The sequence below is a fragment of the Rousettus aegyptiacus genome, unplaced genomic scaffold (assembly GCF_014176215.1).
Source record: "Rousettus aegyptiacus isolate mRouAeg1 unplaced genomic scaffold, mRouAeg1.p scaffold_m13_p_3, whole genome shotgun sequence".
NCBI classification, from domain to species: domain Eukaryota; kingdom Metazoa; phylum Chordata; class Mammalia; order Chiroptera; family Pteropodidae; genus Rousettus; species Rousettus aegyptiacus.
In genome coordinates, this window is record NW_023416306.1 from 5,005,356 (window position 1) to 5,129,490 (window position 124,135).

The 124,135-nt window shown below is 57.5% G+C and overlaps 5 protein-coding genes and 1 long non-coding RNA gene across 12 annotated transcripts; 3 read left to right on the top strand and 3 right to left on the bottom strand.

The window, feature by feature from the left end:
* Window positions 1-4,468: 4,468 nt before the first annotated feature.
* On the top strand, window positions 4,469-14,824 carry PTGES (prostaglandin E synthase). Its single transcript, XM_016133806.2, has 3 exons — window positions 4,469-4,908; window positions 7,864-7,946; window positions 14,173-14,824. Exons 1-3 carry the CDS (start codon window positions 4,780-4,782, stop codon window positions 14,420-14,422), a joined length of 462 nt encoding a protein of 153 aa, XP_015989292.1. The 5' UTR covers window positions 4,469-4,779; the 3' UTR covers window positions 14,423-14,824.
* Window positions 14,825-24,199: 9,375 nt separating this feature from the next.
* On the bottom strand, window positions 24,200-63,178 carry PRRX2 (paired related homeobox 2). 2 transcript variants are annotated; one of them, XM_016133805.2, is made up of 4 exons: window positions 62,720-63,178; window positions 26,671-26,858; window positions 25,879-26,057; window positions 24,200-24,668 (listed from the first exon to the last, which is right to left on the bottom strand). In XM_016133805.2, the coding sequence occupies exons 1-4, from the start codon at window positions 62,973-62,975 to the stop codon at window positions 24,533-24,535; spliced, it is 759 nt and encodes a 252-aa protein (XP_015989291.2). In that variant the 5' UTR covers window positions 62,976-63,178; the 3' UTR covers window positions 24,200-24,532. The 2 variants fall into 2 exon arrangements, with proteins under 2 accessions (XP_015989291.2, XP_036073776.1); XM_036217883.1 differs by lacking the exon at window positions 62,720-63,178 and adding an exon at window positions 30,083-31,085.
* A 4,173-nt stretch (window positions 63,179-67,351) lies between these two features.
* On the bottom strand, window positions 67,352-71,489 carry LOC107504592. 2 transcript variants are annotated; one of them, XR_001595512.2, is made up of 5 exons: window positions 71,383-71,489; window positions 70,925-71,184; window positions 70,305-70,401; window positions 68,234-68,472; window positions 67,352-67,462 (listed from the first exon to the last, which is right to left on the bottom strand). It is a non-coding gene; the product is annotated as an uncharacterized LOC107504592 (long non-coding RNA). The 2 variants fall into 2 exon arrangements; XR_001595511.2 differs by having other exon boundaries at window positions 68,234-69,584.
* A 7,241-nt stretch (window positions 71,490-78,730) lies between these two features.
* On the top strand, window positions 78,731-84,331 carry ASB6 (ankyrin repeat and SOCS box containing 6). 2 transcript variants are annotated; one of them, XM_016133800.2, is made up of 6 exons: window positions 78,736-79,007; window positions 80,590-80,771; window positions 81,832-81,938; window positions 82,041-82,149; window positions 82,625-82,711; window positions 82,816-84,331. In XM_016133800.2, the coding sequence occupies exons 1-6, from the start codon at window positions 78,895-78,897 to the stop codon at window positions 83,481-83,483; spliced, it is 1,266 nt and encodes a 421-aa protein (XP_015989286.1). In that variant the 5' UTR covers window positions 78,736-78,894; the 3' UTR covers window positions 83,484-84,331. The 2 variants fall into 2 exon arrangements, with proteins under 2 accessions (XP_015989288.2, XP_015989286.1); XM_016133802.2 differs by lacking the exon at window positions 82,041-82,149 and having other exon boundaries at window positions 78,731-79,007; window positions 82,816-82,920.
* A 144-nt stretch (window positions 84,332-84,475) lies between these two features.
* On the bottom strand, window positions 84,476-91,177 carry NTMT1 (N-terminal Xaa-Pro-Lys N-methyltransferase 1). Of its 2 annotated transcripts, none has more exons than XM_016133804.2 (4): window positions 91,022-91,177; window positions 87,086-87,299; window positions 86,039-86,291; window positions 84,476-85,375 (listed from the first exon to the last, which is right to left on the bottom strand). In XM_016133804.2, the coding sequence occupies exons 2-4, from the start codon at window positions 87,245-87,247 to the stop codon at window positions 85,119-85,121; spliced, it is 672 nt and encodes a 223-aa protein (XP_015989290.1). In that variant the 5' UTR covers window positions 87,248-87,299; window positions 91,022-91,177; the 3' UTR covers window positions 84,476-85,118. The 2 variants fall into 2 exon arrangements, with proteins under 2 accessions (XP_015989290.1, XP_036073506.1); XM_036217613.1 differs by lacking the exon at window positions 91,022-91,177 and adding an exon at window positions 88,641-88,726.
* Window positions 91,178-94,020: 2,843 nt separating this feature from the next.
* Window positions 94,021-100,378, top strand: CUNH9orf50 (chromosome unknown C9orf50 homolog). 3 transcript variants are annotated; one of them, XM_036218221.1, is made up of 7 exons: window positions 94,021-94,600; window positions 94,868-94,958; window positions 95,061-95,177; window positions 97,669-97,829; window positions 99,341-99,500; window positions 99,672-99,817; window positions 100,152-100,378. In XM_036218221.1, the coding sequence occupies exons 1-7, from the start codon at window positions 94,084-94,086 to the stop codon at window positions 100,205-100,207; spliced, it is 1,248 nt and encodes a 415-aa protein (XP_036074114.1). In that variant the 5' UTR covers window positions 94,021-94,083; the 3' UTR covers window positions 100,208-100,378. The 3 variants fall into 3 exon arrangements, with proteins under 3 accessions (XP_036074114.1, XP_036074113.1, XP_015989428.2); XM_036218220.1 differs by having other exon boundaries at window positions 99,672-99,813; window positions 100,060-100,378; XM_016133942.2 differs by having other exon boundaries at window positions 99,672-99,813.
* Window positions 100,379-124,135: the final 23,757 nt, after the last annotated feature.

Sequence of the window (124,135 nt, forward strand, 5' to 3'; positions counted from 1 at the left end):
AACAGGAGTTCAGAGAGAACCCGAGGGGACGACAGGGCCGCGAGCCGTGGGCCATCGTCCAAACTTTGGCCTTTACTCCAAGTGAGATGGGAGCCACTGCAGAGTTTGGCGCAGAGCAGGGACCTGATTTGACTGATGTTTTGTTTAAGCAAAAAAGGAAACTCCTAGACGTGGGTGAGTCAGAGACGGGGGCCTCGCTGTCTCCTCCGTAACACGGCCTCCTCCCTGTGGGAAAGGGGAATGTGTGCACACAGCTTCAGGCCAGTACCGCCCTCTGGAGCCAAGAAGGGGTCTCCTTATCAGAATAGAACCTCCCAGGGAAGCCTCTGATTGGCTCTGCTTAGCCAATTCGCAATACCCAGATGCCAGAAGCATTGTGATTGGCTGCTCGGGTCAGGAGTCCATCCCATACTAAGAGGATGAAGTACTCTGATTGGCGGCCTCACCAGAATTACACTCAATAGGGGTACAGGTTCGGAAAGGAAGGGTGTGATTTACCAGAGGATGGTAGGAGGGGGAGGGGAGCTGGCAGACAAAAACAACAGTCCTCCATTGCATTGCTCATCCTGAGGTTGGTCCAGGGGTCCCCCCAGGTGGGCCTTTGCCCCAGGAGGGGCTGCAGAGCCATCAGAAAGAGCTCACTAATCTAGTCTGCCTTTCCTGTAGACCACACACCACATTTCAAAAACACTGCTTCTCAAACGGGGATTGATGCCCCCGTGATGGCTACAATACAAATCTGACCTAAAAGGTCACGTCAGAGACAGTCTCTTTTTAACTGCTGCGTTTCCCTATCCCTGGCTGGAGAAAACCCCAGCAATACTCCCTGAGGTCAGGAACCAGCTGCTGGAGGCGGGGCCCCTTCCTCCTCTCTCTAGGCCTCCTCTGAAGTCACAGACAACTAAACAGAGTAGAGCTGGGTCTTTGATCCTCAGGAAATGCCAAAGAGGGTGAGCTGGAAGAAGCCACATGGGGCTTTAGACACAGTGGCTCCTCTGCTCCTGTTTGTGGAGTTATGACAGGAGAACTTTCCCGGGCTTTAAAAAATATATACAATAAAGTAACAAATGTTGAGGATAGAGCTCAGTGCATTGTTACATACATATATATGTAACAATGCACTGAGCTCTATCCTCAACATATATATATGTATCTGTGCAATCTTCATGCAGGTGAAGATACAAAACATTTCCAGCACCCGGGGTGCCTCCCCCAGGGGCAGACCCCGTGCCTTTGCTCACCCTCATTTCTGGGCAGGCACTGCTGTATTTTCCTTGGGCCCCACCAGTTTGCAAGGCAGGGGGCACCAATCCACATTTCCAGGCAAAGAATGTAACTGGAACTCGGGGAACAGTAACACCCCATTATCCCCGCCACCAGAAATAACAACCGGAACGTCCACTGACTGAGGAGGCTTTAGGGGACCTCTTGGTCGAAGACCAGAGATCGACGTGCCCTCTTGCCAGGCCCTGGCTCACCTGGCTGATTTCAGCAGGTGATGAGGCAAAGATTCCCACCACGAAGGCACACACAGCAGGCCGAAGGGTTCCCTCCAAAGTCCCTCTGATTTTCGGCTTTTAGGTGACAGCAGGTAATAATCTGCCCTTCGCCCACGCTGGGTTTCCCAGCTTCTGCTGACGAGGTTTCTATCTTGTTGTCTCAGAAGACCAAGCAGGGCAAAGAACACCCCCTGGTCTCAGGCCCCCTCTTAGGGCCCCCTCTCGGGTCCAGGATTCTGGGGGTGGTGCAGCCCCCAGATCCCATAACTGAGCTTTTTGACAAGGAGACAGCCTCTCCCAGTGGTTCCCCGGGGCTGGGGACCAGAGAGGAAGGCATCCTCTGTTCTCAGACAGGAACACCCAGGGAGCAAGACGCACAGTTCTACCAGACACGTAGAGATAAACCTTATTTCAGGACGTCCAGTGCTTTCTGTGTCCCTGATTGTGGCCTGGCATTATCTCTCGGGGCTGGGACAACCCTGCCTGGCAACCCCAAGCTCCAGAAACATGGGTGTTGGTTTGCTAGTGTATCTTTTGTCCAGATAAAAGAAGGTTTGGCACATTACAAATGAGTAAGAAATGGTTCCCCCAGCTCCCCACGGCACTGCCCCAGCGAGCAAGGTCAGGGATTTCTAAGAGTCTCCCCCTGCCAGCCCTGCTAGGTGGGAACTATTATCCCCATTTTGAGGAAGGGGAAACTGAGGCTCAGAGGCTCACGCTGATGGAGGGCCAACTACGTGCCAGGTGCTTGCTAATTAGACATGACTCTCTTTAGTTCTCTCTCAGCTGCTGTGGGGCGTAGCTGATTGCTGGCTATGTTTGACAGTTGAGGAAATGGGTTCAGAGAGGGACACTGCTTGCCTAAGGCCACACAGCTTCCCCCAAGGGCTGGCCCTGTGACTTTATGCCAGCTGAGTCTGGGTCCAGAGCTTGTGGCCAAACGTCTTTGCCCTCTGACCAGTCCTTGCCTTGGTCTCTGCCGCTTTGGGGCACGGGCCGGACCGACGCTGCTGCCTCTCTGGGCAGGCACAGGAGACTGACCTTTCCCTCCTCCCCACTTCCCCAGCCAAGCACACAGTGTCGGCAAAACTACAGGGACCAGATCCTTGCCTTGGTGGAGGTCCCACCCCAGACCTGAGGAAGGGGACTAAGGGGCAGGGGGCCCACAGCAAGGTAAATGAAACAAGGGCTTCAGAGAATCTTAGGGCACAAACTGTTGATGTTTCCTATGGAAGGAAGAGCCGATGGATCTTCGGGGAAGTTCTGGAGTGAGCAATCAAGCTCTCTGCCTGGGGGTCTCCCGAGAAAGTGAAGAGAGGCTGAAGGAGACCCGGAGGTGTGTGCTAGTCCCCCGCGGCTGCAAATGACCACGCCTTTAGCCTCTTCAAACAACTCAAAAGTATTCTCTTATCGATCCTGGAGGCCAGAAGTCCCAACTGGATTTCAGTGTGCTACACTCAAGGCTGGTTCCTTCTGGAAGTCCTCAGGGAGAATTCATTTCCTTGCCTTTTACAGCTTCAAGAGGCCACCTGCATTCTTTGGCTCATCTTCAAAGCGAGCAGGATCCTATCTTCTCTCCTCCGTGACCTCTGCTCTTTCTTTTCCATTCCTCCCTCTAATTCACCGAGGTCCAAAACTGTAGAGAATTTTTATGAGTTTATTTGAGCCAAGCTGACGACACCTGCCGGGGAGCAAGATCTCAGATGCGCCGGAGAATAAGTTTCACGGCCTCTTTTATGTATTTGAAATTAAGGAGGGGACGTCAGGGAGATTTAGATGGAGGTAGAAGAAAGCAAGGCAGGGATCGCTTTACAGGACAGTTTACAAGATTTCGTGTTCTCCTGAGGGTGATTCTGGCTTATTTCCGAGGCGTGTTAACGAGATGCACGGACACAATGGTCAGCGCTTGCTTAAAGCAAAGGTAAACCTTTTACTAAAAAGTCAGATGCCTGGGGTGTGGTTGCCAACACCTGCCAAGTTAAGAATTTATGACCCGATTACCCCGTGAGGTTACTTTCCATAGAATCCTTTTTTTTTTTTTTTTTCATCCATACATTCTACTGCTTTCCTCTTAGGAGAATCTTTGTAATTAAATTGGATTCACCCAGATAACCTAGAGCAGCGGTCCCCAACCTTTTTGACACCAGGGACAGGGACTCCTATGAGAATCTGATGCCTGATGATCTGAGCCGGAGCTGAGGCAGGGATGCTAGCGCTGGGGAGCGGCTGCAGATACAGATGAAGCTTTGGACCAGTCCGGTCCGTGGCCCCGGGGGTTGGAACTAGGGTCATCTCCTCTCAAGATTTTTTACCTAATCCCATCTGCAAAGTCCCATTTGCCCTGTAATGGTAACATGTTCACAGGCGCTGGGGTTTGGGGCAGGGACATCTTCAGAGGGCCATTATGCAGCCTACCACAAATAGCAAAGTCACACTGATGGAGGCATGGCTGTGTCTCAAGTGTCCAGGCTGAGTGGGGGCAGATGGCTCAGGTCTCGTGCCCAGCACCTACCCTGACTCTCAGGGAGATAGGCACAGATCAGCAACATCCTGCCAGGTGACCCCCTTTGTCGCACGCACCAGAAGGCAGGCCCCACACACACTCCCATTTCACAGATGAGGGTTGTTAAAGAAAATGCCACAGACCCCAAACGGCATCACTTGTGCTAAAAGCCCGTGATGCCAAACCTGTGTTTAGTACCTGATCTGATTGCTGTTTCGACCTCTCCCAGATACGTAATCTTAATCAACCAGTCTGGAATTTTCTGGTTAAGCACCAGGAACGTAATCCTCCACGTGGGGCTCTCCACCCCCCATACTGCCCACAGAAGGAAGGGGCGAGCGACCCACAGGGTAAAAACTTTCTCCTTCTCCGCCCTCAAAAGAAAGATGTGGGGGTCCACAAGCGAGCCCTTCTTCCCTTTGCTCCCCATCCCCAGCTCCCTCTAGTCGCTAGATGGGATGTCACCGGATTCATGAATCACTTAATAAAGCCAGTTAGAGCTTCAAATCTACTCCATTAAATTTTTTAAAACAGGAAAAAGATTAGAAAGTGGTTAAGAGTTTGCCAGGAAGGGGTGGCCCGGGGCCAGAGGCTGGATGAGGGACGGCCCAAGGCTCAGCTCTCCCAGCACCTGGTGGCAGAGTTACTTCTGCAGGCAGGAGTGGGCGGGTGCTGAGTGGGGACAGGCCTCCCGGCCGCTCTCCCCGCCCCCTCCCTGCTCAACAGGCACCACCACGCCGCCTGCCTCGCGTCTTTCCCAGAGCTCCCGCCTTTGACATGCCTGCCCCGGCGCTGGCGATGGTGGACGCCCAGGTGCTCCCGGCCTTCCTGCTCTGCAGCACGCTACTGATCATCAAGATGTACGCGGTGGCTGTCATCACCGGCCAAGTGCGGCTGCGGAAGAAGGTACGAGCCGCCCTGGGGGGCCCCCCCGGAGCGCGCGCGCTTCTCCCCCTCACGGCCCCGGCAGTTTCAGGGCCAGGGGGTGAGCGTGCGGGGTGCGGGACCCCGTGCCTCTCCCCGTCCTTCCGGATGACTCCTCTGTGGCTGTCGCTTGCGGCAGGGCCCGAACCTCGCTGTCCTCTGAGAGCATTCACTCACTCACTCACTGTGCCACCACCGCAGTTCTCCGCACGGTGAGGCTCGATGAGCTCTTTCCAGGCCACCAACCGGTCCCCGGGGTGGAGCGAGACGGCATAAAGCCTCCGCTGACCTGGCGGCTCGCCCGCTCAGGGAGATCTGATATTTGGGTGGAGCGGGAACCCACAGAACAGGACCCGAGAGCGGGAAGTGGAAATTCCCAGCTCGCTTGCCAGGTCACTCACAAGCCCAGCAAAGCCTCCAGGGTCCGGGTTACGGCCGGGCTCCCCCAGAGTTGTAGGCAGGAATTTCCCCCACCAGTCCTGAGTCCTCCCTTGAGCCAAAAGAACAATAAAGCGGCTAAGACTTGAGCCAGGGCGAGCGGGTGGGCGATTCGCTGTCCTGGGGAGACTCTGCTCGCAGCAGATGGCCTGAGCAGAGAGGCTGCGGCCCGTGAGCGCCGTGCTCCCTGTTCCACGCCCAGAGGCCCAGGGGGCACCTGCTCATTACCCTCCAGGTGTTTCAGTAGAGAAATCCTTTCTGGAGACTGTGGCCCTTTTCCCCCCTTTACCCAGTTCAAAGGCAAGGTGAGGTTAGCTCTGGCATCTCTTGGGGGATGGACACGGGGGAGCCAGGCGGAGCCCCTGGAGCAAGTAGACGCCGGACTGAAGGCTAGCCAACCCCCCGCCCCCAGGTGAGACAACTCCCAGAGGCACGGGCACAGAGACCACCTGGCCTTCCGCCCCCGCCCCCCGGGGACTGCGGGAATCAGGCACCCACCCGGTGGGGACAGCTGCACTCACCCTCCCGGCCCCCTTTCTAGGAGTTTAATCCCCACCGCCGTCCTGGAGGAGGGAGGAGAGGAGGAGCCGGCTCCACCTTGTTCTCCAGGTTAGGGACCTGGGATCCAGAGGCGAGACTACTTCCCAGGCTGCAGAGCTGGGTTTGAACCCAGACGTCCAGCTGCAGAGACCACACCCTGCCACAGGGTTGGTGTTCTCCACAGCGAGGTGCAGGGCCCAGCGCGCTCCTCTTAGCGAGAACTCGGGGAAGGGCGGAGGGAGACACACCTGTCTGTGCGCCCCTCTGCCCTGTGAGTGGAGAGAGGCAGAAGGAAAGTTCCCCTCCGGCCCGTTCCAGTCCTGAGGTGCTGTTTACCATCTCCGGATTTTCCTCTCATTTCTGTTTGGGGAGGTGACAGATGCAGGCTCAGGCTCTCCCACACACCAGCCTTGGGACCTTGGGCAAGTCTGGGAGCTCGGTTCCTGTTCCTTATCCGGAAGCGGGATAGTCACAGTCATGCGAGGAGATTTCGGCACCTGGCACAGAGCGAATGTTCCCCCAGTGTCAGTTCTGGTGGCTTAGTCGTTAATGACGGCTGCGGCTCCGTGGGAGCGCACCCAGGGGCCCGGGGCCTCGCCCCAGCGAGAGGTAGTCCTGCAGCCTCTGACGGTGGGGCTCTTCCCGGCTGCCTCCTGGCTGCGCCGCCTCGCATTCCGGTTCTGTTTGCAGAGATGCCCAGCCCCACGGACCAGACCGTAGACTCCAAAGGCAACTGCCTGCTGAATGCAAGGAAGCTTCAAAGGGTGTCATGAGTCCCTGGTCTGGATCTGTGCAGGGCCATCAAAATCGGTGTTTCCATGACTTAAGGGCCAGGGGGGACTTTGATCCTGACTGAGACCTGCATCAGGCTTGGGCTGCATTTGCCGCCTGGGGCCTGGGGGGTGGGGTGGGGCAGAGGCCGGGACAAATCCTTGCTTGGGGTCAGATGTCACAAGGACTCAGAAGTAGCAGTGTTCTCCATTGGATGGGTAATTTAGAAAACCTGGTGCTTAGGTTCGGGATTGCTGCGGGTTGGTGGGGCTGTCTTGCCCGGATGCCAGCAGGGCCCAATGGATCAGGGGTGGTGGGATAAGCCTTCAGCGACCTGAGCGTGACCTTAAGTCTCTGCTCTCCATTAACAATTCATTGAGTACCCGTCTTCTGACCCCAGGGCCTTTGCACATGCAGATCCAATGCCTTGATTGCCACTGCTTGACCCTTCCCTTTATCTGGTTACTGTTGATGCATCCTTTGAGCCTCAGCTTTAATGTCACTGCCTCCGAGAAGCCTTCTCTGATCCCCAGGCTCAATGAAGTGCCCCGTGAACATTCTCAAGGCCAACCCTCGCTTAACAATCACTGCCTGGTCTTCTCCGGTCTATCAGACCGTGAGCCTCACAAAAGCAGGGACGGGAGAGGCTTTCCCTTCGTCTGTTTGGCCAGCTAGAACAAAATACCATGGACTGGGCGGCTGCTAAACAACAGAAATTTCTCAGTTATGTGGAATGGGAAGTCCAAGGTCAAGGCGCTGGCAGATTGTATGTCTGGCCAGGGCCCGCTTCCTAGATGTGTCCATAAATGGCTGTCTTCTCACTGTGCCCTCGCATGGCTGGAGGGGCCAGGGAGCTCGCAGGGGTCTTTTTTTTTTTTTTTTTTTTTTTTTTTAATGAGAGCATTCCTCCCCGTTCATGAGGGCTCCACCCTCAGGACCTGACCCCCTCCCAAAGGCCCCGCCCCCCAAAACCATCACGTAGCGGGGTTAGGCTTCAGCATTTGAACTTTCAGGGGACGCGGACGTTCAGTCCATCGCAGACTTGTTCACAGTGCGTCCCCAGCGCTTGTCACGTGGTCGGAGCTCACGGATGCCGGTGAATGGACATGTGCGTGACAGTGCGGCTGCCCACCCAGGCGGCCCGGCCATCCATCTCATGGGCAGTCATTCTCAGCTGATGTATTTCAGGCTTTCGCCAACCCCGAGGACGCCCTGAGACACGGAGGCCTCCAGTACTGCCGGAGCGACCCGGACGTGGACCGCTGCCTCAGGCAAGTACCGCCCTGGGCGCCCGGCCTGGCCACGCTCTGTGCTCCCTGGCCCTCTCTTGAGGATCCCCTGGCGCCGAGGTCGTCTGCCTTCCTGACCCCCTCAGACTGTTCCGACGTAGTCACCGATTTCGTTTCTAATTAATCGTGGACAGGTAATGCACGCCGAGGGCTCAGGGTTGCAAAGTTAGGAAAGGACAGTCAGCGAAAAGTCAGTCTCCCTCCCACCTCTGACCGCCAGGCTCCGGCCACTTCTACTCCCCAGGGACAAAGGCCGTGGCCAGTGCTTTCTGAACCTACACACACGGGCTCCGTGCCGTGGCCTTTCAACCCCCGAAGGATCGCCCTTCACCCACCCGCTGGCCTACTTTTTTCACACAATGACAGAGATGGTTTCACATCAGCTCCTAGAGGGGCCCCGTCCATCACCTCGGCGCTCGGGTGTTCACCCCATGACTCCGGACGGATGATCCTTCGGTCGCCTACCCACTTCCCCTCCGATGGGCACTTAGGCCATTCTCGCTCTTTCTCTACCGTGAACAGAGTGCATCCAAACCTCTTTCATTTGCCTCTGTGCGTCCGTACGTGCAAAATCGCAGGCGGCACCACGTGGTAAGAAATAGCGTCAGACAGCACAAACCCGCCCGCGGCACTGCGCATGCGCCGTTTCTCCGGCCCCGCCCCGCTCCGCGGATCTGCTCCTGGACCTGGAGGGACCGCACCCCTAATAGATGAGATAGCTATGTCTTATGACAAAGTTACCTCACGTTTTGGTTTTATTTCGCATTTCTTTTATTCTGAGCGAAGTTGAACGTCTTCTCATATTCAGCACCCCCCGGCCCATCAAACACAACTTTTCTTAGTATAACAACCAGAACATCGCCATTTGGGTGACGCTGACAATACACAGAAGAACAAAACTCGCTCACAACTCCAGTTGCTTTCTTCTGTCTCCTCTTCGTCCTCGAGGTCTAAATATTTTTCATAAAGTGGGGCGTGCCTCGTACACCCGATTTGGGGTTCTGATTTTTTTTTTTTCCGGTTAACATTATTTCATGAGCATTTTCCATGTCGGTCAACACTCCTCCAAAGTGATTCTTACGAAATGGCTGTGCCAAATCCATCCGAGACTAAATGTTGATTCCATGTGAGCAGTCTCGACGTTGGACTTTTGGGGCCATTTCACCTCTGCCGCTTTACACCAGCGGGGGCAGACTGAGGAGGTGGCCCCCCCAGGGACTGGGGGCTGTCAGCAGAGTTGGGTGGAGAAGTGGGTAGTTGGATAGGAGCAAGACCCGAGACAAACCTTCCCATAGTCCTCAGCACATTCCTGTGTACCACAGAGAGAAATGGGTGGGACTCTGTAATAAAGACTATTTTATTAAAAGAAAGCCTTTCTTATTTTCTTATGGTTTTCTTGGCCACTGGAAATAATGTATATACTTGTGGCTTTTAAAAATTACAGAAATGTATAATGTAGGTGAAATTCTTTGCTATTTCACCTTTTCTAATATAACTACAGTATGTGGTCCTTCATAGGAGGTCCAGCCCTCTATCCATCCATCCAACGTTTCATGAGCACCTACTATGTGCTGAACACTAGTTTGCTTTATTGAACAAAAGCCTCACCCATACACGAACCTATATTGGTGACCCTGTCTCACCCTCGCCCCTGGGTGGCTGAACTCCCTGGGCAGTGGACAAGGACATGGGCAGTTGAGCAGTAGGCTGCCATGCCTGGAGAGCCTGAGCCAGATCACCACAGCCACCAAGAGGATGTGTTTGGCTTCTCCCAGGGTTCAGTGGTCCCATGTAGCTAAGCTTACCTACCACGCCAACAAGAGACATCTCCACCCACCCAACATAATTTTCTTTTCTGATCACGATGACCCACCATCTAAAGAGTACTGATGCTCAAATGGTTGAAATTCGGTAGTTTTTTGAGCATCTCTTGTCTGATAATGTTTTATATTCATTTGGTGAGTATTTATTGGGGACCTGCCATGTATCGATATTTATCGGGGACCGACCAAGCCAGACCTAGGGGTTCATGGTCCCCTGGGCTCCTCCCCGTCCTGACTTCACATAACACGGAACCTTGAGGGCGCAGGCCTCAGACTCACACGCTGTCGTCCACAACCAGAGAACTGGCTGCAACCTGGTTCCAGAGGGAGATGCCGGGGAAGCGAACGTCAGTTAAACATTAGACCAGAGTCTGCAGCGCAGTCGGCATCGCCCTTCTGCACAAACAGGAAGGCCCTCGGGTCTTAGTTTCCGGATGATAAATCTGCCTTACAGATTAGCACATGTTGGAGCCAGACCCCGAGCCTGGCTCTGGGAGAAGTCAGGAGCCAGGTTTCAAGGAAAACGAGGAACCCCACCTGCTTTTCATGAGACCCACCCAAGTCTCCTGGCTATGTGTATCTTGGCCAAATTCTGAGTTCGTGCATATGGAACTGCAGAGAGAGAGTATCTGGTCCCAAAGAAGGAAGACGAGCACTTGCCGAGCTTTGGACCGTTTCTGACGACTTGGAGCGTGCAGACTTAATCTGAGTGAACTAGTTTGTCAGGAAATTGGATCCCCCGATCTCAGCCCCAAAATTCCCTTAGACATCCAACCAGTTATTTTTGGGAGAAGGTAACAGGGAGGCAGGGAGAGGGAGGGAGACTTGCCCGAGGCCAGGGAATTAATTAGCACCCAGGCGGAACTGCTAGCCTAGCAAGCCCCTCCCACCGCCCCATAAAAGATTTTTTATTAATTTGGCCCAGGAGTCTGAGGGCAGTCGTGAGTCTGGCAAAACTGAGAGGGTGAAATTAGCTTTAACAAGCGTGTCCGAGATCGGGCTGGTGATGGTGGTGACGATGATTGCAAAGCGGCTAATTTGGGGTGCACCCACTCACCAGCGGGCAGCGTTCTATGCCCCGGCGGGCTCTGCTCCTAAACGCTTTCCCTCTGTGTGAAGGCGATTCTACTCTGTTTCGTACCTGCCTTTAAAACTGAGCAGACCTTTACGTGTCGTGTCGAACTTGAACTCAAGGAAATCGCCAATGCGGGTGGAGAGCAGAGAGCCAAGGGAAGAGGAGAGGTCCATTTTGTCCCTGCCCAGGATATCTGGGGTGGGGGGTGGGGGGTAACTAGGGCCCCCTCTCCCCTTCCCATAACCCGATACTGTAAATAAAATGCAGCTGATGTTGCAATGTCTGCTGCGGGGTGCGGGGGAGGGGGCGGGCCCGCGGCTGCAGGAGCCCGTGCAAGTTCAGTCTCGAGGGAACTGGCTTTGCATGATTTTCACCTTTAAAAAGCGGCAGTTATTGGAATGACTTGTTTTGCCCAAGCATCTCTGGTACGTGACTCCATCCGTGTCTCTCAATTCAGATCCTGGGGTGAAGAGGACGTTTCTTTTGCATCATCCCTCATTTCCCCATGTCTCCCTGTCCTGGGCACCACTTGCGGCTTCGTGGGGGCCCCCACTGTGGTTTGAGACACACCAGAGGCGGGAGGGAAGAGCCAGGCCCGCCCCAGGGGCTGAGGGTCAGAGCTCTGGGGCTTTTCTGAGGTCCCAGCCGCCTCTCCTCACTCACTGGTGGCCTCTGGGTCTTCGAGTTCCAATGGCTGGGACCGGGAGATGGCCTCGGCATCCACTGCGTGGTTTCCTGCAAGGGCCTCCGCCTGCCATCCCCCCGGCCTCTCGGCCCGCCTGGCACATCTCGCCCCCACCCCTCCTTCCCGCCCCGTGTTTCCCCAACTTCTCTTCCTCACCTGCCCTTGGGGGTTTGGCCAACGATTCTCTTAACAGCTTTCTAAAAAAAAACAAAAACCAAAACAAAACAAAAAAAACAGCTCACTCTTAAAATATAAATATACACTTTAAGGAAAAGTATCTGAATGAATGGGTTTCATATGGAAGCTAGTTATGCTCTTCCTGAAGCTTTCGGGTAACAATGTCTAACTACGACAAAAATTATATACGTATCTGAAAGTGTCAGGAAAGGCGCAACTAGCATATGAAACCCATTCATTCAGACACCTTTCCTTAGAGTATGCAGCTCCTAGAGCCAGGTAAGCCTCAAACGCGGTGGGGGTGGCAAAAAATGACAAAAGGGAAGCTGTCCTTCAGGCACTTCAGGCAAAGGCAGGGCTCTTTGGGGAAAAAAAAATGATAATGCTGGGACAAGAGAAGACAGCAGGAAGACCAGATAGAGATGGTCTCCTAGGAGGAGCCATAGGCCAGGCCTCCCGGAGCTGAGCAGGGCTGTTGAGGACGGAACGCTGTGGCCGTGACTCAGCCATAGGGTCACCAGGCGTCTGAGCCGACTCAGCGGCACAGAACGTGCATGACAAAAACACTCATCCACGAGCCACTGTGGCAGGCAGGCAACCACATTCTGGGACGCACTGACTTAACCGAAAATAGGTTTTCCAGAGGCCGTCCCCGCAGGAGGGAGCAACTTCAGGGGCACATTAGCCGCCTCCTCCCTATAAGTCACAAGTCAGGGGAGGGCCCTGCTTGACCAGGGGATTGAGGCGGCCCCAGTCCTCTCCCCCGACCCCTTCCCTGTGGCCAGGATCGGGCCAGGGCCCGCTTCTCCCTGGTCTGGGAGGAGCAGTCTTCCCCCTAGCTGGAGGCTTCCTTTCCCTGTGTCTGGGTCCCAAGTTCGAGATTTGGGAGAAAAGGAGGAGGAAGGCTCATATGGGCTTTAGGATACAGGGACAAGAGACACAATTGCCGGGTCCTGAGTTTGATGCCCCCCCCCCAAAAAAAAAAAAAAAAAAAAGGTTCAGGCCCTGCTGGGTTTACGGGAGCTTTCATACACTCCAGCCAAATTCCAGACTCCCTCCCGCTCCTCGGGCCCGCTCCGCATTCTTACCCTGCCTCACTCCCTCCTTTGCCCCACGCTCCACCCTCGCAGCTCACTTTTCTATGCCTTGAATACACTACGCTCATTCCCACCCCAGGGCCTTTGCACGTGCCAGACTCTGCGTGGAAGGCTCTCCCTCTGCACTGACAGCCCCTCATCATTCAGTCCTCAGTGCCAACTTCTCCTTCCCCGACCACACCCACCCTGCAGAGGCTTCTGCAGCATTGGGCTGCTCCAGGCCCCCTCCCTGCCCTGCCCTGCCCAATTCCTTTCTGTCAGGCAACATACCATAGCTCTCGCCTAAGGCTCTCCTTGCAATGGGAGGGAAGAGGAGAGGACTCCGTAGTAGATTACTGAAGGGGATGCTGGGCTGGGCCTGGCCCATTGGCCCGGCATTGGTGACACACACTCCAGCTGGAAGGCCTGGAGAAGGGGCTTTGGTTCCAGCAGAGTCCCTGAGCCTCACACATGTGGCCTATCCTGGGGGGAGGTCATGGCCCGGGCACTGGGTTCCTGTTTATGTGAGCATCCAACATGCTGTCGATGGCTTCTTCGGCCACTTGCTCAGTCTCTAATTTATGGGACTCGACCCCTCCCTCCTCCCCCCGTAAAGGAAGCCGCCCATTAGCAGGAGTCATGGAAAATGTGAACTGACTCTTAGTCAAAGTGGGTGAGTTTTCTTTCTTGGTCATTTATTTATGGCAGGGTTACACACAGGCCTTCCCCACCCCCTACCACATATACTCACATACTTGATTATTTTAAACAAACAAACGAGAAGCAGGACAGCAAGGACGAAACGGAAAGCTTCGCCAGGGTCTAGCAGCTGGTCGGCTCCAATGAGTGGAAGCCGTTCTTATTACCGTCCATGGGACGGAATAAGAGACAGGCGTGGATTTCAGATGCAGGCTCTAGGCTCTAGCTGATCCCATCCACCAGAGCCCAGGCACCTGCATTTAGAAGGAGGGCAGCCTTGATAAAGAGCGTGGACTTGAGTCAGGCTACTCCCAGCTTGCACTCAACTCCTCAGAACTCCACTTTTCCCACCAAGGCCAGAAGGGACGACTGGGGAGACGGGCAGGGATCGGATCCTGGTGAGCCTTACGGCTTGGTAAGGAACCCCCAATCAGCAACCCATGGCTCCTAGCTTATTAGTGGGCTTTGCTTCCACAGCCACTGGCTTGTGGCAGCTTGGGGTCACTGTCCCTCCCCCCTCCGAGGTGCCTCTTGTTCTGGCCATGAGTGGATTTGAGCCTGGCGCCTCTGAGATGCTCCCCAGGGGTGCAGGGCCTTTCAGGGCTGAGGGCACCAGCTCTCGTGACATCCTCAGAGCTAACACTTGGCTGACCACATGTCCTTGCCTTCCCAGAGCCCACCGGAATGACATGGAGACCATCTACCCCTTCCTGTTCCTGGGCCTCATCTACTCCTTCCTGGGGCCCAACCCTTTCGTGGCCCGGATGCACTTTCTGCTCTTCTTCCTGGGCCGCATGGTGCACACTGTGGCCTACCTGGGGAAGCTCCGAGCACCCACCCGCTCCCTGGCCTACACTGTGGCCCAGCTCCCCTGTGTCTCCATGGCTCTGCAGATCGTCTGGGAAGCGGCCCACCACCTGTGACCAGCAGCCGATTCCTCCTCCGCTGGCAGAACACTGGCCACGAGCCACCAGGCCATCCATGGAGGACTGGCCATCCCTTCCAGGTCGGGATAGGCCTCGGGGCCTGGTCTCCTGGCAACCTGCTAAGCATGGGCTCCTGGCCCAGCCCACCTGAGTATGTGTGCATACATGTGCACGCACATGTGTGCATGCGTGCCCCATGGACTCCTGGGCGAAGTGGCCAGTTGGAACCGTTTAGAGATGGGTCGTCAAGATTGAGAGACAACCCCTCCTCTCGGCAGCACTGAAAACATCACCCCCTCTCCCTACGAACCGGAAGAGGGAGAGGAGACTAAGTTCAGGTTCATAAACCTAATGACATCTGGATCCGGAGCTATAATAAATACAGACTTCTCAGACCTACCCCAGAGGTTCTGGTTTGGCCAGTCTAGAGGGGGGCCGGGGCACCAGCATCTTTAAGGGGCTCCCCTGGGAGTCCCAGCCACGGCTGGGCCTGGGAGCCACTGCCGTTCTCTTTAGAGGACTAGGACCCGCCGGGGTGGGATTTTGCGATTTCTCTTGCAGCGGGAGTTTGCTGAGGGGTCAGTGGGCCACACACCTTTGTGTCCTGTCAACACCTCCCTGTGGCCCCCACATCCCTCTGCTGGGTTCTCCTCTCCTGGGAACAGGTGCCAATGGAAGAGGCCCACAGTGGGGTCGACCTTACCTTCCTGAGGCTTCCGCTGCTCCCAAGAGCTGTTCGTCAACCACGATGAACTTCGAATGACCACATTTCTGGCTCCTTCAGTTTCTGCAAGGTTTGAAAATTGCAAAAGTGCACCCCTGTGGGGAATCGCCTGTCTCTCCGGGACTCTTGTCCTAGGACACGTGCGGCTTTAATTATTAAGTGGCGTGTCTGACCAGCATGGCCGGTGGAAGACTCCCGGCTGCCCCCTGCTGGAGTCCACCACTGCCTGAGCTGCCCCAGGCTCCAGCTTGCTGGACATTTTTATGCCTGAATAAATGGCGCCAAACTGACAGCATGCGGTCTCTGGCAAACACTCGCGCACCCTGCCTGGGACGTTATCCCGCAGCCAGCAAGCAGCCTGCCCTGAGACAGCCACCTGCCTCCTGCAGGTAAGGTGGGCTCTCGGCTCCAGTTTTACAGATGAGGGCGCTGAGGCTCCAGGAGGCCAACCCAGCGCCCCTCCCCCTCATACATCCCCCCTCCCCCCCCACCCCGCCCCCGTCAGGGTCCGAGCCCCTTTTCTAACCACAGGTCCCTGCCCCTGCCTCACTTTCCCTAAACGCCCTCCTAGCGCTGTCCTTTTTCTCCGGATCCGGAAGCCGCCCCCAGCACCTGGGCATACCTGTCGCCCACCACCCTGCGGCCTCTAAACTTCTCCCCCGACAGTCTAAGGGAATGGGGGCCTCACCTGGGGCTCGGACCCCAGGCCTTGCTAGAAATCCCGCTTAGCCTCTGTGCGGTGGTTGCGACCACGTCGGGGGTGGACGGCACTGCCCCCTGGTGGTGACGTGAGCCTCTCCGGGCCGCAGCTGCTCACCTCGAAACAGGAAGGGCTGGACCCTGAACTGAGAGCCTACTGTTGGCTAAGCATTGGCTGGCTGGGGTGCTGCGGGAGGGGGGGGCCTTGCCAGGGGAGGCAGCAACGCGCCTGAGATGCAGGTAAATCAGACTGGTTTGGGGGGTGTCCAAGCTGAGGAAATTGAGGTGAAAAAAGCAAAGCTCTGCCTCCCCCCCCACCCCCCCAACCCCCCCACCCCCCGGGTCTTGCAGCTGAGAAGGGGAGGAGAGGGGAGGGGTGAGTAGGTGCGGGTGGGAATGAGGCTGAAGGGGCCAGCGGCAGAGCCCATTCCAGACTTTAGGCCTCCGGGAGTTTGGGGCCTGGGTGAAACGTCCAGCGGGAAAGTGGGTCTGTGTCCTCAGGGTGTCCAGCGAGGCGGTGGCCGCGGTGGGCTGTGCTGTGGCCCTTGCTCCCTGGGTAGTGTGGACAGTGCCCTGGCTGCCTGCCTCGGGGCTGGAGAGCCTCAGAGGCGAGGCAGGTGCGGGCCAATGGCAGGGAGGGCCTGGCCTAGGGTATGTCAAGGGGCAGCTGGCATGAGCCGAGTGGCTTCCTGTTCTGCTCCCCCTCCCACCGCGTCTGGGGCAGGCCCAGCCCTCCAGGATGGGGAAGGGCTGGGAGCAGGCTCCGGGCGGCGGCAGCTGCCCCTGCGGCTGGACACCAGGCCCCGGAGAGCCGGCGCCTGTCTCGCGGGCAGCTCCGGAGTGAGCACAGCAGATGAGCTGACCCTGGTAGGGGAGCTTGAGGTCACATGTGCTGATTGACCAGAGGTGGCCACGCTCTGTCACCCTTCGAGACCTTGGAGTGGAATTGACCTTGGGCACCGGCGAGTTCTGGCCTCATTTCTCCATCTGTAGCACCCGCACTCCACCCAGACTTGGGCCAACTCTCTGGGGCTGCCCCCTCCCTCCTGGCCTGGTGTTGGGGGTGGCATCAAGTGGGGGTGGGGGGCAGAGCAGGGGGAGGGGGTGCTTGCGGCAGGCAAGGACTTTCGGGCCAAGCCTGGGCCGGGGTGGCTGGAGATGTCACTGGTGGGGGCATCTTCTCCTGGGCTCTGAGTAAGCAGGAGAGGCCAGAGCTGGGCTGGGGTGTCACACAGACCCCAGGGTCAGGGTGCTGAACTACGAGTTCGGGCCCTTTTCTTGAAACGTTGTCAGTTTGATCAAATGTTATAGAACTATTCACAGCCACCCCAGTACACACACCTAAGAGGAAGCCCAACAGGCGATGTACCCCGCCCTCCTGGGCCCCCAGTCTCCCAGGGGCTCCCTCCTCTAATGGATTTCTTGGCTCGAGGCTTCCAGGAGTTTCCCTCATGCGTGAGGGACTTGAAGAACCAGGCAAAAATAAGAAGACGAAAGGGCCTGGTAGTCACAGTCCTGGAGGTAGAGCCAGACTTGGGGACCCCTTGGGGAGGCAGAGCCCATTTCCCACATAAAATCCAGGGAACCCTGGGGCCTCTGTGTGTGTGTGTCCCTGGGAGGCCACTGCCCTTGGGAATAGGTTTCCAGGCTGGCCTGGGCAATCACAGAGGAGGGGGTGTGTGTCGGGGCCGGTGGGAATCCAGGCAGGCTCCCCAGGAGAGGCATTATTTAAATTCGAACCTGAAAGGTAGATGGAATTTTCAAAATTTAATTACATGCTCTCATGAGCAATGGTCAATGTCAAGGATTTAGAAACTACAGAAAAGCTTGGTGAAGAAAACCAAAACCTCCCGTCCTGGGGTCACACTCCAGGCTCAGGGACACTTGTTTGTGTAACATCGGAGAGAGGCCACGTCCTCATGAGGCCGGCCACACCCCGCGCTGTCTTCTTCACCTCCTTCATAGTCGGGCTCTCCCTCTAGAATGTGTGCTCCGCCGGGGGACAGGGATCCGGGTCTGTGGTATTTCCTGTTTGTGCCATGCTGTGCCCGCGTCCCCAGGTCTCGGAAGAGCTCCTGGCTCCGAGGGCATTTCTATTAGGTGAATGAATGAGGTGTGTACACGTATGTGTGTATAGTATAGAGCTAGGGCTTCAGGATTGTTTTAATCCAGGACAGAAAATATTGACGGTTTCTTGACACCGGGGAGAAGTCAGTATGTCACAGATGTGGGCGGCATCTGTGCTCAGGGGCTCAGTCTTGCAGTGACGCCTTGGACCAGCCTTTTGTCATCGGTTGAGACTTCCCTTAATAATGCATCCACACTTCCGCTCAGGGCTTTCGATGGTCAATATCATGAATTTTAACAGCTCTCTGGCATTGCCTCATCCCAGACGCCTTCATCATTTATTTAATCTGCCCTTATTGGTGGGTAATTAATTTTCCAGGCTCCATTAGCATAAGCAACACTTTCTCAGGCATCTTTGTACATAAATCTCCGTGCACTTTCTTGTAAGGTACGTTTCTAGAAGTAACATCACTGGGCCAAAAGGCATGCCTATCTTTAAGGCTCGTGGTAAATATCATCCTCCAAAAAAGATGGTTCCAATTTGGATAGGATTTTTAAGAGTCTTGCCAATTTTTAGTACCCAAGTAGGGAAATTGACAAGAGTCTATGTCAAGAATAGAGACCACCCCCAATCCCAAGTTCCTGAAAAAAAAATCACTGTTCACCGTTATGGTTTATGACTTCCCAGACGTTTCCATTATGCGTAGTAAGTACATATGCGTATTACATATAATATGCATAATATATGTATACATTGCATATGAAATATATTGTATTTATATTATCCTATATTATAGATACGTATACATCTATCATATCTATACATTTTCGGAGGAGAGAGGGACTGTGAAGCAGGTCACGTTTCTTCGCCTCTGCTCATCTTCCCACGTGGCCACCGATGAGACGGGGGTGGCTCCCGGTATCGGCGTCAGCCAAGACGTTGTGTAGCTTCACTCCTTAATGTCGAAAATAATAGGGTTTTCCTTTCCATTTTCCAAATATAAAATGATAACATTGAATTCCTCTTTTTCGAACAGACAGATCTCAGACATGCTGATGCATCTGCTAGAATTTAACTTGTTGCTTGTTTGTTTTTGTTTTTTAAAGTTGACACTGTATCGTAACCCTGGCTGCAGTGGATTTGCACTGGCAGAGGGGGTCGGGCGGGGAGGATTTGCTGGTGGGAGACGGTGGGAGGAGGGAGCATGGTGGGGAGAGGGACCTGAGTTGTCAGGATTGTCCGGAGAATCTGGGCTGGGGGACGAGGGAGCTTGAAGCTGGACAGGGAGGGCAGGACTAGATTTTGGAACCTCAAACACCTGGTCTAGGTGATGAAACTTTGCGGGGGAGGCCCTGGGGAGCTGTAGGAGGACTTACGTAGGGGAGGGACATGATCGAGGCTGTTTTAGGGTAGTTAATCTGTCGGCTTGTGCAGATGGCGTGGAAGAAGTTACCACAGGAGACCATTACTGCAGCCTGGCGGGTAACTGGAGCAGAGGCTTCTGTCTCCTCCGTAGTGGGTCTGGGGGTTCCTTGGGTATGCTGTGGGCAGGGCAAGGCCAAGCTCATGGTGGACGTCCGAGCTCCACTTGCATTAGTTTAATATGTCATGTAATGAGCCACCACAAATGTAGCAGCTTAAAACAACATCAGTAATGATCTTGTAGTTTCTGTAGGTTAGGAGTCTGGGTGTGGCTTAACTGGGTCCTCTGTTCAGGGTCTTGCAAGGCTACAGTCAAAGGGTCTTCTAGGATGAGATCTCATTGGAGCCCAGTGTTGTCTCCCAAGCTTATGTAGACTGTAGACAGAATTCAGTTCCTTGCAGTTGTAAGACTGAGAGCCTCAGCTGCCCGGGGCTGCCCCCTCCACGGGGACATGGCTATTTATTCAAGGCCGGCAGGAAAGCAGCTCTGTGCTTCGAATCACAAGGAGACGTGGACCCTCTTTTAAAGGGCTCACCTGCTTAGGCCAGGCCCACCCGAGACCATCTCCCTTTTGATTAAGTTGAAGTCAGTTGATTAGGGATTTTACTGACATCTCCCAATCTCTTCATCTTTACCAGATTCTATTGTTTAGACGCAAGTCAGAGGTTCAGGCCACACTCAAGGAGACGGGAGGACACAAATGAGTGGCTCCCTGGGGTGGGGATCGTGGGGCCATCGTGGAGATACGCCGCCACACCACCCCTCAGGTCTTCCGATTTCCAGGTGCCCACTCCTGACCCCTCATCATCTCACACTCGACCCATTGCCACCTCTCAGACGTGAATGGAGAGTTAAGAAGCTCTCAAACCCACTCTCTCTCGCACTCACGATACAAAAAGGGGGTTATGGATGACCGCGAAGCTTCCAGACCAGGACTGGTGGTGGAGTAACAGGCACTGGAGTGGAGAGCTTGGAGTGGGGACTGTCACTTACCTATAGGGAACGAAAAGACACGTCCAGCTGTGACCGAGGCACCAAGGGACACAGAAAAGGGCCGAAAGCACATTTTAAACCTTCGAGGGGCGCCTTACGTAGTTGAGATTACTCCCTGGGCCGCTTCTTTTGGGTTTCTATCAGGTTATTAACCACGCGACAGAAAATATGGAGACAAGTGGATTGTGAGCCGCTATAAAAGTTGAACGATTTACATTTTCATTTGTCTTCCCCAATCTTTCACGTTGCACGTATTAGATGCGCGATAAATGTCTTGGCCCACAGCTGCCTCTCCGCCTTCCACCCTCAACCCCAATTTCGGACTATTTCTCGAAGCGGGACTTAAGGGGTGGCACACCTGGTGAGAGCGTGCACACGTCGTCAGGGCTGTTGGCACATTTTCCGGAAGGCTCGGCTCGTGTTGATTTTCCCCGCTGTGACCCCTGCTGGTGGTTGGGGATTTGCTCGTTTCTTTGTCTTTCACCGGAAGGCTGGGTCAGGAGCCTGCTGGCAGCCGGGCGGGGAGAGGGCGGGTGCTCTCCCAGCTCCGCGCCTGACAGTGTCCCCTCAGCGCCCCCCAGGGGCTGGCCGCAGAGGTGTGGGAACTGGGGGCACCATTTTTGCTTTGTTCCCCAACTGGTTCCCCCAAAGAATGTGGGCACTGAAGGGACAAGAGGACAGCCAGGCCCCCCACTCCCCCGGACGAGGAGTACTTTGACCTCCTCAGACTCCACCCCCTCTCTGTTCTCCTCCACCATAAACACCAAAGCGCCCATCGATGGAGGGAGGGTAGCTTGTGCCAACAACCCTGGGAGGTGGCTTCTGTTATTATCACCACTTACGGAGGGGGACAATGAGGCCCTGAGAAGTGCTTTGCCCGAGGGAAAACTCTGAACTTTATTTCTCAGGTTTGGGGGTTTCGCAAGGGCCAGACGGCCTCTCTTTCCATCTCTCTCTCTCTCTGTCTCTCTCTCTGTCTCTCTGTCTCTCTGTCTCTCTCTCAGTCTCTCTCTGTCTCTCTCTGTCTGTCTCTCTCTCTCTCTCTCTCTGTCCCTCGTTCAGTTCCTGTATTTCAAACAGAAAATAGAACCAGATCCAGCGACACCCTCTCCCAAACTCACGAATGGGACTAAGGGAGGCAGAGAGGAGTCCCAGCCTAGGATGGGGCCTCGGGTACACTTCTCCTCATGGAAAATTATATCCCGGGCCGGGCGCCCAGAGAGCTCTTACACAGCCCTGCAATTAGGGTTACGATGCGGCTGCAGCGTTTGGATGTATTTTCTTTGACAGGGAGGGCCGCCGCGCCCCCTCCCTCGGCTCTCCAGAGCAACATGTGCGAACGATTAAGCCGGCTTGTTTTTTCTAGAGTTCTCAGGAGGAAGTGACATTGACATCCTCGCGCCCCATGGCAGGGCCAGCGCCTCTGTGGGAACCGGGCCCCCGGCTTTTTCCGAAGCTGGCATTCCTGGGTCTTGCCTTCCAGGCCTCAGCCGGCGCCCCGCCCCCGCCCGGCGTGACTCCATCCCTGCCACAGGCATGCCTAACCTGGCCATGCTTCATGTCACCCTCCCTTTGGATTGCACACAGGCCGGATGTGCCTCCGTCGGCACTCTGGACCGCTGGCCGGTGTCCGGGTGGGCCTGTCCACTCGATCGCTCCCAGGGCAGTGTTTTTGGGGAGGAAACTGCTTTTCCTGGCCCCCACGGGCCAGCCCTTCACTGGTGCAAGTCCCCTGGGTAGGGGAGGACCCTGTGAAGGTCTTTGTGAGGGAGGATCCTGCTCAGATCAGGATGGCCCCGGCTCTTGCCTGGGTGGAAGGGCAGGCCAGCATCTTCCAGAGACTTCTACCAGGCAGGCCTCGTTTCCAGGGTTTCTTCCTCCTGGGCACTTCCATGTGTCTAAGCCAGATCCTGGCCCCCTGGCCTCTGCCTTCTCCCTCGGCCTGTCGTTGGTCACCAACACCTGCCCCTGCTGTGTCCGGAGCACCCCACAGATCTGTCCATGCCGTCCCCATCTGGTCCAAAGCTGCTGCCTCCCCTCTGCCCGGACCTACGCCTCAGCCTCCCCAGGGATCTCTCTGCCTCTGCCCACAGGCCAGGGTGCATGTCCCTCTCCCAAGCGAATCCCCTCCCTGCCTCTCCGAAGCCCGGATGCTGCCCAAACTGTTCGGCGTGGCCACACAAGCTTGTCCTCACCTTCGTCCTGTGCCAGGCAATCCAGCCCCGGAACTGGCCCCAAGAGACAGCTTCTGGCTTGCCCCAGAGCCTTCGCACATGCTGTTCCCTTAGCCAGAAACACTGCTCTCCCTCCTCTCTTTGTTTGATGAACTGTGTCCTTCCAGGACACCTCCTCCAGGAAGCCTGTCTGGATGTCTTAGACCAGGTTGGGGGGCCCCTGCGTTGGGTGTGTTCTCTGCAGCCGAGGAACCCGTGCCAGTTCTCTGCTCTCTCCTCCGGGCCTGGGGACAGGGCCCGGCATACAGCAAGCGTTTCATAATGTTTGTTCAGTGACAAATGGCAAATGGAGGCCTAGAGAGCACTTGACTGAGCAAGGAAACTTCGGGCTGTGTCCCCCGCCCCCCATCCAGGGGTCGGTGGCTCCCCCGCTCCAGCCCCACCTTCGCGGTCAGCTGGGCCTGAGCCAGCTCGACACAGCAGCAGAGCGCCCCCTCCCACGCCTTCTGCTGGAGGCTGCGCCTCCGTCACCCTGCTCGGTGCCCCATGCTCTCCTACTGACCAGAGTCCCAACCCTCCGGCCACAAGGAAGTCACAGGGAGAGTGTCCCCAGGGGTGTCTGCACATCTGCAGGGGGCCGAGCTCCACCCTCAGGGACCTCGTTTTCATGGTGGAACTCTAGGCAGGGTACAAGGAAGAATCTCTAGGGGTGACTTGGGGGAGAACGGGGAAGAGCCCTCCCCTTACCCACGGTGCAGTCACCATACCTTCTAAACAAAAATGGGGACCATCTCTCATGCGAGGATTGTCACGCGGCCTGTGAGCAGAAACGCTGGCACTTTGGGGGGCACTCCGATGCGGTAGGGGTGGGGGAGACTGTAGAATATCGACCCCCTCAGGGTGTGACCGCTACGTCATCATGAGGGCCACCCTCTGCAAGCCGGGGAGTGCTGTCCTAATCCTGGGGGCTGGCTGAGGCTTTCACCAGAAATGATCTCTTACCTTCCCTGGAGGGTATGCCCCTCAGAAGGGGCGGCATGGGGCCAGGTGGAGGGGGCTCGCCTCTGACCACTCCCTTCACCCCACTGTTTTCCACAGACTGCTCACAAATGATGTCATTGCTTGGTGGCACATGAGCCCTCTGTCACCCCCAGTTACCATCTGCAAAAGAGTGGGTTGGGGGACTTGAGAGAAGCCCTTCTGGTGGTCTTGGCTGTTAGGACCACCTGTGAGCCCACCTGGGACCTCTGCACCCCCACTTTCTGGGCCATTTGCCCAGGCCCCTCCAGAGTCCAATGCCCAGAGGGGGCACACACTTTCTGCATGCCCGGAAGCAAGGGATTTAATTTCAGCATCTCCCCCAGTCCATGGCTTCCCACCCTGCCCCCTGCCACAGGGCAGATGAGACACTCCCTGACCCGATGGGAGTGGGGGGGGAAGTCCTGCTCAGAGTCACCTAAGCCCTTGGATACTGTTGGGCCTGAGGTAGGTCTCCGTCCTTCCATCCTGCTCCCCACCCCTGAGACTCTGTGGGGTGATGGAGTTCATTCATTCGAAGGAAGACACAGGCCAGAGGGCGGCTGGCCCCGCCGGCTGCCAGCCCAAGCCGGGCCCAGGGCAGTCCCCGCGGCGGCTGCAGGCCAGAGCAGGCCCGGATGGCCAGCCCTGAATGGGTCTGCTGCCTTCTACAACATTTTTGGGCTTAAAAAATCTTTATTTCTTAAAGACAAAAGCTATTTGGTTTCAATACACAAAGTGAGTGAGGTCCTTGGCGAGCTCCTGCTCCTCCTTCTGGCCCAGCCCCTCCGAGGGTAACGGGCCGGTGTCTCCAGTGGCCGTGGACGAGGGGCCGAGCCCGGCTTTGGGCGCCTTAGCAGCCTCTCGGGCCCAGGGGTCCGAGAAGGGCCAGGAGAGCCCAACCAGCCTGTCCTGGGGGCAGGGGACAGGGGGTCACCCTCCCATGCGTCTGCCCTCTTTTCTGCCGTTGTGGACCAGGGAGGCAGCTGGGTCCTGGCGGGGCCGGCCGTCAGTTCACTGTGGGCACCTGGCTGTGGTGCAGGCTGAACTCCTTGGCCTTGAGACGGAGGCTGGCGATGCTGTTGGCCATATTGACCCCCGGGGTCGCGGGGCTTGAGCCTCCAGGGCTGTAGGGTGGCACCGTGCTGGGGGCAACAGAAGACACAGGATCCATTGGTGTGGCTGGCAGGCTACCCGGGGCTGAACACTTCCGGCTGCCTGTCCTGGATCCCAGCCCCTGGCCCTCCTGCTCCCCTCCTCAGCTTGCTCTCCTGGGAAGCCTTCCCCCAGAGGTGGGGGTGACCCAGGGCTTCGGGATTTGGGGAGGAGTCAGAAGTGCCCACAGCTGGCACTGGGACATGGAGCCACCACCGTGGGTTTGTGGGCGTACCTCACTGGAGCAGGAGCTTCCCGAGAGCAGGGCCTGGGCCCTGTTCACCCCCAGCACCTGCGCTGGGCCTGGCGTGCAGCAGGATGGAGCTGAGTAAACACACACCTGTATTTAAGGATGTCTCTTGGCGATTCTGCTGCCCCAGGACAGGGCAGGGAGGAAGCTGGGAGAGCTGTGAGGCTAACGCGGGCGTCACAGGCACTCTGAGCTCACCTTCAGCAAGACCAGGGCTCCGGCAGAGCTGCTCACGTAGACTAAGGGGCGGATGGCGCCCGCTACAGTTGTGGGGAACAGAAACCCCACTTCCTAGCACCTCCTCTCTCTTCCATCTCACCCTGCCACCTCGGGGCCTTCTTCCAGCTTTAACTAGAGAAAACTGCCCCAGAACTTGGCTCTGGACCCGAGCCAGGGCCCCGGGACAGGGAGGCTCTCCTCTCCCCTCTCCGAGCCTCAGTTTCTCACCGGGAGCGCCAACATGGGGTGCCAGGGCTCTCATGCCAGCCTAGAAATCCTCCCCGCGGGTTTTCAACTTTCTTAGGAGTGACGTGGGCTCTTTACTTCCCGTCCAGACAGGCCTCGTCTCCTCGCCCCTTCACACATTCACCCGCACATTCATGTGCGCACGTGTGCACATGCACACACCTCCTGTGCGCGCACACAGGTACATGCACGCACACTCACAGTCATGCGCCCACATGCATGTGGAAATGCACACACACTCCTGTGCATACATGTTCACATGTGTAGCGCTCGCACATGCTCTTACCACACCCACGTGCACACTCACGAGCACACATGCACACACCTGCCCATGCACCGCTTGGTGGACTCTAATATCCAGGGGGCCCTGGGCACCCCCCGCAGCTCTCTATAGATGCTCAAAGGAGTCTGGGCCCTGACACGCCCCACGGGATCCCCTGGCTGCGCCCCACCCCCACCCCACCTCGGGAGGTTCCCGCTCTCACCTGTAGGGGGACGAGGTCGTCCAGGACAGATAGTCTGGGCTCAGGGCGGTGGGCCGGGGGGCCACGGGCTGCTCGATGGCGGCCTCCTGGCTGTAGGACTTGAGCAGCGAGGCGGAGCGGTTGGCCAGCATGGCCCGCTCGTTCCGGCGGAACTTGGCCCGGCGGTTCTGAAACCACACCTGGGGGTGGGGAGGAGTGGGGAGCAGGGTGCCGCGGGCTGCGAAGGGCACCCAGGGTTTTTTGGACCCAGTGTGTGTCCACCAACCCCGGACCGGCAGCTACACCTCTCTGAGCCTCAGTTTTCTCATCTGCGAAATGGGGGTGACCAATGGCGCCTCGTGCTGGACAATGGGCACGTGAATGAATGAAGGAATGAGTGAGCACTCACTGTCCGCGAGGCTGTAGTAGGAGAGATGCATGCTGGGCACCCGGCTCAGAGCTGGCACACAGGAGCTTAACACTTTAAAACGACTTTTATTTATCAAAACTCTGTGTGCCAGGTACTGCGCTAAGCACTTTACAAATATATTAACTCATTTACTTCTCTGAAGAGCCCTATGAAGTAGAGCCACGTGATGCTCATTTTGCAGAGAGGCGCCCCTAAGGTGCAGAGAGGCTCGACAACCTGGTCCGGGTCACCCAGCTGGGAAGTGGCAGGGCTTGGGCGTGAACCTCAGCCCTCCTGGTCTCAGATGCTCCTGCTCTTAAACACCTCACCCGGGCAACTTCCTACCCCTGGGTGAATGGTGGCTGCGCGGTCCCGCGGGCGGCCCAGGAATGGGCGGCGCTCACCTGGACGCGCGCCTCGCTGAGGTTCACGCGCCGGGCCAGCTCCTCGCGCACGAAGGCGTCGGGGTAGTGCGTCCGCTCGAACACGCGCTCCAGCGCCTGCAGCTGGCTGCTGTTGAAGGTGGTGCGGTTCCGCCGCTGCTTCTTCTTCCGCTTGGCGGCGCCGCCGCGCCCGGGACTGGGACACTCACCTGCGGGAGGAGGAGGAGCCCGAGAGTCAGCAGGGCAGAGGAGGACAGCGCGCGGTGGGTGCCTGCAGCGCCGCCAGCCTGGACGCACCGCCCCCCGGACTCCGAGGCGCCGATAGGTCACCCACTGCTCAGACACACCTGCTCAGCAGTTAGCACTGAGCTCTTAGGTCTCCCTCTGCAGGTGGATGGTCCAGCCCCAAGAGCAGGAGCACCTCCCCTTAATTCCCTCCTTCCTTCATCCATCCATCCATTCTTCAACACGTATTTCCTGAGCGCCTGCCGTGGCGGGTGCACTGCTAGGGCGGGGGGAGGGGGATATAATGGTGAACCCCGCCCCTAACCTGTGGAACCAAGGGACAGGCACCAGTGCGATGAGGGACAACTGACCTGGTTAGGAAGAGCCCAGGAGACACCTGAGTGTCATCCGAACCTGGTCCAGGCCCTAGGGCATGGTAAACATGCCATCGATATTTGCTGTTGAATTATCAGAATACGTAACAAAGAGCAGTAAGAGTCACAGTTCCAAGGGTCCGTGGAACGCAGACTGCAGCACCCACAGACCATGGGGTGCTCACAGGAATCCGTTATCCTCATCGCTATTTCCATATTTAAATTTTATGGGAGCAGAAATGCTGACCCTTCGCCCCCCAGGGATCAGCTCACTGCCCACTCCTCCAGGGAGCCCTCCCTGACCAGGTGAGTCCACATGGCATCCCCCCCTCCCAGCTTCACTCACCCAGCGCTTAGAGCCCACACTGCCCAATTCGGCGCTTCCTCGCGTATCCGATTCTCTTATTAAAATGCATATTTTAATAATAAAGTAATATCAGTCACACCAACAGATTCAAACAACGCAGAAGGGCATGAAGTAAAACCAAATACTCCCCTCTCCCCAACTCCACACCCCACACTTTACAAGATTACAAATGCACATTTAAAAAAAAAAAAATTTATAAGCATGAGATCACGCTGAACACGCTGGTGCTTCGACTGGCCTGTTTCTGTTTAATAATATTCCAGATACCATTCCACCGAGCACAGCGAACTTCACCCTCTCTCTGGATCGTTGTCCATAACTCACTGTTCCCTCCGTCCCTCTCCCTCCGCTTGCAAGGCCCCAGCTCTTAAATTACTTCTGACTCCAGCCTTCCAGCACCGCTTTCTGTTTTGGCAAATACAATAAAATACATATAATGGTTCCCCACCCTCTCCTTTCCAAAGGCAGCGGCCCACAGACTCTTCTGCATCTCACGGTTTTTTCTATTCGACGATATATTCCGGGGCTTCCTCCGTCCAGGGCGCGGAGGTCACCCTTGCTCCTTTTCACGGCCCCGAGGCACCGAGCTGGGTGACGAGGGCACTGCGGGTCATTCGCCGCAGCCCTGGCGATGGGCGCGCGGCGTGCTCCACGTCGTTGGCCGCCAAAAGGACAGAGGAGTGAAGAAGCTCGGGCAGACACGATTTTCTGTTTTTGCCCGTTGCATACGTGGGGCCGAATCCTGGAGAAGTAGGGCCGCTAGGCCAGGGAGACTACGCTAGATGTGGACGAATTCCCCCGGGAGCCTTTCCAGCCAGCGCAGACTGCAAGGCCTGCCTTGCCCAGTTCGGCCAACAGAAAATGTCGTCTTCCTTTCGGATTTTAGTCCATCCCTTGTGTTTTTGCTACTCTAGTTGCACATCCCCTTGGTACATCCTACGTTCTTCTCACGGTGCTGGCCATTTGTTCCGCCGAGCATCTAGAACATTCCAGGCCCTGCAACGAACACCATCGACCTCTGCTTTCAAACAAGCTCCTGGGTTAGCTGGGTTTACTGACTCTTGAGCAACCAACCGATTCGATCTGTGGCTAAATTGGTCCATGAGACTGGTAAGTGATTGATTGTAGGCGGAGATGGGAGTAAGGGGCAGGGGGCGCTGTCAGGCGGGGATCATAGAGCATGCCTAGCGAAAGATGACCTCACAGCTGGGTTTGGACCAGTGTTTCTTAATTGAGGGCACTTTTGCCTCCAGGGGACAGCCGGCCATGTCTGGAGACCGGTTTGATGGTCAGGGCCAGGATGGAATGGGTAGAGGCCTGGGGTGCTGCTGAACACTCCTCGATACACTGGACAGACTCCCACATTGAAGAATGATATGGCTCACGATGCCTGCAGTGCCAAGGGTGAGAAACCCCGGCTTAGACGGATCCCAGGAGCTTATGCTCAGTGCTGTTACTTGCAGACACATGGGACACAAAACGGGGTGGGTAAGAAGTGGCGGAGAACACAGAGTGGCCCCACGCAAGCCGGGCTCCTCTCCGGGACTGGCTCGGGCTTCACTCCTCACCCCTTTCCTCCAAGAGAAGGTGAAGATGGATAAGAATGTCTGGTGCCTGCGAATGTCTCTCTGCCCCCGCCCCCAACGGGAAGAAACCTTAAACCAAAACAACAAGGGCCCTTGTGCTGAAAATCGGGTGGTGACCAATAGCCCGGGCGGGACAGAAGCTTCTAGAACATCAGCCATTGCAGAGCTGATGTCCGCCCCACTTCAGGCAACGCTGCTTGGGTACACACCCACCGCAGGAAGCATTTCAGCCAAAAAAAGGAGACTTTTGGGGGAAGTTTCTGAGCAATTTAAAACAGAGGGGGGTTAAATGAAAACCATTTTTGCAGCGCTCACCCCGCCGAGTGGGCACCGGAAGAAACGACCCCACTCTTTCTCCAAACTATGAGGTGACTTGGAGCCAAAAAAAATGAAAACTCTCACACGAAGGCATTTAGCGCCACTGCCACGCCCAGACCCTCCCCGCCCCCCGACACCAGCTGGTCTCCACCCTCCAGGGCAACTGGGATGGGATGCGCTCAAAAAAGTTGCTTTGGGCAGGAGTGGCTCCCAGGGCTCCGCGTGCTTCCATCCACTAAGTCCTCATACCCGCCCGTTTCACTCACGGAGAAACTGAGGCTCTGAGCAGCATGCCCACGGCCACGGATCTGCGCTTGGAATCTACGTCCATGGGAAGGCTCGGCCGGCCAAGCCTGTGAGCCTGTCTTGGAGGAGATCTTCTCCCTCCGCCACTTAGCTCACCTAGGGAAGGTGTCTTGCTCTCAGTCCCAGCTCTGGGAGACGTCTTGGGGAGGGTCTTCAGGTTCGTGTCGTCTCGCTGGTGCGTAAATGCCCCCAAGTTCCCATCCTAGCCCGTGGGAAGGGAGCCCTGGGCACCTCCTTGTTCTAAAGGAAGACCTCACCTCTGGAAGCTGGGAGGGCAGGGGCTTGCCCAAGGTCACACGAAGGCCCTGTGAGGAGCCGAGTCGAGTCCAGTGCCAGATGCATAGTAATTGCTCCATAAATGCTCGCCGCCCTTAGCATCGTGGCTTTGCGTGCCGCTTGGTGCCGAGGTTGAGGACGTCTCCGAGGTGACCCAGGACTGGAACCCACAGCTCTGGACTCCGCCAGTGCTCCAGGGCCAGCCTCTGCTTCCCAGCGGATGTGCCTGATACTCATTACCGTAACTTCCTGAATCACCTCCCGAGAAATGCAGTGTGGTGGGCGTGTGTCCCTCTTGGGAAGCGTTTGAAAAACACTCTCAGCCTCAGGCCAGCTAGCGCTGGGGCCTGCTGGTTCATGTTGGGCTGTGCCAAAAGTTTCCTCTTGGTCAATAAAAGTTCTGCTTTTCTCTGGGATTAAAAATAAAGCCTGAAACCACACCTCCGTTTACACTGGCTGTTTAGATGCTATTGTGAGGGGCCAGATTAGGGAAGAGATAAATGTGTTCAGATGGGGGAGGCCTGCCACACTCTCTCTCCCTTCAAACCAAAATTACTTCGTCCCTGATTCTATTACAATGGGGAAAAAAATGACTGATGCACAGTTTTCTGCCATTAAATTATTTCACACATACCATTTATTTGGCTGACTGCAGGCCAAAGACATTTAAAAACTGTGCTCTCAGCCAAATGATCAAGTGTTCCTGGCTCCTTTCCCCCCGCACCCATGGTTTTTCTTATTCCGTGTAATTTAAGGGCCTAAATAGTCTGGAGGGAATTAACTGCAAATTCTTCCCAAGACAAATAAACCTGGCCTCTTCGTTTCTGCCTTCCTCAAGCTGTCGGGAGACACTCTCTGTTTGTTTTCGCTTCAAATAGTCAGTTTGCTCCTGACCCTAGGGCCGCAGAGAGCTCCAACCCAAATAAATAACTTTTATTAATTAGCATTTATTCTGACCAAATAAGCTGCCTCCCCCTCCCCCCAACGCAATTTCTGCCAACACGTTCGCAAAAATAAACAACGGTCCCCAGGACCTTGATGTGGATTTAACAAATTAACACTGGTCCTTGGTCAAAGGAGCTTTGGAGCTGCAGAAATATTTATAGCCAGGAAAGTCTTAGGAAGGAAGTGGAGGTGGGGGGTGTGGAGAGGCCAGCAAAGACTTCGGGGCGCCCCCCTCCCACACACACACACACACACACCCAGGTCTTTTGGGAAAGATTTGGGTTTCTTTGAAGGACCCCTGGGAGAAGGGCTCAGGCAGGAATTCTGGAAACTGCATCCTCAGCCTCCTCAGCCGCTGCCAGGGGCTCAGGGTCTAAGAAACGACCAAGAGGAGGGATGCTAAAGGCAGCCAGGCATTTCTGGGGCTGGGGTGTGAGGTGCAGTTCCTGGGCATGCAGGCCGGGGGGCTTCCAGGAGGAGGAGGCCTAGGCTGTGAGATCTGTGAGAGCTGGGCCGGGGTCGGGCCTGGCACTGAGTTGGGTCAACAATATCGGAAGGAAAAAAGGAAGGAGAAGAGGCATGGTCCCTGGAGCCCTGTGGGGAAGAGAGCGTGGGCTTCCGGGGGCTTCCCCAGGAGGCCAGCCCCAACCCAGCCAGAATCCCACGCAAGGGGCTTAAGAGCTGGTTTCATCTCTGGCCAAACTGGCCTCCGTCCCGGACACTCAGGGACTAGGGACAAGGCTTGAAGGAGGGGTTCGGCTCCTCTGGTGAGATGGCACAGGCAGACTTCCCAGCATCATGTCCCAAGAGGCCCCCAACAGCCTCGAGAGGGACGGGCGGGGTTGTCTCTGCCTCACAGAGAGGGCTGAGGGAGGCCCAGAGAGGGGCCAGACCTACCCAGGGTGACACAGTGACTAAGAGGCCACCCACTGCAAACCTCGGGCCCTTTCTTTCCTCGCCACACCCCTGCCAAGGACAACGGAGGGAGGAGTTAGCCCCAGCCCTGGGCGAATTGTCCGTGAACACAACAGAAGGATGGAGCCTTTTTCTTGAAGGCCTTTCTCGTTCTAGCCACTGAATGAAGCCACCTGGGCCACCCCAGTGGGCAGAGCCAGGACAGGGGTCCTTAGACTGTCTCAGGGCTGCTGTCAGGGTTCACAGCCTCCCCGAAGTCAGTGTTTTGAGTATGGAATGAATGAACAAATGAATGAATGAAGGAACAAAGAAGCACTGGAAGAGTATGGGGACATTTTGGAGCCTGCCCTCTGTTCTGGGCTGTCCCCGGGTCCGGGGGCCTCCCTACAGAGCCATAAAGGCCTGGCCGGTGCTGAGTCACATGAGGTCATGTCCACAGGAAGGAGAAATGGGCTTGGGGCAGGAGAGTGGGAGGGTCAGCCATTGCCCGCCACTGCCCCCCACCCTTCCAAGGATTTTCACCTCCTTAACTGTGAACAAAAACCCAAGACTTTTGATAGCTATCGGTCTGGAGGAGGAGAAAAGATCTCAGGAAGGAAGATGAGGGGGGAAGGTGCCCCACGCCCCCATGGCCTCACGGGCCTCAGCGCAGCGTGTCAGAAGCCAAGCTCATGGGCTACCCCAGCCCGGGACTGCTGCACCCCCACCTCCCCAGTCCCAAGGGCAGCGACTAATGTGGCTACAAGGAGGTCTCAGCAGGCTCGAGCTGATGCCGGAGCCTGGAAGAGGCTGGAGAAGGCTCCAGCATGGCTCCTCAAAACGTGGGTAGATCCTTGGAGGCAGCCGTAGTGCATCTGGGTCTCTTTGGGGTCTGGAGCCTCTTCCTGACATGCACAGAAGACCTGGTGTGCTGCCCGCACTTCTGTGGGGCCCCTGGAACCCCCAAGAACTGCTAGTGGAGGGGCCAGTGCACCAAGAGGGGATCTGCCTTATCAGATAGCATGAGCTCCAACCCGCCTCAGGGCCTTTAAACATGCTATTTCCTCTGCCCGGAGCAATGCGCCCTTTCTGCCTGGCAAATGCTTATCCAGCATTTAGTGGGAGCCTACATTTTCCGCCCTGAGAGGCTTTTCCGGGCCCCAGATCAGAATAGGTCTCCTTGTTATCAGCTCCAGGGCCCTGTCCCTCTCCCGCACATCTGTAATTGAGTCATTCTTGTGTTTTTGGTATCTGCTTCATGCCTGTCTCTTTTGTTGGAGTCTAACCTCTAGGAAGGTGGAGACTAAGTTTGCTTTGCCACTGCTGTATGCCCAGGACTAAGCAAGAAGTGTGGTTTGAAAAATATTTCTGAATGAAGGATTATATAAGTGAAGGAAGCCTCATTTCAGAAAAAGATGCGATGTCTCAACCTCCGAAGCCATTTTTCTTTACCCTCAACAAGGCCAGACAATGGTTTCTCAGAGGTGATGGCAAAAGTACAAAAAGACAAATCAGACATCACCAAAATTAAAAACTTTTGTGAACACGATTAAAAGTGAAAAGATAACCCACAGAATGAGAACAATATTTACAAACATATGTTTCGTAAGGTACTTGTATGCAAAATATATAACAAACTCTTACGAGTCCACAATAAAAAGTCCGATAATGCAATTTTAAAAAGTGAGCAAAGTATCCAAACAGACATTTCTCCAAAGAAAATATACAAATGACCAATAAGCACGTGAAAAGATGTATGACATTATAAGCCATGAGGGAAATGCAAATCTAAACGACAGTGCGATACGACTTCGTACCCCACTAGGATGGTTAGAATCAAAAGCCAGATAATAACAAGTGTTGGCAAGAATGTGGAGAAACCGAACCCCTCATTCACTGCAGGCGGGATGTGAAACGGTGCAGCCGCTTTGGAAAACAGCCTGCAGTTCCTTCGAAGGTTAAATACAGAGCTATCACACGACCCAGCAATTCCGCTCCTAGGTATCTACCTAAGAGAAATAAAATCATATGTCCGCGCAAAAACTCATACCCGAATGCTCATAGCAGCGTTATTCATAATAGCCAAAACGTGGAAACAACACAAATGCCCATTGACTGATGCACAGATAGACAAAATGTGGTCCATCCACACTACGGAATATTATTCGACTATACAAAGGAATGAAATACTGATCCACGCGGAGACATAGATGAACCCTGAAGACATGCTGAGTGAAGGAAGTCAGCGCCCTGTGCAAAAGGCCACACGATGTGTGATTCCACTTATACGAAGTGCCCAGGAGAGGCGAATCTATAGAAACGGAACGTCGATTCGTAGCTGCCAGGGGGAGGAGCAAATGGAGGGTGATGACTAAAGGGGGCGGGGTTTCTTTTAGGGGGGATGCAAATGTTCTAAAACTAATGAGGGCGAGGGTGGTACTTACAAATCACTGGACTGTACAGTTTAAATGGGTGAATTGTACGGTGTGTGAAGTATAGCTCAATAAAGTTGTTATAAAAAAAACACACACACACATGCAGAAAAGGGAGAGAAGACAGAGAGACACACTGGGATCCGCAGAGAATGGCAAGAAAGGGGACCTCCTGAATGCTCGGAGTGGGCGCCGGCAGGGGTGTGACAGAGAGTGGGAGACATGTCATTAAGACACACAGCGGGTGGCTCAGTACGGCTGGTCTAAGGCACAGAAAGGAGTCCGGGAGGTTAAAGGGCAGATACAGCTGACCATCCTAAAGGCTCGGGGGTCCTCGAAACCTCCCAGACTTTCCCTGACCGCTTTCAGGGGTTCAGGCTTCCAGGCTCCTCTGGTCACGTCTATAGTCAGCCCAGTCTTCTCCACTCCTGAGACCCTAAAACCAAGCTCCAGAGAGTGGGAGCACCTGGCAGGAGTGAGGGTACAGGATGAGTGGGGGGTCGGGAGTCATTTGGAGGAAGACGGCCGCCCTCTGCTCAAAATTTGGTCTGAGAAAGGGGTTAGCGTCTGGTTTCAATCTAAGGTTGGTGGCCAAATGCCAAATTTATTGTAAAACCTACATTTTAATAAGGGGCTGGTATCTGTAGGAAAGCTGCCCTCGTTAACCATTTCCAGTCCAGGGTGAATTTGCTGCTTGGGGCTCAGTCCTCTCACAGCTAAGAGCTCCCGGGCCTCTCAAAGCCCACAGCCAGCATCTGCGGGCCAGGGCAAGGGCTGGTGGCCGGGGGCAGAGACGGTCCAACTGCCTGTGGCTCAATCCTGAAAAATCCTGAAGCAGCTCGGGGGTCTCCAGCCTGCGCTTCGTGTCTTCTCAAGGACTTGGACCTGAAGGGACCTTACTGGTCATCTGTCAAAGGCCCTCATTCTGCAGATGGGGAAACCAAGGCGCAGGAGGAAGTGCTGGCTTGGCCTAGGCTCCCAGCGAAGGCTCCCAGGTTCCGCCCACTGAGGTCCAAGCCCTCGGAACTCCCTTCCTCTGTCCTGCTCCCCTTCAGTTCCTGGGTTCCTTGCAGGTGTGTGTGTGGTGGGGGGCGGGGGGAGACGGCTAGGGGAGCAGACCTCTGACCCAGCAGTTGGGCATGGGTGGGGAGGACAGCCAGCGGCTCACCCAGAGAGCACCTGGCTGCCCATCTGAGCCTCTGAGAATGAGGAAAGCATCCCCCCAGGTGTCCTTAGTCAAGAAAGCCATGTGCTCTCAGTTTCCCGCCCCGTGTACTGGGGCAAAACAGTAGGTCTACCCGCCTCTCAGGGCGGTGCCGAGAGGGTGGCAATGGCCCGGGCTTCCTTAAGGACACATCAGCCATGGCGGGGCCCCACAGACGACCATCGTCCCCACGGTTATTTTTCCCTGGCTTATTGCTTCTTCCCCTGTTTCGATCACGAACCCCTTGGGGAATCTGAGGAATCCTACGAACCCGTCCCCAGAAAAACACAGGTGCACATAAAAGTTTGCATGCAGCTTTGGAGGGGTTCAGGGACTCTGAATCCTGTCCACAGACCCCACCCTAAAAAGTCAGCTCGATGGCGAGTTACTTTTATTGATTTATTTTTTGGCCCCAGGAGAATCTGCCCTTCTGCCCCTGTTCCACCTTGGGGTCCCATCTTGGGGATCCCTCCCATCGAAAGCAGCCGAGACAAAGACAGTGCCGTGCTGAGTGCCTTCCAAGGCTGGCAAGACCTCCGTGACCCTGGCTTGGGGACGAGGCTGCGCTCCCAGGGAGGCTGACCTTTAAAGCATCACTGGAGACTTTTCTGACCCATTTCTGAGTTCCAGGCATGCTGGAAAATGTGAGTCTGAGGCTCGGCTTAGCGAAGCTCCGACGGCTGTTTTGAGTGTTTCTGCCACTCTCTGACCACAGCTCGGACCTGTGGTGAGGGGAGAAGGACCCCGCCTTTCTCCACCCCAGGTTTTTGGGTTTTTTTTTTTTTCGGCTTCCATTTACTAAACTTTTCTTATGTGCCTGCCACTGAGTTATAAGGCCCTGCCGTCCAAAATGTGGACGGCACCATCACTGAGCTGGGGACAGTGAGGTCCAGAGAGTAACCGGTCCAGGTCACACAGCCAGGCAGGGATTAACGTTTGGCTCTGAAGCGGCTGGTTCCTGGAGGAAAGGAGCCTTCGTTAACCATTTCCAGACCGAGGCGAAGTTGCAGTTAAGGACCCAGCATGTGGTTTTCTCTCCCACTCAGGCACTTGGCAGCCAACACCTGCTGCTGGAGGCACGGTGAGCGCTCACACCTGGGCGCAGAGACCGCTCCTGTTTCGTGCGGCTGAGCTGGCCGCCCCTCTCCAACACATCTAAGCGCCCTGCCCACACCCACACCAGGCTCATGGGTCCCGGTGCCCTCAAGTCTAATGATCTCTGCTGTGTGTCAGCAGGGTGGGCGCCTGTCTGTGTCCCAGCCTCACCAGCGGCCTGGGCACGAAGCCGTCTGTGGCATCCCTAATGGGTTCCCAGTCACAGCCTTGAACAACAGCCAACCCTGACTCTAGAAAATTCTCCATTATGGTAAGTCTTAATCCCTCACCCTGTGGGTCCCCCCAGTTGTCCTGGGTTTATGCTTTGAGAGGCAGGACGCGGGGACTCGCTGGCATTCGAAGGCGGCTTTTCCAGAGACGTGGAACCAGCCCCGCCACCCCTGCCACCCCCTGGCCCTGGAGGAGAGGCTGACAGCAGATTTCTGTATTTCCCAAAGGGCCGCATACTGACAATTGTCTTTGGGACTCCCTGGGAAGCTCGTTAAAAAGGAATGCTCCAATGCCCTGATGCCCTGCGTGTGCCCGAGTGGGGTCCGTCCTTCACAGACGCTTCAGGAGAAGCTCCGCGGATCGGGCCGGGAGCCCTGTCACGGTCACGGCCCGAACCCACCTTTTAATTTTCAGCACCTGGCACGGTGCCCGGCACATAGTGGGTACTCCGTAAATACTGAACTGATAAACACCTGAATGAATGAATGAATGAATGAACGGAATTTGGGTCCCAGTGCAGAGGTAGCCCTGATTCTCTGTCTACGCAAACACGGGAAGACTTTTACGCACTCAATTGGTGTAAGTTGTCCCGAGCTTCCTCCCACTTTCCTGACCCTCCATCTGCAGAAATGCATTTCTCTCTCTCTCTCTCTCCATCTATATGTATGAAGAGGGCATGTGACGGTTCCAACAGGACGGCAGTGACAGAGAAGGAGCGCTGACACACGGCCCCCCGGGTCTCCCTGTTTCCACCCCAGCGTGAGCCCCCGGGGACGGAGACGACTCAGCTTTCAGTGTGGATGTTTACAGAGCTGACACCCCTGCCCCCACTCGGCATCCCAGTTCCCCATTTCCAGAACGAGGAAACCTGCAAATCGGGGAAAATCCACTCTTTCCACACGTCTGCGAAGGTCCTCTGTGAAACGCTCTCCCCCCGAGAGCATGGGGAAGGGCGGCCGCCAAGGGCCCGCCCAAGCCCGGAGGCCGCCTGCCCAGCCCTGTCCTGTGCCTGTGTCCTGGCCCTCCTCTCTGCTCTCAAGGCCACCTCCATCTAGGTGGGACAAAAGTGTCCCCTTCCCATTCAGCCTCTCCCCAGCTTTCTACCCTTCCCTGCTGTGAGATCTGGGAGCTTTGGGGACCCAGTCCCCCCATGCAGAACCCCCTCCCCCCCTCCACTGTACAGGACGCCAGAGGAGATCCAGAGAGGGTAGCAACTGGTCCGAAAAAGCAGAATGCCCCAGGGCGGGGGTGAAGCAAGCTGTGACTCCACACTCAGAGCCGGGGACTGTCCTGTGGTTGACGCAGATTTGTGCCAAGCTGGGGCGGTCCTCGCTGCTCGCCTCCTATTTCCCCTGTGGGTGAAAAACCCCACTCCGAACCCACGTATTTCAAAGCCCCCAACCCCTACATTTGCTTCGCCTTGTTTCCTGCTCCCCTTCTCTCGTCTTGGCATCTCTCAGTTGTGGCCCAAACTCTTCATCTTAGGGGAAGCTCTGACTCAGAACTTTAAAAAATCTTACACAAACTTAGGAAAACAAACTCGGTGGTGGGTGGGGGGTGCGGAAAGAGTCCCTAGCCTTCGTAAGCGGTGCTGGGGAGGCCGGGCTTTCTGAGAAACCGGCCATCCTTGCCACCTGGGGGCAGGGCCAACGGGCGGGCGCGGCGGACGCCACCGCCACCCGGAGGAGGCCAGCATGCCCGGGGAGGGTCACTACCCCATCTGGGCGGGGCGCTGCAGGCGCGCGGCTGGTGGGTGGGGGCGGGGGTCTTTTTTACACACACGCGGGTCTGGGGTCGACCCCGAAACCCAGGGAATGCCTGGCCCGGCGCGCCAGCCGCCGTCCGCCCCGCCCGGCCATGTGCGCGCCAGCCCGTGCGTGCGAGCGCGCCGCGCCGGTGGCGGCCAGAGCGGCGCCGCGGCACATCTGGTTCCAGGCGAGCCCCTGGCGCCTGCCTCGCCGCAGACCCGCGGCCCAGACACACAGACGTTAATAGATCGGCGCGCCCAGCCCCGCGCGGCCCGCGCCCGCCGCCGCCCAGCCTCCCAGAGTGAGTGCGGGGTGGGCGCGGGCGGAGGAGGGGGCGCGGGGCGCAGCGCCCACCCTCCCCCTCCTCTTCCTGCCTAGTGTCTGCCCTCCAGCTCGGACACCTCCCTTCCCACCCCCGCTCCCGAGTCTGCGCTAGGACCAGGGCTGCAGCTAGGACTGCCCTTTCCCATCCTGGGAAATCAAGTTCACGGAAAGCCAACCCCAGTTAATAACAGGCGGTTCCCACGTGCCCGGCGCGCCCTGCTGGCCAAGGGCTGGGCTGCGCGCATCACAGGCTGTTGTCGGCGCTCAGTCTCCCTAGGAGGCAAGTACGAGGCTACCCTCTATGCCCCCATCCCCATTTCGCGGTTGGGGAAACTGAGGCTGGAGAGGTCACAGGTCACACAGCGAGAAGTCTGCAGAGCTGGACTGTAGGACTCCAGCCCCCAGGTAGATCTGCACCTGGCTCTGCCCCCCTCAACTGCTAACCCATACATGAGAACCCAAGGTCACCCAAAGTTGACAGCAATGCGAGCCCTCGCCTGCCCCCACTCCTTCTTAGGGAACCTCTCCTCAGCCACACCCCTGATCCCTTAGCTGTGATCCTCCCACCCAAGCACTTGGGGGCATTGAGGCTCTGCCGGGAGGCTCCGGGAATGTAGGGACCTCCTTGCCCTTGGCGAGGTTTCAACAGGGCGGCTGATATAAAGCTATACAGCTTCTCCCCCTATCAAACCTTGAACCTGTTGGTGCATTCGGGGCCCACTCCTGCTCCTGGGAAAAAATGTTTTAGAAGCTCCTTGTTATTATTCAAAGGTGTATATGCATGTTTCGCTTTCAAAGGGGGGCTGTGATCTTTCAGGACCAATTCTCAAATTGGATGGAAGGGTCATCAGTAGTGGGTTGGTGAATGAAGATGGGTTTGGTCTTGTCCCTCCCTTTCCCTCTTATTTACTATCTATCTATCTATCTATCTATCTATCTAGCTAGCTAGCTAGCTATCTAGCTATCTAGCTATCTATCTATCCATCTATCCATCTATCTATTTACATTCCAGCCTTTAGCCCCTATGGGCTGAGCATGTGTGCTTGCAGATTGCAAGTAATTTGTTGGCTCCCGGTTAAGTTTTCGCTCCCTCCTCCTCAGAGGGGACTTTATAAGGAAACGGGCCCACATCAAAGTGCCACACTCACCCTTAAACTGGGGAAGAGCATTTTTTTCTGAGCTGCTTACACGACGACGGAGAAGGAATTCCGTTTAGAACTTTCCCATTAAGACGCTCTGAATTCACTTGGGGGGCTTATTAACTCAGGCTGTTAGAAATTCTGGGTTTTAGAACAAAACCACACTTTTAAAAAGGTCCCAGCCTGAAGGTAATGGGCTCTGTCACAGCCTCCGTGGACAGGCCCAGGGATTGGAAACCGACAGGAAGAGTCTTTTTCCCTTTCCAGCCAGAGTCCCACATTAAAAGTTCCGGGCTGGTGGGGCCCTTGCCCCCCACCCCCACTGCCCAGGCCTGCGGGGTCTCTGAAGAGCAGCATGGGGCCGGAAGAGGAGGCCCCAGCAAACTTACCCCCTCCCCAGGACGAGACTGGCCTCTCCCGCCGGGGACCAGGAAGAGTGAAGGCCACTGGCGGGGACTGACCAACATAGGCTTGGCTCGTGGTACAAGATCCAAACCAGACAAGCCAGTTGGTCAGGCGGAGTCTCGAGCAAGTGGCAGTGAATGTGGAGGGAAGCCCGCCCCACGAGGCATCTCTGCCACTTCTGCCTCCGTCTCCCGTCCCTCAGCAGAGGTAGTTTCTCCTGGTACAGATTTCTGGCCACAGAACTCAGACCCTCGGCTTTCCTCCCACCCGTTGGCTGTGCCTCACTCCCCCTTAGCCAGAAGGTTCTGGAAGGGTGCTGATTGCAGGGAGCTGGCACACTACAGGGCCAGGCGTGGGGGAGGGATCCCAGACTGGCCGGAACAGCCCTGGTCTCCATGAGTCCCTGGCTCCAGCCGGATCCGGCCACTTCTCAGGGGGGTGCTGAGTTTCCCCTTGGGCTGCCAGGTAATCCTGGAGATCAATGGTGGGTGCTGTGGCCCTGCCCCTAGACCGCTCTGACTGGCCTGTAGCAGGCCCCATGTCCTCTGTGAGCCCCTTTCCTCTGGGAGCTGCAGGTTGGAGGCGGGGTGGGGCTCATGAGGGGGAACAATGAACCTCCCAAGCCAGGGGCCTGGCCCAGCCATATGGGCTTTGCTTGACCCCCTGGGCCGCGTGCCAACACCACAGTGGTTATCGTGATTCCGAAAAGGGCTCCCCCAGCTGCCCTCCACGGAGCCCCCAGTGTGCCAGGCACTTTGCAAACATGACTTCATGGAATCCTCAGACCCGAGAACCCTAGTAACTTCTCTAAGGTCGCACAGCCTATTCGTGGAAGATCTGGGACTCGCCCACACCCCGATGCGTCACACTCCAGCATCCAGGCTCCTAACCCCTGAACCACACTGCCGAGCAAGGGCGCGTCTGCCCCGCCTCCTCGCCAGCCGGCGGCCTGCGCCGAGAGTCAGAGCTGCAAGGAGCTTCCGCGTGTGCTCAGACCAGGGCTGGCCTCAGGGTGCCAGCTCTCCTGCCACTTCTGATCACCTGGAACATCATGTTCGGGAGGATTCTGACGGGCTTTGCGTGCCCCGGCGTGTCCCGGGCCTGGTTCCAACGTCCTCAGAAGATGGAGCTCAGAGAGGAGACAGGAGGGGAGAGTTCCAGACAAAGCCAGACAGGGCACGTGGCATCTGCTCCCTGCTCAGGCCTCTTTCCACCTCAAGGGACACAGCAAACAGTGTCACATACGCCACCATCTTACCACACCTCAGCCCCCAGCACGTTCGGTGGGAAGGTCCGCATAGGTCACAGAAGTCCGTGCGAAGAAAGCCACGTTCGGTTCTGCCTCCTTTAAGCTAACAGACGACCAGCAGTCTGGCACTGCCAGGCTGCAAACCCTTGTCCAGGGCCCGGTGGTGGGAGGAAAACTTACTTGACCTCCTTTGGCATATTTCAGATAGGGACAATATTCCTTCCACCTCCTGCACAGAAATACCACATTGCTAGGTGACGCTGGCAAGTTTGACCTCGAGAGAACAACTGTTTTTAAGACTATCCACCGTGAGAAAACATTTTTACAAAATTAAATGATAAATGACCCGATTAAAAAAAAAAATGGGCCAAAAACCTTAACAGACGCCTCACCAAAGAAGATATACAGATGGTAAATAAGATGCTCCACATCACATGTTATTTGGGAAATGCAAGTTAAAGTAACCGTGAGACACCACCACACGCCACACGTCAGAACCGCCAGGATCCGGGACACCAATGGCGCCAAACGCTGGGGAGGATGAGGGGAAGCAGGAGGCTTGGTCCACAGCTGGCGGAACGCACAACGGTACAGCCGCTCAGGAAGACGGCCTGGCCCTTCCTTATGAAGCTACACCTACTCTTATCACACGACCCAGCAATTATCCTTCCTAGTGATTTACCCAAACGAGCTGAAAACTTGCGTCCGCCCAAAAAGCTGCACACGGAGATTTACAGCGGCTTTATTGACAATTGCCAAAACTTGGTTATCCCCCTCCCCCCATAGATGAATGGGTAAATAAACTGTGGTCCATCCAGACAATGGAATATTAGTCAACAATAAAAGGAAACAATGAAGCCATGATAAGACACAAGGCACGTTAAGGGCTCATTGCTAAGTGCAAGAAGCCAGTCTGAAAAGGCTACATACTGTGTGATTCAACTATATGACATTCTGGAAAAGGCGAAACTATGCAGACAGTAACAAGATAAGTGCCTGCCAGGGGTTGGGGGCAGGGGAGGGATGAATAATTGGAGCACAGAAGGTTCTTTGGGCAGTGAAACCATTCTGTATGATACCGCCACGGATACGTCAGTGTGTCTTAGCCCAAACCCTCTGGGTGACAGCGATATGTTGATTTAGGTTCATGCGCTGTACCACTCTGGGGCAGGGTGTCGATGGTAAGCGGGGGCTGTGCTTGTATGAGGGCCGAGGGTATATGGGAGCTCTACATCTTGCTCGGTTTTGCTGTAAACCTGAAACTTCTCTTTAAAAAATGTCTATTTAAAAGAGAAAAAAAAGAAAATTTGAAAATTAAATTATAGCCTGTGGCGTGAAATGTGTAACAACCAGTTCTTTGGAAGGAGAGAGCCTTAATTTATAATGTCTGCCAATTTCTGGGGTATAAATATTTCCACTAAGGCCAATTTCTGGCTATGATGTGACATCGGCAAAGGCAAAATCAGGAAGAGAAGCACACTGGCATCCCCATGCCGAGGACACAGATGACAGTAAAATGCAGTAAAATGACTAGAACGAGGTGAGTTTTGAGTATACACTGCCTTTATTTTAGATATAATTTGGGTAATTGTAACTTTATATAATTTAACTTTCAACAGCATCTGTATTTGACAACGAGCTTACACAATTCTGAAAATTTAACAGTTGGCTGGCACGAGCCAGGAAGGGCTGGCACTAGACGCCACGCCGATTTCCGGCCCATCTAAGGGAGGTGGTCTTAGTTTCGGCCACTCCTTCTCATCCTTATCCACGTGCGGGCATACCTGGACCGAGCTGGCATCGTGGCATACAGCCCATCTTGGACCTGGGAACCAGGTACAGGAGTAATGGTGATGGCCTTGTCTGTCCCAGGACCAGCAGCCTCCCTGTCCTTGGGAGGGCCTGTCAAGTCCCCAGATCTTGCTCACCTTGTCGTCGGGGTTCGGATCCCTCCCAGCAACCTCACCCAACTTGTGCATCTAACGACATCACCTGCTGTGAGCACTGGGCCTTTCTAAAGTCAGTTGTTACCCTCAAGAGTGCACTCAGGGCTGAACAGACGCCCCCCACCCAGAGAAAACTCAAGTCTGCAGGTTTCACACCAACTCTTCCAGAAACGGTGATATCCTACCTATCAAAAAAAAAAAAAAAAAAAAAAAAAAAACAGAGGCCAAGGGGAAGGGGAGGGTGGGCTGAGTAAGGTGGGAAGGGTGTGGGTGGCAAGATAGAACTGAGGTCCTTGCCTTAGCTGCTTGGTGCAATCATTGGGTGAGGGGTAGGTGGAGCTTTTAAAAATAAGACGCCAAGCCCCACCCACTCTCCACCCTCAAGAGTCTGGCTCAGCAGGTTTGGGGCCTGGCCATCAGCATTCATTGAGCGCTCACCAGGAAGTGCCATTATACAGCCAGGATCGAGAACCACTCACTGACAACGCCAAGTGCATAGCCTTTGGGCATCGGACCGGCCTAGAGTCATGGCCACAGGCCACTTACCTAATATGAGCCTCAGTTTCTTCACCTGCAAGATGGAGATCTCCCTACGGGGTTGGCATAGGCGACGAGCCACATAACCAGGCACAGTGCCAGTACAAGGTGGGAGAGCGGGAAATGACGATGAATTCTGCAGCCCCGAGGAGCGAATGCTGTGCCCGGGGCACTGGACTGAATGCGCCGCCCTGGGGGACGAGCATTGTCACTCGTTTCTCTTTTGTGGATGAGGAACCAAGGCCCAGGGAGAGTGAGGACTTGCCCCAGGTCATCCAGCTAGCCAGTGGCAGTCAGAGGTCAGGCCTGTTACTGAAGACAGGAGAGCTTCGGGGGCTCATAGGGGAGCTGGGCGTGCACGAGGCAGGGAAGCCGGAAGGCGGAGCGATTTGGAGAGGAGACGGGAGTGCGCTGAGGGGCCCAGGGGTGTCTCCTTGTACCGTGGGACCAGTACCCCTAAGCCCTGGGCCTTTGGAAACCAACGGCACGGAACATTCCTGGCCTCGCGTATACTTTACCTCCTTCCTGTGAGACCCGTAACTTCTGGGGAGTCTCAGCAGAGCAAGCACTTTCCATTCCCTTCTACGAATGAGAAGGGAGGGGTACGCGAGGCCCAAGGCCACACAGGCAGAGGGCGGTGTGGCATGGGCTGGCGAACGGTGGGCTCCTACTCATCCTATAAGACCCCGCTCGAAAAGTCCCTCCCCCTGCCGATGCCCAGAACCCCTGTGCACCTGTCTGCTCCAGCCTCTTCTCATTGGCTCTCGGCTTGGTCCCCCGTCTCAAGCCCTGCTCGCCCGTGAGCTCCCAGGTGCCCCTGGGCTCAGTGTAACTGAACAGAGGCAGACAGAGCAGCAGAAACGTGGTCCTGGGAGCCCCTCCTGGCCTTCCTCCTTCAGAGTCAAATGGACCCTGTCCTGACTGAGGAGGACAGCTCATGGCCAGTGCCCACACCATGGAGCCTGGGTCCAGGGTGGCTCTTCACATCATGGGACCCTTCCCAGTCCTCAGAGCCCTTTCTCACCCACCCTCCGCGATGGTGCCGGGGAGATACCGTCAGTACTTGCTTTCCAAAACGGGAATCAGGCTCCGAGAGCTTATGTTTTCTGCTCAGGCTTCCCAGCGGGGATGCGAGCCAGAGTCTGTCTATCTGCCCTCTCCCCTGGGCCACGCTACCCTCCTGCTCCCCGGATCTCAGTGGGCACAATACGAGCACCCTGGGCGTTGTAATGACTCCATGGACTCAAATACAGTGACCTAAAGGGCTGTGAGTCAAGCTACTGGTTCTGTGACCCGGGCACGTCGTTTCGCTGCTCTGTGCCTCGGTTTCCCTGTCTGCATATCACATCACTCACGGATCGCTGGGCGCATTCCGCGGGACGATGTCTGGAAGGTGGTCAGGACACAGGACCCGCACGTGTCACCGTGGCTGATGGACAAGCAGGAGCTTGGCCCGGACAGGACAAGCTACGGGCCCCATCTCTGTCCCCTTTCTCCCATGATGCACCCTGAACGCCCCGTGCAGCCCACATCTCACAGGCTCCTGGGACTGAGGAGGCAGCCTGCCTCCCCCTCAGACTCCCCCTCCCTCCCGCCTGCGGGGGGCTGCACTGCAGGTGGCTGCCCCTCAGCCAGCACGGTCAAATGTGGAAAAGAGCCAACTCAGGTGGGGTTCATTTGCTTAATTCTCCCCTAACTGGCCCGGCCCCCACCTGGGTACTTTTGATTTCATTAGCATTCTACCAACGCGCCCCGCCCCCTGCATCCGATCCACCAAGCCCCGCCCCCTCAAAACATCAGATGTTGAAGTAATTTTTTTTGGGGGGGGGTCTCAGGTGGAGGAGGGATGGCGGAGGTGAAGACAAATTCCAAGCCAAGAAAACAAACGTTAAGTTGCCGCCGTCTCGGACCCCCGCACGGCACCTGCACTGCCCGGCTGTGGGAGCTGCCTCAGGGTTCGTGCCCTTGGTGCCTCGCTCTCCTCACCCTCGTGCTGGCCCTCATCCTGAGCTAGACCCGGAGAAGAGCCGGCACGCCAGGCCAGTGCCTAGATCCCGGCCTCGGGACCCACCGCCTCTCCCGGCGGCTTCGTCTGGTTCCCCTGCGCCCCACAAGCTTCCCACCAGCCACACTGTGTCGCGCTTCCTGTCTCTGTCTCATCTTCGCCTCTTCCCTCAGGGACCACTTCTCGGAGGAAACCTCCCCTCACCACCCCAGAAATGCTTGGGGACCCATCTGCCTCCCCCAGCCACTATCGCCGATTAAACTCGCTTGGACTGTTTCCCTCTGTTCCTCTGTCACAGGCAGGTGCTCAGTAAACACTGGATGGGTGGGTGGATGGATGAATGGGTGGGTAGGTGAGCAGATGGATGGAAGGAGGAAGGGAGGGAGAAGAGGAGGAAGGGATGGGTAGGTGGATGGATGGATGACTCACAGTCCAGCTCCACGTGGCCTTTAGGCTCACAATGCCTAAGGCCCAGGAGCTTTATCAAAGGCCCAGAAAAATGGGAGACCTGAAACACAGTTTTTCATTGGTTCCAAAATACAGTGCAGAACGGTGATTAACACAGGGCTAAGGACAGGTAGACTTCACACAATGTCATGTCAACCAGACAACCAGCTCCACCACTGACTGCTCTGGGGCATGAATAAAGTTTATCTGCCCTCGTGTCTGAGCTTGTGGGTAAGGGGCGCTGCTACAGGAAGGGGGCCCTAGGCCCAGTAAGACCCCCAGCTGGCGTGATGCCCCAGACTGGGGCAGTCTTGGCCCCCTTCTGAAGCGACCTCCATGGCTACCTGCTGCCACTGCTCAGCCCAGGTCAGAGACTACTCAGATTCCACGGGAGACGGACAGATGGGGACACTCAGCCCAGGAAGAGGGCGTGCAGGGCGTCCTCCGTGACGCAAGGGACAAGATGGTGAAGGACGATCCCGGTGCCAGCTGCCCAGGCCCCCTGGTGGACGCTACCTCCTGAGTTCCTGCTCCTCCACCCACAAGGTGAGCAGCCTTGGGAAAGTTACCTGGCCTCTCTGAGCCTGGGCTGCTATAGCTATAAAGCAAGCATAATAAAGGTCTCGCTACGAGAATTGGGTGAGATAATACATATAAAGTAGGGCCTGGTGCTGTTTAGGGAAACTCTGCCCGGTAAATATGAGCTCCGTTATGTCCAGGAGCAACTCTTTGGAGAGCAGCTGAACCCCTTGGACCTCCACTCATGTCCAAGGGGCTGGGGTGAAGCCCCACCCGACACAGCCCAGCCCTCGGCCAATCAGCACGCAGCTCCGCTGCAGCCACTGTGATTGGTTCAGACGTAGGCGGGGCCAGTCAGGCACATGAAGACTCTGGCTGCTCCATTGTTTAAGCCCTGGATCCAGCTTAGCCTGAAGTCCCGCCCTGGATACTTCAGCTATGAACATCGTTATCTCCATTTTGTTTAAGTTACCTGGGGCCGGTTTCCTAGTCCTCCTTGGTGACAGTCCTAACCAGCATCCTGTCAGGCTCCACCTATACTTGGACCCTTGTCCTTCCACTGGCAGAACTCGAGTAATGTGCCCCCCCCAACTCTTGGAACCCCACACCCCAAGGTTTGCAGTGAGCACAGCGCCAGTGGGACTTTGGGACCCGCCTTGGGAATCCTCCCTCCTCTGCTCCGGGCCCAACTCCTGCCACGTGGGCTGGGTATGGGTCCCTCCGCCAACTAATTTGAGATGCAGATCTTTGCAGCCCGTTCAGGGGGCTGCTGTGAGCCACAGGCTTGCGGGCGGGAACAACAGGGACCAGAGGGCTCTGGGGTCTGACCCCGCCTCTGCCAAGGTGCCCGCTGTGCAGCCTTGGGCTGGTAACACCCTGCCTCTGACCCCAGAGGGCCCTGTGCTTCTCAACCTGGCGGAACTTACCGCAAGGACAATTAATCGCCTGTTTGTGTCGTACTCAGTTCACTGCCTGTCTCCTGTTAGCTGGAAGCTCCTGAGGGGTTATGGGCAGATGTCTGCCCAGTGCCTGCACATTTTAGGGGCTCAAGAAATATATGTTGAGTGGAGGGGCCTCTGCTTCTCACCTGCAAAATGGGAGTTCTGCTATAGCCATCTGTAAAGATGGGGGGAGATACAGCTTAAGCAGTAGTGGGGGTCTCTTCAGGAGGGACAATTTGTGACTGTTATGGAGGGGATCCCGGCAGGAGCTCCCTGTGGACGGTGACTTCACCCAAAGAAGTGACTTCAACAGCGGCATGGCAGGCACCGGCACGCTGGGGAGGAAGGGAAGATGGGGGCAGTACCCCGAGGGCCCCTCAGTAGGGCTGGAAGCCAGGGCCCCTCCCTGGGCTGTCCTGACCCTGCGCCAGCACCAGGCACCGGGCACCCGAGGCTTTTGTTTGTCTTTTGAGCCCAAGGCTGAGTAGTGGTAAAGAACCCCAAGTGGTCCCCTGGGAAGGACACAGCCCCTGCTGAGAGGGGGTGGGGCCACTGTCTGCACCCCATCTGCCCAGAGACAATGGGAACAAACAAGCCCTACTCACACGGCCCCACCCCAGGTTGGGATGGGGTGGAGGCAGACTCTTTCCTTAATATGGAGCTTGTTTGGTTTGGGACACTCCCAGTCCCCTTGCTGGAGAGATGCAGGACCTTGGGGACCAGCAGCTGCCAGGGGTGTGGCTGGGCCCAACACTCGCCCTCCCAGGGACCTGCCTGTGAATTGCTAATAATAGCGAAGGCAGCGATGATACCCAGGGCCGCAGTGGCAGGCCACGTGCCGCAGCTACATGAGCCACTTTCTGCCTCTGCATCCTCACAACCCGCTTGTCACTATCCCCGCTTCACAGGTGAAGAAACCGAGGCTCAGAAGGGGGAAGCCGCTTGCCCCAGGGAGCCAGTCGGGGTCAGTCTGACTCCCTGGGCCAGCTCTGGAACCCCTCCCCCTGGGGCCCCTCCTCACGTGAGGAGGCTCCATGGGCCGCCCACTGCCGGAGGGGCTGCCCTCCCGAGCACCTCGCCTCCTCCGCAGGGTCCCGCCTGTCCCCAGGGTGCCGAGGGCAGCCCTACTCTCCCAACCTCTGCTATCGTTCCTTGTTTGAGGAAAGCAGCGACCATTCTCCACGATCCCCGATCCCCGCAGAGCCCAAGACGCTGCATGGAGCTCTCCAGGCCCTGCAGTTCTCCCGTGGGGCTCCGAGCTGGCCCCTGGGTGCTGTGGGAAAACACCCCACCTTTGGCCTCTCTGGACTGGGGCAACGGCTTTCTTCCCTCCTCCCTGACCCGGCTCCGTCCCACACTGTCTGCCCTGTCCACAGGCTCACTATCCACTTACAATTCCATCTGGTTCTGGTTTTGGGGAGCGGAGGGAGGAGAGGGTTTGGGGAGAAGCTGAGAACAGGCACTGGAGGAGGTAAACGTGATACATTCGCTTCTTTCCTTGGCACCCCAGGCTCTGTGCATTTCTCTGCCACCTGCCTCCACAAACCCTGGGCTGCCTGGTCATCACGGGACCCGCTTCCAGGGGCCGCTTGGACATGGGGGTCCTGGGCAGAGAAGGGAGCCAGTGTCGAGATCAGCTTTCCCACAAGCGAACACCAGGTCTGAACTGGCTTTGCTGGAGCTGAGGGATCGGTTGAGTATGAGTGTGTGCGTGTGTGCATGCGTGTGTGTGCGCGTGTGCATGTTGTAGAAAGGTGCCAAGGACCCATCTTGTAGTCCCTGAGGAAGCCTATCTGGATAGCTCAGCCTTCCTCCCCAAAACGCCCAACCCACAGACCTTTCAGAAGTTGCAATTAATCTCTAATTTGAATTTTTAACCTCAAATGCCACATTATAAAAATAATTGTGTTGTGTTTTATAGACGGATTTGTCATGAAATTATGCATGGTTACAATCTGCGCCTTGGAAAATAAAGCAAGATGCTCACAGTGCAAGGAGCCGCAGTCGGTTCCCACCAGGCTGGGGCTGCGGTGAACCAGGCAGGGCTCCCAGGTCACCAGGCAGGAGGGTCTGGGCCATGTGAGCGTGTGTGTGCACATGAGCGTGTGTGTGTGTGTGTGTGTGTGTGCGTGTGTGTGCGTGTGTGTGTTGGGGCATGCGGGGCTGGATAACCCGATTGCTTTTTACGAAGCATAGCTAGGTATCAGCAAAGGCCGCTGGGGCCAGCTCCTGAAACCCAGGACTCTGTTCCCAGCCTTGGGACCTCCTCCCGTGGGATCTTGGGAAACTCTCTTCCATCTGCAGAGGAGCCTCGACAGGCCTAACCTGTGCACCTGCCTCCTCTCAAGTGTCAGGGAGAATGAAAGAGGAAACAAGTTGCTGTTATTGAGCATCTACTGGGGCCAGGTGCGCTGAGGGCTCAGCCCCTACCAGCTTGAGTCTGTCAACTCCTCAGAACCACCCAAGCCCCAGGTATGATCATTGTGCCCATTTTGCAGATGAGGAATCTGAGGCTTAGAGATGTGAGAAGCTGTCTCGGGATCATCCAGTAAGTGGGGTGAGGTTGGGACCAGGACCCCACACCTAAGCCAGGCCCTTACCACCCACGTGACCTGCCCCTGAGAAGGCGGGGGACCCACCGGAACGCTTTGGGGCAGACTCTTCGTTTCTGTGGCTGCCTCGCCATAGAGCTGCACAGGGGACGGTTGGGGCTGGCCCCGTCTCAGGACCCTGGCCGGCCTGCTTGGGTCAAGAAGCAGCTCTGGCTTCTGTCCAGCGCCCCTGCTCCAGCGTTATCGTATCTCCTACCTGTCCCTTCGTAAACAAGCCCAGAGAGGCCAGAGTGAGCACAGCCCAGGGCTCGGGGCCGGGGGGCCTGGGGGACATGCCAAAGACAAAGGCCCGAGGCCGGCACCCCGACACCCTCAATACAGAGCCCGTCTTTCTGGCCCTTAGCTTCCTCAGCTGGAGAAAGGGGCCGTGAGACTGCCCACCTCCTAGAGTATGCCTGGGAGGGATCGGTGAGGTGACCCACGCGGAGGGTTCGGCACATGGCAGGTCCACAGTAAACGGTCCTGACTGTTGGGGTCTCAGTGATGACGACGATGATGAAGATGAACACACTCGCAAGCCACTCCCAGGCCAGTCATCCACCGCCCTGACTCAGCCACACGCACCCCGACCCGGCCCCGTTCATCCACGGATGCCGGATTTGCAGCTGGACGGACAGCCTGGGCCGCACTTCCGCATCTGGTGATGGGTCTGCTGACACGAACCTTCCACCTCGGGGGCATTGCGCACCTGTGGCATGAAGCCCCAGGTTGGCTCCGCGACTGGGGGACGGCCGACCTGCAGATGGATTGGTGAGCCTGGCCCTAGAGCTTTGCCTGCCTGACCTGTGACCTCGGACCTCAGAGCAGCTGGGCCGCGGGCAGCCAGTTAGGGCTGGCGATCAGCTCCTTTGCAGAGCGGGGAATCCCCAGCAGGCGCTGGGCAGCTGGGACACAAATGCCATCCTCAGGTTAGCCATTCCCTTCCCATAGGACAGGGAACACCTGCTCGCTGATACCGAGGAGGGCCAGGTGTACACAAAGCATTCCCACTGCTCTTAATACGAAAATTGCACATCTGGAGCCAGGCCCCGGTCACTGGGCCTCTCCCACTGTGCGCCCTCCCGGCCCCTCTGCTCCTGCGCCCTCCCGGCCCCTCTGCTCCTGGATCAGCCACGTTCTTTCCCACCTCTGAGCTTCCGTAGCTGCTGCTCCCTCCACCTGGAGCAGCCTTTCCAGCCTCTTCGTCTGGCTAATGCCACTCATATTTCTGGTCCCTTCTTCTGAAAGTCTGCTTCTTCCAGGAAGGCTTTCCTGAGCCCCAGACAAGGCAGGGGGCCCCATTATCTGTTCTCCTAGCTGCCAGGACATCTCCACAGCAGGGACCACACCTCCCCTTTTTCCTGCTGGTGGGGGGCAGTATCCAGCCCCTCAGCCTGGCAGAGTAGGTGCTCAACACATATCCATGGGAGGAAGGAGGGAAGGATTTGTGGAATGCTGTCCCCATGTTTTCCCCGTTGTGAGAGAAACTGGCCCTTGAAAAGGCAACCCTCCCTCCCCCCAAGAGCTCTGCTGGACCCCAGGCTCGAAGCCACTGCAGCAGCAAGTTTTCTTTAAACGACGACCCCGCTTTCGGCGGCATCAGATCTCTGCCTTTTCTTTTTTCCTTCCCAGTGAAACCAGAGTAGCCGTTTTTACTTCTTGTCTCCGGCAATTTCCCGCTCGGAGCCCTGACACTCTCCTCGCCCGGGGCTGGGGGGCTGGCAGGGCGGCCGGCTCTGCGGGAGAGGCTGGCCTTCGAATTAAAACACGATGATCTCTCGGAAACTCGAGATTCCTCAAGGCCCGGGTCCCCCTCCCGCCTCCCCGGCCCCCAGCCCCAGCCCCTCCATCTCAGCCCAGCCCAGCCCAGCGGGCTGACCACCAAGGGCCAGGCTTTGCACGGGGTGTCCTCGAAAAGCGGCACCACAGATGTTTCCAGGTGAGACTCGGGGAGACTGGGGGCACAGCGCCTCCCTGGCAGGGCCCAGGCTGCTTCCTGTAAGAAGATGCTGTGGCGCCTTGGCCATCTGGGGGCCTGGTATGCAGTGGCCGGCCTTGTACCTAGGCTCTGGGGATCATTGCCTATTTCCTGGGTGACCTCGGACAAGTTCATTTTTCCTTTCTGGGCCTCGGTTTCCTTATCTGTAAGATGGGGATAATGCTTCACCTCCCTTTTAGGGCTACTGGGAAAATTCAGCTGCATGCGAAGAGCTGACGGCAGGGAGTGACACCGCCTTCCTGTTCCACCCCCTGGTTAGGGACCAGGACCGCGGCCCTTCCTCCCGATGCCTCAAAAACACACACCTGTGCAATGAATGAATGAATGCATGAATGGGAGAATTAATAAACCCCACTCAGTTTTCTGGGAACCAAATAGAAAGGCACATCTTGGATGGGGAGGGGCAGGCATGGTGCTTAACACACGGTTTCTTGTGGGCGGGGAAGGAGGCCTGTTTTCTGCAGCTTCTTCATGAGGGGAAACGGAATGTCTTTTCTCCCACCTTTGTGATATTTTCATGGACATTCCTCCCTAGTCTGGGACGCCCTTCCTTCTCAGGCTCGGAGAGGCCAGACCCCCCTGAGCTGTGGGGATGGTGCTTCAAGGTCCTGGGGAGGCAGCCAGGTCTTCTGGCCCCAGCTGAGAAGACGTCACATCTAGAGGAGCCCACGGGGTTCGCAGTGGGGGCTTCGCAGGGGCGCCGGCCTCCGCGAGGGCAGGATCAGCTCGCTCTCTAAGGTGAGCTCACTCTACACCATGGGCTGAGGACTCGAAGTTCCCTGAAGGCAGGGAGCTGTGTCAGGTCTATTTCTAAATGTGCTTCATAGGATCTGGAAAGGGGTGTAGACGCGGAGGCTTCTCCCTGCGCTGTGTAACCTTGGGGGAGCCACGTAACCTCTCCGAGCCTCGGTTTCCTCAACTAGAATCGTGGCAGCAGATCACCCTTTCTGAGCACTTGCCACACACTCAGCAATTCTGCTTCCATCTCTTAAAACCCTTAGAACTACCCTGCGAGGAGGCACGATGACCCTTCTCAGATGACAGGGGGGGGCGTTCAAAGGGAAGAAACTTCCTAAGGTCCCACGGCTGGTGGAGTCGAGGCTGCAATGCCACCGTCCAGGGTCACTGTCCCCGTGCAAACAGCCCCTGGATTGCTGGTTCTCAGTGAGAAGAGATGCTGAATGATGGAGTCAGAGGTAGGCGGAGTGGAGAAAGAAGCCCCCGGGCCCCAGGGGGTGCAGGAGGAGGCCCAGGTGAGAGGAGGGAGTGGGTGCCAGGCTGTCGCTTGGGCCCCACACTGCCCAACCCTGAGCCCCGAGCGGCGGGGCTGCCCGCTGGCTGGACCGGTTGCCCGCGGCACCATCTTGAGAGCATTAGGGGCTGCTGTTAACAGATGTTTTCTGTTACGTGTTATTTGTTAGTCTAATGAAAGGAGGTGCACTGGCTTTCAAGACCTCTGCGCTCCGCAGGGTTTTATATGGGGGGCCGGCGAGGAGCTGGCGGCCAGGGGAGGCCCGCGGCCCCTGCCAGGCGCGCCCCGCGGCTCCGCTTTGATTCCCAGGTTCGCAGCCATTCGCGTGGTAATTCCAGCTCTGGTTAAATGTCATTTTTAATAACGCCATCTCTGGCATGTGGGCGTCTGCGCCCACAGTGAGAGGGGAGGCCAGTGGCGGGGGTGGGGGTGGGGCGGGGAGGACGGACAGGGAGGCCGGCAGGGGGCCGGCCGACAAAATCTGGGCGAGGTGGCCGCCCTCCTGGGGGCTGCGGACGCCCTACTCCCAAGGGACCCCTGTGAAGGAAGGGCTTGGGGGGGCAGGGTGAGTGAGGGGGGCGGAGAGGAACAGGCCTGCAGGACGCTAGGAGGGGGCTTTGCCAGGGACAGGAGTGAGAGACCCCACCCCCGCGCCCCTCCGTGAGCTCTGACCGCCGCGCCCCACCCTGGCAGCTAGAGAGCGCCAAGACGCTCGAGCGGGACAGACAGAAATCTGCCCACATCCCAGCACCCTCTTCAGCTCCGGGCTGCCTCGGGCTGGCACTCGGCGGGTGCTCCGTGAATGCCTGTGGCCGGGGGCCAGTGGCTGGCAGTTGCTCTCTCCTACACCCAGCACAAAGTCGGGCCTCTGGGAAGGCTGGGGCTCAGCCTCGGGGCATCCCCGCCCCCCTCCTGTATCCTGGACCCTTCCGGGCCCTTCCAATCGAAGCCGGCCTCAAGCTTCGCTCGGCGGCCCCGTGCGGCCTCTCCATCCTCACCAGGAAGGCTGTTTCCCACTGAGAGCACAGAGGCTCTTACCCTTTAATCATGTTCATGAAAATGAATGGGGGCTTGTTGAATGCAGAGGCCCAGGCCAGGCCCTCCAGTCTGATTCCATGAGTTGGGGTGGGCCCGAGGAACCTGCATTTTAACCGGCTCTGGGTGATTCTAACGCAGTGACTCCTGGGACCACAGGTTGACAAACAGGTGCTCCGACCCCCTCAGATGCAGACACTGAGGCTCAGACCGGTGGCGAGGTATGCCTCGCATCGTAAGGCGGCCAAGTCCTGGCTGCCTGGCTCCTCCTAGTCCACGGCCCTTCCTACCGCCCTACGGCCTCCTGAACGGCCACGTCGCAGGACGTAACGCCTCCCGCTCTCGATCAGGCTTCAAGCAACCAAGGTGCTTGCTCAGCTGTGGGACGAAGGCGCCCTCCGTGGAAGCTTCCAGGCCTCCAGCCGCCAGGCTTCCCACCCTCTCAGTGCCCCACACCCAGGACCTTCTCCAAAGACTGCAATCCACCCAGCAGCCCCTGTCCACCTCTCAGGCCTCGGCTCCAGCTTCTAGGCTTCTCGTGACTCATCTCTCCCCCTCCCTCCTAACCCCTCCCACTGCCCCCCAAACCGGAAGATCCTGGCTGCCCAGCCCACGCACAGAAAAGCAGAACGGATCAAGAAGAGGGACCAAAAATAATGTCTCCCAGAGCCCACCTCATTTTTAGGACGCAATAAAAGATATCGTTAGCCGTAAAGGGCCCCCTGTGGGTGCTGTTCTGTCATCATGGTGGCCCCTCGGAGCCAGGCTGGGAACACGAGCTTCCCAGATGCAGAAGGGATGCCGGGCACGGGGGGGCAGCGAGAGCATCCGGGTGGTTTAACGACCTTCGCTCCCAGGACATCTTGAGATTCCAAGACTCCGGGGTTCCGGCTTGGCGGGCTGTCACCGCTGCTCCAGGGAGGAGGCCCTCGCCTCTTCCTGGCAGTGGCTGTGCTCCTCCAGGGCTGGGAGCACCCCACGACAGGCCCCTGCCCCTTGTGCCCTCGCCCAGTCCATGGAGGCTGCAGGGCACCCTGTCCCCCTTCCCGCGATCAGCATGGGAGCAGGCCAAGATAACTTTTCCCAACTCCCTCTGTCGAAACAGGAAGCTCCCACGGTGTCTTACTCAGCACCTCAAAGAAGGCACTTAACCCTTGGCCCGGTCCAGTGTGGTGTGGCTGCTCATTTAGTCCCTAGCTGCCTGTGGCCACCCTGGTCATTAAGAGCCTGGCCTTGATCTTGGGGGCAGGCGAAAGCCCTCTCAATGTGGTGTGATTGCGTGTGTCAGGGGGAGTTGTGCGTGTGTGTGTGGGGGGGGTGTCTGTGTGTGTCTCCATGTCTGAGTCTGGGGAAACCAGTCCGCCATGTGGTCCCCAAATGCCAACCCCCGACAAAGTTTTTGCGGACCTCCTGCAAAATGAGAAAAATAGAGGCAATTTGCGAGCTTTGTTTGGTTAGGCTAAATGAACTCAGCTTTGAGGACTATTCTTTACTCTGAGATTAAGATGTTAAGAGGTTCTTTCTTGGATAAACAGATGGGCCAACAAGATGATGGCCGTTGTGGGCGAATGCTTTTCTCAGCAACTTTTAGAACCGCCCGCTCTGCCAGCTCCTCTAAGTGCCTGGAAATCCCAAGCCAGAGCTTGAAATCGGAAAGTCTGGGTAGGTAGTATGAGCGCGAAGCCTGACACGTACTCCGCGTAGAATGACTTCTGAATGAATGAATGAATGAATGAGTACGAGAACTGAGGGTGGACCGGGGAAGGGGACCTGTCCTACTGATAATCCCGAGTCAGGGACCCTCCACAGCTCTCCCGTGCCCAGGCGGCAGGAGACCAGCCTGCAGGGGGTGAGGGAGGCCACATGGTGCCAATATTCCCAAGGCCTGGCCTGTCTCCCACAGGCCTGTCACCCAGGCCAGGCTGCTGAGGACATCAAGGAGACCCTCCCAAGCTGTCTCATGGTGCCCCCAGTGCAGCCCACACCTGCTTGGGAGTGGACATCCCTGGCCAGGCCACCCAGCATTCGGGGGCTCCAGGGATGGCCCTGGACAGTGGTGGAGAACAGGGGCTTCAAGACAAGAAGGGGCTGGGCTGGAGTCCCACAGTCATGGGAACGTGTGACCTTGGCAAGTGGCTCAACTTCTCTGAGCCTCAGTTTCCCACTCTATAAAAAGGATCCAGAAAGTGGGCCCTTTTATTATCAGGGGGAAGGACCGCGAGGGGTGAGGCGCGTGGAGCCCCGGCCAGCTCGCAGGAAGCGCCGGCGTGTGAGTGCCATGGTCACTCTTACCCTGGCCCCTTCGGTTCCTCAGGCAAACCTTGGCCTCAGTCGAGTGCTCCAGCAAACAGGCGAGGCCTCCCCTCCCTCACTCCTCCAGCCTAAGTGCTGAGCTGTGCAGGAGAGAGGCCTGGACTGGGATCCAAAAGCGAACCCCAATCCTCCCTCCCAGCACGGGGATCTCAGGCAGGTTGCTTTGCTTCCCTGAGCCTCCAAAAAACAGGGATGGCGACCACTAGCTCGTAGGATTCACAGGGCTGCCGTCAGCTGTCACGGAGACCCTTTACGGAGTACCTACTATGTGCCAGGCATGGTCTCCTATGCTTACTCAGGGCTCACCACACCCATTTCATACACGGCAATGCTGAGCCCCCGGGTTCTCTGCCTGCCTCAGGAGGAAGCAGGGGAAGCAGGCCTTCTCACGACTGCTCCAGAGTTACAGAGCGAACAGTGACAGCCGCAGCCCCGTTGAGCTTCTACCCACAGGGAAGGGCCCTTGTGGGGGGCTTGCTGGTCTGAGGCCCCCGTGCCAGGCTCCCGAGCTCCACCCAGATGACCTATTAGACAGAGGAGCAAGATCGCCCCAGAATCATGAACAAAAACCCAGAGATGCAGATCACTGTTCCTCCCACAAGCCACCCTCTGAATTCCCCCGGGCTCTCAGTCACACCTCTTCTCTCCCTGCTCCTGGGCATGTGCTGAGGGACACCGTCACCTGTCTGAGGGTCTGCGTCCCAAGGGGACCCATCACGGGGCATTTTCTCAGCCTCGATCAGATGGGAACGAGAGACGGGACGGGCCTCGAGGACATTCGTGTGCCTCCCGGCATTGTACAAGGGAGGAACCGAGAAGTGATACGACCCGCCCACGGTCACACGGAGAGGACAGCAAAAGCCAGGACCGGAACCTGAATGTCCTGAGCCCACGTTCAGGGCACGCCTTGCCTTGGTTCGCAGATGGCTCTGCCCCTCCCCCACCCCACCAGGAAATGAATGAAGGGAAAGGACTGGAGGGAAGGAGGCGGAGGGAAGGAAAGCAGGCTTGTCATCGGAAGGCTCGGTTCTGGAGAAGCCCCTTTGTCTTCCCAGCCCCCAGCCCCGCGCCTGTCTGGCCCCCCAGCTTCCTCCCGTCTCCCCACTCCACAGCCCCGGATGCTGTCACTGCCACCTCCCAGAGTCAGGTACGGGGAGGCCGGGGAACAACAGAAGTCAGCGATGGAAAAGAGTACAATGCCCCCTGAAAATGTCAAGCATAGATTGACCGTGTGAGCCAGCAAGTCTAGTCTGGGTACGCACCCCAAAAAACGGAAGGCCGGGACTTGACGCCATGCGCTCAGAGCAGCATCATTCACAAGGGTCAAAAAGTGGGAACAACACAAGTGTCCATCAACGACGGATGATGAACATGTGGTGTATGCACACGATGGAATATTACTCAGCCTTGAAGAAGGAGATTCTGACACACGCTATCACACGGATGAACCCTGAGGACATCACGCCAGACACAGGAGGATGAACACTGCATGACCTCCGGTGTGCGAGGTTCCCAGAGCAGATGAAGGCACAGAGGTGGGCAGGGACTCCAGTGGGCCAGGGGCTGGCGGAGGCGGATGGGGAGTTGGCGTTGAATGGGGGTGGAGTTTCAGTTTAGACAGATGAGAAAGTTCTGGAGATGGAGCGTGGGGGTGGCTGCACAGCAGCGCGCGCGCACCTAATGCCACAGAAATGTCCACTTAACGATGGTTAAATGGTAACTCTTACGTGAGCTGGATTTTACCACAATCAAAATGTTAAAAATTGAAGGCGAGTCTCCCGGTCTCGGGAACTCCGTGGTCCCTGCAGGCCTACCATCCAGACAGCCCTGCCCACCCATGACTGGCACGGGGGAGGGGCAGGTCCCACCCAAACCAGACTCGCCCTTGGCGTCCCGCCGCGGATGTGGCTCTGAGAACAACTCCATGAAGGGAGCCCAAACCCCCCGCCTGGGGCTCCGGTCCACCTCAGCTCAGCCTGTGCCCTCAGACTCCAAGTACCTGGCCATCTTGAATCTCCGGGAAGTGGACCAACGGCCGGGCTCTTCGGGGGGCCGGGCCTCACCCCACCTGGCTCCAGGGGCTTTGTTTATTTTTACAGCGAGTCCCCATCCTGGTTCCCGCCCGCCCTGCCCGCAGGAGGGAAGGCTTTCAAGAGAATCCCAGTTATTAATGTGGTTTCTCTTGTTGCAAGTCATCGCGAAGGCGGCGGCGGAGGGCTGGTTTTCCTAACGTGCTTGGCATAGCCGAGCCCCGGCGCAGACCTCAGCGTTTGACTTGGGAGGAACCCGAGACCCCGGTTCGCTCTGAGTCACCGGCGAAGCCACAGCCTTCCTTGGCCCGTTCCAGGGGAGCCTGGTCTGGGAACACCACTGGCAAGAATACGCTACATCTACTGGTGGCTTTGAGAAAACAAAAGAGTAAAAAAATATATGTTTTTAAAAATTTCGACCCTGCGAACGTGGCAGGTTGAAAACAGATCACTTTTTAACTCCTTAGCACCCCACTGACCCCTATTTTTCTAATAGGGAGTCACCCCTCTCTTTGGTGTGAGTAGTTTCCTTTGGACCCGGAAACAGCTCCAGAAACTGCAGGAAAAAAAACCACTTTCCAGCTTGTCTGAATCCTCAGGGGGGTGCACGGGCTTTGTGCGGGCCCAGGACTGGAGGACAAAGTCACAGCCCAGGACCCACGCGGGCTGGCCTGGGGTCCAGAGTCCCAGCGCCCCGAGGGTTGGTTTGGAAAGGGTCCAGGGATGCAGACTGGGCTCACCAGGATGAGGGTGTGAGACGTCCCTTTGGAGACATCAGGACTTGGGAAGGCACAGTCACCGGCAATGGAGGGGCACCCACTGGGAGAGGAAAAGGAGCAAGGACAGCCGGAAGCTGGCCCCTCCTCGTCCACCCTCCGACTGCAGGCGCAGACCCAGCTAGCCAGCCGGGGACTGTCACAGGCCTGGGGGCAGCCACAGGGTGCCCCACCCCGTTCCCGTGCCTCTCCTGGCAGCGGGCACCCCTGGAATGTGCCCAGCTGGCCTGGGGAGATGCTCGACTTACTACATAAAACATTTGGATTTCATGGACTAGCGATTTGTTTTCAAGCCGATGAATGATGTAGAATTACATTCTTTTAATTTTGCCAAGTAAGGACGTTAAAATAAAACAATATCCCGTTATTATCCCTATTTCATAAAAGAAAGGGTGTTTTAACACCAAAAATGACTAGGGAAGATGTAATCCCAGACGCAAGAGAATCCTTTAAACTTGAATTTGTAGCTCCCCGAACAACTCAGATTGTCTGGGTTTCCTTCAATTTGCAGAGGCCTGGAGAAAATGTCCCTGTGGGACCACGCGCCCCAGGACGGAGCTGGGAGGGGGTCCCAAGGCCAAGGTAGCAGTGAGCACCTGGCCGAGCCTGACCGGACTCTGCCTGTGGCCCCCGGCCCTTTGTTTCTGGGGGCAGACTGACTGTTGCCCTCGGCCCCGCCCCACCTGACCCCACACCCAATGTGTCCCCTGCCCTCAGCGCCTGAGTATTCCCAGTGTGCCAAAGTCCCTCCTTAGGAAAAGACCTGAAGGCCTTCTGGGCTCTCCTGGAGGATGGCCTGGCTCCAGGGGACTGCCGAAGAGGTCTACTGACCACCCCGGGTATCAGGGTGGTCCATAATCTTGTGTCCCCAGCTGACACCATCCGTTCTGGGACTCCCCAGAAAATGCCTCCATTTGCAGACCCTCTACGCTGTGTCCTGGAGAAGCAAGGCCTCCCGCTGTCCCCACAGCCAGGGGGCAGGGTGGACATGGGCACTCGTCCTCTGGCAAGACTTGAGTAGAACATTCCCCGCCTCCTTCCTTCTCTCCCTCTCCTGTGCCCCTCGTTTCTCCCCTCTGCTTCCTTCTCTTCCTTCTTTGCTTTACCTTGGATTTGCTCCTCCCTCTCCCCCACCCCCAGAAGCCCCTCATCCATCAGGGTGAAATCAGAGATCACCCCTCCGCCTTCAGGGGAGCCCAGCCCGGAGCCAGCTGCTCCTCCCATGAGACCTGAGATCCTGGAACAAACCGAGGCTGGCGGGGCTCCCCATCCCACATCAGAGGGCACCCCCTCTCACCCCCAGCCCAAACCAGGCACCTTCATCCTACTTTTTCATCGGGGACACCCCCAGCTCCCAGGGGTGGGTCTGCTTGCTTCGTGCTCACCACAGAGGGGGAAGAGACAGGTCAGTCTGCTGTGGCTGGTGGGCAGTGGACGCCACCGAGAGCGAGCCAGCAGTCACTGGGCACGTGTGGCACTAGCCGGGTGCTCTCCGTCCCCCCACACACACGTTCCCAGCAGAAGAGGCCGAAGTCCCCTCGGCTTTCCCTATACATCCTCTCATCCGAAAAACAGGCCGTGAAGCCAGCGGGGCTCCCCTGAGACCTAGAGGCTGGTGCAGGAAGTGGGGATCCCCAGGGGTGGGTGGGAAAGCTGCTGGAGTCTGGGGGGAGGCGACTCTTCAGAGGCCCAGCGCCTCCGGCAGGCCAGCCTGCACCCCAGAGCTAGGGAACTGAGCAGTGGTCTCAGACCACCCTGCTTCCTCTTCGGGGTGTGGGTGAGCTGCGGGGACTTGGGGGCCCCGTGAAACCGCCCAAGGCCGGACCTTTGCTTTATCTTCCTCTTCTGCTCTAGCTGCCTGCCTCCCCGCCCCCCCTTCTTACCAAGGGCTCAGGACCCCTCCAACCAGTGTAACTTTTTGAAAAAAGCCACTTGGGTGGGTTGTTTGTTTTTAAAGTCTCTTCCTGATGACCTTTAACCTTATCGGGAGAAGAGAGGCCTAGCTGGCTCTTCGGGGCGGGCCAGTCCACCTAGGAAGCTGCTGGGAGGGCAGACTGGGGGTGGGGGCAGGCCTCACACCGAAGCCAAGGAACCCAAGTCTTAAACACACCTCATGGCATCTGGGGCAGCGTCGCGGAGGGAGGGGGCAGAGTTTGAAACCAGCAGTGTGACTAGGTCGCGTTACCGCCCAGAAGCCTCAGTTTCCCCAAGCTGTATGATCACACTCACTTCCCAGGGGGTTTGCAAGTGAGGCCGCGAGGGCTGCTCTGGGGCTGGGCACAAAGGGAGCCCAGCCCCACCCCCGAGCCCGGCGCGCAGTTCCAACGACCCGAGGTGGCTCTGGCCAAAGGCCACCCCCCTCCCGGGCCGGCGGGGAGCTCTGGTCACCTCAGCCCGCTCCATCACGAGGACAGCCTCAGTGTGGCCGCTGGGCAGCCGGTCCCGCGGCGCCCCGCAGCCCAGCGCCCCGGGTCTTGGCCCGCCCGCGCCCGCCCCGCGCGCCCGGGACCCCGCGTCGCGTTCCCACGACCCGCGGGCCGCCCCGCCCGCCCCGCACTCACCGTCCTGCGGCGCCGCGTCGCTGCCGCTGCTGCCCCCGGACGGCTCCCGCGCCGCGCCCTCCCGCGCCTCGGCCCCTGCGGGGCGCGCCGCCAGCCGCCCCGCCGCCGCCACCTCCTCCAGGTCCAGGAGGTGGCTCACCGTGAAGTTCTTGCGCGCTTGGGCGCAGTCGCCGGGCCCCAGCGCGGGCGGCGGCGGCGGCGGTCCCGGGCCCAGCGCCGGCTTGTCCAGGGCGAAGGCGGCGGCCGCACTGTCCATGCCCGCGAGCCGCCGCGGGGTCGCCGGCCGCGTCGCCGGCGGGGTCGCAGCCAGCGCGCCCCGCCGCCGCGCGCTCTGCCCCGCTCTGGGTGTCTCCCGGCCCCGCGGCCGCCCGGCGCGCCTGGCGCCGACGTCGGGGAAGCCAACTTTCCTCCCTCCCCTCTGCCTCCTCGCTCTCTCCCAAGTTGCTAACACACGAGCGGCTCCGGCCACACGCCCCTTCTTGAAGCAAACCTCGCCCCGGCCTCTCCTCCTCCTCCTCCTCCCCGCCCCTCCGGCTGCGGGGAGGGAGGGGGTCCTGCCCGAGTCCCACTGCGGGCTGGGGGCGGGGAGAGGGGCTAGAAGAAGGGGTGTCGCCCTCCCCACGCACATTTTCAGGAGTGGGAAACTTCAGTGTTTCGATTCTTTTAAAGCCCCCGACAAGTGTCCGGGGAGGCGATAGTGGGGGGCATCAGCACGCTCCCTTCCGTTTACAAATTCCTCCCCCGGCGGCGCGGGGTTAAGCGACTCAGGGATGATCTGGAAGCCCCCAGCTCCGCCCTCACTCCCCCCTGCGCCCCAACAGCGTCCCCGCCCCACGGAGAGATTCCGAGGTTCGCTTCGCCCACTCCCCCTGGCCCGAGGTTCTCTCCCCGAGAAAGTCCTGCATTTCTCGAGCTTCTGGGGTGTGTGCACCCCCCTCACACACACATATACACACGTCCCCGAGCCCGCCTCCAGGTCGCCCTCCCCAAGGAAGATCAAGCTGGGAGGTAAGAGTGTCCCTCCAGAATTCCTAGAGGATAGACAGCCAGACGACAGCCAGACTGACAGATGGGTGACAGGCGAGGAGAGAGGCAGGCCCGAGTCTCTGCTCTTGCTTTTGTTTTTCGAGGAAAGCACAGAAAAGATGCCCCTGGTGGCGGAGCTGCGACGCTGAGCCCTCCAGATGCCGCAGACCTTTCCCCGGGATGGAGGTCGCTGAGCTGACCCGCGGTTCTCCGTTCCACCCCTCAGAGCCATCATGTCACAGCACCAAAATTAAGCTCACCGGAAGGCCTTCAGAATGTCCTTTCTGGGCTCCCGCAAAGAAAACCCGCCCTGCCTGCACCCCCGAAACCCTGCAGAGCAAGCAGCCTACGCTCTGCATGAATTGGTTTTTCCCAGAAAGGAATCACCCCCAAATGAGATTGAGGGTCCCCCACATGGTCTTAGCCATAGCGATCCATGGGGGTAAGTGGAAGGTCTCTGGATGACACGGTTCTTTGGCGAGCTGCCCCCTGAGGAATGTCCGTGAGAAAGGCTGACCAAAACAGGGGCAGCCTCCCTTCTCCCAGGGGATCGGCAGGAGCCCAGCCTGGGCACCAGGGGTCCCCAGCGCTGCCCACAGTGTGTGTGGCTGGACAACTTTTTGAGGGATGAGCAGGGTGGCTTCTGGGAGGGCCTTGGCCCTGGCGGAGCCCCCAGCAGGCCAAGATGGGGGGCTTGCCTGGGAGACACGCAGTCCAGCTTTCGGAATAGCTCCCGTGTGGGGAACCAGGTTCCAGACCCAGCTGTGTCATGTACTGTCGTGTGACCTCTTAACATGTCACCTTCCTTTTCTGAGCCCCAGCTTCTGCCTTGCAGAACAGCCCTAAAGAGGGACCTACCTCCTGGGCACGATGGGGGAGAGTTCCCAGAGGAAATCCCGAGCCTGTGGCCTAGAACACAGGGAAGGTACCATCAACAGAGTCCCGACATAGGAGCTGGAAAGGGCCCGAGAGATTATCTAGGTCCCATTCCCTTGGAAGACAGATGGGGAAACCGAGGCAGAAAAGAAGCGGCTCCTTCTAGAGCTGGGAGGACCACTGAAATCGTTTGGTCCAAGCCCGTTTGTTGTACAGATTGATAAAGGGAGGCCCAGAGCTGAGAAGTCAGGTGTTACGGTCGCTCGCTGAGACTAGTGGTCACAGTGGCTTCCTTCACCCACTCACACGTTCCTGCATCTCCGTGTGAAGGGGTAACATCCTGCTTCTCTGTAGTGTGATGATGCTCTGGCCTCCTGGGTTCAAATACAGACCTCGCACCTCCTGGCTCTGGGCCTCAGCAATCTGCTTAGCTTCTTTCTCAGTTGCCTAATCTGTAAAATGGGCCGTTAGGAGGTTTAAGTGAGTCGCTACATGGCACTTGGTACTCAGTGAGCACTCTATCACTGTTAATTATTATTTTTTTGAAACATCTATTTCCAAGAAGCAGTGCAGGGTGATGACAGCAAACTGGACTCTGGAGCTGGGGCGATGGGTTTGAATCATTTCACTGCCATTTACTAGCTGTGTGGCGTTGGAGGGGTCACTCGCTGGTCCTCTCTGTATCTGACCTATCATCTCTACAACAGGGATAGCAAAGGAATCGATCCAAGAGGATGCTCGTGAACTTGGCATTATTATTATCGTCGTTGTTATCAAGTTGTTACTCCCCTTGCCAATCCCAGGGCTGGGGGCTGGGGGCTGGGGTGGTACAGGGATGGCAGAGGGGGTGGGGTGAGAAGCGGGGAGCTATACCGAAGCTCAGTGGTTGAGCAAGAGCTTCTGGCCTCAGCCTGGGAATGCACCGAGGAAACTCCAGTTAACCCAGGGAGACAGGACTCACGACCCCAAAGGGAACCAGCAAAAAAAAATAAATAAATAACTTCCACAGTCATTTAGATAAACCCTGAGATGCTAACCCCAAGTGCGGATCAGGGGATAATAGGATCCCAGTTTGGAACCTCTGAGTTCAACAAATGTTTATGGAACCAGGGCCTGGAGGAGCTGAGGAGCAGGGAGCACTCTGCTCCCCAGAGACGATGCCATGGAGAAGGAGTGGATGGACCCTGGATTAGTGGCTCTGTTGGGTTGGATCCTGGGTCTCATCATGAGTGAAGATGCATATTTGCCCCAGTCTCAAAAGATCACGTGCTTTAAAAAAATCAAAACAAAATAAAATAAATATTTAACTTTTCTTATTACAGAAGAATATGCTTATTGTGTGGGTTTTAGAAAACAGAAAAATTAAGAAAAGAAAAATCACATAAATCTCACTTTCAAAGATTTCTGACACACAATAGGTATTCCATACACTTTTTAAAAGTTGCTTTAATGACAGAGATTGGAGATAATCATCTATTTATTCAATATTGAAGATCTAGAAAACACAAGAAAAAAGGACTTTTAGAGTATATCTTTCTTGCTTATACCTATATTCTAGATAAATGGAGATAGCCATGTATATTATAAAAGCTGAACTACGTTGTACCGACTCCTTATTAACTTACTTACTATGTCATTATTAGCCTTGTCCACCGCTGTTTTTAATGAAAGCCTAATGATATATTATTCACTATTGCTATACATCCATAGTTATTCTCTTGATAATAAATACCTAGAAATAGGATATCTGGATGTGGTAGGCAGATAATTGCCTGCCAAAGATGTCCACATCACAATCCCTAGAACCTGTGAATAAGGCAAAGCAGAATTATGTAGCAGATGGAATTAAGGTTGCCTATAGGCGACCTTAAGAATGGGAGATCATTTTACATGATATGGGTGGGCCCAATGTAAATCACAAGCATCCTTAAGTCCTTAAAGGTGGAAGAGAGGTAGGCCTGTCAGTGTCCGAGTGATGCGAGGTGAGAAAGACTCAACTGGCCTGTTGCTGGCTTTGAAGATGGAGGAAGGCAGCCAGGAAGTTAAAAATTGGGGCAGCCTCTAGTATCTGGAAAAGGCAAGAAAACAGATTATTCACTAGAGCCTCCAGAAAAAATCGCAGCCTGCAAACTCCTTGATTTTAGCCCAAGACTTCTGATCTCTAGAACAGTAAGATAATAAGTCTGTATTGTTTTGAAACACTTCGTGATAATCTATTACACCAACAAATAGAAAACCAACCCACTGGGTCAGAGAGTCAAATGACATTGCCAAAGAGCCTCTGGAAACATTGTACTCACTTCTACCCCTGGCGGTGTCTCCACCTCCTTGTTGGCAGTGAGCTGTTTTGTTTGTTTGTTTACTTATTTCTGACAGCGTTTTTATGGTTTTATTTAACACGAGTAGAAGTCCACTTGACAGTGCACACGAGCAGTCTATTTGCTTCCGTCGCCACGCAGATTGGTGACTCTGATGGCCGGCTGGCTGCTCTTTCCACAGCTTTGCAGTTCTTGGAAGAAATACTGTGGAAACATTGAGAGCAGGCTCACACCACGAGATTTGTTGCACATCAGCAACATTGTTACTTCCTGCTCCTTGACACTGAGGACTAGGAACTTCCGGAAGTCAATGGGGAGCATGTGTTTCCTTTTCTTATTGCTCCTGTAACCACAGTGAGGCATCAAGAACTGGCTCTTGAATCTTCTCTGCATCCTGTCGTCGGTGCCTCTGGGTTTCTGCCAGTTATGCTTAATTTTGAACTTCTTGGTTCTCTTCGTGATGACCTTGGGCTTCATGAGGGGTCCGAGGGCGACACGATGCTGAATAGCAGATGTTTGCCATCTCGGTAGGCGGTGTTGAGGAAGAGAGGTAATAACACTTAATTTTAAGTTTCGAAAGACATCTCTTTGTTTTAAACGGCATACCTTGAATTATGGCCGAAGGTCAATATTTTTGGTATTTAATGGCCACTCGCGTTTCTTATTTGTAAAAGTCCGTTCATATTCACTACCCATTTTTCTACTGGGATGGTTTTCTATTTTTTATGGAGTTATATTAGTGTCATTGTTTAGCCATTACAGCCTCTGTGAGACACTTGACTGTCAATCACTCAAGGACCAGGCCCATTTCACAGATGGGGAAACGGAGGCCGAGGATGACATGGAATCATGCAGTGTCTCTGATTCACCTGATCGGGCCCCATGGCCACATATCCAAGACCCTCTTTTGGAGGAGAGAGTTTAGCAGGGGCAGCACACAGAGGTACATGAGCTAAACTGTGTTCACTACTGCATGTCTGGGGAATAATAAATGCCGCAGGCCAATGTGACTCATACGTGACCAGGCGTGACCGTGACAGATCACAGGGTTCTGTAAATATTGTGTCAGGCTGTGATCACAGCAGGGCTCCCTGCTCATCCCAGAGCCCAGTCCACCCCGTGGGAAGTGGAGCTGAGCCCAACGGGACAGGACATCTGTCTCTCTCTCTCCCTCAGCCCAAGCTTTTCCAAGCCTCAGTTTCCTGCCCGAGGATCTCCCAGCCAGGATGTCCTAGTTCTCAGCTCTTGGCAAGAGTTGAAATATTATACCCCTCGAAAAATGTTTCTGTCTTACCTGCAAGTCTAAAGATGAAGGTATGCTCCATAGTGGCAGGGGTTCATGTTTAATGAGACTTATTATAAGCCAGGCGACATACTGGACCACGCTGTCTCACAGCATCTTCACAATTACAGACTCAGAGAGCCTTCAGCTGTGTCCTGGTAAGTTTGTGAGGCTCCTAACCATCATGCCAAGTTTGTCCATGAGAATTTAGGGCTAGGAAGTTATCGATTTCTCTTGAAGACTTGCAATCTCTCCATTAAAAAAAAAAAAAGAACCAAATAATGAGACTTGAACATTTCCCTTTTTGCCTTGGCTACCAGGAACCCCAGAGCTAATGTTAAGACATAATCATAACAACTCTATCTGTCCAGCTGGCAAGTCAGTGTATTAGCTTCTCTTTTCTTCTCCTTTCATGTGAACTTTTCGTTTCTCTGTTTCTGTTTTAAATCTTTTCGATGCAGTGGCCCTGTATTCGAAACTCTCTAGCAGTGTGACATTGATCAAGTCACTTAACCTCTCTGGGTTTTAGTTTCCTCACCTGTAAATTGGAGACACCTATCTCACAGGATGGTTGTGAGAATCAAATTATGTGATCTGTATGTATAAAAATCCTTGCATGAGCCCGACACATGGAATATATTCAATGAGTGTGAAAGGCTTTGATGAACCTGGAGCAGAGAAAACCTGTCCTCACTGGGACGACTTGGCTGGATTTAAGGTCAACCCCACTGTGGACCTGATGTGTGACTTTGGGCCACGAGCTTCCCTCTCTGAGCCTGTTCTATCCTTTCCACCCTTGTGTCGCAGAGCCTACACAGAAGGAGAAGTGATGTAGGCCATGAACTGGCACATAGTAGGGCTCCATACACAGGTGTTCCAACAGTGAATTGCCGGTCGAATGGCTGGTGATCAGATTCCCCGTTGCCAGGAAACACCCAGCCAGTGTGACAGACGGGGCCTGGGCTGGTGCCAAGGTAGCATGAAGGTGAGCCTGGGGTTGCAAGGACCAGGCAGGGCTGGGAGAGTCCTGGATCTGGATCTGAGCCAAACGACAAGCTCCTGTTGAGTACCTACTATGGGCGGGGCTCCCAGCAAGCAGAGCTTGGTGTCCGTGTTACACAGACACGTGGTGCCTCCTCTGTTGCCCTCAGGGATGTGAGGGCTTTGCTGAGAGGTGGTCCTGAAGGACTCATTCCACGGAGAGCACTTCCTGTGTGCTGAGGCACTCTGGGTGAGCGCCAGGCCATTCGCCCTGGTGGGACTCTCCGTGGAGGCTCTGTGGTCCAGCCATTGCACCCTGAACGCCAAAGACGGGACTCGGAAGGGCTGTGGGCTTTGGGATCCTGGGACTGACGTGACCTCCCTATTACAAGTGGAGAAACTGAGGCTCAGAGGACCAATCCCACGTCTGGGACCTTCCCCCACGCTGTAGCTCTCTGGAAGTCTCCCCTGGGGACTGTCCTACCCACACCAGCCCAGCCCTCTCTGGGAGTCAGACGAAAGATGTAGGGGATGAGGGCGCTGACCTGGAGCATGGCCTAGGGGAGGTCTTAGGCCCAGCCCTTGCCCCTATGGGGCCTGCGACATCTTCCCGTGGCTCCTTGGTGGTGAGTGGAATGGGACTGTGCCCTGTCATGCATGGGGTGGGCGGCGGGGGAGGAGCACATGCATTAATGGGGTCACAGTGACTGAGGACGAGGCAGGGCTGAGGGACAGGGCAAGGCCTCCAGCTCACCGGCTTAACTGGGGATGTAGTAGTTATTATTATTTATAACTGGCTCTTGAACCCGCGCCAGGAGAGTGTGTTCACAGCCTGCGCAGTCCAGGCAGGCGTTAAATAATTAAACCAGGGGCCTAATCGGGCGGTGAAACTCCCCCTGGCCCCCCGCTTCCTCGGTTCGCTGATTGCTGATATTTTGGGGGTGAAATATGACCATTTTTATGATCAAAGAGATCAGAGTTCCAAAGGAAAGAAACGGGGGAAAAAAAAAAAGGAAGGGGAGGGGGTGGGCTCTTCCAGTTTTCTTTTCCTCCGCCTTAGCGGTCTGGTAAAGTTTCTTTAGACATGCAAAGATTTACACACCTTTCTGCAGGGAGCCTTAAATTACTCCCGATTCCTCACACGTGAAACAGTAAGTCATTGAGAAATGAACAGGCCTCCCCGTAACCGCTCCGGCGGCCTTTGAGAAAGAGAAGGTCTAATGACTTTTTTTTGAAGTGGAGGTCAAGGTTTTTTAAATAAAACAATCTGTGTTAATGCAATTTCCTTTTTAGCTGTAGCATTGGATTTTTTTTTTTTCGGTTCTTTTTTTTTCTTTCTTTTTTTTTTTTTTTTGGAAACAGGAGGCAGAGGTGGAGAAGGGCATCCTTTTTCTACCGCCAGACAACACGTCCCTAATGAGATACATTTATTTAAAACTCTGTATATCATCGCCCTGGCAGGGCCTCCAGGAGGGACCCCGCGTCGCCCTCCGGGTTTGTTTCGGATTAGCGGGCGTGCGGACGGCCCGGCCCATCGTCTGGCTGGCTCTCGCTGCCCCTGGCCTCCCTGCGGCCTCCCTGAGTGCCGCCCTGACAATCGCGCTTTGTGCCCTCACCCCATCCCATCACTCGGATCTTAGCACAGCCCTGAAGCCTCTGGTTCTCACGCTTCCGCCCACCTCGTCTGCCTCCCGGCTCAGGGCATTCCTAGCATCTACCTACCTGGTCCCCGGCCCGCAGCACACGTCACATCCACCTATGGCTGTGGCCGCCATCGCCATCATTGCGGGGGCCTCAGACCTAACTCAGAGCCCGAGGACGCGGCCCGGGCTGTTTCCTCCTACTCTCCTCCAGCTCACGAGCCGGCTGCACCTGAATGCAGGGCTTAGCACCTCTGTCCATATGTTTTCAGTGAGCGTCTTCACAGGGCCGGGCCCAGGCTGCAGAACGAGGGACAGAGCAGTGACTCAGACAGCTCGGTCCTGCAGAGAAGTCGATTAGCCAATTTCCACAGAGAAGTAAGCAGCGAGGGGCAGTGGGCTGGGGGAGGTGTATCACGGAGGGCTTCCCTAAGGCAGGGGCATTAAGCGAGATTTAGCAGGTGGCAGGGGGTGGGGTCTAGAGGCAGCCAGGTGGGAGACCCAGCATGTGCAAAGGAGCCATAGAGCCTCCAGCCTTACCTGTCCCAAGGGGCTGGGGTCCTGCAGGAGCCTCATTTTTCCTCTCACTGTGCCTCGCTTTCCCCTCCCTACAGAGACCTTAAACTGCTTTTTTAAACTGCTCTGCATGCCCCAAAGTCATGAGACATCCTTTCCACAAATGTGTACCTTGCTCCTTGCTGAGCCAGCTGTGGGCTGGGCCTGAGGCTACACTGGGGACCAGGCTGGAGCTGGTTCCTGCCCTTGGGGCTCACTGCTGGCAGAGGAAGTGAAGAAAGATGTTAAACTCAGGGGTGGACTTCAGCCTTCCCCAGGGCTGTCTAGGAAGGGCCCCCAAGCTGTGCGGGCTGGAGGGCAGGTGCTGGGTTTTAGGGGAGGGTGAGAGTTACTCCAGCGGTTGTCTGCGCAGAGTAGAAACTGTTTTTCCCCTGCAGCCCTGGCTGGCAGGAACCTTGGAGCCTCGTTGGGCCCTTGGGCGAGCGGTGAGCTTGGAGACCAGGAGCAGGATCACTAACGTGCAGGAAACTCGCTGAAAGGGTGGACTAAGTCAGTGTCTCTGGCTCAGCCATGGGGGTCAAGGCGGGGACGTCGTTCATCCACTCCCAGGCCCATGAGCACCCACTCCGGCCCGGCTCAGGGCTGGGGACTGGGACCTGGGGCCGGGAGGGTCCCGCCGCACAGGGCAAGAGAGACCCATGTCTCTGTCCCCACCCTGTTTCTCAGCCAATGGCTGTCCAGACATAGGACCTACTTTAACCACCTCCAACTGCCCGGGCCAGGTCAGCCTGTCTCAGTTCCCACAAGGACTCGGCACCTCCTGGGCCTGCTGGGAGCTTCCTGCTCGGAGTCCACACTGCTGCCGCGGGGCGACTAGCTCGGTGCCTGGCGCCCGAGAGCACGTGATAAAGAGCTGCCACGTGAAGTAACGGCAATCACAGTGACCCGGTTTGCATGTCTAGACAGCATCTAGACAGGCTTGGGATCGAACCCTAGCACTGTCATTCATGGGCTGTGTGACCTTGGGCAAGTTGCTTCACTTCTCGACTGTAAACGGGGCTGATAACAGTATCTTCCCCTTAGGGGCGTCGAGAAGATTCACCCCACGACGTGTGTTTCCAGCAGGGCTGGGCCTTATAATAAATGCTGGTGACCCATGAACTCTTAGCCGGGTGCGTCGATTTCTGGAATCCTCTGGGACTTACTCTCACGCTCTGCAAAGTGGGCCTTCATCTCTCGTCACGGCTGAAACCTCCACAGCCAATCCCCAGGGCACGGCCTGGCCACGCCCCCCGTCTTCTTCCCAGGCTCTCCGTCCGGCCGGTCCGCCGCGGTGTGTCTCGGTATCCGTCTTCTTCCATTTCTGCTCTTCCGCCTCCGTCTGTGTCTCCGCCGGGGTTTTACATGTTGGTCTTTCTCTGTCTCTGTCTGCCAGGAATTCTCTCCCAGAGGAACCAACACTCCAGGGCTCTACCGTGTTCCCTTTTACAGCAGTGAGATGGGAAGAGGGAGGGAGAGAGGGAGAGAGAGAGGAGGGAAGAAATCAAAGCCCACATATTGGTTCCAGATGTGGCTCTCTCTCACAGCCCTCTCCAGCAATTTAATTAAATTCCCCCAGACAGCCAGGAGGGTTTCTTAATGATCAAATTTCCCGGCTCCCCTCCTCAAATGGGCCCACTCTGTCTCCCTGACGGATGGCCGACGGGGTTCTTCCTGCCGTCAGCTTTGCCAACCGAGGCAGTGGGGGTGTGCGGTGGGGGGCTTCCCGGGGAGCACAAAGGACCCTGCCCTGCAACTACCTCCCTCTGTCCTCCCTCCTTCCCCAGGGAACCTGAGCCCTTCCAGCCCTCCCTTGGCAGAGCCCAACTGGGCTTAGCTGCAGTGGCTGGAGGGGGCCCAGTGAGCCCCTCCCCTGAGCTCTGCCTCTGGGCTTGCCTGCCAGGGACTGATGCCAGGTGGGTGCCAGCGGGGGCCAGACAGGGGGTTATTCGCTGGGATCAGGATTCTGGGCTCACACAGCAGCCGGACATGGGGCAGGCGCAGACCTTCTCATCCCCCACCCATTCAACAGCCAGATATATCAAGGCTCAGACAGGGTAAGACCTGAGCCCAGGTCACACGGATCTGCTTGCCAGGGATGGGAGAGGCAGAGGCCGGCTGACCAGCAATTAGGAGGCGAGGCTCTGCCAGGAAGAGGCCGGGCATGATTTCTGGAGACAGTTCCTCCATATTCTGGAATGGGAAAGAACCTAATCTAGGGGAGCCCCAAAGCCGCCATCTTCTTGTGCAGATGGTGTAGTGAGGGTGATAGAGCCCCAAACCAGGACCTGGGCCTGGCTTCCCCCCACCTTGGGGTGAGGGGTCTGAGGGGCTCTGCAGAGACCAGTGTTGGACCAATTCATATATTGAAGGCCGCCCCCAATGGGCTGGTATGAGGAGGTTGAGAAGTGCATAGGGCAGACGAGGGTATGAGAGTCAGGCCCCCACAATGGGATTTGTGCCCTTATAAGAAGAAGAAGGGACCAGAGCCCGCCCTCTTGGGCCTGGGTACAGGAAGAGGTCACGTGAACACACAGAGAGATGGAGTCTGCCTACAAGCCAAAAGAAGAGGCCTCGGAATGCAATTTGCCTTGCAGCACCTCGACCTTGACCGTCCCAGCCTCCAGAATGGTGGGTAATAAAGGTCGGTCGTTTAAGCCACCCAGTATTTGATCATGCGTCATGGGAGCCCAAGAGGGATGAAACAGGCGCTCAGCACCTTCTCGCCCTATGCCCTGGGCTTCTGGAGGCCCTGAGGTCTCACCCCGCCCAGAAGGGACTGGAGGTCAGGCAGGGCTTCTGACGTGGGCACAAAGGGACGGCAGAGAAAAGGAGGTCCCTCGGCAGTCCGTCTAGGAGTTGTACCAGGGGTTAGCCCGGCTCATCGCCGGCTCTCACAGGCCCTACGCCACAGCCAGGCACCAGGGCCTGGTATGGGGCAGGGGACGGGTGTCAGGGAGCCAGGGGCTCTGGCCGGCAAGGGCAGGTTTCCCGCAGGGCCACGAGGTGGGGCAGAAGCAGGGCAGGCCGCAGGGAGCAAAGAGGTCCCTGGGGCTTGCGTCCCGTAAGTGTCTAAGTCCCCGAAGCGCCCTTGAGTGCTTCTCAGGAGAGCAAACAGGACGAGGGAAGACACCGGAAGGCCGTCCGCTGGCCCCGCCGGCGTCCTGCCGTCTGCTCCTGTTCCCTCGGTTCCCCACAGAGGGCCGGGCCTCTGGGAGAGGGGCCTCGGGGCCCTGCCCCTCAGCGCGGGGACTGTGGCCAAACAGGGCCAAGCAGGCTGGGCCCCTGGTCCGTGACACGCTGGGGTCATGAGGGTTGGAGGTCAAGGTGGGGAGGCCTGAGGAGAGGTACAGACAGGAGGAAGCCTAGGGGCGGCAATTCCCCGATCACACTGCAGATGCCTGGCCCGCCGCCTCTGCGCCCCGGTGCGCCCGGGACCTGCCAGGGCTCAGGCTGCAGGCCCCGCACGCAGGGGGACGAGCGGGGCGCCCCGTGGCAGGCTGCGTGCTCTCCAAAGGTCTCGCTTCATGGAAGCGCCATCAAATGAAAAGAAAGAGAAATTAAAAGGGGGCCTTTCACCCGAATTCTCTCCCGAGGGCCCCATAAAGGACAGACCTGGCTGCTGGCAGCCCCTCCCGGGCAGAGGGACCTGCAGAGGGTGAAGCGGCTGAGATGTGGCCGGGGACGCCACCCTTTGCAGGAGCTACGCGCCCTGGGCTTGTGCGAGAGAGCGCGTGTGTCTGTGAGTGTGCGTGTGAGAGAGTGGAGGAGACGCTACACGTGGGTGAGTGTTTAAGAGCATAACAGTGCGTGAGAGTGTGGTTATGTCTGGTGAGTGTGAATATAGGTGTGCAAAGTATGTGAGAGTGGAAGAGTGAGTGTGAGAGACAGGCGTGTGCGCGTTGCGGGGGAGTGTGTGAGAATGAGTCTATGGTGTGCATATATGTGGGTGTATGTGAGCATGTGTGAGACAGTGTGAATGTGTGAGCTAGACTGTGTGCGTGTGAGAGTGAGTGTGCAAGGGAGTGACGGGGCAAGAAGTAGTGTCCTGAGACGGGGCTCCCGGGAGAAGTTAAGAGCCAGGCTCTGGGTTCGACTCCCACCCGGGCCCCTCACTAGCTCCCTGACCTCGAGTTGGTCAGTTATCTGTCTGAGCCTCAGTTTCCTGGACTATGACGTGGAAATCCTGCTGGTACTTCCTTACTGGGGTGTTATGACGAGTCCATGAATGACATGATGCGTGTTAAGCTTCTAATCTAATCCACGGGCCGTAGGACACAGTTACCCAAAGGCCGCTGTCATTGTCAATGTCATTCATACAGTCAGGCTGGGCCCTACAGTAACCCAGAGGACCGGGGAGAGAGGCGAAGCATGCACCGGTGCAGGCTGGGAGGGCCTGGGGGAGGGGAGCTGCGTGCGGAAGAGACGTCACTCGATGGCGTTGGGAGGAGAAAGGGTTTGGTGGCCAGACTGGCGCCTGGCCCAGGTGCTCGTGACCTCACCCTCAACTGTAGGTATAAGAGGCACGTTCAGAGCCTGATTCTCTGCCTCTGGCTGATTTAGCGTTTTGAGTCTCAGGTGAGATATATTCATTGGTAAAAAGGTAGAAAATACGTAGAAGCACAAAGAAGATGACAGTTCCCTGGATCCCAGGACCCAGAAACAACCAGCGTTAACATCTCAGCTTGGGGGCATCGAGAATCATCCACATCCACATGCTTACGCGCACACGCACACATGCTAAGCTTCGCCTCAATGTGAGCCTACTATACCTACTATTCTGCAACTTGCTTGTCGAACTGCCGGAGGTCAGAGCTTCGCACACGGTCAGTCCTACATGTCAGCTATTGTCACTGTTGGTGTTAGGCAGCCGGAGAGGCTAAACTCCTCTCCTGTGTCTGTTGACAGTTTGCATCCTTTGGGACTCACCTGTGCATGTCCCTTGCCCATTTTTCTATTAGCGTTTTTTGCTTTCTTGTTGGTTTTTAACAATTCTTTATATATTCAGGTTGTACCCTTCTCTGTACATTAGATAGTCGAATGACTCTTAAACTCCCTGGTTGGGGGGGGGGGGGGTTGGGTAGGAAACAGGGACAGACCCTGCCGGGATGTGAGTGCTGGGTGTTTGGCCCCAGAACCCCCAACTTGCTGAGGAACCCCAGAGGTGAGCAGCAGAAAGTGGCTAAGCTGTCAGGGCAGTGAGGGGCAGTGGTGAGAAAAGAAAAAAGAAGGTTTGGAGCGACCGAGGCTTAATGGGAGGCAGATGGAGGAAACAAGGTTGCTCCTGCTGACAGGAGGGAGGTCAGGGGCCACGGAGCTTTCCAAAGATAGGCGCCGGGGCGACAGGCAGGCGGCAGGGCCTGGCTCCAGCGCGTGGTGCCCAAGGGCTGTGACAGAGCAGGGGTCAAGTCCCCCCTCCCGCATGTCCAGACCCTCTCGGGCCCAGAGCCAGAGGAGCTGCAGGGCACTCCACTCTCAGAGGCCAGATATGTGACAGAGCCCCCCAGACCTGGCTGCATGACATTGGACAAGCCTCTCTCCAAGCCTCAGTGTCCTTGTTTGTAAAACGGTGTGTCATGCCATCGCCTCCTTCATAGGATTTATTGAGATGAGTATGTCAAGCGTTTAGTGCAGTGCCTGGCACATCAAAAGGGCTCAGTAAAATACAAGTTAACTCATATCGTTACTGTGCCGGTCAGAGGACAATTCTAGTTTTCTTGTTGGCAGAGCTCTTCATTGCCTTCAAGACTGTCAGAGCTGAAGGGCCTTCATGTTACAGGTGAGGAAACGGAGGCCCAGAGACCACAAGGATCACGCCTGGTGCCACCTATTACAATGGCTTTAACTGAGTCCTCCAAAAAGATATGTTTAAGTCCTAGCCCCGGGTACCTATGACTCCGACCTTATTTGTAAATAGGGTTTTTTGCAAATGTAATCAAGTTAAGAAGGGGTCATACTGGCTTAGGGTGGGCTCTATATCCAATGACTGGTATCATTTAGAAAGGAGAGGGAATCTGGGACAGAGACAGAGACAGGGAGGAAGGCCACGTGGAGGCAGAGGGAGGCAGAGATTGGAGCGAGGCTGCCTCAAGCCGAGGAATGCCTAGGACTGCCAGGAGCTGGGAGAAACAGAAAGGATTCCACTCCAGAGGATTTGGAGGAAGCCGGGCCCTACCAACCCCTTGATTTGAGACTTATGGCCCCCAGAACTGGGAGGGAATAGATCTACTGTTTTAGGCTGCCCATTGGTGCTGCTTTGTGGTACCTTGTATTTAGGGAACTAATGGAGCCAGGGCAGAAGCTGGCCTCAGACCAGCCTGGTCCCAGACCTTGTGGTCTCTGGGCCAGTCTAGAGCAAGAGATCCGGGATCAAATGAGAGGAGGGCTGTGAAGCCCCTGGGTCACCTACGGGCCGGAGGTCCTGGAAAGCCCACGCCGGCCTGCCCTAAAGGGGCTTCAGCGCTGCTGGCCATCCCCACCCCTCCTCTTTCCACAATTCCGGGGGGAGGGGGAGTGCAAAATAAGGTTTTGAGCTCCCAGTCGGATTTTAATAGTTTGGTATTTGGTCTGCACAACAACCTGGTAAACTTAACAATAGTGAACAATTATCCAGCCCCTGCTGTATATTCAACCCCACTGGGTCCCCATAGCTGGACCTGGGCAGGCTTTGGATGCGGTTTTCTTGCGAGCTCTGTTTTGCTCTTGGTGGAGGCTTACTGTGCCCGTTTTGAATGTTTTTTATAAGACACATTGGAATGTCTTTGAATGTGATTCTAAACCGATTTCCCTCCCCTGGACAACTCTTGCCTCTGGCAGGAGCCAGGCGGGAGAGACTTCCAAGCCTCCATGGAGGCGGGTGGGAAGCCAAGGCTAGGACGGCACACCTCTTCATAATGGACTTTCCAGAATCATGAAGTCATTAGGGCCCCACCGTGGGGGTCCAGGTCCGTGAGGCTCAAATACGTGGCCTAAAGGAAGATGCCTAAACTCCAGAAGAGTGGTCCTAGGCGTCGGGGCGCCTGGGTTGCAGTCACCTCCACCGCAGGGGCGGGGCCGTGCAACGGGCGAGCTCGGACGGCGCCCAGCGGCCGCGGGCGGGATCGCAGGGGCCGAGCAGGGTCGCGCCGGGCGGGAAGAGGAGGGGTGGGGCGGGCGCGCCTCGGGCTGGGATCAGGTTTGGCGGCGGGTCCGCGCCCTCCACTCCCCCGCGCCGCCCGCCGGACACGCCCGGCTCGCGCTCCCAGACGCCGGCGGTCCTCCGTGCCTGCAGGGGGCGCTGCCGCCGCCGCTCTCTTTCCGGGGCCGGCGCGGGCCAGAAGTCAGTGCGAGGGTCATTTCCGGCGCGGAGCTGCGGGTGCGGCGGCGGACCCGGCAAGCGCGGGGGCTGGACCAGCAGAGGCCCGCAGCAGGCCAGGCCCGCAGCCCCTGGTCGCGCCCGCTTGCTGTGCCGGCCTCGGCGGAAGGTGCGGCCGCCCTGCCGAGCCCGGGGTCGCCGCGATGCCGTTCCTGCACGGCTTCCGGAGGATCATCTTCGAGTACCAGCCACTGGTGGATGCGATTCTGGGCTCCCTGGGGATTCAGGACCCCGAGCGGCAGGAGCCCCTGGACGGGTAACTCGCTCCCTTCCCCCCGGCCTATCGGGGCCGCTGCGACCTGTCGCTGCTTGCTTTTAGTTGTCATTGCGAGCGGGGAGGAGAGAGGGTATCTGTGACCCCACCTTTCAGATAAGAAACTGCGGCGGAGGCCAGAGTTGCGCGGCTTGGAGTGCGAGCTCCCCCGCGCTGGCTCACGTCCTGCCGGGTGCAGGGGGCGGGGTGCTCCAGGCCAGCGCAGGGAGGGGCTGCAGGGCGGGCGTCGGCGAGGCCTCTGCCCCAGTGCCCACCCTGTTCGGTGCCCTCCACCCGGAGTTGCAGAGGAGCAGAGGGCCTCAATTTTTACCCCAGGGCAGGGCGAAAATAAACTTTCTGTAGCCGAGTTTGCGTTTTATACAGACGTGAGTACTCTCCCCGTGACCCGGTGGGGAAAATGTCAGAAAGTGAATCATTCAGGGGGACGGCAGTGACCTAAACAAAACCCCCAGCCTTCCTGATGCTTATGCGCCAGAGGAAGAGACTGACAGATGTTCAAAGTGTGTAGTGCTTCGGTGTAATGGAGGAAAGAGCAGAGGAAGGGGGGTGGGGGGTGCGTTTCCCAGATCAGTTGGAATTTCAAACTCAGTGGCTATTATGCATGTCTTCCGGGACTTTGGCTAGAAACGTAGGCTTTCTTCATCGCTGTTCCCGCTGTTCTGTTCACTTGGAGGCTTGTTCTGAAAATGCAGTGCAGGGTGTTTCTTTAACTCTGAGGCTGTTTGGGGGTGGGTGGGCATAGGGCAGCAGAGGGAGCTGCGTGGACTTCCATAGTCCCAGAATGTTTTCTTTGCACCCGTGGGGGCACTGGGCACACTCTCTAGGGATGGGTGGGGGTGAGTTGGAATCCTGTCCAGGCACTAAGGGTTGAAACTTGACCCCAACAATCGGAGGGGTGCAGATGGGTGCAGCTAAGGGGAAAAGGGGAATGAGGAACACCAGTGGGAGAAGAGGCCTCACCAAGAGGAGGAGATGATGGCTGTGAGGGAGCTTCGTGCAAGGTCATGGGCTGTCCCTGGGCCTGCACTTCTGGGGTGAGCCATGGCAGTTCTCAGTGGTCAGTTCTGCCGGGGAGGTAGCGGGTTGGGGCTGGGGCGTGAGGAGCCTGCTGTGCACTCAGCCTTTGGGAGACCAGGAGGCTAATCATCTCCCTGAGTGAGAACAGGGCAGGAGGCTGCCCTGGCCCCCCTGCAGCTCGGGGACAATCACGATCTAAGGAGCATCAGTGTCTGGTTCTTGCTGCTGGCTGCCGAGGGTCCCAGGTGTGTGAGGCTTTGTACCCAAGCCAGGAACCAGATTCTCTGGGCTACTTGGGAGGAGGCTGGACACAGCTCGTTTCTGAGCAAACCTGGGGAGTCTGCTCCAGTTCAAAGACCTAGCTTAGCTTAGCCCCCTCCCTCCCACAGAGCTTTACCAAAGAGACTTTCTGCGCACACAGCCAGGGCAGTGCCTAAGGGGGGTGATGACGGCAGGAGGCTAAAGGCTTCTCACCCACAGGGTGCCCAGCCCAACTGGTTCCACAGCTCTTCCCACCCTCAGCTGGTCCGCCTCTCTCCTGCCCCAGGCCCAGTTATGTTGCCAGTGAAGAGAGCCGGATCCTTGTTCTTACTGAGCTGCTGGAGAGAAAGGCTCACTCTCCATTTTACCAGGAAGGCGTGAGCAACGCCCTGTTGAAGATGGCTGAGCTGGGACTGACCCAGGCAGCCGATGTTCTTCTGCAGAACGGGGCCAACCTCAACTTTGAAGGTCAGGGGGAGCCCAGGGGGGCTGGGGAGCATAGGTGGCTTAAAGTGGCCCTGCCCTGGGCGGGCAGCCAGGCCTTTGGGCTCTGCCTGACTGTTCTCTTAGGAGCTACTTCATTTATTTCATGGGTGACAACAAGGAGACCCACACTGGGTGGCCTCCCATCCCCCTGCGGGTTTCAGGTGGCCCTTACCGCCTCCGGTCCAGGAGCGAGTTTGCCGCCACTTCTGCCATGCGGTGGGGTTAGCAGATCTTCCCAGCTCCCAGCTCATTCCCCGCTCCCGCTAAGGTGAAGATGCAGCCCTGGCACTGCGCCCCGAGCTCGGGGAGGGTACTTTCCTGCCACCTATTCTGAGCCGTCTTGCATTTCTGTTCATGCCATAAGGAGGAGGGAAAACAGGTAGGGCACCCTGGGCAAAAATCCTGGCGGGACCCTGTCGGCCTCTAGCTCGTAAGTGCCGGATGGGAGTCGGGAAGGCGATGGAGCTATTTGCCTCTCCTGTCTGCCTTTCCCCCAGCGAGGGCGGGGCCGTCCAGCAGATGTGCAGGGCCGACCTGCCTTGCTGGGGGGGGGGGGTCTTCCTGCCAACACAGGACGTGGCCAGGCTTGTCTCTCCTCCCCATGTGAGGACAGGCTCAGAGCCTGCTGGGCTCCTGGAGGGGCAAGGAGCTGAGGTAGGGGGCCCATTCTGGAGTCAGTCACTTGAAGCCCGTCTCGCGAACGTGGCTGTTGTCGCCAGGCTTAAGGAGCTGTCCCTCGGTGTCCTCCCGACAGCTCGAGAGGACATGCCCTGTTTTATGGTCCCATTTTACAGAAGAGGAAACTAAAGCCCAAACAGATTAATTACTGTGCCCAGTAGAACATCCCCGAGCCCCGAACCTGGATCTGACTCTAGAGCCTGCGCTGTAGCAGCCGATGAGGACAACTCCATCTGACCCCTCAGGGTGACAGTTTGGGCCCCCTCTGGTGGGAGTGCTGGGCTGGGCTGCCCGGCCAGGTCCTGGGATCCTACAAGAAAGTGCCCGTGGGTGGGCTTGACACAAGCTATGTCTGTGCCCCCAGACCCGGTCACCTACTACACGGCGCTGCACATCGCTGTCCTGCGGAACCAGCCCGACATGGTGGAGCTGCTGGTGCGCCACGGGGCCGACATCAACCGGAGGGACCGGGTAAGGGCCAGGTCCCGCCCGCTCTGATGGGGGGGCACATTCGGGGGCTCTGAGCAGCCTCCCAGGCCCTCAGGCCAACCTGGCCATGCTTTCTTGGCTCAGATCCACGAGAGCAGCCCCCTGGACCTGGCCAGCGAGGAGCCAGAGCGCCTGCCCTGCCTGCAGCGCCTCCTGGACCTCGGGGCAGACGTCAACGCCGCCGACAAGCATGGTGGGTGCCTCCTGTGGGAAAGCAGGACAGCCCTGGGCCAGAGTGCCTGGTGAGGGAAACCGGGGGAGCCCCAGGATGACCGGGGGCGGGGGGGGGGGTTGGCAGGCCGGATGCAGCCCATCTGCTGGCACAGCACGGCCCGGCACAGAGGCTACAGAGAGAGCAGTCACCGGCCCCACGCCAGCCCCAAGGGCTGTCTGTGGGGCGTGCGCTCAGCTTCTGAGCGAGCTGTGGCCTCCTGTCTTCATAAGACCCTCAGCTGGGTCTCTGCTGGCTTCTCAGGGTCCAGAAAAGCCCTGCCTCTCTTGGCTCTTCTGTTCTGTTTTCTGTGGGTGGAAAGAGAAGAGCCAGAAAACGGTCACCCTCAGCCCTGGCCGAGAGGTCAGTCTTCTGTGAAGTTCACCTCTGGTCCTGAGCATCTGTTTGCCCCAGGGCTGCCTTGGCCTCCCTCTCCTCACTCTCCATCCCTCCTCAGGAAAGACCGCTCTGCTCCACGCTTTGGCCAGCAGCGACGGCGTGCAGATCCACAATACCGAGAACATCCGGCTCCTGCTGGAAGGAGGTGAGGCTCGCCCCGCCCACTCCCCCCCCCCCAAACGTGAAGCATTACTTTGCAGGGGCTTAAGGCCTTCTCCCACCTTCTCTTCTCCCCACTGCCTCCTCTAGGGGCAGACGTCAAGGCAACCACCAAAGATGGGGACACTGTGTTCACCTGCATCATCTTCCTGCTTGGAGAGACGGTGGGAGGGGACAAGGAGGAAGCCCAGATGATCAACCGCTTCTGCTTCCAAGTCACACAGCTGCTGCTGGCTCATGGCGCCGACCCCAGCGAGTGCCCCGCCCACGAGTCCCTCACGCACATCTGCCTCAAGAGCTTCAAGCTGCACTTCCCGCTCCTGCGCTTCCTGCTGGAGTCCGGAGCCGCCTACAACTGTTCCCTCCACGGTGCGTCCTGCTGGTCCGGCTTCCACATCGTCTTCGAGAGGCTCTGTTCCCACTCAGGCTGCGCCGAAGACGAGAGCCACGCGGACCTCCTGCGCAAAGCTGAGACTGTCCTGGACCTCATGGTGACTAACTCCCCAAGACTCCAGCTGCCAGAAAACTTTGACATCCATCCGGTGGGCAGCCTGGCAGAAAAGATCCGGGCCCTTCACTTCTCCCTGAGGCAGCTGGAGAGCTACCCCCCGCCCCTCAAGCACCTGTGTCGTGTTTACATCCGGCTCTACCTTCAGCCATGGCCCGTGGACGCAAAGGTCAAAGCCCTCCCTCTGCCCGACAGGCTGAAGTGGTACCTCCTCAGTGAGCATGGCGGCCCTGTCGAGGACGACATCTGACAGCTCCCGGACCGAAGGGAACTGGGTCTGGGCAGCTCGGGCAGCCTGGTGCCAGATGTAAGTGCCCGCGGCGGCCTTAGCAGGGAGCCTCCGGTCCTGCCCGTCGGAGGTGCAGGTTGAAGATGGACATGATCCTTGGTGCACAGAAAGCCTGGCAGCCGCCATCATTCCAGTGGGAAAAGGCCTGTGTCTTTCAGTGAGACTGCCCCTTTCCACCCCTCCCTCTGGCAGCACCCCCACATTCTCAACCCGTGCTGGAGAAAAGGACAGGGCTGAGACTTGGGACACGTTTATACCCCCTTAATTTGAAGGGTGTGCCGGGCACTTCCAGGAGCGGGACGGCTCCGAGTCCGCGCGCTCCCGACAGCTGCATGGAGGCAGAGCTGAAGCTAAGAGGGGGCCGAGTGGGCCCGCGGGGTGCAACCCAGCCGAGGCCCTTCACCCCACCTCCTTTTGTTCCAGTTTGTCACTTACAGGTGCTTCTGGTGGGCTGGGGAGAACGCCGACCTGACTCCTGCTGGCATCTGCAGCTCTCCTGTGGCCCTGCCCAGCGAGGCACAAGGCTATGCCCTGGTGGCCACTCTGTGCCAAACCCAAGATCTTGGGGACCATGCCTTCTGCTAAAAAGCGATCATGCATGACCAGGAACAGCCCCTTCCAGAATGTTTCATTTTGTGAGGGGCTCACTGTTGGAGAAGGCTACCGTGTCCCACCCAGTGCCGAGCCCTCACCACGCTGTTTTCGTCACATTGGTCGTTGTGAATTGTGTAAATGCCTCAGAAATAAATTGAGGACGTGGAATGATATATTTATATTACCAAATTAAATTGACTTCTCTTGGCCTTAAAGGTCTTCATTTCTGTACCCCCAGCTCTGGATGAAGGACCCCACAGCGGCTGGGAAGGAGAGGCGGTCGGCATGCACAGATGCAGCAGCATCTGGGGGGACGGTTTCCACGTGGCCACACTTGTCGCGTAAAGAACACCACTGCGCACGGGCGGGCCCTTCCCAGCTCAGGGATCCACCCCTTTATTTTTGACTGAAGATGCCCGCCAAGAGTGAGGCTGCAGCCTTCTCCCCTTGCTTGGGGCTGCTGTGATGATCGCATTAAGGACACCAGGGCCCCATCAACAAAGAGGGCTCAGAACGCCAGCTCCCCGCCGGCTGCACTATCCGGCAGGCGCCACGTGGGGTCGCTGCAGGCTCCAGCAGCCCGTGCCTCTCCCCCGAGGTAGTGTCCTCAACAACCAAGTTAAGGGGTTTCTCTTCCTCTTAAGGCAGCCAGGCCTGGGGCTGGAAGGCCCGGTGGTGGTAAGAGACGTGGGAACCTCCGCTTCTGATGGATATCCCGATATTCCCACAGAGGGGCCCCCAAGTCACACAGGCCTGCACTGCCCAGTCCCTGCCTTAGGGCAGCAGAGCCAGGCTCCCGCCTTGCTGCCCATTGCGCTGCACCCCTCCCCTCTGGGTCCTGTCCTTTTTAAGAAGAGCCTGTGTAGTGAGTGCACGGCAGGCAGATATATTTAGTGGCCTCGCTCGACACTCGCAACCCGTCGACGTGGAGCCTCTGCGTGGCACCCAGCAGCCGGCCCCCCCCACCCCTGCACCTGTCTCTCTTGTCCTGCCAGGCCCTGCTCATCTCAGGGCTAAGCTGTAGACGTGGTAGATCTCGTCGGGGAGGTTCTCCTGCCGCTCCTGGGCCAGGAGGCTGAGGCCCGCGCTGCGGATGATGCTGTGGACCACCCCGAGGTCCCGGCACACGCTGCTGTCCACGTCGTCCAGGATCACGCCCTCCTGAGCCATGTTGTCCTTGATGACGATGACGCCGTTAGGGCGGAGGCCCCGCTTGCAGCGCTGCAGGAACTCGGCCAGGTGCTGGTCGGTCAGGTGGCCTGGGGGAGGTGGAGGTGCGGGTGGTGGGGGTGCTGTGAGCACACGGCGCCAGGGGTCTCGGCCGCCACCCACCGACCGGCGAGCACTTTGTGCTTAACACACAGGGCCTCACTGGCTCTCTGAAGGGGAAACTGGCCCAGAAGTCACCTACCTAAGGAGATCACGAAGTGCGCAGCTGGGATCGCACCCTGAGCAGTGACTTCCGGGCCCTGCCTGGCACCTCACATGCCACCCACCCTCCCGGGCCTGGATCAGGGGAGTGCACTAGGGTTCCTTCCCTACTCCAGGCTGAGGCTTTGGGGGAGCACAGAATAGGAGGCCAGACCCAGCGTGTCCCCCGCAGGAGACGGTGGCCGACTGCCAGGACAGTGGCCTGGGAAGAGCACCCCGGGTGAGGGCGCGGGACAGGAGGACGAAGCGGGGCCCCCTGTCGACAGCTGGGACAGCAGGCCTTCGACTTTTCCTCTTACTAAAAATAGAATCTTTTGTAAAAACGGCCACGTTCTCTGAACACAGTGAGTTATTGGTCATTTAAATTTTTAAAACAGAAAACGGCCCCACTGGGCTACAGTGGGTACTGAGTGGGAACAAGCCATAGGAGATGCACCTTCCGTGTGTAGGGAGGGCGGGGGCCGCGGGGCAGGGGGGGGCGGGAGGCTCACCGATCACCCACTGGATCCAGATGACGTCGTACGAGTTAGGCTCTGGGCTGAAGTCTTGGAGGCCACAGCAGAAGTAGTTCCGCACCCTCTTGCCCTCCTCACCCAGGTAGGTCTTCGCCTTCACCAGGAAGTCCTCCGTCACGTCCACCATGTCCACCGCCCCGAAGAGCGGCAGGAGCAGCCGCTTGGTGATCCGACCGATGCCGGCGCCGCAGTCCAGGGCGCAGGAGGTGCCCGTCTTGTTTGGGCCTTCCTAAGACGCAGGGGAGGCGGAGGCGCTGTCAGGAAGGGACCGAAAGCCCGCGGGACCCTGTCACTGCACCGGGGCCCCCCTCACGAGCCCCTGGAATTACTCAGATCTGGACTGGGCACAGGCTGGTGGCTGGCTCAGAAGGGGTGTCACTGTGTGAACACAGCACGTTCTTTTTCTGGGCCACACATTTCTAAAACGAAAGCCAACTTCCAATTAAAGGTGCTAATTTGAACAGGTGCATTCATCTCTCACGCCTGAGACGCCGTGAGGATGAGCGTGGAGGATATAAAGAACTCATGCGTGAACATGGAAGAAGGCGATCAGCATCTACAGGATTCTAACCCATTTGGGAAGACGGGAAGTGACAGACACCAGACAGAGCAGCAGCCTCCGGAGTTGGCGGGGGGCGGCTGGGGGTCGGGGATCAGGGAGGCTCCAGCCTCAGAGAGGCCAGCCCGGGTTGGGAGGGCGCTGGGAGCGAGTTAACCAGGGGCCTGCCTTTGCCAGGACAGCCAAGCCCCGCAGCCCAAGTGCCCAGGAACAGGGCAGGAGGGCAGAAGTTTCATCCCTGGCAAAACCGGACAGCTTACGGGGAGACTACTCGATTCTGGCACCTGGGGGGTCCCTTGAGCAAAGGGACCTTGAGCAAAGTCCACAGTCCACAAGCCGTCCCCTGCCCTTCAAGGCTCGGATGGTAGACACCGACAGGTAACCGAAGACCCTGCAGTGGCACACGTAAAGGTGGCGCCGACGCCACTCCCTCTACTCCTGGAGGGCACACCAGACCTGCCTACCCTCAAAAACCTCTGCAGGAACTTCCGGGAGCTGTTGATGTCGATGCTGGAGATGTGGCCGTACCCCCCGAGCATGCCGTCCACGGTGGGCGGGACTTCTTTCCAGTACGTCTTGGCCTTCGAGTAGAATTGTTTCTCGTCTTCTATCACCTCGCTTGTCATGCTGCCACCAGCCAGGTCTCTGCTCAGACACCACACTTGGCAACGGCGCCTCCTGAATAAAAAAAGGAGTGAGCGATCAGCCGGGTCGAGGGCCTCGGCCTCACATGCTGTGCCTTGCTGGCCACACAGTCCTGCCTGACGCGGGGGACTGTCCGGTGTCCCCTGATCTGCTGCCGCCCCGTGGAGGTCGGTGCCTTCTGTCTCTTGCATTCAAGCCATTTTGCAAAGCTATCGTCCTTATCAGAGCAGGAGACCCAGAGTTCTGGCTTCTAGTTTTTTCCTTACTCTACATGACACCTGGCTCAATGGCCTCTGACCCCAGAGCACAGAGAACCCCAATCTAGACTTAAGAAAATGGACAGCGAAGCAAGGAGCCCAAGCCTCCCCCCGGGAATGTTCCAGCCAGGCCTAGGAGGGGCCTGGGCAGTCCCCACACGTCCCCTCGTCTCCTTGTCAGCACAGAAGCAAGTTCGCTGTGGGGTCCAGCCCCTCAGTCACAGCTGGGACTGTGAGCCGGGGAGACAGCCAGACGGCACACCGCTAGGGACACACTGTGTCAGGGCTGAGGAGAAGCACAAGGTGCTGGAAAGAACACATCCCAGAGGAACCTACGCCCTGGGGAAGTGACGCGTCAGCCGAAACGAGGGATGAGGAAGCACCTGCTAAGCAACCGGGGCGAGGAGACCACTCCAGGGAGGAAGGAGTGAGCAGAGTCCCTGAACCGGGAACTCCGGGCGCGATGGGTCCCCTGGAGTAGTTTCGATTCACCCTAAAGAGCAACGAGCTTGAACTACTCTAGGTTAAGCTGGGAGTGACGGGAAAAGACGTTTCTGGAAGACTGTGTCGGCAGCTGTGTGAACTGTAGGGGCAAGAGCGAAAGCAGACAGACGGGAGTGTCACGGAATGGGCAGAGGGGACCACAAAGCGACAACAGGGGCCCCGGCAACGAGCTCAGGAGGCAGGAGGGGGACGAGGAACGGTTAGCTAGCGCCTCACTCAGCCGGCCGGGCCGCGCCATGCCCCAGAGGGACGCTAGGCTCATTTCTCCCTGGGGCACTGGCGCGCGTCGACACCACTTGGTGAGGCTATCCTAGTTCCTATGACCTTGTCAGCACCGAGTCCGACCCTGCGGTCCAGGAGGAGAGACGGCAAAAACGGAACCAATCGAAACATCCAGAAACAGTGAGGGCTCCCACTGAGCCGGAAAGTGCCATGGAAACCCCAAAGGACGGAGGGATCCTTTCTGAATGGCGGACGGGGCAGCAGCCGAGAGAAGGCGACAGACACCCTGAGAGGTATCACTATTTCTTTTGCATCCCACACGGCACGTATGTATTCAACAAAAAGTTCATTCCCATTAAATGGACAGGATAAATCTGGGCCAAACACTTACCTGGCTGGACTCTCTGCCTATCTGTTTGCCTTCCCTCCCTGGATGTAAGCTTCCTGGGGGTCTTTGTACACCATTAGCCCAGCACCTGATACAAGGGGGGGGGGTGCTAATTAGTTGTTGAATGAATTAAAGAGGGAGTTTCGTGCAGCTACACCATTTCCACTTTTAAGAAACATCCACAGATAAAAATCTGACCATTCAAAACTGATAACACTGAGGGCCATTACCGATAATATAATTTTTTGCTTTACCAAAAGCCTTATAACATGATTCCTTTAAATGTCAAGGTCCCCTGAATAATCTAATTTACAAGAATTCCACTTACAGGCAGATTCTAGGAACAAGGCAGGGAGGCCCATCTAGGCCGGGAAATGGCACGGATAACTGACATTTTTTCTAGCGGCTGATTCATTAGTAAACAGGACAACTGGGGCCCTGTCTACACTTCGCCTCCTGATGTCCAGATTAGAGTGGGCAGGAGGTCCCTAGGAGTCAGAGGGCACAGTGGTGTCGTCAGTCAAACAGCAGGAAGTCCTCCTACACGCTGCCCAGACCCCCAGGTCGCAGTGACAAACTGCGGGTGCAGGGATGGGGAAGGGGCCTGGGCACGACCCGGCTCCGTGTGCCCACTAGGCTGGCTCGGAGCGGGAGAGAGACCCTTCGCTCACAGTGCACTTCTGCTCCTCAGCAGGTAGAATGTGTCTGAGCATCCTTCATGGTCATCTGGCCCCCTCCCCCTCCCCGTCTCCATCCAAGGCATTTACGGCAACACCTGGACAGCTGCCCCAGCTCTCTCTTTCCCCTTGATCCGTGGAAGACAATGGTGTTTGAACTGCCACGGTCGGTGCCTGGCAGAGTGGGCTCATCCTCCCCGCTTCCAGGCTCTAAGAAGCAGCCTGGAAACAGCAGGAGGCCAGAGGCTGCCTCGAGCCACCTCCTCCTCACAAGCTGCTGGACAGGGCCTGTTCCCCCTGGATCTATGCGGCTGCAATTAGACGTATGAAAATGGCAGGGACATCCAAGAGAAAGAAGGAGAAGGACGGAGGAAGGAAGACCAAAAATAATAATAATAATTAGGGTCAAACTTTAAAAAGGCTCTGGTAGAGTCAGATGAACGTGGTCGGAATCCTGGCTTCTCACCAGCTATGTAAGCTCATATAAGACACTTCGCCTCAGTTATTTGAGTTTCTTTAGCTATAAAATGAGAGCAGCGATACTGACTTTATGAGCAGGCTGTGATGATTAAATGTGGACATAAAAGCATAAAGTGATCCATACAGTGCCGGGCGCATATTGTCAAGAGATTTCTAATCTCTAATCTCTGTCAAATGACATTCTTGTCAGTTCCATCTGCCAACTGTGAAGACCAAGTGAGAAAAATGGACTGAAGTGCCCTGTACACTGTAGGGATTACTATGTTACGTTGGGTGGTGAATCCAGCAGCCTCGAACTAGTCTGTAGGGGAGGGGGCGGGGCTCCCCATTCACGTGAGCACGAAACACTGCAGAGATTTGGGGGAGATGCTATCTTTGTGGCTCTATAGCTTCTGGTCTCTGCCAAAGCATTCCACATGTACCTCCAACCTGCCCTCAGCGCCCAGTTTAGACAGAAAAACCATTCCACTAAAGGAGTGATGTGCCTTAAAATGCACAGACAGGGAACCAGGAATAGAACGAGGAGGGAATCCAGGTGCTCACCCCATCGTGCTGGGCAAAGATTCTACACATCCAGATCATTTACGAGATGACCCCGCCCCACCGGCACAGCAGGGCCTTTGACCCCAGCTGTTTCTATCCCCTATTGGAGGGAGAAACTACGGTCCCAAGGCAGATCACACAGTTGATGGGCTGCAGAGCTCGGCCTTTGGGTATGACAGCCTCTACGCAAACAGGCTGACCTTGGCTCCAAGAGCTCTTGGCTGCGAATTGTCTTTGGAGCGGAACCTGTGTCAGGCTGCAACTAAGGCTGGGTCCAGGGGTGAAATATGATAGCAACTCCTAAGCAACCGGCACTGCCGTGTGCCCGGCCCTGAACTGAGCATTTCACTGAATCCTGGCACCCATTCTTCGAGTGGGTGCTCTCCTTATCCCCGTTTCTCACAGGGGAAACTGAGGTTGAGGGGGGGAAGGGACTTGCTGCAGTCCGCAGAGCGCGTGGTGGAGAACCCGGCCCAGGCTCTGGGTGCCCCGGCCTTCCTCCTCTCCCGCCTCCCATGGCCCAGGTCCGGCCCGCAGACCTTCCCCGAGCGCGCACGTGGGACCCCAGCCGGCTCGCGCCGGGTCACGTGATGAACCGGGGCCTCTGGGCGCCGAGGCAGTTGGAGGTCGAGGCTTCCCCTCTCCCGGCGGCCGCCGCCCCCCACTCCGCCTCGCGCTACTCACCCCGGGCGGGGCCTCCCGGGACCCGGGAGAAGAGGACGCGGAAATGGAAGGGAGGACGGAGGCAGCGAAGACCCTACAAGCCCACAACCACCTCCATCAAACCACGGCCAGACGTGACACCTCGCCGCGCGCGCTGCCTTTGTCCGCTCGCGTCATTTCCGGGTGCCTCGAGGGGTGGGGCTACGGCTGGCTCCGCCCGGCGACCGCTTGCCCCGCCCCGTGGGCCCCTGACCGGACTCACTCACTCCGGAGTCCGCGCAAGGACGTCCCAGACTTAGAAGAGCCGCAGCGCCCACCCTCTCCCGCCTCCAGCTCGTGCACCAGTTCGTTTGTAGGGCGCAAGGCTGGACTTTTGAAAACAAGCTTTCTTTGGGTTTTCCATCGGGTAAAAAGAAAAGGGGAGGGAGCCTTATTCCTCAAATGCCACCCATAACGATTAGCATCTTAATATCCAGATCCAAAAAAGTAAAGAAAAAAACCAAAGAAATACCCTTGGCAGCAGTGCCAGTGGGCTGCCACCCCAAAGCAGAACAAGTTCATGAAGCTTCCATTCCAATCGTGTTACCTTCTCCCAGGCTACTCCCATATACAGAAATTCTGGAGCGTTCCTGAAGCACCCTTGACGGAAATGTGAGTTTACAGGGAGGTAGACCTTGTGAAGTTCGCCAACCCTCAGGCTCCTCTTCTGCTAAATTTGTGGGATGTTAACACGTCAAGCCTGCAGCCCTGTGCTAGCAGTTGTTATAATGACAATATTCATCCTGAGCTCACTTTACCTAAACTGACATCTGGTCTTAGAGTGATAGTGCCGTCCTCTGGGCACTGCACACAGAAGATGCTTAAAGTGTGTTTAATGTAGTGAAAACCGTGTGGAGGGTGCTAAAAAGCGCCACCTGTGTTGGAGTCCCCACGCATGTTTATATCCGTATTATTTAGCATTCTCTCTAGAGTACTCCAGATTAGCCTTAGGTTCCCCCCCAAACTTCATTTTCCATGTCTCTAAGGGAAAAGGAGAAGTCCTGGGCAATCTCAATCACTGGGGGTGTCTAGAGTCTTATTTGGGGGGTGGTCGCTCTGAGCTTAGCTCTCTTAGAGGTGTCTAAAAATCCACCCCTACCCTTTTTTTTCTGTCAACGGAAGAGGGAGTCCCTTCCCCTTCACTCAGACTCCAAGGCCTTTCCAGGTCGGGCCAGCCTCCCCGACCTCAAAGCCTTTTCCGCTTCTGAACGCTCAAGCCTTGCATACAGTAGGTGCTCAGTCAGCGTTTACAGCATGGGAGGGAGGGAGGGGTCCTCTGAAATCATCTCGTCAGCCTGGTGATCCTCGTCCATTTTTTAAAAACTCACGTATCCTTATAATAAATATAAAAATTTCTCACCTTCCCCACATGATATTCTAACTCCCCAAGGAGGTATGTCCTTCCATTCCTGGCCAAGGAGTGTTTGCAGAAATGAAATAAATAGTCCGTGAGGCCTCCTCAAAGCAGATGCCTTGTAATTTGAATTACAAAGTCTTTTTTTTTTTTTTCATTTTCAGATCGTAAAATTAAACCGTGCCACTGAAATTACTGGTCCGAATTGCCCTCGTTCCCCACTAGAATTTCACAACGCAAGCATCTTCCCTGCCCCTTCCCAGCTTAGAGCCACAGTGAGGCCCAACGGTTGGTTTTACCATGGCGCCCTGGGAGAGTAGAGGCTTTTCCAGCGCACAGAAGCAGACCATGGATTTGAAATGGACACTCTTAGATTCCAGGCCCTCTGCGTTCGTGTGGCCAAGCCTCCAGGTGGAAGTTCTACTTGCAGAGCCACCAGCCCCAGCATAACCCACCCGGGCCTCCAGATAGGGAGGGTGCAGCCAAACCCCAGGCCTTCCTCCCCTGGCGTGGCTGGCTGCCCTGGTCAGGAGCCCCACCAGCCCCTCTGACTGCAGCGGTGGCAGAAACACACTGAGTGGCTACAGCCTAGCCCCACCCCCATGTCCCCAGGCCTCAGGGCCCACTGTTCCTCACATGACCTCGGGTGGGGGGCGGATCACAATGACCCTGATAAGGCCCTCCAGGCAGCAGGGAGGGGCCGGGCAGACGGACCAGGCCAGGAAGATGGGCTCTTCCAAGCACCAGCCACCTCTGGGGGCCTCTAAACTCCCTGGGACATTCTCTGGCCCCACCCCGAAGCCCCAGTAGGGTGAGTATACCACTAGGGGCCAGCAGAGGCCTGACAGCATCTGGGAGTGGGGTGTAGTAAGGAGGAAGGAAGCTTGCTCCAAGAACCCATGTCCTAAGCTGGGGGCAGGTCTGGGGCTCTGTCTCCCAAAAAAGAAGTTTGTTAAAAAAATATATGTCTTCGTCGCACTCCAGACCTACTAAATCAGAATCTAGGGCATCTGTATTTTCGACAAGCTCCCGTCCCAGAGGCTGGGAGGCCCCAGCAGGAGACAGATGCTGAGCCCTCATTTCAGGCTGGTTCCAGGTGTCCTAATTCCCAGGGGAGCCAGCGCGAAAGCAGGAACATAACAGCCTCCAGGACTTGCCACCCCACCTGCTAAGTGCTCTCTACCACCTGAGGGGTATTTCACTCCCGCGAAGGAGCAGCAGGTGTTCTGTTAGTCCCGTTCTACGGATGAGGCCACTGAGGGGCGTTCATTAGTTGGCTTGCCCCGCGTTACAAAGCTGATAAGTAGTGGAGCTGAGACTAAATGCTAGATAATAATCATTTAAAAATCATCATAATGCTAGCAGCTAGTGTTTGTTGAGCACGTACGACGTGCCGGATACTATTCTAAGCCACTTACGTGTGCTCGCTCATTTGAACGTCACAGCCGCTCAAGAAGGTGGGGTACTCTTACCGTCACCATTTTTCAAGTGAGGAAACAGAGCCTCGGCGCGCTCTAACCTGCAGCCAGCCACTCAGTGTCTAGCAAGCCAGCGATGCTGCCCCCAAACCACGTGGCCCAGCTCTGGGCGCCATGGCCTGGGGGCTGGTCTACGCCCTCCCCTCCACTTCACTACATGTCACTTGCCCCCGCTGGCCTCAGGATGCTCTGAGCTGAGCGCGGGGCCAGGCATGCCTCAGCATCACCTCAACCCCTGGGCCCAGCAGGTGGCGCCCAAGGGCTTCCCGCGCGAGGGCGCTCAGCGCCCCAGAGACCTGCTGCTGCCGCCGCTGCTGCCCTGCGAGCTCGGACCGGCACCTGGCGCCGGGAGATGGGGGGGCTCGAGAGCCTTCGGGGGCGGCGCCGAGTGTTGGCAGGGCTTTGGCGGCGAATCGTCGCCCACCGAGCCTGGGGCGGGCGTCCCGAGCCCCCCGCCGCGCCTGCCCGCCCTGCCCACAGTGGCCCAACGGGCACCGAACAGGACAGCGCTAAGGTCGCCGCTACTGCCGCCCCTGCTCCTGGCCCGCGTGCCCCGGACACCGGCGCCCCCGCGCCCAGGGCCTAGAGAGGGCGAGGACTGGTGGAGCGGCTCGGCCAGGGAGGCCCCGAGCTCCTCGGGCGCCCTCCGAGAAGCGTCCCTCCCTAGCAGGTTCCAGGAGTTCCTGCGCCAGCTTGGGGACGAGTGGCTGGAGCAGCCGCAGCCACTGAGTGAGGCCATCCTCGGGTCCCTAGGGGGCGGAGCAAGGGCGGGGCTGAGTCATTTCCGGTGTGTTGGAGGGCGGCGTCCCACCTTGCACCGGAGGATGCTCCTGTTAGTTAAGTCCTGGCAAGCACCCCTTGAGAGCCAGTCTACCACTGCCGCTAGTGCGGGAATGAGGAAACTGAGGCCCAAGCCCATATAACGGGAAAACCCTAGAGTAAGGACTGTCCCCAAGCAAAGGCTCATAACTATTTCCACCTCCTCCCGGCTCCCAGCGTCCTCAGAATCGAAACATCAAAGGGGTGTGTCAGAGCACTGCCAACGTTCTCCTCAGTGTGCCAACTGCCCCCTCCTCCCAGACCTGCGGTAAGCGTCGGCGACCTGCTGGTGGGAACAGGGTTGCTACTGATGCTCCACGGGTTGGGGACACTGACCGCTCATGCCCGGTGTGGCCTCTCTGTCTTTAAGGGGCCAGTCATCGTACTTCCAGGATAGTCTTAAGAAGGGTTTGCTCCATCAGACACCTGCCCTGGGGCCGCTGAGGACAGATCACACACAATTCCCCACCATCCAAAAGGCCAGCAAGTGAGTATGGGAGGAGAGGGTACGGGAGTGGGGAGAAGGAGCATTTCTTTCCTCCTTTTCTTTCCTCAGTCTTTCGCCCATGAATTTACCTGTCTGTCCTCCACCTATTTCTCCGTGTGTCCATCCGTGAATCAGGTCTCCTGTCGAAGCTTTTGTAATCCATTCGTGAATCCACCCATCCACCCAACCGTCTACTCATTCATTATATAGATCTATCCATGAACCAGATTTTCTCCCACCTCATTCAGGGATCATCCATCTACATCTATGAATCCATTCACCCATTAATCAGGTGGTCTACCAACACATGCATAATTCATCCATGTATCCATTCATATATTCATTCTCCCATTCACACATCCAACCTTACATATCTCTCATTTGTGAACCAGATCTTCTATAACCTATTCATGAATCTCTCCAGCCAGCCAGCCATTCACCCATGAGTCGGGTCTCCTGTTAATCCCTTAATACATCCATCCATCCATCTCGTCAGTCATCCATCTATTCACAAGCTCCCATAATTCTAGCCATCCATTCATCCATCCATCCGTGAATCCAAATTTGTGGATCAATCATCTGCAAGCCCTCTAGATCCACTTATAAATCCAGGATACTACCCGTCTCTAATCTAGTTGTGAGGCCGTCTACAAGTCTACATACCCATATACACAATTATTCATCCACCTATCCATACATCTACCCATCCTCCTAAAACCCGGCCCTATTCAGACCTTTTCATTCATCCATCAGTTCGTCCATCCATCCACCTGCCCCACATTAGAAGAAATTTTATCCATTTCTTCTAGCGTTTATTAGGTTTTACCACATGTCAAATATTGGGAGAAATAAAATAAAGGATGGAGGTAGGAGAAGGGTCTGAGCATTAGAGCTTACCTGGACCACGGCACCACAGCTGTAATGGACGGGGAAAGAGAATGCAGAAAAAAATTCCTCCAGCTTAAACAGGGGTGAAAGGTAAAGACCATTGCCTACACGTTTAAAGACCAGGGAGAGTAAATACGCAACACACATACCATTCCTTCTCATCCTGGACCCACAGCAGACAGGACTACCTAATCACAGAACCTTTCCCCATGGAGCCCCAGAACCCTTCCTGACACAGTGCTCCGGGCAGATGCCACCGCTGGTTCAGAGCAGGGGCCAGGAATGAAACACATTTGCTAATCCAGGACCTTTCAATCGATCAAGACAAATAAATACACTCCTTTTCCACAAGGTATAAAAAAAATCCAAGCATGGAACTCACAGTTTCAGATGTGGGAAATGGGAGAGATGGACCCACGCACAACGTTCCATATTCAAGAGCTAATACTTGACGGCCGTCCAGCGAGTGAAATTCCTTGGTCTGTCCAGGGGAGTGGTGCAGGGGAGAACTCCAGGGTGCATTAGAACAGCCTCTGGCAGTCTTGGGGAGGAGAAGCTGAGATTTCAGGCCCGCGAGCAGAGCTGGGGTGTGCTTTGGCCTAGCCCTGAGGCCAGCACCGAGCAGGCGTTGATATGCAGGTCCAATCCTCGTAGCCAGGCACTGTTTTGGACGCTTCCTGGCTGCTTGGCTCTTTAGAGGGCGGATGAAATGTCTCCACTCTGGGCCTCATACAGACACGAAGATGCGGTCAGATAAATAGATGCAGACTTAGGGTCGAACACAGCATTTCTGAGTCACGGTGCCATGGATGCATCAGGCAGGCCCTCCTGCAGCCTGGCCCTGATGCTGAAACTCCTAACAACAAATGTAACAATCACAGATCCCCTTTTCTGAGCACAGGCCCTGGACTAGGGGCCTCACGTAAGCTCTTTGGTGATCCCCGAACACTTACGAGGTTGCTATTATCGTGCCTATAATTTATAATCCATAATTTAAAGGGGGAAACTGCAAAATGGGAGACTTAAGGGCAGTCTGCTTGAGGTCACACTGCTGTGAAGGGCATAATCGAGACTGGCGATTATTAAAAGGACAGTTTTTAGTGCAGGATGTTCACTCCTGACCCCGCAATGTGTCTTCTCTCTTCACAGCCCGGTATGGTGGGCGTGACGATGGTCCCCATTTTACAGATAAAGAAGCTGAAGCTAACAAAAGTTAGGACTGGATCCCAGGACGGCCTGGATGGCCTGGCTCCTGAGTTCATGTCCTTTGTGCCTTTGCCAAAGTGCCTGATATATGAGTGCCGGCTCTGGAACCAGGATTCCAGTCTCGGCTCCACCCCTTACCGGCTACGTGACCTTGAGCAAGTTGTAAAACATCTCTGTGCCTCAGTTTCCTCATCTGTAAAATGGGCGTGGTGGGATGCTGCAGGCTACGTTCCTGGCGGGCAGGGCGTGCTCAGGAAGTGTCAGCCGCTGTGTCTGTCCGGACCACAGAGCGAGCTCCAGTCGGATGGGTGGATGTGTGTGGTCCGGGTGCAGTAGGGACCCGGGGACTCAGGCTCCGACCTCAGCCCTCCTGTGTCCCTCTCGTCTCTCTCGGCAGGCCTCACAGCATACAGGCCCCCAAGCTCAAGGCCGTGCTCACCCACAACTGCTCGGGGGAAGGTGTAGGGCACCGAAGGCGGCGTTACCCATTACGAGTGCGATTTGCCGACGAGACCCTACGGGACACCGCACTCCGCTACTGGGAGCGCAGCTGTGCGTGTAAGCAGATGGGGCGGGGAGCCCCGGGACTCCAGGAGGTTCCAGCTCGGACCTGCGAGAGCAGAGGCTGTAGCCCTGGATCCTGGGAGTAAGGGCCCAGCTTGCAGAGGCCAAGAGGCCACTGACCCTGCGGGGGAGGTACCTGAACTAGCTTCTCGGGAGGATGTCAGTTGACCTTCAAGGACCAAGTAGTGGGTCCAGCAGAAATGTCCCGAAGTGGGTGGCAGCAGGGAGCAGCCGCAGTGCAGGCCCAGGAGAAGCACTGGAGCACTTCTAGCGGCCATGGGTTCCCACGCGCCACGCCTACCCGCCGTGGGGCCATCACCCGCAGCCCCCTAGACCCGCATCTGGACCCCCACGCACAGCCTCCACAGGCTGGAGAAGGGGGGAAAGCACCAGAAGCATCTTCTTCCCATATCCATGAAGCAGACCTGGATGAAGAGGTGCCCAGAAAGGTCCAGAAGCTTAAACCCCCTCTCTCCTGGGGAAGGCCACACCACCGGGTCTGGAAGAGCAGCCCCCCAAGCCCCAGCCCCCAGCTCTCAGCTCTTTGGGGATGGATGTGATCATATCTGTCCGTTTGGGCAGCTTCCAGTATTTCCTGGTGTCAGGAGTCAGGCGGGAAGAACACGTGTCCTTTACCAGACCCCCTTTCTCCATCCGCCCAGCCTCTCCTCTTCTCAGGATCCGGCAGCCCCCATAGTCTCTAAAGGCAACAGCCCGCATCTATTGTTTGAGCACCTACTGTATGCAGTTTCGGGAAACAGCTGCCCCAAAGCCTAGCTGTGGGTAAAGCCCTAAAAATCCAGAACCTTCGTGGACTCAGGAGGGATGCTACCCAGCTCCCTGAGGGTCACAGGAAGTTGGAGATAGAAGCTGCGATTTTGCCCAACTTTGGGTTGTTGGATGAGGAAGCCGAGGCTGTGACAGCAGGTGACACGGCAGGCAAGAGGGGCCTTGGTCGCTCCGGAAGTCTAAGGAAAGGAGACGCCCCTGAGGAAGGGTTTCATGCAAATGGCGGTCGGCTGGCCCGGGAGAGCCTCCTGGGCAGCCACTAGTCACAGAAGCTGTGGTCGCACCCTGGGGTGCCGGAGCGAGGCTCTGTGGGTGCTACCCAGCCCTGTCCATGCTCGGGGTCCGTGAGCAGCCGAAAGGGCAGCTGGTAGACAGGGGAGACACCCAGTTCCCAGAACCGCTCTCCGTCCCCGGAGGAGCCTCAGCATCCCCTCGTGTATTTCTACGGTGGGGCGTCTGGCCTTCCCACTGTGGAAAAAGGGGGTCCATTTGGGGCTGGACCAGGAGTGGGGGGGAGGACACAGATTGGGTAATAAAGGCAGAAGCAGTCGTGCAAGATAGTTTTAAACCCCAGCTTCTCTGGAGACAGCCAGAAGGCGCTGGGGAGCCTCGGGTTTCCATGGAGACTGGCTCTGCCCACCTCGCCTGCCAGAGGGAGGAGGGGAGGGGGCGTGCCCCTCCCGGGGAGAGCCCTCACGGTGCCCTGTCCCCTCCAGTCCAGCAGGGCGTCATTGAGAACCAGCCGGCCACCCAGTCGACAGCATCGGCGCGTGTGTTCGGAAGTGTCAAGAGATGGCTGGAGAGTTTGCCCAAAGCCCTGTACTCCAGGGTCAAGGAGGAGCCCGCGGCCACCTCCCCGTTCAACTGCCCTGGCCTGTGAGGCTTCCCGGAGGGGCTGGGATCCATGCGCACGGCGGGGGGCTCCCTCTCCTCACCCTGTGCAGGAGGGGGCGGGCGGCGGGCCTGGGCCCTTGCCCTGCTGGTCACGCATGGGCCTGGGGCCTGGGATCTGGGACCCGTGCAGCTCACGGGCTCCCGCCCCCTCAGGCTCATCCCGGAGCCACAGGGCCACCTCTCTGAGGACAGCTCCATGGAAAGCAGCAGCCCACCCTTCATGTCCAGGGTCGCCACCCCGAGGCAGCGAAGGGGCCTCAAGACCTTTCTGGGTCCCCACAGAATCCTGGAGCGGGTAGGTAAATCTCCCTGCTCCTGGAGCCAGAAACTGGCGAACACTGGCAGGCAGCCGAACCCCTGGAGCACCCCTGCCTGACGGGGTGGCCAGGGTGCGGGTTAAAGCCTCCTGACGTGCTTGGCTACGGGTGGGCTCTGGAGCTGAGCTGCCTGGTTCAGATCCCAGCTCCATACTTATAGATGGGCTTTGCATTTTACCTTCCTCATCTGTGAAATGGGGTTGACAACTGTGTTTGTCCCTTAGCACTGCGGCATAGAATCCCCCTGGGCCCCGGGAGCCCCATCTCCTGTCTGGGGGCCCCCGCGGCACCCACGCGGTCCTCCTTCCCACTGCAGGGCGTCTGCCAGCCCCGCCTGGTGCTGCACACAATCCTGAAACCAAGCCGCCCTAAGGGGTACCAGCTCCTCCTGCCTTCCGTGCCACGGCAGCGGGGTCGGCGATGAACAGCCGCTGGGGCCCGAGCCCAGGCGTGGACATGGCTGGGGGTCAGGAGAGGCCTTCCTTGCCCCACAAATAAACGCACATCCCAGGTGGCTGGCACCTGCTGCCGGGTCTCGCCCTACGAGCTTCTCCAGGTGCCTGATTGCTGGTCTCCAAGGTTGTTGGGCCAGGGGGAGGAGGGGGGCAGAATCACAGCTGGGATGAGGCTGACAGGTGGGGGACAAGTCATCCCCAGGAGTCAGGCCTTGTTCCAAGGGAACCCTGCTTCTGGAGGGTGGGAGACCCTGCCCCACACCTCAAACCAGGGGTCAGGCCTCCGTCGATCTAGATCAGCCCACACCTGAAACAGGTGCCTGCCCAGACCTCTGCTCCCAGCCTCCATCTCTGATGAAACCAAACCTCCCACTGTGGGGCGAGGGTGTCCACACTCAGCCTGGGGGAAAAGAACCCAGTGTGTGCACAAACGTTTGTCCTCTGTGTCCCCGGGGCCAGACTGACATCGCCTGGTCCCCGGAGGGCAGCATCTGGGTATGCAGAAGTGGGGGGGTGTCCTCTCCTAGTCATGGGGGAAGGGGAAGGGCCATGTTCAAAGCCACTTCAGGAGATGGCAAAAGACTAGGCGGCAGGTACTGCCTGGAGTTTAACTGACAGCTGCACTGACCCAGCAGTGCCACCCTATACACCTGTCCGCCAGGTGTGGCCCTGCCACAAACTGTTCCAACCTCCTAAACCAAGTTTGTGCCCCCTACCCTCCTCGAAGCCCCGGGTTGGCATCAACGCCTCACCAGGCCCAAGATCTAGGTCTCTATCGCCACCTCCTGGCCAGTGAGGAAACTGCCGAGGAATCTACAGCCGGGCACCGTGCTGAATAGGAGGAAAAGGGTGGGTTTAGGCTGGGCAGGCGGCGGCGATCTTAGGGCCAGACAGCTTGTGGAGGAGAGAGACCTGTTTTGAAGGGGTGCCCTGGTCCCAGAAGAAAAGGCGACAGATCTAGGCACAGTCTGGACAAACCCTGTGGAAGATGGGCTGGGAGCAGTACTACCATCGTCTTCACAGGGTGGGGAGGGCTGGAGTGAGCCTTCAATCCCTGGGATGACCTCTTTCCTCCACCCCTTTTCTGGACTTTCACGCCAGCCCCCGCCCCCCCCCCCCACAGTATTTCTATTTCCTTGGAGAGCCTGCGGGTCTCAGAGGAGGCCTGATTCTACCGCACCTCCTTCCTGTGACCTTGCGCGGCCCACCTCGCCCTCTCCCGGCCTCAGTTTCCCCCCGCTTGGCCGGCAACTGCAGCGTCGCGCTGCGCCCACGCGGGGGCAGTGTTGGCCCGGCTTTCGCGTCGCCGGGCGCGGCGGAAACTTCTCCGCCTGTCGGTGAAGGGTCGGAAACTTTTCCCCTCGCGCGGCGCTCGCGTCGCCCGCCTCCGCGCCGCCTCCAGCCCCGCGCCAAGCTGCGGGCCCGCACCGCCGCCGCCACCTACCCGAGTCCGCGGCCGGCCCGCGGAGGGAGTGTGCGCCCCCAGCCCCCCAACTTCTCTACTTCCCTTTCTCGCCTTTTGTCGTTAAACCCAAAACTGCTAAGCTCGCGACAGCAGCGAGCACTGGAAATTGAGTCCCGCATGCGGCGCACAGGGGCGGGGAGGCGGCTGGAATGCTCGCCGGCGTCTGGGGCCCCTGAAGCCAAGCACTTTCCCAGCAGGGTGGCCGCGGTGGAGGGAGGGGGCGACGGCAGGGGTCCACCCAATGGGGTGGGGGTGGGGGAAGGCTCAGGCGGGCGCCCCTTCTGGCCCCCTCGCGCCCCTTCCCCATCCTTTCATTTCCTCTTTCGCACTCTGGTGATCCCCCCCCTCCTCCTTTCTCTTTCCTCCTCCACAAACATGGATTCTGTGTCAAGAAGACCTTGAACGTCAGCTTTGAGCCTCACATCCCGCTCACAGCACCGACGCAGACCTGCGGGGACACCCGTAGACGCCACACGCATGGACACCGCGCGCACACAGCAAGCTCGCCGCGCACACAGACGTGGCGTGTAGCAAACGCACTGGGCAAACACCACGCACGCACACGGACGCCAGACGCACGTGCACGCGCTTCAAAGACATCGCACAGACACACACGGGTACAGCCCCGCGCCACACACCTAGAAACACCACAGGTGGCGCACATACATACCCTCCCAGTCAGGTGTCCCAGTGACCCCAGACCCCACGTTCTGGGGCCCACGCATTGACCCGGAGACTGCAAATGCCCCACCCCCCTCACGCCCGTCCTCTGTAGGTCCCTGCACCAACGTGCCCTCCCCCACTGCACGCAGAGCTTGAATTTTTACATGGGGGTGACCTGAAGGAGGGTGAGGGAGGAGGGGGTGCCGCAGAGCTGGGGAGGGGGGCCCCTTCCCAGCTGTCCCCAGGTTCTCAGTCCCTTCCCCTTCCTAGGGCTCCCAACGGGGTCCTTTTCCCTGGTACTTTCCACTTAGGCTGTGGGTAGCCAGCCCCGCCTGGGCTCCGGGGAGCGGCATGGCTGGGAGGCGGGGGAGGTGGCCGTGACTGGAGCTGGTACCCCAGCTCTTGCTCCCTGCAACCCCAGAACCTCTGGGAGGGGCCAAGGCAGGTATGCCCCCACACTTGTCTAGTCAAGTTCCCGTCTGCCCTTCTCATTCCAAGCAATCAGAGACTCCACCCCAGCCCGCCCTCGCCCCACCCCACCCTGGTCCAGGGGCAGACCTGTGAGGAGCAGGGTGGGGGGCAGTGGGGGCCAGGCCTAGTTTCAGGGTGGCAGAGAAGAGAGGGAGGAATGACACCCAACCCAGGGCGGAAGGAAGGGATGGGAGAGGCAAGATCACTCCTGCTTTCTCCTGAGCCGTGGCCACCCCCTCGCCGGGCCTCCCCACCCACTGGCGACTGCATCTCCTTAGCCCATTTGCAGATAAGGAAACTGAGGCCCAGGGAAGTTTGGGGGTCTAGCCAGGCCGAGTCCGATATCAGTGCCCAGGCTTTGGCCTCACACACATTCTGCTATAAGCCACTCTTAGTACAACCATTCGTTGTCATGGAAACGGGCCCAGAGAGGCCGAACCTTTTCCTAGGGCCACACAGTTATTACGTGTTAGAGTCAGGACTGGAGTTTAGAGTAAGAGACCACCAAACACCAGCGCCTCCTAACAGGAGCCCACGTCTCCCACGCAAAGGCAAGCCAGGTGGTCTGGGAGACCCTTCCCGCCCAGGGCCCATCCTCCAGCACATGGGGGGCTCCAGCAGCAGGGAGAACCAGCCTGACATTTGGAGAAGGCGGAATTTGGGGAGGAGGCAGAGACGCAGCAGGAGCAAAGGCTCATGGGGACAGAAGGCCTCAAGGCTTCCCTGGAGGGTGGGGGGAGAGGCAGAGCTGACTCCCTCACTGGAGAGGAGGCCTGAGTCCCCACACAGTGGAGAGCCACTGAAGCTGTGGGGCCCATGTGAAGCCAGCCCCAAGCGGGACTCTGGGGACAAGAGGTGCCCCATGAGCTCATCCACGTTCATTCTGCAGGCAGTTCACTAAGCACCTACTGTGTGCCACCCACACAGTAGGCTGGGCCCTGGACACACAACGGGCACCAGACCGACCAGCCCTGCCCTCAGGAGGCTACAGTCTAGTAAGGGACATGGACTCAAACAGGTAATTCCAGGACACAGTGGCAAGTGCTGTGACAGCAGGCCTGGGGCTTTGGGGGTACAGAGGGGGGGCCCAACCCACTGACAGGATGTGGGGTAGACACCTGGCCTTTCCACGACGGTGAGGTGGGGCGTGGTCAGACCTGGACAAGAGGAACAGGAAGTGTGGGAAGACAGGGGCCACGGTTCTCAGCACGGGCCAGGGCGAACACGGGGCACAGGAAGGCAGCCGACAACGCAGGGGGAAAGGTCGGCGTTCCCTGAGCCAAGACGCAGACGCGCATGCACACACACACGCGTGCGCACGTGCTGTGTCCAGCCACGCGGGGCAGCCCACTGCTCGCTCCGGTTCCTCTGCCTGTGTGGGCTGTTTTAACCTCACCCTCACGTCCTCCCTTTCCTGACATTTCTGCCTCTTTGGCTCCTGTTGTCATTCTCTCCCAAATATGCCCTAAGTGACAGATGGTCCGCACCTTCAGGGGCTCCTGTGGAAGGCCATCAAACCCCTCCATGGGGACAATACGTGCTTCCCCCCAGGCAGTCCGACAAGCCTCAATGTTCCCTGTAAACAGGCTCAGGAAGGGGCCAGGGGCCGTACTGGTGATGTTTACTGTGCCTTTTAGGCCCCTTGGAGGCGGCTCTGGGCGGAGTCTGAGCCAGCGGCAGGGATTGGACCGACCAGGTTGGTGTCTAGAATCCTCCTGAATGGTGGTGGCATTTGGACCCCAAGAGCAGCAGCCAGAGTAGCTCGTCTGCCATCTCCATCACGAGGCCTTGGGGACCCTTAATGACCTACCTGCCAGGGTTTCCCCAGTTGATTGTCTGCACTTGGCAGCCCTGGGGACTGTGATGATCCCCCCAAACTCCCAGGGAGCCCAGGTTGGGCTCTGGGCTGACTTCCAGCTCTCGTGGCCCAGAGTCCTGCCAGCCCAGGCACCTCGAGGACCCAGGCCACCGTCACCTGGGGAAGACGCCTCCGCAGGCTGGCTCACACATACCTCCTAACCGCCCACAGCCATTATGTGCCATTAACCGGGGCGACCTGGAGTCCACGTGAGCGAGACAGACCTGGGCCTGTCCTGGCGGGGCTCAGAGTCCAGTTGGGGGTCACAGAAGGATGACTGACTCAGGTACCACGTGCGGACACTGGCCTAAAAACGGCCATGCTTAGAGCTGGCTTATCCGCGAAGGAGGCCGCAACTCTGTGAAGCAGGCACTGCCCCCTATGACAGAGGAAGAACCCAGGGCACAGAGAGGTTAAGTCACGTTCCCAGGGTCGCACAGCTCCAGATAAAAAAAATCGGCAACAGGTGCTGTGATGGGGGGAGCACAGGCAAGTGTGCAGGGGAGCACCGGGCTGCTGGCATCTCTGAGGCTGGGGTCTCCTCCTCCAGAAAAATGGCCGGATTTCCTCCAGCCCGGGTGACAAGGCGCAGAGGGGCAGAGCCGTAGCCAGGGTACATAGGCCGACTAGCGATGGTAGACTGTGTCCATGCCTGGATTCTAGTCCTTCTCCTTCGTCCATTCACGAAACACATTTATTGAGCACCTACTGTGTACCGGGTTCTGTGCTGGGCCCTGCAAACCAGACAGACAGCCTTCCTGACTCAGGGAGCCCACGTCTTGGTGAGAAGGCTTCGTAGGTGTGTGACCCCTGCAGTCAGTGGCACAGGGCTCCTCGCCCAGAAAGACCCTGCACTCGGTTCAATCCTCTGCTGTTGTCATCTTGAAATTCTTAATGGATTTTGAACAAGGGCTCTGCGTTTTAATGTTGCCCTGGGCCCTTGCGAATTGTGTAGTGGGTCCTGGACACAGACATTAAACTGCAGCAGACGCTGGGCAGGAGCCACGCGGAGGGCTGGCCTGAGGGTCCAGGAGCGTTTCTCAGAGGCTGTCATAGATTGGCCTCGAGTGGGCTTTGTCCTGATCCTAAGTCCCTGTCATGGGTCCCCAGGTCCCTTGGGACAGTTTCCTGGGAGCTGAGTCAGCACCAGGCAGGAGCTCAGGACCAGCAAAGATCCAAAAGGACTTAAAATTACCCCTGCGTGTCTGGAGTGACCTGATAACGCGCATGCAGCACAGGATGGGCAGGCACAAACCCGAAACCGGGGAGAAGAGAGCCCCTCCCACCGGGCCCTGGTCCCTCCCGCTAGGTAACCCTGTTTCTGGGCACCTTCGAGAGGTAGTCCGTGCATACACATTCATGGAAGTATGTACGCACGTGCATTTTTATATTATAATGTTGACCTTACATGCCTTCTGTATCGTACACACTTCTCGGCACTTAGTGTCCACACTTCACAGTGTAACTGGGAGGTCATAGAAGGTCCTTGCAAAGTCACTTATGCACGGCGTACGCGGTTGCCCACGCACAGCACCGGGCCTGGGCACGGCATGGTCCACGGAGCTCCGCACACACCCAGGCCTCCCCTGCAGCCGCTCTCCCGTCCTAACTGTGAGGATCACCATGCAGGAAGGTCCGTCCTGTGCTGTGATGATTCTCAACTCTACCGGAGGCTCGGGCACAGCCGCCATCCTGCGGTCACACGGAGAGGTCTGAACCTGCTCAGGTCCAGGTTCGCATTCCTTAGGGGGCGCTGCCCCTTGTGATAGTTCACGACCTCCCCGATGTCAGATGCGGAAAGCAGGTGAGAACTGGGCAAAGGACCTCCAGCCTGACAGAACCCCCAGGATGGAGCTGGCAGGACTCCCAGCAAGGCCTGGAGGGCGGGGTGGGGACAGGGGGCCTGCTGGGGGGCGGTCCAGGTGTGGGCGCCTGGACCCCTAGGCCCCAGCTGCACCCAGGCTCCTGGCAGCCCCTCTGGCGGATTGTGCCTGTCGCCAGCGAGGGCTGGCATCAGCTGGTTGAATGTGCCTGGGGCGGTGATTCAGTATTTGGGTTCAAAGCATGATTTTTATTGTGTTTTGTTTATTCTAAGCTCTGCTTTTGAAATCTGTTTTCCAACCTTAAGAATAATTCCCTCGAGTTGGGGGCTCATTGTCCCTGGGCACACGTGGCCTCCCATGTGGGGTATCTGCGATCGGCCTGCAGGGTGGCAGACACCCACCTGCCCTGGCTGAGCTGGGCAGGCGACAGGCAGCCCTTCCAAAGCTGTGTGGAGATGGACCCTTCAGGCACTGGCTCAAGAAGGCTCAGCTTTTGTGGTCGCGGTCACAAGGCCCTGTGACAAAAGCTAAGGACCTTCTCTGTTCAGAAAACTTCGAGGAGCATCTAGGACCTTCTGAGGCTCATCCACAGATCCCTCCCTCCGATTTACAGCCCCTTCCTGAAGGACCCCTGCCGTCAGCCTTTTCAGAATAATAACCGTAATAGTTAAAATGGAGCCGCTCACTCTGATTCTGGGGCTGTACTGTGGGGGTTCCGGGAGTAACTCCTTTACCCCTCATAACCGAGGCACAGAGAAGTCGGGTCACTCACCGAGGGTCACGCAGCTGGTAAGTGGCTAAGGCAGGATCTAAGCCCAGCCAGTCTGCTCAGTTCAAATTCCTAACCTAATATATGCACACACACACACAAACACGCACACACACACACGCGCACGCACACACACGCACACGCATGCGCACACAGCCACACACACGCATAGTGCACAGGGGGGCTCTACCATTGGGTACCATTTTGAAGGTGGGGGTCCCACAGTGCAGACAACTCTTGCAGAGACCGCCATCACCACAGATTCTTCCTCTTCCTCCTACCCCCTCATTTCCTCCTCCTTCCCTTCTCTCCCTTCCTGCTGTTTCCCTCTCTCTTTCATCCTCCCTCCCTCCCTCCTCCCTGCCCCTCTCTGTCTCTCTCCCTCATGCACAGACAAGGGTAAGGCATGCTCCCCCCCATGGCAGCCGGGCCCCCCATGGTAGAGACAGCATGGTCCAGTGCCTGGCACATATCTGGGGAGCCACTGGTTCCCCCCAGCCTCCTGTTTGTGCGGGGGCTGAGCCCAAAGACCAGTTTGGGGTTGGGGGGCTCTGCCCCACCCCCTCCTTCCCTAGTGCAGGGAGGACAAGCAATGGCCTCACAGGCCTTCCAGGCTGGGATTTCCAGCATTTGTGGAGTTAAGACCCTAATACTATTTTCCAACAGCTTTTGGTGGTTTAATAGAATTGAGGATAAATCTAACTTGCAAATTTTCCCTTTTGATCTCCCTCTTTTTTTTTTTTTTTTGAAATTTTAGTAGCTCTACAGGACAGGGCTTAGAACAGAACTGGAGATGTTCCCTCCTCTGTCCTGCTCTGCTGAGGTTTGAAGTTCCGAGTGCCTCGAGGTGATCACTGCAGGCTGAATTCCTGGTCGCCAGTCTTGACTCCCCTCACCCTATACTTATCCGGCCTAGGCAGGCTCTTCCTCTGGCAGCCCCAAGGTCGTGCCCTCTGTGCCTCCCGACTTCCTCCTCCCCCCTCCATGTTCTCCCTCACTTGGCAGCAGGCTTCTGGCTTTGTCTTTACTTTCCTGAGCTAAACCTCTTAGTACCCCAGGACCTTTGCGCATGCTTTGTCCGCTGCCTGAAATGCCCTTCCACCAGCTTTGCTGATTCCTACTTGACTCCACTGTCTCAGCTCAGATGTCCCCTCCTCCAGGAAGCCCTCCTGGATCAGAATTGAACAATGGTAACGTTACTGGTGCACAGAGGACCACTCCCAGCAGGCCCTGAGCTCCAGGAGCATGAGGACTAAACAGACCCCAACACAGAGACTGCCACACAGGAGGCCCTTGATAAATGCCAGGCGAGGGGGCAGGGTTTTCTCTGTGAAAATCTCCCTGCAGAGTTCTGTGCCTCAGTTTCCTTTTCCATAAGACAAGGGACCGGGCGACATGCTTGCACTTGCCATGTGATGACTCTCTGGTGCTCCCTCTGGCTCTCTGGCAAGGATCACACTCATTTCACGGTATTTGACTTCCTTGATTATCTGATTTTCCAGGGAGGAATTTTAAATCTCCGGGTTAGGGTGGCATCTGCCTGGTTCCCCGGGCACCCGTCCCATTCCACCAGCCTGAGTGCACCTGGCATCCTGGGGAGACCCATTAAAACTGCCCCTCTTGGCAGACAAAGCCCCGCACTGGGAAACCCAGCAAGGGCTCGTAACCGCGTCCACGGGGGCTGCTGCTGCTCTCTGTGGCCACAGTTATCACTGGGCTCAGAACCCAGACAGGCTGGGTTCAAGTTCCGACCAGGTCACTGCCTGGGAGGCTGAGGTCCGCCATTCATTCCTCTGTGCCGTCATCCTCGGCTGTATATCGGGCATCCGAACCGCATCTCCCTGCTGAGGCTTCTCTGTTGACTGAGATGGTTCCTTGCTTGGGTTTTGGAGGTCAGGGATGTGCCCTTCTCATACTAAGGGCAGTAGCCTCGAGTTTCAGGAGCCAAGAAACCCAGGTCAATACCCAGTTCTGTTACTTAGCCGGCTGTGTGAACGCCTCTAAATGCCTCAGTTTCCCCATCTGTAGCATAAGGGTGATAGGTACACCTGCCTCTTACAGTGGCTGCCCCCTCTCAGTGCTAGATCAGTGTCTGCTTTCCCTATTACCAGCCTGGCCTCCCGGAACCCCACAACTGTCTTCTGAACACATGGGGGTAGCAGGCATGAACAGCAAAGGGAGGAATCCACCAGCACCTCGTGCACCCTCTCCACCCAGCAGGAGTCTGGTGCCCCTGCCCCAGCTGCGTGACCTGGGGTGAGACCCCTCTCTGAGCCTCAGGCTCTTCGCCAGAAATAGGACGTCCAGATTCGACCACAGGGCGCACTGTGAGGCTTATGAGGGGCAGTGTACGGCTGGCTATTGTCGTTGTCACTGTCCTTACATCAGAAAGCAGAGCCGGCTGCCTCCGATTGTACCGATGGGGAAATAGGCCGGCAAGAAGGACGTGTTCAGTCTCAACAGCGGGGCTGGGGGTGGGGGGGGGACCTTCAACATCAGCCGCCTCAAGCTTCCAAGTAGCTGAGGCCCCGAGAGGGGAAGGCGGGACAATGGGTCACATGGGGGTGACCTTCCCGAAAGCACATCCCAAGAAGCCCCACCCCCACCCTCCCCACCCCTCACCCCCGCCCCGGAAGGCCTGGAGCCAGGACAGCCAAGGCACAGAGAAGGGCAGGGACTGGCCTGAGGTCACCAAGCCCGGTGGCGCTGCCTGGTGACGCCCCCCCTCCTCCTCAGCCTGTCTTCCCCCGGCAGTTCAGAACTGCAGGGACGTGGGGGAGCCTCCCGTCTGCGCCCCGCCGAGCCGCGGGATGAAAGGGGGACCCGATCGCCCAAATCCGCCTCGCTCCGCGGCTCGCCCGCCCCTTCCGCCGCGGGATCAGGCTGGGGGCCCGGGCTTTGATGTCGGCGCAGCGGCCCGCGCCCCGCAGGCTCGGGAGCCTCCCGGAGGCCGACTTGAAAGGGTGGCCGCGGGCCTTCCCGCCTCCGCGGACCCGCCCAGAGGAGCGGAGGAGGCGGGGAGGCGCGCGCAGGGCCCCAGCCCGGCCTGCGATTGTCCTCGGCGTCCCAGGCCCTGCGGGGGTGCCCTTCCGCCGCCACCCGGTGCCACTCGGTCCCTGGGCCAGGCAGAAGAACTGTGGTACCCAGGAATGGCCCCCTCTCGGGCCCTAGCACACGCTGTTCCTTCTACCTGGAACACCCTTCCCATCTTTTTCTTCCCGCCTGAGCCCGGCTCCCGTCTCTCCCTGCGAGCCCTTCCAGAAACGGCTCCCTCACCCCGTTCCCAGGTGTCCTCCCTGGTCCCTGCCGCAACGACCCCGCGGCCCACATTCTCTAGAAACCTGGTCCCCACCAGGCCTCTGGCCATGAGCTCCAGAAAGGCATCCTTGCCCACCCCCGCCCCCGGCCTGGACAGCTGGGTGCCTGCTCTACAAACAGGGAGGATGCCTTCAACAATAGCGGTCACAAAAAGGGCGGCCTTTGGGGCAAGCCAGTCCCAGGGGGCCGAGAGAATTCCTGGCTCCTAGAGTATGTCGCAGTTTCTTGGGGCGCCATAGCCTCAGATCACAAAGCTGGGCGAGCCTTTTCCCCACCTCCAGCTCAGGTCCGGCCCTCACTGTGCAAGGCCCCCAGCTGCTGCCTCAGCTGTGGGCTCAAGGGCTGACAGCCCTCAGAAAATTCCAGCCCCTGATCTCCCGCCCCAAATTCCCATGATGCACTGCAGCAGCCTTCTAGAACTCTCTCCTTTGCCAGCCGGCTGAATTCCCGGCCTCCCTAGCTCCCCAGAGCAGCAAACTGGCGACAGAGTTTTAGTTCCAAGTTGCAGTTGGAGACACTAAGGTCCACAGAGGGGTGCGAGTTTCAGAGCTAGTGGGACAGGGTTGGCAGTGTTTGGAAAGAGAGAGCCCCGCCCCAGGCTAGATTCAAACCTGGGACTCTAAACCTCCAAGGCCTCAATGTATGTGCTAATATTGCGGCTCAGGAACTGATGTTTCGATACACGCTTGTAACAAACACAGCACCGTGTACCTGGCTGTACATGCGCACAAACCCCAGAGCAGCCCAGAAACCCGCCCTCCCCTGCCTCCCCAGGAGGGGAAGGGGCTGGGGGTAGGTGGGGTGCAGGGGGTGGGAGCCGAGCCGGGATGGGCATGCTGCCTGCAGGAGCTGCGGCCTGGGTGGGCAAAACCAGACGTGAGCTTCAGCTGCACCCCCAGCTCCAGCTTTCCTGTGGCTGCCTCCCCAGGGTACCGGGTATTCTCTCTGCAGCTCCCTACGCCACTCCTGCTGCCTCTACCCAGCCCACTCTCTGCTCTCTCGGGCTCAGCAGGCAGAGAGAGGAGGGGAGACGGAATGGAGGGCTAGCCCCCAGGGGCAGCAGGCAGGAGACCTGACCCCCCTGGGACAAACTTCTCAGTCTGTTTTCCCATCTATCTTGGAAGGCTGGACGAATTCTCCTCCTTCCTTTTAGCAAATGTTTACTGAGCACCTGCCATGTGCCACCCCTGTGCTAAGTGTGGGGCTACCTCCGAGGATGGGAGAGTCATCATGTCATGGAGGAAACAGACCCGAGTCAAATAGACCCATAAACAGGAGCTGTCATGGTAGATCTCCAGGCTCGGAGAAAAGGCTCTAACCCAGCTACAGACAAGACAGCAGGGAAGGCTTCCTGGAGGAAGTGGCACGAATGAATCGAATGGCCAGGGCGAGGAGAGGGAGCTGTGAGAGGGGAATTCCGAGTGTGGAGGCAGAGAAGTGAGCGGGCTGGGTCGTGAGTGGGGGAGAGGAGGGAAGAGCAGGCCGGTGTGGCAGAGGTCTGGGTGGGGCCTGGCTGCGGACCTGGGAACCCATGAGTGCCAGAGGCCAGGACGTCCCCGCTCCCGGGATGAGGAACGCAAAGGGCGGGAGCCAGAGAAGCAGGAGGGTCAAGTCGGCGGTCGCAGCCGGGGTTTCAGACCCCCACCTGCGATGGAGTGGCCAGAGGCTGAACTGGAGGAACCGAAGCTCAGCTCCGAGGAGGTGTGATGGGTGGGGCTGGCCCAAGGGTGCCAAGGGCCTGTGGCTCACTCTTCTTTCCACTACCTTGGCCAAACTCCTGTGTCCCTTAGGTGCAATCCAAACGGTCCCTCCACTGCGAAGACCTCCCAGACCCCCTCCCCCACCTTGTCCCCTTTGTGATTTCAGGATCTTTAGACGGATCTTCTCAAACGACATCTTCGCTGAACACCTACTATGTCTCAAGTACTTGCTGAGCAATCTGCCCCAGTGAGAGAAACGGCCTCCACAGCTGGGAAGGGCAGGGCCAGGCTAGGGGCCCAGGACCACCGACCCCACCCCAAGCTCTGAATGTAGAGCTGGGCCACCTCCTCCATCCGATGCTCTTCCCTGCCCCTCCCATCTGCCAGATCTCAGCTCAGCTGTCCCCTCCTCCCAGCGGCCCTCCCAGGACTGTCCCTCTGAGGCGGGGAGCGGTCTGCACCTCCCCCACTCCGCGCCACACTCTCCATCCCTCTTTCATGTCCTTGGGAGCTCTTTTCACAACTGCAGCGATTTCTCCTTTGTCTACGCGGTTATAGACGCTCTCCCCGCATAGACAGAGGATCCCGGGAGACACGGACTGTGTGTCCCCACGTTAAAAAGGAGTGAGTTGTGCTTCAAACAGGGAAGACTTCAAACAACAGTGCTTTAAGCAAGAAAAGGGTTTATTTCTTGCTGAAGTAAATGCAGGCAGTCGGGGCTGGTATGGGGTGGGGCTCCATGGCCACTGGGAACCTGGGCTCCCGCCTAGTTCCTCTGCCACCCTCAACACGCGGCTTCGACCTCACAGTGCACCATGGCTGCTCAAGCTCCAGCCTCTGTGCCCACATTCTGGTTAGCAGCAAAGAGAAGGGAAAAAGGATCCCCACCTGTTCTTTAAGGAAACTCCCAGGAAGTGATGCAAACCACTTCTGGCAACATCCTATTGGCCAGAACTTGGTCACATGGCCATCTCTAGCTGTAAGAGAAGCTGGGAAATGTAGTCTCTAGGCCAGGCAGCCATGTGCCCAGCTAAGGATTGGGGATCGCTAGTCTTATGGAAGAGGAGAGAAGAGACCTAGCAGCGTGTGTCACAGTCTCCACCTATAATAATAAAAATAATAGCTGATATGTACTGAGGACTTTACTTTGTAGTCATTCATTTAAATAACCCTTAAGGTAGGGAAACTGAGAGACAATATTGGTCAAAACAGCTGCCCAAGGCTACCCGGCTGGTGAGTAGCAGAGCTGGCATTTGGACCCAAAGCGACCTGCCTCCAGGGTGACGTGTCTCTCTCACCGCAGTGCCCGCTAAATTGCTGTGGAATGAACGACTGACCCAACCGAATTTGCTCTTGTCCCCACGTGCCCATAAGTTGGCAGGACGCCCCCATCATTGTGAGTTCCTCCCCTGCCCCTTGGGCTGGCTCAAGGGGCTGTGGCCTCCAGGACCGACGCAGGGGTTTTGGCCATGGGGAGGGGAATGACGGGCAAGGCCGTCTGTGATGGAGAGTTCCAGAGAACCAGCGGGGAGGGGGATATGGAGGCAGCCTCAGGCTTCCTTCAAAAAGTGAGACCGAATCAGTGGTTGGGGTTCAGGCAGGAGAAACTGAGAGTGGGGTGAGCTCTTGCCTGGCCCCGCGGGAGCCCAGGCTGTTGGCCGGCCAGCCTTCCTGCAGCGGCCTCCCGCAGGTGGCTGCCTCCCCCAGGTTGTCCCTGCCAAGGAGCTTTTCCTAGGGACATTTTCCTACTCAAGCCACCTGGGTTTGGCACTGGGAGAGGATGCCTTAAGACCCCTGGAGAGGCCTGGCCTCCAGCCTGTGCAAGCGTCCCTCAAGCAGATAGGCCCTAACAGCAAGAGGGTGCCTTGGCCTCCAGCCTCTCACCTGCCAGGCCCCTGCCTGGCTCACCACCGGCTCCCCAGCTGTGCCCCAGGCCCTGCTTTGTATCCCCGTCTCCAAGGTCCCCATTCCTCTCCCCGAGTGGAGGAGTGGAGCTGGGGAGCCATGACCTTTTCTGTGCCACGGACCACCCGAGCATTTGACGACACCTTCATACCCTGTCTTGTTTGTAAATGCATAACGAATACATGGGATTACACCGGGAGCCAATTAATTTCAAATACGGTGAAAGAGATTTTTTTTTTAAAAGCACATTTGCGATGTCATAATAAGTGTGCTTCTTTATTAAACATTAACAAGATCTAGCAGGAAGTCTAAAACGAAGTAGCGACGAATGAGATTTTGAGGAACCTGCATCCGTTTCGATTTGATCTGCAGAGATCAGTGATTTATTTCTGCTGGGAGCCGAGCCGCAGGTGCTGGCGACTGCAGGGGTGCTGACTGCAGGGGTGCTGGGTGCGGTCATCCCTGAAGGAAATGCTGGACCGTAGTTAGGAAAAATGATGATGTCATTCTCTTCCTATCCAAGTTCATGATCGCCCTGAATTCTATCCATGCCGCACCCCAGGTTAAAGACCCCTTCTCTGCTCCAGCAGTCGGGGTACAGACATTATGCTCACTGAGCACTGAGTTCTGGGAGGGTAAGGAAGAGAGATTTGGGGCAGGGTTAGGGGAGGGACCAGCAGCTAAGGGGCAGGAGTCCTGGACTCCAGGTAGAATCACCTGGCTCCAATAACCAATGAAAGGTGGAAATTGAGGGAGGGGGAAGGGAAGGTGGAGAGTGAGGCCTGCAGCCTTTGGCGCTGACACATTCTGCTCCTTCCTTTCTCCCTGACACCCCTGACCCCTCCTCACCTCCCCCAAACACACACTGAATAGGGGAAGAAACAGACGTGTCAGCAGATGCCCAGACCCCAGTGCACCATCGCCCCAGCTCCTGCCTGGGCCCCAGAAGGGCAGGCCAGGCCTCCAGGAGAAGGTGGGACAGGGGCCTGGCCCGGCCCGAGCCCAGACAGCCTGCCTTGTCCCTCCTTCATGCCTGGGTGAGGCAGGGCACTCCGCCTCTCCGCCCCTTAGTCCTGCTGTCTGTGAAACGGCATGCAGCCCTGTCGCGGTTCAAGAGATCAAGTTTACAGATATCTGGCAATGGAAAATGCTCAGTAAGTAATTTCGTCGTCCTTATGAACACTCCCCTCCCTCCCCCCCCCCCCCCCCCCCGTGCACCTTCCTGCCTGGGGGACCATGCTGGCTTGGCCCCTGCACCCCCACCCAGTCCGGCAGGGCAGATCTGCTCAGCTCTAAGTCCCCAGCCTCCAGCACAGCACTTGGCATCTAGCGGATGCTAAGTAAGTGTCTTTTGAGTGAATGAGCCAGGAAAGTTACTTGGGGATCAAGCCCTTACGCTCTGTGGGCCTGAGTTTCCTCACGGAGGAAACAAACGAGGACTCGCCAAAGATCTTCCTGCTCTCAGATCAGGACTGGATGTTACTGTCACCGCTGTGCTGAGTCTGGGGTCTTTATTTTATTTTTAATATTCATGCTATAACACATGCCCAAGTCTTCTTACCTGGGCACAAGCCGACCTCGCGCTTCCCTGCCTGCTCCTGTGCTTTGACCCTACTCTCCATCACACAGCTGGTGCAGGGGTGTTGAAAACGCCACTCTCTGTGGGATAAAGACAAGAGTCTAACCCGGCTCGCAGGGCCCTGCACGGCCCAGCCCTGGGGAGCCTTCCAGCCGCTTCCAGGAAGCTCACCGCCCCCTGTGCACAGGCTTTCTCTCTGCCCCTTCTCCTTCGGCCCTTTGCACGTGCTGCTCTCGCGAGCTGTGATGCTGCTCCCTCCCTCTTCACCTGGGTAGCTCCTGCTCATTCTCCAGATCTCGCCTGTAGGGCCACTGCCTCCAGGAAGCCTTCCCCCGACCCTTCCCTTAGACTGGAGCCAATCACCCCGGTATCGTCCGCCATAGCCCTGTGCCTCTCTGTCCCAGTGTCGGGGCCTCTGGTCCTCACGTATGAGATGGAGACAGTGCTGGTCCTCACTGCAGGGGCGCGAGTCAGCAAAACCATCAGTGCACAGCACCCTGCTCGCCCCTCCACCCGAGGCACATGGGAATGGCAGAGCGGGGAGCGGGGCATCAGGGGGCATCACCAAAGCCACTCTGCAGCTGGTCTGCACTGGACATTCTGGCTGCAAAAAAAAGTGAGTGCCAATCTGTGTGTGTGTGTGTGTGTGTGTGTGTGTGTGTGTGTAGCTGGCAGGGAAGAGCCTGCAGAGGAGGGGAAGGAGCTGAAAAAGCCCAGCACTGCAGCATCAGTGAAGCCAGGGGCCCAGAGGCAGGGAGCTGAGCGGGATGGGTGAAGGAGGAGGTGGGCCCGGATGGAGGGAGGAGGCACTGGAATTCTGGACCTGAGGGTCTGCAGACTTGCTCCGTCTCCTAGTATCAAGGGCTTGCACTCTCTGCCTCTCTAAGACCCCTGTTTGAATCCAGGCTGTACCGCTCATGTGCTGTGTGACCCTGGGTGAGTCCTTTGCCTTTCAAAGCCTCGGTCTCTTCAGTGGTAATACGGGTATGGTAACATATTTGTCTGCTAGAGCTGCCTTAACAAAGTACCACAGAGTGGCTTAAACAACAGAAGTTTATTGTCTCACAGTGCCAGCCAGAGGCTGCAAGGCCAGGACCAAGGCGTTGGTAGGTCTGGTTTCTTCTGAGGCCCCTCTCCTGGGCTGATGGACGGCTGTCTTCTCCCTGCGTCTTCGCGTGGTCCTTCCTTTGTTTGTCTCTACGCCCCAATTTCCTCTTCGTATAAGGATATACCAATCATACTGGATTGGGGACCACTCTAATGACCTCATTTAACCTTAATCATCTCTTCGAAGACCCCCATCCCAAATAGAGTCACAGTCTGAGGTACTGAAGGTTAGGACGTCGACGTAGGAATGTTGGGGGACACAATTCGGCCCGTGACACTTGTTTTCCTGTCTCAGAAAGTGGGCTACAGTAAAGGCTGGGTGTACATGTATTTGTTTGGGCACGTATTCCCAGGGCGGAGAGCGAAACAGGAGAGGAAAGAGCCAACACAAGCGCACGTTACTGAGTTCACCGTGATGGAAGCCTGTGCCCAGCCCCCGCTCCCCTTTCCCGCCAGATGGAGATTCCTTATGAAATGCATCTCAGGGTCACCTGCCCAGGGAAGGGGAGTAGAGGGGAGGAGCCGTTCCCATGACTCTGTCTCCCCTGGACCAATGGTTGACCTGGACCAATGGTTGACCTGCACAGTGTTACAGCTGAGCATGAGTAACTGTAGGTGGGTTTCTCGGCATCTGGGAAGTGAGATGGAACCCGCAGGCCTAGGGTGAGGCGCTGGCAGGCCAGCTGCCCGGAGCTGGCCACAGCCTGCAAGGGATGTTCGCCGGATTAAGAGGCAAAGCCAAGAGGTGTGAAAGAATGCACGGAGGTGTTCCACTCAGGCCTGCCCCCGCCGTCCACTGGGTCCCGTCCATTCGGGTCCCCTTCAAGGCTGGCCACCTGCAGTCCTTGCAAAGATGTTGCACGAGATGGTTACCACGGCCACAGCTGGGATGGGTTGCTCGCACCTGAACAGTAACTCCTTCCTCTGCCTGCTGGCTCCTGGCATGAGAATCCCAGAGCGGTCAGACGGCAGTCGCAGCTTTGAGGTCAGTGGGACCCATAGTGTCCCAGGTCATCAGGACCTCTTATTTGATGAAACCCAAGGCTGCAGAGATGAGAAGCGCAAATTCACGAATGGGGCTCTGCAAGTGACGGGGAGAGGAGACAGTCCTGTTTCTACAACTCGTTCCTGGACTGTGTGTCCCAGCTCCTGCCGACACTGTACGGTCGTCGGGCTGCGGGTTCCGTGCACAGGGAGCTGGAACGCCAAAGCACAGAGGGGACAAGGGGCCTGCCCAGGCCACCCCGCGGGCCTGCGTCCAGTCTTGACTCCCAAACCAGTGCTCCTTCGACCAAGAGAAAATGTGGGGAGGAGGAGAGGCGGGGACTTCACGCTCACGCCCCTCCAAAATGTCTCACACATAGTAGGTACTTACTATGATATGTTTGCGGAATGACTGAATGAATGTCTGGGTGGGTAGATGGATGGACTAACAGACAAACAGGTGGCGGAGACCTAGCTCCAGATTGTTCCAAATCCCAGCCGCCCCATCTAGTCCTTCCCCCCTCCTCCTCCTACCTCATTTGCTTGCGGCAACCTCACTCTCATTTCTGCCAAGTCACTGCTCTGCTCGCTACCACCCCTTGGCCCCCAAACCACCCCCACCCCGCCACGATGAGGCTGGGTGTTCCTCGGAGGAAAGAAGAATAACAGTACCTCAGGACCTCACCATCGGTTCCATTTTCCAGATGAGGAAACCGAAGCAGGAGAGAGTCCTGAGGTCTGCTCAGCTTCCCCAGCGGCCCTGGGCCCTGCCCCTGCCTGGCTCGCTGGCCACCGTGGTCAGGTGTTGTTGGATAGTACGTGTTGGGGAACCTGGTCACCAGATCGGGTTCCCTGAGGCCCCACCCTTCACCCTGAGTCTTCCCAATGATTTACTTTCACAGCCTGTAAAGCTTCAAGGGAGCCCCGAGGCTGGCCTTCATCTGAGAGGCAGAGCAGGGCTCCCCCGCCCCCTGGCCCAGCCCAGGGCCTGGACCCCACCCCGCTCCCCTCCTCCCATGACTCTTTCCTCTGTTCGGCTTCTTGTCCCTTCCTCTCTGGTGCCTCTTACGATCTCCAGAGTCTGGAGGCAGGACTCAGGCATCCGCCTTTGTCCCCAACATGTCCTGTGGCCTTGGGTAGGCCCCTGCCCCTCTCTGAGCCTCAGTGGCCCAGCTGGTGCCGATCCACCACCGGAGTCCCTTCGGACACGAACCCTAACCTTCCCTGGCCATCAGAGCTCTGTCGTCCCTTCTCCGTCTGTCTGTCTCCCCCCCCCCCTCTGGACCCTCTCCAGCCCCCACTATGGCCTTTCTCTGGCCCCCTATGGACGCCCCCACCCTGCATCTCCCTCCTCTTGCTCCCCCCACCCCCCACCCACCCTCCTCAGAGAATGCCGAGTCTGCAGGTTTCCAGAGACCTTGAGGAGCCAGTAGGCTGGAAATGGAGCTGGCAGCCCAGAGCCCTGCAGAGGGGCCTCTCCCGATGAGACCCCGGGGGCCGCCGGCTGTCTGCACCCTCTAGTTCCCCACATCCCGTCCCGCTTGCCTGCTTAATTTTTCTCCACGGCGTTCCCGTCTCACCCCTTACTTATGTATTGTTTATTGTTCTTCCTCTCATTAGAATGCCAGTTCCACAAGGGCAGGGATTTCTGTTGTGATCACTGCTCTGCCCCCATGCCTGGGACAGTGCCTGGGCTGTACACGTTCAGTGAGTAACTAACTGGTGACTTCCAGCCACCATTCACCAGCACCGACTTGTGCGTCACGTGTCTCCGATAAACGGGTCTGCCTAGGACCGTGCCAGGCCCCTTTGGGAAGATGGGGAAACTGAGGATCGGAGAGATGAACCCGAAAGGAAGGAGTCCGAGGTCACGCCGCGGTTACTGGTGGAGAGGGGATTCGAACCCCCGCGGCCAGGCCCCTGCGCCTGCGCGCTTAGCCTTTCCTTCCAGAAGCCGGGGGCAGCCGTGCTCAGCGCTGGCCAGCGGAGAGTGGAGGGGCGGGACCAGTCCGCCTAGGGGTCCTTCAGCCAGGCCCCTGCTTGTGGAATGGAGAAACTGAGGCACCCCACTCCCTCAGATTCCCTGGAAGCCTCGTTCCCAGACCCGAGTCAGTGCGGGAACCGGTCCGCACCCCCTCCGCCGCCCCCGGCCCGAGGCGGAGCTTCGCCCGCGCCCCCCGGGAGCCGAGGAGGGAGAGAAAAATGAGTTTTCCCGCCGCCCGGTGGCGGTGTCAATTGATCGCGTGCGGGCGGGGGCCGCGCGCCGGGCTGGGGGCCTCGCTCGCAGCTGCCGGCGCACAATTATCGGGGAAAAAACTGGGGCGGCTTCTGCGGCGAAATTAGTTATCGATTCCTCGGCGGGGCCGCGGGGCCACGCGCGGCGCTGACGGCTGCAGACCCGGCCGGGCCGCTGGGCCGGGGGCGGGGGCGGGGGCGGAGGAGGGAGGGGCGGCCCCTCCCCTCGCCCCCCACCGTCGTCCTCCACCTCCGCCTCCCGACCCCTCCTCCGCGCACCCCCTGCCTCTGCTCTCCCTCCTCTCCCATTCATCCCAACGTGGTATCGACCCCCGGCCGACCCCGCGCTCGCCGGCGCCCCCTCCCGCTCGCATCTTCTCCCCGGCGCCCCGCACGGCGTGGGGAGACCCCCGGGGAGCCGGCGAGCTGCTAGGGAGGAAGGACAGACGCCACCGGGTGGCGGGGGCGGCTCCCACGGAGACAGGGCCGCGCGTGCGGAGTTGGGAGCCGGCCCTGTCCCCAGGGACCCCATTTGGAGCCCGGCGGCCTGGGAAAGTGCGGGACCTCTCTGAGCCTCAGTCTCCTCGTCTACAAACAGGGCAGCTCCTCCGTCTTGCTTGTGAGAGGGTTTATGAGAAGCGCCTGCGCCTGCCGCTGCCCGGAAGCGTGTTGGGGGTTCATTTCATGTTTATACCACCGACTCTTCTCGGCGTCTCTAGACGTGTCATGTCTTCATTTTATAGATGAGCAAAGCAAGCTTAGAGGAGGGGGAGGCTCCTTGTCCATGGCCACGCAGTGATAAAGTGGCCCCATGACTCCAGCAGCCAGCTCTCAGAGGAGAGGTTGGAAGGGGTCTTCTCAGGGGGGTGCTGGCATATCACAGAGCCCGGCAAGGGGGTGGGCCGGGAAGGAAGGGGTGTCGGGTCAGGGCCCCACGGCCTCCAGGGGGGAGGGGAGGAGAAGGGAAGGCGAAGGAGGGCCTTGCCTTTCCCAGTGGAGAGTTGGGGGAGAGATGGGAGCTCCAGGCTGGAGAGCAGGGGATCTGAGTTCTGATCCTGTCCCTCCACTCAGCAGCACGTGACCTCAGGCAAGTCCCTCTCCCGCCTCAGGCCTTCTACAAGAAGGGGCCGGACCTTATGCCCTCCAAGGCTGCTTCCTGCTCTTGATCGGCTTCCCCTCCCCCACATGCCTGCCAGCCACAGCCTCCTTCATCTCTCCAGCACCTTTCCATTGAGCACCTACTATGTGCCAGGAACTGTGCTGGGTGCAGAGAACACAGCTGAGAATGAGACAGCCCCTGTGTCTGCCCCCTTGGGACAAGATGGGTGTCGGGCAAATCATTCCACAGCCGTGTAGGACCTGTAGGAAGTTCGAGGTACTGTGACAAGGTGTGGCTGGGGCTGGGGGGTGGGGAGTAGTCAGGCACCAGAGAAGACTTCCCAGAACAGGTGGCCTTTGACCCGAAACGAGTGGAGTGGGAGTGGCCAAAGGCAGGGGAGATCAGCCCACAAAGGGGGCCAGCCTGGGCCGAGGCTGGAGTCCAGAAGGAGCTTGATAACTGGGAAAGGCCAGCGTGCTCGGGGGCAGGAGAGGAGGGTGAGGCCAGCAGGGTTGGGCCAAGGAGGGCTTGGGAGCTGCGAAGGTTGGTCCCCCTGCTGGAAGCAAGGAAGGAAGGGCGTTAAGCAGAGGAATGGCAAGGTCAAGTTCAGCCTCACAGCTGGAAGCCTGTATGCAGGACTCCATCACTGGAGGCCTGGCTCTGTTCCTTGCCTCTGCGAACCTCAGTTTCCTCATCTGTAAAATGGAGATAATGATTTCCACTGCTGTAACGGCTGCGGGCTTTGGAGCAGGTCAGCCCTGGGTTTCAAGTCTTCCCTTTAATAGTTGAGGGACCTTGGGTGGTGTCGACAAGGGGCTCGATCAAAAGGGAGGGCCATCATAGATTCTCGGGGTCTCTGTGCTCCCCTCCCCAGCTTTCTTGGCTCCCTAAACCGGGGTGCAGAGGTGGTGCTCAAGATCCAGATCAAGCCTTCAGCAGGTCCTCAGGAGGACACACGTACCTGCACGTGCATGTCCGCATGCATTGTGTCATGGGCACGGGTCGATGTGCTGCAGAATCCGCATGTACATTGTGTAAGTGTGAGTAGCTCCCTATCTGTGTCACGGTACACATTCATACGTGTGTGTGCCTTTATGTACATGTGCGTCTTCGTGCATATCCGTATGTGCACCTTGCATGTGCCTGTGTATATCTGTTTGTACTGGGTTCTCAGTGCACACCTGTGTGGGGGGGTGACCACCTCTGTGAATGCCTATGAGCACATGGGATGAGCATCTCCGTGGGTTCACGGAGTTGCATGGATGTGTGTGAAACGGCCGTGCGTGTGTACACACCTGCTATGGACTTGCATTTTGGGTGCATAACGTGTGCACACTGGCGGACGTGGGTCTGAGGTGCACATGGTGCATGTACCCACATTGGTGGTTTCACGCCCTTTGTGTTCGCTTCTGCACACATGCACAGGGGAGCAGGTAGCTCCTGCCAAGGGCACGCACGTTTCTGAAGCTGCTTATGTTCGTACCTGTGTCTGTGTTTGCCTCCGCCCTCATTCTGAGCATACACGCAGGTGCCCCAGTGTGTGAAATCGCACGCTCGCAGAGCACAGCACACTGCCTGGGGGAGGAGGGTGCTTGCCCGTGTTTCAGTGCGCTGAGGACAGAGACAGGGTGGGCCTTGGCTGCTGCTCCTCTGGTAGAGGATGCTGCAGGAGGCTGCGGCAGAAGCTGGCCAGGACCGCCCAGCTCCCCCTGCACCCAGCTGGGGTCCACGGAAGTGGCCTCCTCCCCACTCCCCAGGCCTCCAGGGCTGACTAGGTTGTCAGGGACAGCAGGTGGCCTCTGGGAGCAGGCAGAAGCTTCCTCCCCCACCCCCGGGCCCCTTGCCAAAGGAAGCTTTCTGAGCCCCTGAGCTTAAGGAGGCATGCTGCTGCCTGCCACATCCCCGCGTGGGCCTCTCACACCTGCGCCCCTGCCTCTCTGCTCAGAGCCTGGGCTCCAGTGACAGCCTGTGGGACCTGGCTCTTCTTGGCTTCTCTCTCCATCCTGCAGCCTGGGCTTTAAGGCCCAGGCTGGGGCTGGGCCAGGGCTCTGCTCCTAGGTAGCTGGAGCTGCCTGTGAAGGCAGGATGTAGATGCTCATCCTTCCTCAGGGTGCCCACCTGGGTGGTAGAGGTGGAGCCCAGACTACAGGAGACCAGCTCTCTCTCTCTCTCTTTCTCCATGATTCCTAACCCAAGCCTGTGATGCCCTTCCGTCCACCACAGCTTGCTTCACCCCAACCCCCACCCAACTCCCTAGCCCTGGTGGTTCCAGCACCTTGGACTCTGGCGTCACCTACTCACCCCTGGCACATTTTTTTTTTTTCTGTTTAGAGCTTTGGGGCCTCCCAGAGTCCTGCTCTTTCCTTTCAGAGTGTCCGTCTTGGGCACCACATGGACCCCCCAACATGCCGGCCCCTCCTTTTCCCCATTCTGTCATCCCCAGGAACCTCGACTTGGCCCCTGCACTGCGGTCCACCTGACCTGGTCATCACTGGCACGGCCACACCTCTGAACTCAGCCATCCTGCCTCCACGTTGCCCCCTGCCCATGTAGTCCTCACTCTCCTGAGAAGTACCACCCTCTTCCAGACCCTTCTGTCCCCATAGGTCCCGCCCCTCCGCGGGACCCCTCACAGCTACCACTTTCTGCATAATATCCTGAGATAGTCCCAACCTAGGGCCAATCCGTCCTCCCCAGGTTTCCCCTCTGACCGCGCTGCCGCTTTAGAGCAATCTGTCATCAGGGTCACACCCCCCGGGCACCGCACTCTTTCAGTCCCCCTGCTCCCTGCCCGTGCGTCCCTTCTCCCCAGCTGGCTCTTCGGTCCTTGCCTGTCCCGGGTCTGGCCCTGCCCTCAGCTCTCCCCAGC

What these genes read in the sequence shown, in the direction of transcription:
- PTGES (XM_016133806.2), top strand. Translation starts at nt 4,780, where the DNA reads ATGCCTGCCCCGGCGCTGGCGATGGTGGACGCCCAGGTGCTCCCGGCC. An exon ending in AAGTGCGGCTGCGGAAGAAG is followed by an intron (nt 4,909 to 7,863) that starts GTACGAGCCGCC and finishes GATGTATTTCAG; the next exon opens with GCTTTCGCCAACCCCGAGGA. An exon ending in GACGTGGACCGCTGCCTCAG is followed by an intron (nt 7,947 to 14,172) that starts GCAAGTACCGCC and finishes TTGCCTTCCCAG; the next exon opens with AGCCCACCGGAATGACATGG.
- PRRX2 (XM_016133805.2), bottom strand. Translation starts at nt 62,975, where the DNA reads ATGGACAGTGCGGCCGCCGCCTTCGCCCTGGACAAGCCGGCGCTGGGC. An exon ending in CGACGCGGCGCCGCAGGACG is followed by an intron (nt 26,859 to 62,719) that starts GTGAGTGCGGGG and finishes CTCCTCCCGCAG; the next exon opens with GTGAGTGTCCCAGTCCCGGG. An exon ending in ACGACCTCGTCCCCCTACAG is followed by an intron (nt 24,669 to 25,878) that starts GTGAGAGCGGGA and finishes TGTTGCCCCCAG; the next exon opens with CACGGTGCCACCCTACAGCC.
- ASB6 (XM_016133800.2), top strand. Translation starts at nt 78,895, where the DNA reads ATGCCGTTCCTGCACGGCTTCCGGAGGATCATCTTCGAGTACCAGCCA. An exon ending in CGGCAGGAGCCCCTGGACGG is followed by an intron (nt 79,008 to 80,589) that starts GTAACTCGCTCC and finishes CTCCTGCCCCAG; the next exon opens with GCCCAGTTATGTTGCCAGTG. An exon ending in CAACGCCGCCGACAAGCATG is followed by an intron (nt 82,150 to 82,624) that starts GTGGGTGCCTCC and finishes ATCCCTCCTCAG; the next exon opens with GAAAGACCGCTCTGCTCCAC.
- NTMT1 (XM_016133804.2), bottom strand. Translation starts at nt 87,247, where the DNA reads ATGACAAGCGAGGTGATAGAAGACGAGAAACAATTCTACTCGAAGGCC. An exon ending in TCCTGCAGAGGTTTTTGAGG is followed by an intron (nt 86,292 to 87,085) that starts GTAGGCAGGTCT and finishes CCTGCGTCTTAG; the next exon opens with GAAGGCCCAAACAAGACGGG. An exon ending in CTGGATCCAGTGGGTGATCG is followed by an intron (nt 85,376 to 86,038) that starts GTGAGCCTCCCG and finishes CACCTCCCCCAG; the next exon opens with GCCACCTGACCGACCAGCAC.
- CUNH9orf50 (XM_036218220.1), top strand. Translation starts at nt 94,084, where the DNA reads ATGCCTCAGCATCACCTCAACCCCTGGGCCCAGCAGGTGGCGCCCAAG. An exon ending in CCCCTCCTCCCAGACCTGCG is followed by an intron (nt 94,959 to 95,060) that starts GTAAGCGTCGGC and finishes TCTGTCTTTAAG; the next exon opens with GGGCCAGTCATCGTACTTCC. An exon ending in ACCATCCAAAAGGCCAGCAA is followed by an intron (nt 95,178 to 97,668) that starts GTGAGTATGGGA and finishes CTCTCTCGGCAG; the next exon opens with GCCTCACAGCATACAGGCCC.